Here is a 122,112-nt window from a genome sequence, read left to right on the forward strand (position 1 = left end):
AACTCGGGAGTGCCTCACACCTTCTCTCGGATTAACAAAATTTCTTACCCGGTCTTCTGTGTTCGCAGACCATAAATAAGAGTTAATTTTCCTCGATTTTGGATTCTAAACTAAATCGACGACTTGGGACATCATAAATTATTCCAAGTGGCGACTCTGAATAAATAAAGAATCTCATTTCGAATAATGTCACTTAAATTGGAAAAACTCCATATCCCCTACCTCTCGGAAAAAAGGAGGTGTGACAAAAAGTATTTAAGCATATATAATACTGGAATAACAAAATAATGAACATAGTAAAAAAGATAATTAGAATGATTTGTTCGTAATAATTTTAGTATTAACAACAAAAATTCAAAAATTTATTTACACAATTGAGAATGAAAGAAAATAAAGGTTGTAAAATATATATTTCATGTACGCAATATAAAAATAATTATTTAAATAAAGGTATTTTTTATAATATACATTATATATTCTTGAAAATTATGCTCAATTATATTATTATTCCATCATTATATGAGCCGAAACCTAATTTTTTATTTTTTATTTTATCAATAAAATATATTTATTCTATAGGTAAGTCCACAATGTAGATTAAAAAGAGAAAAAATTATAATATTTAAAAAGTTAAAAAAATGATAATTTAGAGGGTAAAATAGGTATCAAAAATCTGAAAAATCTAGTTGAGTGATATAAGCATAATTAAGTGACTTTGTTATTACAAACGAAAGAAAAATTACTTTAGCAGATAATTTGAGATCATTTTAGTAATTGACTCATTCAACCTGCTATAGATATATTTTCAAGCTCTTCAAAAAAATGGATGACAAAGAAAAGTTGTGTATCCCTTCACCCTAAAGTCTGATGTGGTAAACAGGAATATTACTCTAATTACGAGTAAGTGATGAGTGCTTCCAAGTTAAATATTCAGTGCGGTGGTTACTCGATCATAGTTGCAACCACATTCCATATATGTTCACTACAAAATCGGCGTACGTTCAGATAAATAAACAATAAATTATCTTCATTTTGAAGTTAAATAATTGCCGCTTAATTATGTGAGCGACCAAATTGAGCTGATCAAGAAGTATAATAACTAACGATGGATATAAAATGAAACATTAGTTAAAAAGTTGCCTTCCTAAATCACAAAGCCGCAGAATGCATTGTTCATATGGTATGCCAATCATATTTGGAAATTAAAGGAAATGGTTGCAATGATTCAAAAGTTCTAAGAAGTTAGGCGATCTAATTATTAGCTTAGGGGCACGTTTAACATTTCAAAAGCAAAATAAACCACAAACAAAAAGGTCCCATCGTATTGTAGCCGCCACATACCTTCCCTTACTGTGCCACCAACTTATGGAAATTCAAAGTAAATTGTTTGGGCATTTTCATTTGCGTAATGGTCCTATTTTGTTCCTAGCTAATAGTTGGGGTCAAATTTACCTTAAAATGGCTAAATTTGACCTTACTAACTAACAGAAGCTTTTCAATATGAATTTTTACAAGAGAACTGAGGCCATACAAATTAAATATTCTAGAAGCTTTCAGAGATCGGCGCCTAGGTAATGTAATTGAGGTTGCTCCAACTATAATTTAAGAATTCATCATCAGAAATATCTCAGAGGAGTAGTTAAACGAGCAAGAGATAATAAAAAAATAATTATATGCACGGATGAACCTTATACTTATGTACAGAGGCTAGCGCTCTCTCTCTCTAGCATAATGATATTTGTTCTTACTGTTCTTACTCATGTATTACCTTTCATTATTTAAAAAACAAACACACATAAATAAAAAATATTATTTCTTAATGATATTCGGGATTGTTTTGCCCTTGCTTTTCAGTATTATTATGTTTGTTGCCATCGAAGAATTTGGTAAATAAAGGAAAATTTGTAGGCATTTTCAAAGCCTGCTTTGTCTCCACAAATGTATAGTCCATCATTTCTTATTACTGTCCCTGGGACATGTGTGAAGATCTAGATGAAACAGTGGACCCATTTGTTTAAGATATTAAATTTTATTACTGACATTGTGGGCCCCTTCCAACTTTTCCCTGCTGACCTCTGTGCTTTTACACCTTTCTAGCGCGGTGCATAAAACACAGAGAGTTAAAGTGATTTTGACTATTTTCTATTTTTAACAAAAAAGTTCTACAACTACTAATAGCCTTAAAAAAAAAACTTTTTTGCTCAATTTGAGGTATTTGATTAAGCTTATTTTTTGGAAAATAATATTTTTTACTAGAGGCAGAGGTAGTTTTGAAGAAGTAGAAAAAAATAGTTTCTCTTTAGAAACAGAAGCAGTTTTAGCTTTTCTTCCTACCAAAAATACCCTTTGCAAAAAATTATATATACCAAAATAACTTTACTTAATTTAAACTATTAAATAATATAAAATGACTTTTGGGATGAACTTTCATATTTATTGAATGATTTTTTGATATATTTAAATTATCTTCAAAGAATAAAGTACTTTTAAATTTTATTTTTATATTTTACTTAAATAAAATAAAAAAACTTAATTATTATATTTAATAATAAATATTTATAATTATTTATCTACTTATATAATATTAACTATTAAGCAAATCTCATCATGTCCTTATTTGTAATTTGATACATAAAAATATTTTTTGAAAAACTTGACCAAACACAAATTATTGTTTAAAAGTGTTTTTTAAATTAATTAAACAAACACAAACTCTTTTTCTCCAAAATAACAACTGAAAGTGTCCACGCCTCTCCTCTCTCTCTATTCAGCTGAAAATAGTGAGAGAGATATACAACTGAAAGATCAATCAAATTTATCTTTACCACTTAATGATCCATCAATGAATGTCTTGAATACATTATTTTGTTCAAAATAGTTTTAACTAAAGTAAATTACAAATGACACATGCATATGATTACATTAGCTAACACTTATTTTGGAGTATGTATTATATCATCAAAAGAATTACTGTTCCATCCTAAGAAAATGATGGAAAATTATGAATTTTTAAAGGACATTATTAATGGAAATTCAGTTATAATTTTCTTTATTTATTGTTGTCACGACCCAAAATCTGTATGTCGTGATGGCGTCTATCTCAACACAAGGCAAGTCGTCAACCTCGATAAACCACTTTCCTTTAAGTTTGAAAACATAATATTTAAACTCAATATAAAAATCTCACAAATACTGACATAAACGCTCCCAAAACCCGGTGTTACTGAGTGCATGAGCATCTAAATGATAACAAAGTCTAACTGCTAAGAACACTGTCCAAAAATATAGAACATTACAAAAACTGAAAGGAAAGAGAGTCAAGGTTTGCGGACGTCAAGCAGCTACCTTGATAATCTCTAACCGATAAAACTCCGAGAAACTAGCAACCGCCGTGTCCGGAAGTACTTGGATCTGCACACGAGGTGCAGGGTGTAGTATGGGTACAACTAACTCAGCAAGTAACAATATTAAATAAAGAACTGAAAGTAGTAACGAGCTTCACGGCTAAGTCCAATTACAGTAATTTCCAACATAACAAGGTAGGCATGCTTTCAAGTTCAACATTTAAGACCCAAACAGTAATTTCATATAAAGTTTAAATGTGACAAAAGATAATATCTCTTAGAAATTTTCAAAATTGTGATATGTGACAACTGAGATGCAAAATTTATGAAATCAATGCATCCTCTCAGAGAAACAGTTACTCAGTCCTCCCATTCACTCCAACCTCACAAACACTATTTCCTCATAGTTACTCATTCCTCTCAGTCACTTAGCACTCGGCACTCGCACACAGTAGGTATATGCACTCACTGGGGGGTGTACAGACTGCGGAGGGGCTCCTTCAGCCCAAGCGCTATAACAAGCCAATCATGGCATATAATAATGAAACATGTTACGGCGTACAACCCGATCCCATAAATATCCTCACAATCAGGCCCTCGGCCTCACTCGGTCATCAACCTCTCTAGTCTCTCGGGCGCTCAGAAATCATGATAAGCAACCCAAACATAAATGATATAATGCATCAATAATAAATAACAGAGACTGAGATAAAATGTGCAAGTAAAACTGTGACTACATTCAAAATAACAATTTAGCAGATAATTCAACAAGTACACGACCTATATGGGTCCCTACAGTGTAAACACATATTTTAAACATGATTTATAGATTGATTTCTCTAATACGTGGAAAATGTACAAATATCAATAAATTATTCAACAACACAGTTCCATGGAATTTATTAAGTCGCAATTCCTACGGTGCACGCCCACACACCCACACGCCCGTCACCTAGCATGTGCGTCACCTCAAAACCAATCACATATCACAAAATCTGAGATTTCATACCCTTAGAACCAAATTTAGAACTGTTACTTACCTCAAACCTTGTAATTCTTTATTCTGCTATGTCTTTGCCTCGTGAATCGGCCTACGAACGCCTCGAATCTAGTCACAATTAATTTGATCCAGTCAATATAAATTATAGAAATTAATTCCAAATAAAAATACTAATCTTCCAACAAAATCCGAAATTGCACTCAAAAATCGCCCGTGGGGCCCATGTCTCAGAACCCGACAAAAGTTATAAAATATGAACGCCCATTCAACTACAAGTCCAATCATATAAATTTTACCAAATTCCGACATCAACTCGACCTCTAAATCTTAAATTCTTATTTTGAAATCCCTAGGCCCAAATCCTCTAATTTCACCTCAAAAATACGTAATCTAGTCGGAATACTCAATGATGATCCAAAATTATTGAATAACAATGATCACAAGTGACTTTTCACAAGTTTTCCCATGAATTCCCTCTTAAAAGTGCCCCAAAACCGGGTTGAAAATATCCAAAAATGGCAAAACTCGGAACCCCTTCGAAATGTATACTGTCCAGGGGTTCTGCACCTGCAACTCACTTAGCCGCTTCAGCGGTCTCGCATGTGCGAGAAACCAACCGCTTCTGCGGAGTTGCTTATGCGAAGAAGCGTCTGCTTCTGCGATTTTTCCCAGCTTCCCTTGCCTCTGCATCTGCGACCTTGGTGTCGCTTCTGCGAGTTTCTGTCCGCTTTTGCGATGCCAGGCTCGCTTCTGTGAGCCAATTTCTGCAGGTGCGATTACATCATTAGGCAGTAGTAAGTTTCAATTGTTCTAAGTCCAAATTTGATCCGTTAACCATCCGAAATTCACCCGAAGCCCCAAGACCTCAACCAAATATACAAACAAGTCCTAAAATATCATACAGACTTAGTCAAAAGCTCAAATCACATCAAATGATGCTAAAACCACGAATCATACTCCAATTCAAGCTTAATGAAACTAACAACTTCTACATTCGATGCTGAAACCTATCAAATCAAGTCCGAATGACCTCAAATTTTGCACACAAGTCATAAACGATATAACGGACCTATTTCAATTTCCAAAATCGGATTCCGATCCCGATATCAAAAAGTCAACTCCCCTGTCAAACTTCCAAACTTAAATTTCCATTTTAGCCAATTCGAGCCTAATTTAACTATGGACTTCCAAATAATTTTTCGGACATGCTCCTAAATCCAAAATCACCATACAGAACTATTGAAATTATCAAAATTCTATTCTGGTATCGTTTATACATAGTCAACATCCGGTAAAATATTTTAACTTAAGTTTTAAACCTTGGAACTTAGTGTTCCAAATCATTCCAAAACCTCACTGGACCCGAACAAATTACCCCGACAAGTTACATAACAACTGTAAAGCACAAATTGAGCAGTAAACGGAGGAACGGGAATGTAATATACAAAATGACCGATCGAGTCGTTACAATAGTACTCTAAAAAAAATCAAAATAAGTAAAGACTCGATGCTTGATTTATAGTAGGGCAAAATATAGAATTTGCCGATTAGGACGAAACAAATTGCATCTGCTGCCAAAGTACATAAAATATGTGTATTATAATGTATATTGTTTTTGTAAAGAAACAAGATTGACAACAACTTTCTAGCTAGAGACAAATAATAAGTTAAACAAAGAACTATATTTTTCCAAAAAAAAAAAAAACAATATAATCAGAATGTATAATAGATATTGTAAAATTATTCTATTTGGCTAAAGTGCCTACTTAATTATAAAACATTTGCTAATTCATGAATAAATAGTTTTTGTTTTATAAAATTTGAAAAAACATAAAAATACAATTTAAACTATTTTACTATGGAGAAAGTAAATAAAGTCCTATAGAGAAAATTATTATTTTCTTTAACTTGTAGTTAGGTAATACAAACTGAGAAAAAGAAATAAGAAAAAAATAATAGAATATTTAGCAATATTTATGAGTTTAATATAAATATCTCAGGGTTAGATTATACTATTGGTAGCTATTATTCGTCTATAGTTGTATATGGAGAATGATCAATTAATGTTAATTTTGTTTAGACATCAGAAAATATGGGGAAAAAACTATTTGAAGTTGGAGTTACCTAAACTTTAATTTTCGTCTTCTCAGAAAGTTACAAGTGTCATGTCTAGCTTATATTTATAGGCGTGTGTACTCTCAAATTTTTTCTTCTTAAACGTGAACTTCATAGTAAACAAAAAATAGAGTTTTCTGCAGTTTTAATTGTTAATTAAAACTAATATTTCTTTCCTCAGTAATAAAGTACTATCTAACATCAGCATATTTATTTCTAAAATCTTATAAAAATAATACTAGAGTCCTTTTTTTGATAAACAAGGGAAGCTTATGTTCTTAAATTAAAATTAATTTTTTACTTCTATCATTGTAAATTAATATTAATCAAACTTTTGTAATACCCATCTCTAAAATCTTATAAAAAAAATAGTAGAGCAAAATAAAGTCCAACTTAACGTAAAAACGAATAAATAAATAATCACCTTACTTGTAATGTTATTTTCCTTATTAATATTTAAATAGCTTAAAGAGTATATATATACATTTGAAATATTATATGGTGTCTTAACAGTACTGTATAAGGTCAAAACCGAGTTTGTCCTTTGTGTGACTAATCGAGATTGGGGCATGATGGACCGAGGTTCATCATTGTAATATCGAGCTATGATGTGAAGTCGGGTTGTTGAGTTCGAGCCCTAAAAACCAACCAAGGTCGGTTTCAGCCAAGATCGATATCGAGCCCAAATAGAGACCAAACGAGACCAAAATCGGTCAAGACCGAGAACGAGCCCAGATAGAGGTCGATCACGATCGAGAGTGGCCGAGTTCGGGCTCGAGCCAAGGAACAAAAGAGCCGTTATAACCGCATTTAGGGAGAGGATCTCGGCGGAAATCAAGAAAAAATTAATTAATTAATCTGTCATGGGATCCCCACTATGTATTTTTAATTATATCCAAAGTAGGATTCATTCACCATATTAAGAGTAGGTTATCATTGATAGAGGGGACTCAATTTGATTCATTCACGGATTCAGACACACATTCATTCTAATATATACAGAGAACATTGCTAATACTATTTCTCTTTGGTTTTTGGTATTTTTGGTCATATTGTTTCTTCTATCAATCGTTCTTCACCCAATTTGGAGGTGATTAAATTTGAAGGCTTAGGCTAACTAATTCATCTGGTTTGCATTCATCTCTTTTATAACTAATTTCAGTATATACTTATTTATATTTTCTAATTTGTACCAATTTATACCACGTATTCTTAGAACTGCGTACAAATTTAACTCTATCCATTTTTCGGGTAAACGGTTTGGCACCCACAGTGGGGATAAGGATAATAGTGGTTATTTGGTACGAATCTCTGTAAAATACACTATTTCACACTTGCTCTTGGAAGTGTCTTCGATTTTAGGTTAAAAATGACGAACTCTCAAATAATGGCTCTACTTATCGACAACGAAGTTGGCCTTCAAGATGAGAATAACAACCTGGCACTCGGGGATGAAAGGCCACTCGTCGACCCCGTTAGAACTCGAGTCGTAGATCTAATTGACGTTAATTCATATGTGGCCATTGAGGCGAACCAACTTTCGACCTAAAAAAATAGTATTCATTGTGGAACTCGATCTGCAGTTCGAAATATACAAAATGCTGGAGAAGACGGGATCAACCTGCGTATGATTTTCGAAATGTTGCAATCTCAACAAGTAGCGATAGCCCAGTTGCAGAGCCAAACCCAGGCACCGAGCAGGCTCGACCCCGGTCCACCCCAAGAAATCACCCACAAAACGGGGCCGACTGTAGTAAGGTCGAATGAACAAGAATCGGGGACTAATCTCGAAATTATTAAGATGCTCGAGTAACTGACAAAATGAATAGAGTCAGGAGAAAGGAGGATTGAAGCAAATGACCAAAAGATGGAAACTTATAACTCCAGGGTTGATCAGATCCCGGGGTCACCACCAATATTGAAGGGCTTGGATTCCAAAAAATTCGTATAAAAGCCTTTCCCCTCGAGCGCGGCTCCAAAATCGATCCCCAAGAAGTTCCGCATGCCCGAAATTCCTAAATACAATGGAACGACCGACCCAACGAATATATCACCTCTTACACATGTTCCATCAAAGGGAATGATCTAGAAGATGACGAGATCGAATCTGTATTATTAAAGAAGTTCGGTGAAACCCTGTCAAAGGGATCAATGATATGGTATCACAATTTACCGCCTAACTCTATCGATTCTTTTGCTATGCTTGCAGATTTCTTCGTAAAAGCACATGCCGGAGCCATAAAGGTCAAAACCAGAAAGTGTGATCTTTTTAAGGTAAGGCAAAAAGATAACAAAATTATAAGAGAGTTTGTATCTCGTTTCCAAATAGAACGAATGGATATACCACCGGTCACGGATGATTGGGTCGTTCAAGCTTTCAACCAAGGACTAAACGAATGAAGCTCGATGGCTTCACGATGGTTGAAGCAGAAATTGATCGAGTACCCGGCTGTTACCTGGACCGATGTACACAATCGATATCAATCGAAGATTAGAGTCGAAGACGACCAGTTGGGTTCTGGGTCCATTATTAAAAGGGACACCGACCGAGAACCAAGTTCAAACAGGGACCGATATCAGCCGTATAACGAAGATCGTAGAGGTGGCGAGCCGGGACACAACCCCGTACGAGGCGAAAGGAAAAGTGATCAAGGCCAAGGGTCTCGGGGGATGATGTACAAGAGTAGGTTCGACAGGCATACCGGACCTAAGGAAGCACCACGGTAATCTGAATATAATGTCAACATTGATGCATCCGCCATCGTATGGGCTATCGGACACATCAAAGATACTAAACGGCCTTGACCTCTGCAGTCTGATCCAACCTAGAGAAATCCTGATTAAATGTGCAAGTATCATGGCACTCATGGCCACAGAACGAACGATTGCAGGCAGTTGAGAGAGGAGGTAGCCCAGTTATTCAATGAAGGGCACCTTCGAGAGTTTTTAAGTGACCGAGCCAAGAACCATTTCAAAAACAGAGAATTCAATAGACAAAATAAGCAAGAAAAGCCACAACACATCATCCACATGATCATCGGAGGGATCGATGCCCCCCAAGGGCCAGTGCTTAAACGGACTTAGATGTCGACCATAAGAGAGAAGCGATCTCAAAGTCAGGTCTACATACCTAAAGGAACCTTATCCTTTAGTGACGAAGACACGGAAGGAATCACGCAGCCCCATAATGATGCACTGGTAATATCTGTACTTATGAATGAAACTCAAGTTAAGCGTGTGTTAATTGATCCAAGTAGCTCGGCCAACATTATTTGATCGAGAGTCATAGAGCAACTCGGTCTATAGGACCAGGTCTTGCCCGCAATCCTGGTACTACACGGATTCAATATGGCAATTGAAACTACTAAGGGCGAGATAATTCTGCCAGTTAACGTGGTCGGGACCATCCAAGAAACGAAGTTCCACGTGATCGAAGGCGACATGAGATATAATGCCCTATTCGGGAGGCCATGGATCCACAACATGAAAGCAGTACCCTCGACCATGCACCAGGTTCTAAAATTCCCAACACCAGAAGGAATCAAAATGGTCTACGGGGAGCAACTGGCCGCAAAGAAAATGTTTACCGTCGATGAAGCAATTCCGATATCACCATTATTATTGACAAAGGGATCAAATTCGAAGGAGAAACATGACACCAAATAGCAATCACAAACGTCAGCTTTGACCCAACTAGAGAAGCAGGAGACTGACGAAGATGATGATTATGGGATTCCTCGATCTTTCATGGTCCCCGATGATTCCGACGCTACCAAATCAACCGTCAAAGAACAGGAACAAATTACGTTAATCGAACATCTACCCGAGCGAAAGGTATACCTGGACACGGGGTTAGATCCCGAGCTTAGGAAAAAGCTTATTCAATTTCTTATAGCTAATATGAATTATTTTTGACATGACATGGATCCCACTGGAAATAACCACTCATAGACTAAGCTTGGATCCAAAATTTCATCCGATAAAGCAAAAAAGAAGGCCCAGTCCGAGGTCAAACATGCCTTCATTAAGGACTAGGTAACCAAACTTCTTAAAATAGGATCCGTTCGAGAAGTAAAATACCCCGAATGGCTAGCAAATGTGGTGGTAGTCCCTAAGAAGGAAAACAAACTTAGAATGCGTATAGATTACAAAGACCTGAACAAAGCATCTCTTAAGGATTCTTTTCGTTTGCCTAATATCGATCGCATGATCGATGCCACGGCCGACCACGAGACTCTCAGCTTTCTCGATGCCTATTCCGAGTATAACCAGATACAGATGAACCCGGAGGATTAGGAAAAGACCTCGTTTATCACTAAGTACAGTACCTACTGTTATAACGTAATGCAATTCGGTCTAAAAAATGCTGGTACAACTTATCAACGCCTAGTAAACCAAATATTCGAAAAACAAATAGGAAAATCAATAGAAGTTTATATTGATGACATGTTAGTTACGTCCCTGCAAGCAGAGGACCATTTAAAGCATTTGCAGGAAACTTTTGACATACTGAGGTAGTACAATATGAAGCTCAACCCCGAAAAATGTGCATTTGGGGCCGACTCGGGCAAGTTTCTTGGTTTCAAGGTGTCCAATCGAGGAATCGAGATCAACCTCGATAAAATTAAAGCTATCGAGGACATCACGGTAGTAGATAATATAAAGGTCGTGCAGAGGCTAACGGGACGGATACCCGCCCTAGGACGATTCATTTTGAGGTCCTCAGATAAGAGCCACCGATGTTTTTCACTACTTAAGAAAAAAAGTAACTTCGCATGGACTCAGGAATTCCAGCGGGCTTTGGAGGAACTAAAGCGGTATTTATCAAGCCCGTCGTTGCTTCATACCCCGAAGGTAGACTATCAGCATTACCTGTACTTAGATGTCTCGGAGATAGCGGTAAGTTGAGTTCTGGTTCGAGAAGAACAAGGTACGCAATTCCCTATTTATTATGTCAGTTGGACCTTAGGCGAGGCCGAAACTAGATATCCACACTTAGAAAAATTAGCGCTTGGCCTCCAGGAAACTAAAACCAAATTTCCAGTGTCATCTGATATGTGTTGTAACAGCTTATCCTCTTCAAAATATTTTACACAAACCCGAGCTTTCGGGTCGATTGGCCAAATAGTCCATAGCAGTCAGCGAGTACGATATTGAGTATCGACCCCGAACCGCCATCAAATATCAAATCCTAGCGGACTTCGTGGTTGACTTTACGTCGGCCTTCGAACCCGAGATTGAAAAAGAACTACTTATAAAATTGGACGCCTCTTCGGGAGTCTAGACTCTCTTTACGGATGATGCCTCAAACGCGAAGGGGTCCGGACTAGGCATCTTACTAAAATTGCCCACATGTAATGTAGTTAGACAGTCTATTAGAACCGCAAAATAAACTAACAATGAGATCGAATATGAGGCCATGATTGCAGGTCTCGAACTAGCTGAAAGCTTGGGAGCAGAAATCCACCACAAGTATAACAAACACCCAACCCCATACGGCACTGCCCGGCATGCTGCTTACCACACTGAGCACATCGTGGCATGGGCGTCCTCATCTAACTTGACTCACCCCTATACTGAGAACCTGAGGCCCTAGAATTCTGACCAGGCCCTCAATATGTGGAACGATCAAATCTCTTACCGCCAAACTGAGGGGGCGTGCTAGCCGATGGCTGGGCTGGATACCTCGGGTATTGTTGTCTCTGACCACCTCAAAACTCACCAGAAGGACTCGAAGACCTCGCTCTCTTATTCTGGGCCCTATCATGCTCACGATCGGCCCTCTTCTTCTACTTACACCCCTCTAAATCCTGAGCGTATGCCTGAATGCGAGAAATATTCATGTCTGCCTGAAGTGAGACCGACATACAATCGTTAAGCAAGTGCGGCTCTAACCCCATCACGAACCCGTGAACCCGATCCTCCATCTTAGATACAATAGTGGGAGCATACCTAGCCAATGAATCAAACTGAAGACTGTACTCCCCAACACTCATGTTACCCTGCCGAAGGGACAAGAACCTATCAACTCTGGCCCGTCTAAGCTCTGGTGGCAGATAATTATGAAGAAAAGCTTCTATAAACTCATGCCATACCTCTGGAGGGGCATCCTCACATCTGTACAATTCCTAAGACTCGTACCAATTAACAGCAACGTCTTGGAGTCTATAGGAAGCTAGCTCAACTGACTCAGTCGCAGTGGCCTTCATTACCCTCAAATTCCTCTGCATTCTATCGATAAATACCTGAGGGTCCTCATTTGGATCTGCCCCAGTGAATACCGGAGGGTCCAAATTAATGAAATCATGAACCCTCGCACTAACGGACCTATCTGTATGACCAATACCTACTTCCTAATGCCGAGACTGTGCGGCTACTAATCGAGTTAACAACTGAATAACATCTCTTATCTCCTAACCTGGTGCATCTGGCTGAGGGGCTGAATGTACAGGGGCAGGCGCTGGAGCTGGTGCTCCTCGGAGCCCTTCTTGAGAGGGCGGGATATGTGAAGTATGAGATGGAATCTCACTATGAGACTCTCCCCGAGCACAGACTTTCCCTTCGGGGCGGCAGTAGTCTTCGGAGGCATCGCTGAAAATGTAACATATCGTTAGGAACATGAATTCTTATATCATACGATCTAAAGATAAAAAGAGAGGATAACATCCTATATGTCTTGTAGCCTCATGTCTATAAGTATGGTGCACAACGCACCAATAAACAAGACTCTACTAGACACGGTCTGTAGACAACCCTTGGACAGAACTGCTCTGATACCACTTTTGTCACGACCCAAACTGATGGGCCGCCATGGGTGCCCGAGTCCTACCTGTCGAACACCCATAAGCATTCGTCTAAGATATAAACCTGAATAACATCTGCTGAATTACGAGAATAACATACATGAAGGAAACCTGCCCAAAAGGCATATGTACATATACGTGCGGAACACGTGTGGCTAGCCGACAAGGCTACTATAGATAACTACATATCCAAACCTGGAAGCCGACAAGGCCACATACTATCCAACTATACATACTGTCGACAGACCTCTAATAGAATATACAATTGTACAAGGACGGGATTGGGCCACGTCATACCCATACATGTATACAAGCATATCGTACCAAAATCAAAAGCAGCTCTGGATCAGGTGGAGCACGCCAACTCTCGCTGATCAAGGATCCTAAGAAGGGGGACCATCTGCTTGCCTACCAGCACATGCGGGCATGAAACGCAGGCCCCGGGAAATAGGGCGTCAGTACGAATAATATACTGAGTATATAAGGCATGAAAATCAATACATATAAGACATATATGAAACACGGAATAAAGAATTCCGCCTGTAAGTCTAAATAAGTTGTAAATCCTGAAACATTTATAATGCCATGCACGTGCGTACAAATATCGTGTCATGCATGGGTATAGGTATACATAACATCATCAAGCCTCTGAGGGCATCCCATCATATCATCTTAGCCACAGTGGGAAAAATCATCAACATATGCCAACTGATCAGGTGGTGGTGTGTATATGATGCCGTAACCTTTTCCTATATCCCATATACATATGTATACATATAAATACGCGTATATAACGCCATCTGGTCATGGGTCAATGTATATGTATAAATGAATGAAATGCATGAAAATATGTTCTCAATATTCCTTTCGGATAAACTTTATCAACTGCGTATCATTCTGAGACCCATGAACAGAAGATATAATAATATGTCACATGGAGAATCAAGAACATAGAGACCCCTAGTATTTCTATGAAGGGAGTCATTTATGAAAACTGTGTGTTTGCTCGTTTCTTTTTGTATAATTTGGATCATACCAAAAAGAAAGAAGGGGTGACATTAACATACCTAGAGTAGGAAAAAATCCGTATGATGTTCTTGAAAATCGTACTCCTTTAGAACTGCAAAATTTTATGTTGCTAAGGTGCTAATAATTCTCGTTGGAATTATTTGGTTGCAAGAAGTTTTGTTGAAAACTTGTAGGAATTGATAACATCTGATTGTAGTCTTTGTATTCAAAATATTAGAAATGAAATTAGCATCTGATTGTAGTGTCTTTGTATTCAAAATGTTAGAATGAAGTTAGCATCTGATTGTAAGGTATTTTGTATTAAAGATGTTAGAGATGAAGTGTCTTTGTAACTAACACATTTGTTTGCCACCTAATCAACAATGACTAAGAGTCATGTCTTTAGGAAGTGGCTTGCTGCCACGTGGGGGTGGGGTGGGGATTTTAATCTTTATTCACTAATTTATTAATTAATTTGGTAATATCTCGTTATTCGATAATTAACCAATCACCCACATAATTAAAAATTATCTCAAATTACTTAAAATACTACTCATTTTTAATATACTTTATACATCATACTATCACGGTCATATGGTACCTTGTATGGTACGAGTCCATAAATACCAGGTATTATAGCTCGCACCGTATTTTATCCCAAATCGACAATCTTCAATCGAAACTCATTTCCTTTAATTCGTGTAGCCTTTACCCTTCATGGAACTTACTTATCGCTTGTTATAAATAGCATAAATACGTTAACCTCAAGATAATCTCATTCCCGAGTCTACGTCGATTAACTGAAGACGAAACTTTAACGTACGAAGACGCGAGATGTAAGAAACTTCGGATTGGAGAAACAAATACATAGAGTACTTCAAGAATGGAAAGTTTCCATCAAATCCAAAGGAATCGAGAGCTCTGCGCGCAAAGGCAACACAGTTCACCTTGTCTGAAGACGGAACTCTATTTAGGAGAATGTTCGATGGACCACTGGCAATATGTTTGGGACTTGGAGATACCGATTACATCTTACGTGATATTCACGAGGGCACTTGTGGAAATCATTCTGGTGCCGATTCGTTGGTCCACAAAGTAATCAGAGTAAGATATTATTAGACCGATATGGACAAGGATGCAAGGGATTTCATTCTAAAATGCGACAAATGCCAAAGGCATGCGCCCATGATTCATCAACCCGGGGAACTTCTCCACTTGGTCCTATCTTCATGGCCTTTCATGAAATGGAGAATGGACATCGTTGGCCCCCTCCCGTCGACCCCAGGTAAGGCTCAGTTTATTTTGTTTATGACTGATTATTTCTCTAAATAGGTTGAAGCACAGGCTTTCGAGAAAGTCAGAGAAAAGGAAGTGATAGACTTCCTTTGGGACCACATCATATGTCGATTCGGGATGCCATCCGAAATTGTGTGTGATAATGGGAAATAATTCGTCGGCAGCAAAGTAACTAAATTTCTCGAAGATCAAAAGGATCCTATCGACGCCTTATCATCCCAGCGGGAACGGACAAGCCGAATCGACCAACAAAATCATCATCCAAAATCTTAAGAAGAGACTGACCGATGCCAAAGGAAAATAGAGAGAAATATTACCCAAGGTACTATAGGCATACTGCACAACATCGAAATCTAGTACCGGAGCAATACCATTCTCTTTAGTTTATGGCCTCGAAGCTCTGATCCCGATCGAAGTCGGAGAACCTAGCATCAGGTTTTGATATGCGACAGAAGAATTGAATAACGAGACCATAAATACAAGCCTATAATTATTGGATGAAAGATGAGAAACCTCTCTCGTCCGATTGGCCGCCTAAAAATAGCGGATCAAAAGGTACTACAATCGAAGAACCAATCTTCAACATTTTAACATCAGGGACTTGGTGCTAAGAAAGGCCACCCTCAACATATAAAATCCGAATGAAGGGAAATTGGGTCCAAACTAGGAAGGACGGTATCAGGTTCTCGAAATCGTCGGAAAAGGATCGTACAAGCTCGGTATGATAAACGGCGTACAACTATCGAGCAATTGGAATGTATCGCACTTAAAATGATACGACTGTTAAGGTACGACCCTCCCATGTTCATTTGTATTTCGAAACTAACCCTTGCAGGTGTTCGAACAGAAAAGGGGATGGATTCTTCAACATGAAGCCTTTAGGTCCGAAAGCGCGCGTTGCACTCTTTTTCCTTTAGACCGGTTTTGTCCCAAATGGGGTTTTTGGCGAGGTTTTTAATGAGGCGACCATTGATCGTGCTAACTTAGAACAATCCTACAGTATCCAAGGCCTCTTTACAATCAACCTCGAATACTGGGGGCATTGCCCATTGCCCTCAAATATTAAGTTTGGGCAAGCTTTTTACTTCATGGCAACCAGGTCTCAATAGGAAAAATTTGTAAGGATCAAATGGTCTAACAAACCATGCCCGCATAGTTTGCTCGAGCCCTGACACAAAACATGTACGCATGTATAATGACCTATAAAGATAAATTTCTTCTTTACCGATATTTCATACCTCAAAAAGGATCTTCTACTTCATATTCTCGATCTATTATGCAAACAAGCTTAAGGATCGACAATGGCCGGAGTTTGAATGATTACCCCCATAAATCGGGGATCACGTGTAAAGCCTAAGGTCTACCTTATTTCGAGTTCGAGAAATCACTCTCATTCGACCAAAAAGCATAAGGAATACCTTAATTCGAATTCGAGATATCACTCCCACTCGACCAAAAAGCCTAAGGGCTACCTTAGTTCGAGTTCGAGAAATCACTCTCACACGACCAAAAAGCCTAAGGGATACCTTATTTCGAGTTCGAGAAATCACTCTCACTCGACCGAAAAGCCTAAGGGCTACCTTAGTTCCAGTTCGAGATATCACTCTCACTCAATCAAAAAGACTAAGGGCTACCTTAATTCGAGTTCGATATATCACTCTCACTCGATCGAAAAGCCTAAGGGCTACGTTAGTTCGAGTTCGAGAAATCACTCTCACTCGACCAAAAAGCCTAAGGTTTACCTTAATTCGAGTTTGAGAAATCACTCTCACTCGACCGTAAAGCCTAAGGCTACCTTAATGCGAGTTCGGGAAATCACCCTCACTCGACCATAAAGCCTAATGGCTATCTTAATTTGAGTTCTAGAAATCACTCTCACTCGACCGTAAAGTCTAAGGGCTACCTTATTTCGAGTTCGAGAAATCACTCTCACTCGACCAAAAAGCCTAAGGGCTACCTTAGTTCGAGTTCAAGAAATCACTCTCACTCGACCAAAAAGCCTAAGGTTTACCTTGGTTCGAGTTCGATATATCACTCTCACTCGACCAAAAAGCCTAAGGGATACCTTAATTCGAGTTCGAGATATCACTCTCACTCGACCAAAAAGCCTAAGGGCTACCCTAGTTCGAGTTCGGGAAATCACTCTCACTCGGCCAAAAAGCCTAAGGGCTACCTTAATTCGAGTTCGAGAAATCACTCTCACTCGACCGTAAAGCCTAAGGGCTACCTTATTTTGAGTTCGAGAAATCACTCTCACTCGACCGAAAAGCCTAAGGGCTACCTTAGTTCGAGTTCGAGAAATCACTCTCACTCGGCCAAAAATCCTAAGGGCTACCTTAATTCGAGTTCGAGAAATCACTCACTCAACCGAAAAGCCTAAGGGCTACCTTAGTTCGAGTTTGAAAAATCACTCTCACTCGACCGAAAAGCCTAAGGGCTACCTTAGTTCGAATTCGAGCAAATCATTTCGCTTGAACTATATTCATCAAGTCTAAAAGCTATCTCAGTTCGAGTTCGAACATTCACTCGGGGACTACCTATAAGAAACGGTCGAGTTCGAACATTCACTCGGACCTTCAAGTAATTATCTCATGCTAAGGCACTTTTTAACCTTTGTATAAATTAACAAGAAAGGCAAAAGATTCATAAGCTATAGAAGAAAGAAATTTTTATGTATATATATATATATATATATATATATATATATATATATATATATATATATATAGGCACCATGGCCCTATCAAGTTTTTCTACAAAAGACCAAAATGGTCTTAAAAGAAAGAAGAAAAATACTAAAGGACTTAGTCCTCTCCAAGAGTAGCATCTTTGCCCTCGAGGCCTCCTTCGCTTTCAGATCCGCTCATACTCCCGGTATCATCATCATCGGGAAAGGCCAACACTCTCGCTTCGGCTTCAAGCTCCTTAGCATTCTCGATCTCGGCTGTAAGATCAAAACCACGAGTGTGGATCTCCTCTAGAGTCTCCCTCCGAGATTGGCATTTAGCATGCTCGTTAACCCAGTTTTCTCGAGCCTGAGCAGCCTCAGCAACCTCCTTTGCTCGAACCTGAGCAGCTTCAGCATCAGACCGGTAGACGGCCACCATGGCATCAACATTAGCCATGGTTATCTCGACCTCCGATTTGGCCGCTGCAAGCTCTATGGCCAGTCTCTCTCGATCAGAAGTTACTGAACCCAACCGAGACTGGAACTCCCCAATTTTCTTGGCTTGCACCGAGGCTTTCTCTTTCAAACTTCGGAGTTGGGTCTCAGCCGAAGCCAGTTGAGCTCGGGCGGCCTCCTTTTCTGAGGCAAGGCAATCTATGTTCCTTTTCCACTCCTCGGCCTCCACTTTCACTACGCCCACTTCAACACGAAGCTACCTGATAACATCAAGCTTTTGTTGAACCTGTGGGACCGAACTATTAGCCATTGCACCCGAGTCAGTATCATTAACTTCAAAGATTCTTTTTACCTGCTCGGACAAATCGGTTTGTTCTTTCTGAGCCGCTTCTAACTCGGCCTGAAGTCCTTTTGCTTCTTCTTCCCTCTGCTCGATGAGAAGCTTGAAGTCATTTCTCCTCAGTAAGCCTTCGATTTTCGGCTTCATACCTGTTCAGCTCCCCCCGGGATCAGAAGAAGGCTTCGTGATAAAGTGCATAAGCCTACAAAAATAGAAGGAAGGAATTAGACAAGGAAAGAAAATACAAGTATGAAAATTGACAAAGAGAAAATGAACTTACCCGATTCAGGGTCTGTTGAGCTTCGTTGAAATGACAGGGAACTCCCACCTCGTCCGAGCTCTTCTTTAGAGCCTCCAAATCACTCAGATCGGTAGCATCTTCTACTCCAATGAAATAACCACGGAGAGGATCCTCCTCTCCATAGGCTCCCTCCCCATGATAAATCTCCACGGCCTGGGCGTCACGTATGATTGATTGCAAAAATCGAGGAAACGAGCGGGAATCTCCGATCTCTATTGTCCCGGGAAGGTTTTTTTGGGGTGCAATCTCCATCTTGGGGAGCCTCAAGCTCATTTTCTGCACAGGCATCCACCGCCTCTTCGACGATTTATTTGCCCCGAGGTAAAACATCCTCAGTCTTCTTCGGCTCGGGAACTTGGGTCGAAGTCTCCTCCTCATCAAGCCTGGACGGAGCAATATCAACCACCGCCGGTACCAAAATTTTCTGAATATCAGTGCCAGCTAGTGCACGGGCCACCAGCCCAGAGTTACCTCCTTCTTCTTATTCTTCATCCCTTAGACGCAGGACCGACTCCATAGTCAGTGGGATTATGATCCCTTTGGGTTTACGGGTCGCTCTCTTCTTGGGTTTTTGATCCTCGGAGTCCGAGGCCCTTTTCCTCTTAATCATCTTCGCCGGTTTTGAGACAGGCTGCAAAGCTTCTTCATCTCCTGACGGGGGTCTCATGACCGCATCCTTCCCGAGACCTGCAAAGGGAGAAGATAAGTAAACTCATGCTTCGGATAAACATGTCACCTCGAACGATAAGTAAATCGGTAAGCCAAGATGAAAGTTTACCATGAGTACGAGCTTCCCACCGACCCTTCGATAAATCGCGCCATGAGCGCTCGGCAAATGTTGACGTCGAAACCAGGATTTTAACCCAGTTCTCGAGGTGGGGAATCACACCTGGCATCCAAGCAGCGGCTGCATCAAAAAAGACACTAATAAGAAAGGATGAAGAAGTAAAACAACAAACAGAAATTTAAAACACGATCACACTTACGTTTCATATTCCATTTCTCAGGAAATGGCATGCTCTCTGCCGGGATCAGGTCCGAGGTCTTCACTCAAACAAACCGACCCATCCAGCCCTGATCCTTGTCTTCATCTATACTCGAGGTGAACACCTTGGTGGCACGACGTTGAAGCTTTATCAGCCCACCTCGGTAAAGTCGAGGGCTATATAATCTTATGAGGTGGTCGAGGGTGAAGGGAAGCCCATTGATTTTGCTCACAAAGAAATAGAACAAGATCACGATCCTCCAGAAAGAAGGATGAATTTGGCCGAGGGTCATCTGGTATTTCTTGCAAAAATCGATGACGACTGGATCGAGGGGACCAAGCGTGAAAGGATAAGTGTAAACACTTAGATACCCTTCCTCGTAGGTAGTGATCGCTTCCTCCGGTGCCGGTATCATAACCTCTTTGTTTATCCAATTACAATCTTTCTTCACCAAATCAAGGAGACTCTCGCATCGACCGACAATCGAAGAGGGTTTATCGACCTTAAAGTTAGAATCAATAACACACACACCGGGAACAAGTTCTTCAAGGCGTGGCTCCACCACTGGTTTCTCACTGACCGGCCGAGATGAGGAAGCAACCTCTTTCTGAGGAACAGTTTTAGATATCTTGGCCATCTAAATTTTCAAGAACAAAAAAGATGGGTAATTGAAATATTTTGGTATTTGGTGAAGAATAAGCAAAGAAATTTATAGAACCCGGAAATAGAGAACTTTGAAGAAGGCGAAGAACTGTGAAGGTTGGAATGAGAAGAGTTGAAGGTAAAAGTTTAAAATAATAAGGAAGGGGGGCTATTTATAGGTTTCACAATGACGGTTCAGAATTGGCAGTGGCCGACCATCGACTGACGCGCATTTAATGCCTTGGTAACTAAACTGACGGGACATTTGTCACATACGTCACAATCGGGCTCAATGCAGATGTCAGTGTGTATCTAGTCAGAGGTTGAAAAATTATATCGTTTCTCGCCACATTCTTTCCGAGAAATGAGGGGACTATCTGTACACGGTCAAAACCGAGTTTGTCCTTCGTCTGACTAATCGAGACTGGGGGATGATGGACAGGGGTTCGTCATTGTAATATCGAGCTATGATGTGAAGTCGGGATACTGAATTCGAGCCCTAGAAACCAACCAAGGTCAGTTTCAGCCAAGATCGATATCGAGCCCAGATAGAGACCAATCGAGACCAAAATCGGCCAAGACCGAGAACGAGCCCAGATAGAGGTCGAGTGAATAGAGGTCGATCACGATCGAGAGCGGCCGAGTTCGAGCTCGAACCAAGGAACAAAAGAGTCGTTATGGCCGCATTTGGGGAGAGGATCTCAGCAGAAATCAAGGAATAACCAATTAATTAATCTGTCATGGGATCCCCACTATAAATTTTTAATTATATCCAAAGTAGGATTCCTCCACTACATTAAGAGTAGGTTATCATTGATATAGGGGATCAATTTGATTCATTCACGGATTCAGACACACATTTATTCTAGTATATACAGAGAACAGTGCTAATACTATTTCTCTTTGGTTTTTGGTATTTTTGGTCATATTGTTTCTTCTATCAATCATTCTTCACCCAATTTGGAGGTGATTAAATTTGAAGGCTTTAGGCTAACTGATTCATCTGGTTTGCATTCATCTATTTTATAACTAATTTCAGTACATACTTATTTATCTTTCCCAATTTATATTAATTTATACCACGTATCCTTAAAACTGCGTACAAATTTAATTTTATCTGTTTTTCGGGTAAATAAGTACATTTAGCGGCTTTCATGAACGTCTCTATGATCAACAATAAGTTTTATTTTAGCTAAATTAATTTGGCATAAGTAATTATGGCTTTGAAATCAGAAAGGCATTAATTAATTTTTTTTTTCATATCTATCCTTGATCCAATAAATGATCCATAAAATATGAGGATATACAAAGAGTAATCTACGATAATATAAAGGATAATTTAGTCAAATAACACTTGTAAGTCACATTTTATATTATCAATGCATATTAAGAAAAAAAATTATACATACTAATTAGCAACAACTTAAACATAATATTATTGGACCCATGCACAACATGGACTATTCTTTACTAGTAATAATATGAATGGGGAAGGGATAGTGACGTATGAGCTTTATGAGTTTTCAAGAATTTAATGTGAACGATCAAATCACTCTTAAGACGTTTATATATTCTTTTTTCCACCGTATTTTGGCCTTTGTTCTGAAGTAACTTTCGGATTTCCATGGAGGAGGACAGGCCTTCCTAAGCCTCCTACAGGTCACATATCACTCTCCCACTTCTTTTCTAATAATGCAGATTATTATGGCTAAGTGTTGTTCAATTCAGCTCTGGTCAAACTCTCATTACCTCAAACGCATAAAAAGAGAATTAATGGACGTTTGGACATAAGAATTGTAAAATTTCAAAAAAAGTGATTTTTTTTAATGATATTTGAAAATTAGAGTTGTGTTTGGAGATGAATATTATTTTGGGTTGTTTTTGAAGTTTTGTTAGTAATTTGAGTGAAAATTTTGGAAAACAGCTTTTTGAAATTTTTCAAATTTTCGAAAAATTCTAAAATTCATCTTCAAGTGAAAATTAAAAATTTCATGGACAAACACTGATTTCCAAGAAAACTGAAATTTTTTAGAAAAAAAGTGAAATTTTTTTTTTATGTCCAAACGGGTTCTTAATAGTATGTAGTATATTTTTTGTTTTTCCTCTTTATTAGTGTTAGAAAGGCAAGTGACGAAGGTGGTTTACAATTTCTTGATAACTTCTCTTCATTACTTTTATTTCCTTTTTCCATAACTCATGATAGATAAACTCCTATGTGATAATAAGATGTAAAAGAAAAAACTATAATTATTAATTTTTTGAAACCGTAGCTTCAAGTTAGCAAACATTTTATGTCAGAGTTAAGATCCATATGATTTGTGAAAATATTTAACAAAGAGCATGTTAGGTTTGTAGCCTTGGCGTATACCATCTTAATGCACCTTATAGGAATGGACGTCAAATGATATCCTTTTGTCAGAAAAATACACGGGTAAGTAAATAAAATTATATGTATATATATTATGTATTGACTCCCCTTAATTTCCTGATATGTTTACTTTTATATATTTTAACATTCCTTAACAAAAATTTTGACAACAGAAAAGTGTTGCTTACAATATGCTCCAATAGTTAGATTACAAAATAGCTAAAGGTCTATTTTCTTACAAAATTGGTGAAGTTTTCCGCACTTTCCTTCTTATGACCTTCCTACTTTAAGGAGTACTTTTTTTGTGGGGGAGGAGTGGTGGGGGAGGCAACACACTACCACCGGCAAAAATTAGTCACACAATAAACTATTACTCTTCTCGATGCATAATAAGTGATTTCTTTATTGTTTTCGCATATATTAAAAAAATTTACCTTTTAACATTAATTAGTAATGAAATTGACCATAATAATTTTTACTATCTTTTCACATAAATACTCTTAACACATACTTCAACACTATTTACTTCAAGGGCAACATAGAAAAAAATATTATTAATTCATTTTCGAAAGCTTAAAAAAATCAATATTTTGGACCATAAAAAAACTAAAAAATCACTTGTTATGAACGGTAATGAATTAGACATACCCTCCCCTCCCTTAATTTGTGGGTATGCACCTTTTTATTCTATTTAAATTGGACCCAACTATAGTACTGACGGTTTGTTTGTCTCTCCTTTTCTTTTTGTTTTGTTTTAGGATCTTCGACTCTTAGCCAAAGTAGAAAATTATTTACCAAATGCCTTAGCACTTTTTTTATTGTCTAATACTGCTTTTAGGTAGTGTTAACTGTTGATAAATATCTTTGGTTTTTGACAAAAACTAGTAAGCGCGCACACACATATAATTAGGTTGTTTAGTATTACTGGCTTCTCCATAGATATTAGTTTAATTGAAAACCAAATCTTGTTTTCAAAATTCATCGGTGCTTAACCAATTTAACATGAAAAGAGATGGATCCAACGGAAGTAACATGTTTTTTTTTAACCAACTTTGTACTCATGATATTGCAGTTTTGATTGTAAATTCTTATTCACAATATGAATAAATTTATACTAGTTTGTTTTTAACTTGTATGGTGACAATATACATTTTTTTATTCTATCAAAGTACACTTTTTCATGGGATACGATAGGAACAAGATGTCTTTTATTACTAACGAACTTTTCTAAATCAAACGGTTCTAAGAGAAACCATAGGACTGTATCTAGACCTATAAAAATAAGCCCAAAACGCGCCAGAGACCTCTCACCACCTAATATTATTCTCTTTCAACACTAATTTCAATTCAACTCAAGCTCCTCCTATACACGACCAAACTATATTTCCCCCTCCTCTCCCCTCTTCCTTAATTTTCTTCTCTCTAAGAAAAACGTAGGAGCTGAGGGAGAGAGGAGGACGCCATAGCCATGGCTTCTGAATTGTTCTTCAGAGGACAGGAAACTCACCATATAATCAACGCATACACCCCCAAACCACGGAAGCCATGGCAAAACGTAATTCGACCTGTACATTACATGCTCAAAGAGAAACGCCTCGTCTTCCTCTTTGCAGGCATTGCCATCGCTTCTCTTATCTTCGCTATGTTACCCTCGTCACGTGCCCCGTCCGGTCAGGGCAGTTACAGTTACATAAACAACGCGATCTACGATTCGCACTTGCCCTCCGAGTCAACTCATTCTCACAGCATTGCCCGTGCTCATCGGATCATCTACCAGAACCGGGCCGGGCTCGGGTCGTTGCATTCTGGCGGGAAAATCCCGTTGGGTTTGCAGTGTAAAGGGTTGAGGATCCTGGTGACCGGTGGGGCTGGGTTCGTCGGCAGCCATCTGGTGGACCGTCTGATCGCAAGAGGTGACAGCGTGATCGTCGTTGATAATTTCTTCACGGGGCGGAAGGAGAACGTGATGCACCACTTTGGGAACCCGAGGTTCGAGCTCATAAGGCACGATGTGGTGGAGCCATTGTTGGTGGAGGTTGACCAGATCTACCACCTCGCTTGCCCTGCCTCTCCTGTTCACTATAAGCATAACCCCGTCAAGACCATTATATCCTTTTCTTCATTATTCATATTTTTTGGTTTCTATTTAATTCCATTATTATATTCTTCTTCTGTGTTTATATACGTATTTATTTGGTAAATTAGAAAGGTTGGATTCCTTGATTCTAGCTGTTCACAAGACAAATGTTGTGGGGACACTGAACATGCTTGGATTGGCGAAGAGAGTGGGTGCTCGTTTTTTGCTAACGAGCACCAGCGAAGTTTACGGTGATCCTTTGCAACATCCACAAAAGGAGACTTACTGGGGCAATGTTAATCCCATTGGTCAGTCTTCTATAAGTCTCACCAAAGGAGTACTTTTTTATTTGTCTCTATTAAATACTAATAGTACTTATACATATATTTTGTAATGGTAATTGGCAAAAGAAACCAAATTTATTAGAGGAGGGTGTGCTGTATTTTGTAAATGCGAATAGGGTAATGATCTGGCTTCTCTGTTTTGTTGTTTTCAATGTAAAACGGTAAAAATGTTGAGATTTGTCATGTATTGTTAGGTGTGAGAAGTTGCTACGATGAGGGGAAGCGTACAGCTGAAACGTTGACCATGGACTATCACAGAGGTGCTGGCGTCGAGGTATCTCTTATTTATATGGAAAATATTCAAAATATTCGTATACTTCCTTTTATCTCAAAAGGAAAAGGAAAAAGAAAGTATCACTTTACTTTTTCAAAAGCATACTATCATATTATTAATTAATGGCTATACACTATTGGTTGAAAGGTGAGGATAGCTAGGATCTTCAACACCTATGGACCTCGTATGTGCATCGATGATGGTCGTGTTGTTAGCAACTTTGTTGCTCAGGTGAACCTTTTTCACATGCCCAAAGTTTTGCCTCCCACCACTTTTAATTAAAAAAAAGAGGTTATAAATAAATCACCTACATCGTTTTATATTACAATACAGGCCTTGAGGAAGGAGCCTTTAACAGTTTATGGTGATGGAAAGCAAACAAGAAGTTTCCAATTTGTTTCAGACCTGGTATGGCATTTCTTTTGTCATAGACAGCTAGGACCTTTTTTTTTCTCCTTTCAACCTTTTATTGCAGTCTTGTTTCTACTTTCACAATTTTACCATATTCCACCACATTGATTTGCTACTGCAATGCGGACTTGAAAAGAAAACATGAGTTTCGTTGATCGAACTTCATGTTTTTTGCACCGACAGTCTTGCACTAAAACAAACTTGTTTGCGTGAATAGCTGGTGCTGTTCAATTTGTCAATGTGCAAAGCCCTTTCTGTAATACAGATAGAAACCAGTGAAATGGATTATGCCTCGTACGAACCACATGATAAGAAAACTTGTAGAACTAATTGTAATCGGTCCTGAAGGTTTGTGAAGCACAACCCTCTAATTAAGCTAGTAATTGATTTGTGATTCTTATCTTTCAAAGATAAGTATATAACAAAGAAATAATGGCGTTTGATTTTTGTTGTTTCTGAAAGGTTGAGGGCCTAATGCGCTTGATGGAAGGAGAACATGTGGGACCTTTCAACCTAGGAAATCCTGGTGAATTCACAATGCTTGAACTTGCAGGGGTAAGTAATTGATACATGGACATACTTTTTTCTTCTCTTGTCAAGTCTTTGATTTTACAGATTCAATCGTTTCCTTTCTGAAGTCGTTATTTCAATCCAATCAGAATTTCTCTAACCTGGAGGCTATAACTCTGCATTACTATTGATTGAATGCAACAGAATTTTGTAATATTTGTTATTCATGTTGCAGGTGGTCCAGGAAACCATTGATCCAAATGCGCAGATTGAGTTCAGACCCAACACAGCAGATGATCCACACAAGAGGAAACCTGATATCTCAAAGGCTAAAGAATTGCTTGGTTGGGAACCAAAGGTGCCTCTTAGGAAAGGTCTACCTATGATGGTACAAGACTTTAGGCAGCGTATATTTGGTGACCACAAAGAAGATAGCTCCTCTGTCTCCTCCGCGTAATAGGGTTTTTGGAACATTATTTTTGGTCAAAGGGCTAAATGCAGTGCAGTAGAAGAAGATGACCCTGTTGTTTATGTTCTTTCAGTACAGCAAAATGTCCTTGGCAGAAGTCAGAGCTCTTGGTTCTTTACATATTTTAATAGGTCTTCATATAAGTCTGTCAATTTTGTATTTCGATTTATTCCATTTTAACAATTTTGTTGTAGACATGAACCTATATAATGAAAATAAATAGCTGACAATTTTTCATCCAATGGGACTGACAAATTCATCGGCTTTCCTGATCATCTTCTTAGAAACTGGTTAGAAAAAGACAATACCACAGCTCTGAAATGCATATTGCTTGACTAGTGAGAAGTTTGATGAGCATTCAGCAAATTTGATAAGTTTTGTTTCCTTGACCACTATTTACATGAAAATCCATCTCAGTGGAATCAATCAGCAGCATTATTCTTGTTACCTCACACACATGTAAAAGAAGAACACAGACTCCTTATGCTTCCTTGAGTTGGGGGTACATTGATCTATGAATTACATGTTCAGGAGACACAATTTCTCCATTCACACGAAGTTGTTCCAGGAAATCCATCCGCAGTGACTTGAACTGATAGTGCTGCAGTAAAATATAACATGTGAATAGATGAGAAGGAAAAAGTACTTTCAATTACAAAATACAGTGCTATCAAATGCAGAAAACAAAAGATTACATGAATGACTGTTATGTTAGCAGTCTATTGCAGTGAAAAAAGGGCACAGCGATGTTCCAATCACTTCTTTCAAATTCTCAATTGGTGGAAATCTTGGCAACATCATTGTTGTCGCCACAATCTGGTTTTGGCAATAGGAGAAAAGTTGATTAGAACTAAACTACCAATCAATGCCTGTGAAATGTATGCCTTTGACTGCACCAACAGTTCAAGTTTCCAGGACGGGGAAGCAACTAGGAGTGTGAAGAAAGAGAGTTGGTATAGCCTGGGTAGAAATGGGTAAATCTACCAACTCTGTATCTAAAATGTAGGAGATAAGGCCCAAAATAGTCCAGTATCTTTGGAGTTTAACTCAAACTAGTCCTATTTCTTTCGAAAGCACTAATAGTCCATAACTTTTTAAAAAGTGGTACACTTTTAGTCTCAATTGTTTACATTTTCTAGCCATATACATAGATTATACATTTATTATACATAATTATACACATATAATACATAAATTATACATATATTATACCTCCACCGGCTATTTTTAGTTTAAGCAGTTAGGTAGACGGCTATTTGGGTTAATTCTTATTCTTATTATGATGTAGAAAAAATATTTTCTTTCATTTTAACAAAATGAGTACTTTTTCATGTTATAGAAAGAATACTTTCTTTTTCAACAACAAAAAAGTATTTTCTTTTTAGTTGTGTAACACAAATTTCAATGTTGTTTTTGCGAGAAAAGGTAAAGTAACACATCAGTCCTTTTGATTTTGTGTAAATTTTTAAAAGAATAATTAAATTCTTAAAGAAAATAGAGTCTTGAAAACGTTGGATAATTGGGGTTTGGGGGAGGAGGGGAGTACTAGAAACATGGGGATTTGGGATAAGGGGGAGGGGGTAAGAAAAGTAGCGTAAAAATTTTCTAAAAAATATTTTTTACTCTCTAAACAAACACTAGAAAAAAAATTCCTGAAAAAGTTTGTCACTCACCAATCAAACAAGGAAAAATAAATGATCACTCATTTTTTCATATCAAACATGGAGACTAAAAGCGTACCACTTTATTAAAGAATATGGACTATTAGTGCTTCATGTGAAAGAAATATGACTGGTTTGAGGACTATTTTGGGCCTTTTCTCTAAAATGTAGCTGCAAAGACAAATCCAGTTATCCTAGCCGACTTGGTTATACTATTTTAACATTAAAAATTACCACTAGTAAGAGGTGTCCTCCGAGAAGGGGAGAAAAAGAAATATTAAGCAGAAAATAAAACAAAAAAAGGAGGTCATTTAAAATGGAGCTGACATGTGAAACGTTGACATACACACCAATAAAAGCCTTTTGTAGCAGCTTACATTTAACTTTCAAATTAGAGCAAATATTTGAGACGTATGGAAGTAAAGAAAAACCAGAGCAGCAATGGATAGAAAAGAAACAGAGATTAAAATGATCGAAGGTTACCTTTCCTCTCGATTCAAAATCAAAGATATGGTAGAAAGGATCCAATAGTGTGACCTGATCTTCTTCTTTGATCTGACAACAGTATAGTTTATAATGTTAAGAATCTAAGGGTCTTATAATATGAAAATCTCACGGGAAACTGAGAACTGAACATCAGCAAGTACTCGAACAGGAGTTCTCATTACTCAATGCATACTAATCTACTCTTTGCTCTCTCGCAAACAAGAAGATAGGTTTTGTTAAGTCAACTTTTCTTTGTCTTTTCTCTCTTTTTCCTTCTTTGATTTATATCATCTCTTTATTCTGCATAAGCACCATGCTACTCTTAAATAGCAGAATTTAAGGAAGTCACAAATTTATTAACCTTATCAAGAATAGAGTTGGATAGACACGTAGGATTTAAAATCAGTTCTTCAGTATAAAGAGACTTTAGTGGGATACAAATGGCAATCTTATCTCATTCTAAATCTCTTAGTTAATGGAGCAAATACTGGAGGAAGTCTGCAAAAATTTACACTTCCAATTTACTGTACATTATATTCAAAGTGTGTAGCTCACTGGTATTCATAGTAGTATTATAACTCCCTTCGTAATATTTTTCTTCCAAGAAAATAAAGTAGAGGAGAGAAGATCACTAACTGTCAGATATGGTTACCTAGTATACTTAAAAATGATTGCAGTTTTTCGTCAGCTTAGACAAAATTAGACAAATGTGGTAACAGAGATTAAACCAAAGGTGTCACTTACTGCAGTGCTGCGTACGCCATAAACAGTAATCACAAAGCATGTGCGGTCAGAATCACAGACAACATAGTATCTGCAGATGAAGAGTAGAAGCTGAGACAAAAAGAAATAACGCTGCAGTCGGGAAGCTCTGTAGCTTAAATTTCACTTCCGAAGAGAATACTGGAAAGGAGAAAAGTGACAAATGAACTGCTGTAGATTCTTCTAAGGTGAGGTAACTTACATTGGAATTTCACTCGGATTCTTAACTGAAAACAGAACTTTTCCTGTGACTGCTTTGCTTAGATTAGAACCTTCAATTAGGCGGTTCACAGTAGCTTTCTCATATGTAGGATTCACTACAAGAAAGTATTTGCCCAATTTAAGGATAACAAGCTTAATCCAATATCGCCCTGCTTTGAAAACATTATCTAAGACGCATATAAAGCTTACAATCAACAGAAGCAAGTGATGATGCTAGCGATTCAACAGTAGGAAGCGATGATGTTGGAGAACCATTCAGTTCCTGAAAGACAGGATAGAGTTATTCAACTACATCTTTCATAATCTCATGCATAATAGATGAGGCTAAAGGCCTCAGAAGTGGTAGACATAAACAAACTCAATATCTAATGCATGAGATATCATTGCTGTTTTCTCTTGCTTTAAAAAATGAAGACCAGCAGTAAGGTCAGTATATTCTTACATAGGGACTCATTAAGCTTATTAAGTGGGTAAGACGATTTGATTGATAGAGAAAAACTCCTTTGTCTTATGGACGTAACATACTCAGTGCATGAAGAATTTCTTGGAATTAGTACCTTCAACCTTTTTGTAGTACTTAATTATTGTGTCTTAGTAGATTTCCCTTTTCCCTTATACTTTTTTTTCTCCTGGCTATGGTTACACTTGTCAAGGGTTGTCAAAGCCAAAACTTGGAGATATAGAGCAGCACTTGAAAGCATATCTCAAGATACAAATATCATGTTGTTAGTACGTGAAACACATCCACAGTATATGCATGTAATTCTGATGATGCAATAACTCAAGCTTGAGTTCCACACTTGTGACAGACAATATACGTGGATCATTGGTCATTATAATCCTTTAATGGGAAGATTCCCTAACTGGGAGCTTCACTGCTTCAGACTTTGAAAAATCAATGATGAATCAAATGTGTGATCTCATGGATTATGGCACCTTAACCAACTCTTTTAAGCTGATATTGTTTGCTGAGACTTAACATAATTCTCTTAGAATTCTATTGCAGTCTATCATGAATTTCTTAATGTCTCCCAACTGAACAAAGAAAATATGACTGCAAATAGTTTATAAGAAATAGCCACAATTAAATAAACTTACCTGAAGGAAAGAGTTTATTCCCTCAAGAATCTCATACAGATTAAATGCTTGCTCTAGACCATTAAGATCAGGATCCAGTAATTCAGCAGCTTCAAATCCAGAAAGGGACGTCTCATAGTCCTCAAAATACTTGTACGTCTATAGAACCAAATCATAGATTCACCAAAGCATTGTATTGAAATTTGAGAAGGAAGAAGTGCAAACAACATGATATAAGCAGACGTGAATTGTGCTGGTGAAGAAAATAGATGCCTTCTTTGAAAGTCTCGTCCTTTCTTGACTATGCATAAAATGCTCAAGGTGCAAAAGCAGAATGAAAATCAAGAGATTTTGCTATTTAGTTTGCTTTTAGCAGGCAACAATCAATCTTGCATTAAATCAAAGTGAATCTAGAAAGCCTTTCCTTACATGCTTCCACGAACCTCCAAGAAAATCTCAGATACACATAATTTATGTGCTAGAACAATTCAGAACGAGAATTGGCTAATAGCCTTACCATCGCGCAGTTATAACACATATGAGAACTTATCTTCATCCTCTCATCTTTCAGCTAAAACAAAACACAAAATTAGAGGAGGCTATGAGTAAAATATGTAGACCTAAAACTGCAAAACAACCTTAAATGTTATGAAGTCAATAAACAAATATGAAGCTCATGAGAAAAATGAGAAGAGAGACTGCAGAATGTCCCATGAGGAAAATGATAAAAGGGAGACGACGGAGTAGGCATATTGTGGGGAAGCTTTAATGCCAAGGTAAATTGGCGAGATGCATACTCACAGCATTCTTGTATGCTTTTAGTGACTGCAGAAGCATATTAATGTCCCAACATCCCGTCACAAAATAGGCAGTGAGACATGAGTTTCCTAGGATGTCTGCCAGAAAAGATGAAAGATCATTAAAGAAACCCGAGTTTGGATGTAACCAAATTTTGGTAATGGATAATCAATCTTCTGATTTCACATAGCAGGACACCAAAATAACTGTGCTTATAAGTGAAATATAACATGCAATTTGCAAGACAAGTACAAGTTTTATGATGCTTTTTATGTTCATATTCAAGAACATAGGTAGTTTCTGTTCCTTCAATTTTTCAGTCTTGTACAAAGTTCTAAATTATAGCATAGTATATGGCAAGTAGAGGGGGTCTCAGTACAAAAAAGCAGTCTTACACCATGATATTCCATCCTGGATATCCAGAGCGATTGCTTCCTTGACATGTTTGATACAGTCGTTAATGATTTCTACTGGATTCTCAACCTCTGAAAAGTAGAATATTACAATAGGTAATCAGAAATAGCGTAATCAGAAATAGCATTGGGAACTTAGAAAAAATGTCAGTACAATTATTACAGATCTAATCCAGAAATTAAGGTTAAAAATGTGAATACAGTTGCTATAGATTCTTGCTGGTATCAAAATCAAAATGCTACGTGTTCTTATTGCTTGTAGCTACAGATTTAAAATATTTACCTGTTTCGCCTATGCACTGTCTTCTTTCAAGCACTGATAATTGAAGTAATAGTTGCTTATTATTCGGATCCTGAAGACAATAAATACAATTAAATCCATTACTTCAGAAATTTTGGAAAGTAAAGAAACTTAAAACTCAAGAATTAAGCAGCATGCATAAAATGACGGCACCTGCTCAAGGCCAGAGTTGAAGCAACTTTTAGCTTTATCCAGATCTCCTCTCTTCCAAACACAAGTTCCTAGGCATATCCACGCATCCACCACAGAGGAATTCAACTTAACCTATAACAGAAATCCACCGATAGATAAGAAACAAAAGAAATCGGAAAAACAAAAATAGTAGCATGCATAGAAATAATTTTAACTCACAGCATCCGTCAGAAGACGTTCTGCTTCCTGATTATAAGCAGGAGATACATCCAGTAGTTTTCCTCTCAAATACAAGTACATTGCTGCCTCATCTTGCGATTCCCTCTTTTCTAAGAATTCAACATACAGACATATATGATTCAGACCATAATACTAATCGTATCGTGTTAAAACAGAATTCATTGCATGCATCTGAATTTAGAAACTCGGAATTCAATGCATTCTTCTAAGAATTCGGTTACCTATTGGAATTGCGTCGAGTTTTTCGAGAGCGTGTTCGATTTGGTCCTTCAATAAGTCGATTTTTTCCTGGTAGCTTGGCAGGGCAAAGTAGTGACCGCGAAATTCATCAATGAACTTTGCAACTTCAATCACCTCTGCAAACACGTTCTCTGAACTGCTCATTTTCAGCGATGGAGAAAAACGAAGTTGAAGTTGAAATGTATGGAATGGAAGCTTCTCAATACTGAATGAAGTTCAATGGAAGAAGACTGGGGTAGTTATACGGTTATGAAAAGAGTTCACGCTCCGTTCACCTCAAATTTTTGGAAATTACATCCTCTACCCCTTAATATTTTCTGTTATGATTATTTGACCCCTTAATGTTTTAAACATTTACTTAAAAATACCGTCCGTCTTTCTTCTACTTTAACTGCTATGAAATCCTCATTTAATAAGTACACTAAACATGTACAACATTTGATATTGTACTTCAAAATTTTATTAAATCAGCTGAGTGATTATATGATTTGCGTGATACTTAATGCTCCATGTTTAGACTTTCATCAACTCTATACATATAATTCATCTCGTTGTAAGATTGAGTTTGATAATTCATCTTTATTAAAGCTTGATTATCTCGACCTGATACGATATATGTATTTGAATTCGTTAAAAAGTTATATTCTTTTTTCTTATCACATTCTCCCTCCCGTACTATTTTAAAGAGTAGTTTATTTGGCAGTGAGCAAGCCTTAACATAGCTTTACAAATCCGGAAGGCTGAATTGCGCTCAATTTTCTGCTGATGTTTTACATATTTCTGTCATTATTTCCCAACTTCTATAAATTATCGTCCCGTGGAACATGATTTTCATAAGAATTGCTAGACGAGCCTCGAGAGTTGAGTGTTATTAGAGTATAACACAATTTGGCCACTAGACAAGTCCTGATTGTTGAATTCTTAGGGTACACAATTCGACCATTAGACAAGTGTTGAGTGTTTTTAGGATGCACAATTAGGTCACTCGGCGAGTAAATCTCATCGAACTAAGACCCACATGTGTGTCCACCCAATGGCGAGCTTCGAGCCAGTTTTCGTAAAGACTTTAAAAATACTACTAGTAATTTTTATTATTAAAAGCAAAAAAAAAAAAAAAAAAAAAAAACTAAAGTAAAACTTAACCAAAAGCTTCGCAGAAACTACAACTTCTGAATCATGACATACCCTTAAATCTCTCTATTATAAAGTTTTTGTAATCACTAAAGCGTTACTCGTAGTAAATTAGAAAAAGATTTTATTGGAAGTGAATTTGCTAAATGAAAGGGAAGACTGTTTATTCCAGTTTTTTCACAATAACATACCATGCTTACAGATTACTTTATTATGATAATTTTATTGCCATTTTCCTAAAATAATATGGAGAATATTTATTGAAATAGGAGCTCAAAACGGGAGTACCGCCTTATAGTTCCAACAGGAATTAAGAAAATAGGGAAACTACGGGGGCCTAAGCGTAATAAATAAACCTTTAAAACTACATTTCATAACAGCTTTTTCCCGTCCAGTTCCTCTTGCAAAACTTTTTCTTTTGGGTTAATGTATAAAACCTCCTAAAGTTGTCAATATTTGTAACCTACATACCTAAATCATTGGGTTTTTCTTTACCCCTTAATCTTCAATTTTTTCTATTTATTACCCCCTCTCCTGGATTAGAAATGACATTGAGAGGAATTGACTATCTCAGAGACGCATTTGAGCTTTAAAAATGCAGCGATGTGGTATTGGTGTTATTTTCAAGTGTATTTTTTTTATTTTTTATTTTTGCTTTCTAAATGTACCTATCTTCTTCATCCTTTTCTTCGTTGTTCGTTTCTTATTTCTTTTATCCAATTTTCTTGTTTTATCTTTCAGTTCAAACGAAACAGCTCTTGTTGATACATAAAAATCAATAACTCTATAATGACAAGAACACCAAAAGCTTACATTACATTAATAACAATAACAATAATTTTTTTTTGGTGGTTGGGGGGGGGGGGGGGGGGAGGGTTAAAATTTCTGTATTCTTAAGTTATTATTACGTTAAGTTTGCTGACCGCCGTTCTCTTAAGGACTAAAGTTAGGAACAAAAGACCATATAAATTAGTAATTCAAAGACCAAAATTGCAATTATTCTTGTGTTTTGTAAAATGATTTACGACAGACCAATTACTTTCATGGAATTTGGATAAAAAATAGTAGAGGTATCATTGAGGAAGTATAAGAATGAAACGGGACAAGGTAGTCTAAAAGGTAGACGGTATGCAACACGAATACAAAGAGAATAAAGTATTTGTTTAATTGTTTCACGTCCATTATCGTCTACTTAGACAAAAAGATCAAATCAAATCGAAAATGCATTAAACACAAGAATAAAAATCAAATAGTAGGAGAGAAGAATAGCTTGTCTCATGTCAGCACAACTTAGCTAAGGTAACTATACAATCATCCATGAAATTGAGATGAAGATGAAAAGGATTTTAAAAGAGATTCAGCAAGTTCCATATCTAGATTTTACTCCAAATAACATAGTGTAATTCAAAAACATGTAGATAAACCAACCTATGATCAACTCCAAGCAACAGTCCCCTAGAGGATTATGATTGTCCTATAGGGATTAGGGGCCATTTAAAGTGAAAACGATAAAGATATACTTGCTTTGTAATTCATATGTTAGGTTTGTTTCCCTAAAACTCGTGGCCTATGAAATTGACAAAAAAAAAAAAAAAAAAATCATGTATGAACTTCAATTAGCTGAATTTCGTTTTCCATTCCGTGAAGCATGCCACTGTGCCATGCTTCCTCAATCAACATGATGTAGTTAGTATGGCACAGACTGGTATGGATGGAGACAAGGGTCCATCAATTTCCAGCACTACTGCAGTGTATTTTAGTCCCTTCTAAGCAAATCAGAGAAATTTTATCTGGAGTCCTCAGCAACATGACACAAGAGACACACAAGACCTGTTGCTCCAGCAACCTGCTTCCAGTTTCGGGTGCCTGCACCAAAAGCAGCCCCTGCTACTACACCAGCAGTCAAAACATTAACCTGCAAAAGTAAAAGCGATCTTATAACTTTAGTTGATAGTAATACCCATGGCTTACCGTTAACACGAATACAATTAGTACTAAAGTGAAAAAGGTACTGTGAGAAAAGTTTAAACGCATCATGTAGTCCAAGCAAATGTCGATTCTTTTGGATCAGTGCATGTTTATTATTCTTTAATTAGAACATCCAAAAGAATATGCAATTTTCATGATTTCTGATTTTGTTAAATGTTAATTTCATCTAGCAAAAGGGGATTGTTTCAGTTGCTCTTATATTGGCTGCAAAAGCATTACCTCCAATTGGTCACTTATATAGAAAAAGGTTCAGAGATCATACAATCATACTTAGCTATCTAAAATTCTGAGATATCACGATATCATATTGGACTCTAACAATATGAAACGGTAACTAAAAACTGTAGCCAGCGTTGTTAAAAGCGACCGCTTCCTCGCTTGAAGCGAGAAGCGATGCGAAGCGAGGCACCTGGCGCTTCTCTGATCTGAAGCGTACCAGGTACACAAAAGCAATCGCTTCCCTTGAAAAAGCGAGGAAGCGAACAAAGCGACAAAAGCGAGCGCTTCTCTTTATAACTGGGCTGCCAACGTTAATTAATTAAAAAGGCTCTCTTTTTTTAACTTCAAGATCATCAAGTTTGGTCCCATGTGATTTCTTCTTCCTCCTCCTCCTCCTTTTTCTTTTCTTTTTCTATCACTGTTTCAGTGTCCAAATAGCAGTAAAATACTGGCGAAATTTTTTTACCCTTCAGTTCTTCTTTTTCACATTCTCCTCTTCTTGTTCTTCATTTTCTTTCACTGTTTCAGTGATAAATTGCAGCGAAATGCTGCCCATTTTTCGTTTCAGTTATACTGCCAATTTTTGGCATACTTACTACCATTTTTTTCATATCATTTATTCTTAGTTGTCTATGCAGTATTTGTTTTATTGTCATTCTCCTCTTCTTCTTCTTCTTCATTGTTTATGCAGTATTTATTTTAATATTTTTTAAAATTCCGCTTCACTTCAAAAAAGCGAGCGCTTCACTTCTCGCTTTAAGCGAAAAGGGACTTGTCGCTTTTCCTCACTTCACGCTCTTCACAACACTGTGGTAGTCTCTTTTCTAAATCTATATTACGCACTACAAAGAAATGAAAAACAAAATTTATCTCAATTTCACATATATTGCATGATTACTATAACTTGACGATGGAGAAAAACATATATTCCTACTTTCGCATCGAGATTCATAAAAGTAGACCTTGATGTGCTTATTAACTATGCCTACCAACTGTTAGCCCCAAACAAACAACCTGATATGGTTTAATATAACAGAAAATTTGGAAAAATTAGTGGAAGCAACATTTCCATATAAATTCTCTTAGTTAAACAATAGTAGCATATTTTACATGTACATCCACAAGTGGGTCAATAAAGGAGCGTCCAAATTAATGCTGTGATCTGAGAGGGTATATATATATTTTTTTTTGATAAGGTATGAGAGGGTATATGTTTACAAACTGACCCAATCATTTCGTCTTCTATATCTCTGAAGCCCACAGCGAGTGGAAGAAAATATTGCAGCAAACAGTCCTATAAAAGAAAGATGGATGCTTATCAGATGATAATGACATATCTAAACCAACCATGACATTATCCAAGAGAAAACATAGTAAAAAGAGCATAAAACATTAAACACTTAGGACTGATTAATTGGACACAATCAAGTCTGACAATGAGCATTTGGTACACCTTTGCAATAAACCAAGTTTAAGTTTACATAACATTATAACAAGAAGCACACAAAATGGTGATAGTTTCATTCTAAACAGACTTTTATAGAAGTAGTCTAGGGTAGCATAGTCCATGTCAGTGATTGTAATTCTGCTCATTATATTTGTCGCATTTCTTATTACGCTGTGTTGAGTCATGAAACATGTACAGATAACTATCAATTTGAAATATAATACAAACTAGCTTATTTCTCCACAGTTTCTCAGGTTATGGTTCAGATTGTGTGGTGTTTTCAGATATGGATGTTCTTATGATACACCATAAGCTTCTAAATTGAAAAGGTCGCATCTAAGCCTTTCCTCAAGTAATAGGGCTCCGACCGACAAATAATTGACTTTAATATCACAGATCAAAATGTGCGCCACCAAAAATACAAAGCTCTGCTGATTGGTCTATATTTCAGTGTAGTAGTATGTTATTTACCTTACTTTATCTTATTTTACATATCACCAAAACTCATGCTTAATATAGACGATTAGTATAGTTGGCGTGTAAGATAACCAGCACTCTGTACTTTTCACTGCCAGTGTATATAACTTAAATCTAGATTAACATAGAAGGTGACATGTCGGGAAAATATTTGGTTAATGTAAATTAGATTGGGGAAAGTCAATGTGATTACCCCACTGAAAGCCAAACCGACCAACTGACTTAGCCTGCATATAGAGTAAAAGCACAGAAGACAATCAAATTATAACTAAACCAAACAAAAAAAGCACAGGAAAGGGATTGCAATGAGCAACTTACAATAAAAGAAGCTCGATGAATGCCAGCAAGACCTGTTCGTAGTATAGGAGTAAAGCAGAATAAGAAAAATACACAAAAGGTTTGATCTTATCATCAACATCGAATGAATTATACATAAAAAACTAAGTATAGCACCTAATTTGTTGGCTTCGTATGGACCAGAACAGGAACCCCAGATTAAGCCGGCCTGCAGTATAGTCCCACGTAGAGTAAAGATCCTAATAAGTGCTTAAGAACATTTGGATAACAAATTAGGGAAACAAAAACAGTGGCTTACGGTGCCCATGCGAATGACGGAATTGACGGCGGTGGAAGAGCAGGGGACGTCGGCGGGGATGTCCACCTCCATCTTCCTTTGATTTTACTCGCAGGAGGGAAGGGAATGTCTCTCCCCACCAATATGCTTGCTGGGCCTTTTAGCTAGGCCCACTACTTACTGCTCTAAGCAAACAAAACCCACATAGTGCGGCCCAGTCCAAATTGCTTGATTGATGCAAACCCAAACCTGGAGGCCCAACTTATCACGTACTATAATCTAGGGCTTCTTACACTTTTAGCCCGTATCAGAAATTATTTACATTTAGTAGCCGAAAAAGTATATAAAATTTGTATAATTTTTGAATATAACATACAATATATATATATATATATATATATATATACATACATACAATAAATATATAAAAAATATATATTTTTCGATTATTATTTTGAGAGTTGCTATACATTATCATTTTTCCTATAATTAATCTGCATATCTCCTCAAAATCAGCTCAGCCTTATTTCCATATCGAGAAAATGACAAAGATGGTCCCTCGTGATTGGAGTATATTTAAAATAATCTCTTAAATATAAATTCGAGTATTTTTCATCCTTTAAAATTTTTCAAATAGTGCGTTTATTGTTTTTATTTAATAAATTTTGACAGTTAAACTTAATGAAAATTATTGGAGTATGTTTAAAATAATATCTGAAATATAACCCCGAGTAGTTTTCATCTTTTAAATTTGTCAAAGAGAGCGTTTTTTTGTTTTTAGTTAATAAGTTTTGACAATAAAATTTAATGAGAATTATTTAAGAAAATTAATCAAAAATACTAGGAGAGTTTCATTATTAACTCCTAAAATATACGATACTAAATACTGCATCAGACACCAAAAACATATTACCAAAAATAACAGAATTTGCACCTAAAAATGGCACCATAAACTAGAACTAGAAGTAGACAGAAAAAAATAAAATATAAAACTGCACCTTCAAACGTGAGTTCCTATTAAATTATTTCTTTTTTCATTGTTCACAATAAATTGAACAATAAGAATTTACAAATGTTTGATGCGAACTAAAAAAAGCTCATTTTTTGGCAAACAAAAAAAATATCAATGTTATAAAATATAGCTCAAAGTAACAATATAGAACAAGAAAAAACAAGCTAAGATGTATAGAGAGAAAGAGATGAGATATTCTTATTTCTTTTTCAATTGTGTGTATTTTCCTATCTATTACAAGACCTTTATATAGGTATGAAAAGTAAAGAAAAATATGTCATTAAGCATTTGAGAAGATCACGGAGAAAGAGTAGACATCCACCATAATTTGATTTTTCTTATAACATTCCCCTCTTGGATGTTCATAGATAATATGCCCCGTTAAAACCTTATTAGGAAAAAATCCCATGGGAAAAAAATCTCAGTGAAGGAAAAAGAGTACACATATTTAGAAATACGCCTCTTGGTTGCCTCGTTAAAAACCTTGTAAGAAAAACCTAGTGGGACAAAACCTTATAAGAAAAAAAGAGTACAACGCGTATTAACTCCCTCCGATGAGAGCATCAATTCACATTCCTGAGCCTTCGCATCCCAATCTTGTACACTAGTTTCTTGAAGGTTGACGTCGGTAGAGATTTGTTGAACAAATCATCCTTATTATCACTTGAACGGATCTGTTGCACGTTGATATCGCCATTCTTTTGAAGATCATGTGTGAAAAATAACTTTTGTGAAATGTGCTTTGTCCTATCCCTTTTTATGGATCCTCCCTTCAATTGGCTATGCATGTTGCATTGCCTTCATACAAAATTATGGGTAACTTGTCACACTTCAAACCATATTTGTCTCAAATAAGGTGTATTATAGACCTCAACCATACACATTCTCGACTTACTTCATGAATAGCAATTATCTCAGCATGATTAGATGAAGTAGCCACGATTGATTGCTTAGTCGATCGCCAAGATATGGCAGTGCCTTCATATGTAAACAGATAGCATGATTGAGATCGAGCCTTTGTGTGGGTCAGATAAATACTCAGCATCTGCATAACCAACAAGATCGGGACTGCAATCATTGTCATAAAATAATCTCATATCGGTAGTTCCTTTTAAATACCACAATATGTGTTTGATTCTATTTCAATGTCTCTTTATAGGAGCGAAGCTATATCTTGTTAAGATATTAACTGAAAAAGTTATGTTAGACCTTGTAATGTTAGAAAGATACATTAGTGTACCAGTTGCACTAAGATATGGTACTTCGGGACTAAGAAGCTCTTCATTATTTTCATGAGGTCGGAATGAATCTTTATTTATATTGAGTGATCTCACAACTATCGGGATACTCGATGGATATGCTTTATCCATATAGAATCGCTTTAAAATCTTTTTAGTGTATGCTGATTGATGGACAAAAATTCCATCTTTCATATACTCAATTTGTAGACCAAGACAAAATTATCTTTCCAAGATCTTTCATTTCAAATTCTTTCTTTAAATAGTCTACTGCTTTTAGGAAGCTCCCTAGGAGTTCCAATGATATTTAAATCATCAACATACATGGCGATTATAACAAATTTAGATCAAAATCTTTTTATAAAGACACAGGGACAAATTGAATCATTCTTGTATCCTTCTTCTAACAGGTACTCACTCAGGCGTTTATACAACACGTGCCTTGATTGTCTCAATCCGTATAGGGATTTTTTGAAGCTTTATTTAATAAATTTCTTGGAAACCTTAATATGTTTCATAACAATTTAAATCCTTCAATGATTTCCGTTATACGCATATCACATTTTTCTTGTATTGCCAGATTAAAACCTGAAATGACTACATCCACCACAGGAGAACATGTATCTATATAATCAATACCAGGATATTTATAAATCTTCTTGTGACACAAGTCGTCTTTATGTTTATCGACTTGACCTTGTTTCGATCAAGAACACATTTATACCTCCACTGGCTTTATACTTCCAAGTGTTGGGACTATCCGTCCAACTTCATATTTTTCAGGTGAAATCAATTTTCATTGCATATTTTTCATTTGGCCAATCATTTATCTGTCCAAATTTCATGACAGATTTGAGCTCAGGATCCTCGTTAATATTAATAATATTGAGCGCTACATTATATTAACAATATCGTCGACGATCATTTTATATCGGTTTTACTATCACCCAATAAAGACATAACTTATTGAGATCTCTTTATCTTATTATTTTCAGGTACCTGAGCCTCTCTCATGAGGTCTTATGAAGTGTTATGTCGTGGTGCTCTTCTAGAGCACTTGCCTCCTTATTATGACCATCTTGAACATTTGCTCTTCTCCTTATTCAAGGAGTTTTATCTTTGGAACCGATTAGTCTATTATGCTTCATGCATGCCATAGACTCTATTCATTATGAACTTTATTTTATTTGGCGCATTAGCAGCTGAATATGACATTTAGTTTTGGGTCAGCAAATACGCCTAGCAATATTTTGTAAATGAATTATCACTTGAACTTCAAGTTCATATTTTCTCGTACGAGTATCTAGATGTACTCATAATAATTCATTACATGCATTACTTTTTCAGCTGCCCATTTTTCCCCCTACTGTTGGGATCACCAACAAATATCCCTAGCCTTATTTGGGAATCCATCTTTGTGCATTGTGGTGGAACAATTAAATCATATAGTACATTCATATTTCTGGATGGAAATTATTTGGTTCCTGACCTTGAACCGATTGTGATAGGGAGAACTTATCATAACTTGGCTAGATTCGTACACGTGCTGTTGTATATTAAATAATACATCACATACCAAATTTTATTTTGGCAGTTTTATTCTCAAACTAATGGTTTAGATATAATTGGAGGCATATAATTTATGCTAAACCAACTTGAATTTAAATGAGTATTATCAAGACAAATCATCATAATTTATATTCTGGAACTGTGCTCTAATAATTTGTGCAATCAATCTTGCAAAAGCCAAACTGCAAGTTGATAACAAATGCACATGTGACCATAGAATAGATGCATCTATTAAAATCATATAATAGTAAACGGTCCACATGGCAGGTGACTGGGCCAATATATTTATCACCTTTTATTTATTCCAAAAATCAAGGGATTCAATCCCAACCTTAACTGGTATATCATGAGAGTAAGCATCACAAGGGAATTATTGAAGAATCTTCTATTTCTGCAATATATGCCAATGTAATTCTCAATTAATTTTTTGCATCATAATCGAACTGAGATGGTCAACCGGTCATGCCAACTAATATTTGTTTCAGTAAACCTCTAGTTTACTTGTGACATATGATTCCATCATCATGCTTATATTTGTGTAGTACAAATAGAAAGAAAATCAGGTAACCTTTCATATTTACCCGTTATGATTATAGAAATATGAAGATATTCAATATTCCTTTCATTTATAGTCTCAATATGCCAACCACTTTGACTTATACATTTGAAACTCAAAAAAGTTTCTTTTGAGACTTTACAGTATCAATGCCGTGAATAATTTTATTTATTCGGGTATTAACAAATTAATTTTTTGGAGCTCTTAACAACTTTTGTACTACAAGATCTTTTGTTACACCATTCATATGGTAAATGTTTCCTTTACGGAGAAAATTATATCATAATAAATTGTCATGGTCAAAATTATCATAAGAAAAATCATTTCTTGCTTTAATTTTACCTTTAATAACCTTTTATAAGGCACAACAAAATATCTTTTTTTTGGGCGTATGACATGTACGCGACCAATGACATATTCATGTAACCACATAATAATATTTATTCTCTTTATTTCACTCAAACCTCCCTTAGAGGTGAGTTGTGTGATATTCATCTAATCATGCATTACATGTATTTATTCATTACTTTTGTCACATATTGCCACATTCACATTTAGGAATGGATCTTCATTCTCAATGCTTATCACAAGTCACATTTTCTTCAAGGAATGGATCATAATCAGCGGCATGCTTTATTATTTTTCATACCAATTTGATGGTAAACATTGCCTTCACATTTTAAAGGACTGTTTTGAGAACCTTTATTGTTCTCCTTTTATAATCATAGTGATGATTATTATTATTTTGACCACGCTCATTGTTCAACCACTTGTCTTCATTTAGACTTATTATGCGTTGCTACCACATTCACTTCAAGAATGAAGCAAATCAAGTTGGACAATATTCATGATTTTTCATGAAAAATATATATATATTTTTTAGTTATCATTATATCATCAATATGGTATATTGGGACTCAAACCCAATGTCTTACCAATATAAAGGCATGTTAGGCCATAATGAATTGGGACTTAAACCCAACTCTTATCATCATGGAGCATCAGGACTTGATCCTGATGTCTTACCCTCATGGTGCATTGCGACTTGAACTCATTGAAGTTGATATCATTAATAGCAAAGGACAAAAATAATTTTAAATACGAAGGAAATACTTACCTCTTGAGTTAAACTCTTCATAATGTCATTTGGATATAATTCTCAACAATAAATTTTTATTTACTCAAATCAGCTAAGTATTTAGTGTCAAACAGATATATGAAAATACAAAATAATATTGAAAATTTATATGTGGTCTTTGTTGCAATAAACTTACTTCAAGATGAAAGTGATATGACCAGAACATTAAGAAAAAATGATATATCAAACAGAATAATAGTACTACTAGTTATCATGCACTTTTGTGGAAACTAAGTATTATGTTCTCTAGAAAAACAAAAAGATATAGCAGAACCTTTAAGTCAATCAGGGAATCAAAAAAATAGTGGACAAATATGTGTCTACTATCTACTACTATATGCTTTTCATATAGAAATGATTCAACATGTTAATTTGATAAGAACTATCATCAATGAAAAATTTGGTGTAGTACATACTTCTTGTACTAATATTTTATCTTATCAAAATAAAATAGTTACGATTATTATTATTATTATTATTATTATTATTATTATTATTATTATTATTATTATTATTATTATTATTATTATTATTATATTTGACAGTAAACTAATGTATAATTATTATACTAGGCATACTAAAATCGTATTATAAGGTAAAACCGTAAGCATACATAATAAAGTATAATTTTAATTTTGCAGATTATTTAGTATACCGCATGCCACCTATTATTTAGTTCATGAAAATTTAACAAGGTGACATCCTTAGCATCCACATAAATACTAATTTTCTAATAATCAGACCATTGCTTATTCTAAATAGTGGTACAAATTTATTTGGTTTAAAGCTCAGACTTATTGTTGTAGCAGAAAGACGTGTCTGTAACACTACATACCTTTCTTAATAAAATCTGGATAATTTTGACAATAGATCATCGAGATATACCTTACTAGAAGTGGAATTCAACCTTGAAGTTAGAGAATTCGTGCTGATAACGTGTTATAAAATATAGCTCAAAGTAACAATATAGAACAAGGAAAAACAAGCTAAGAGGTATAGAGAGAAAAGGGATGAGAGATTCTTATTTCTTCTTCAATTGTGTGTATTTTCCTATATATTACAAGACCTTTATATAAGCATGAAAAGTAAAGAAAAATATGTCATTGAATATATCATTAAGTATAGAAATATGTTATTTAATATGTTATTAAGTATTTGAGAAAATCACGGAGGAAGAGTAAACATTCACCGTAATTTAATTTTTCTTATAAGAATCAAGAGTATATTTAGGTACTATTTTAAATATATCGCAAAGATAAATGACTTTTTGTTAATTTCTCCAGCCATATATTAACGTGGAGGTGTGGGACAGGTAAGTAAGGAGAGACTATTGTTGACTCTCTAATGAAGTGAAAAAGGGAGGACTGAGGATATCGGAATAGTTACCGGCGGCTTCTGTGGGACGGCATGGAAATCTTATTGGGCTTCGGACCCAGTATTCTTTCTCGCCCGTTATCGACATGCCAATCCAAGAGGAGATATTTTAACCTTAGACCTCGAGCTAGTCTCAATGAAGGAAATGACTCTTTTTACCAGGCCGCCATTGAACGAGCATCCCTTCGTCTCCGGGAGTCTCACTCTCCAGGCAAATTCCCTCCATTTTACTCTAATTCTTGTGTATACCATACATGTATTTGTATATGCATTTTCTATTCGCCTGCTATCCTTTGAGCTTCTTCAATGGCTGGGGTTATTATTGTCGAATTGTTTCTATGAAGCCAAGTTATCATTTATTTTTAGGTAACTGATCACTCGCCTAAGTGATGCGATGCCAGTGTAGAAATAGTCATACTTTAATGAATGCTCGTTGGGACAAGCTTACTTAGGCATGCGCTTTATTGAGTAAAGGTTTGTTGAAACTGGCTTGAATAAATAAAGAGGACTCGTATAACAGACTCCGCTAATTTGGGAGTGAAGTGTACTTGGTTGTTGATTGAATCACTTGTAGGAGTGCTTGTAAATCAGACAATCTGGAGAACTTGTGTCTCTTGCCAAAGCTATGATTAAACTTTGATTGGAAAAGGACAGCGTGATAATGCTTCATTAAAAGCTTTTTCAAAGTTATTCGAAAAGTAGCATCAATCAGCGGTCTTTCTTGTCATATTTTTGGGGTCTACTTCCTGTTCTTCATCTTCTTATACAGTAAAGTGCTTTTATCTTCAACTAGAATTCATAATCCTTTTACCACCATAGCTTATACGTGTAAATCAACAAGTCAGAAACTGTTAGGAAATGGGCCAAAAATAACTGAAGTTCAGGGTAAGATACTAAGATAGCTTTATGCATAGTTGCATACAGCTCAATGAATTCCAAGTTGCATTTCCTCAAGAACATCCTCTGAGCTCTGACTGATATTTACTCCAAATCCTGCTTATTTTTTGTTCAAAAGTGGTTGTTGTTATGCAGAAGTTCTCTGAAGGATGTCTATCTCTTGCTTTCGCAGATCCTCTCCTCATTGACCCATATGTTGGTTGCCTTCTTCCTTCTAACAGTATGGAAGACATGAACCAACAGCTGCATCCCTACTGTCTTGCAACTAAGTTTATTGATGACAAGTTGCTAGAAACAATACAATCGTCTGATGGGCTGAAACAGGTATGAAACCACTGCTTACAAGGATCTAACTTATGACTTCTCACGACTTCTTTGGGTTAGATGGGCAACTACTCTACTGACGTGCTGCAGGCTGTTCTGTTAACAGATGGCCTGGATACGCGGCCTTACAGGCTCAATTGGCCAACATCAACCTTAATATTTGACATATGCCCTACACAAGTATTTAGAGAAGCGGTTCAGAAGCTTCAAGGTATTAACATCCTTCTCCTTTTTGTGTTGTTCTGTCCCTTATTTTTGGAAGTCGTGTGTGGGGACAAGTAAGTCCACGAGAAGCCATGCACAGCTTACACCATTCTCCATGTCCTCTAGATTTCTATTTATGAGATATGCTTTACCATTCTATATTAACTATGTCAACATTTGGTTCTGAACCTGAAAATGAAGCTTTCTAAAAATTATACCAGCTATAGAATTTGTTCTTCATTTTTCTTATTTGCATTAGGGGTTTGGGGGGTGGGGTGGGGTGGGGTGGATGGGCGGGTGGATTGATGTTTGTTTAGAATCTTGGACCCGATAGTTTTAGTCAAATCAAACAGGCAGTGGTGTCCTATGTGCCTTTCAGAGCTACCATCTTTTGGTGGCAGAAGATGTGTTCTATATCTAGTTCCGTTACCTGTAGATTCAATTCCCTAACTGCAGTAGATGAAAATTCCACCATCAAGCTCTAATTTTATTCTGTTCTTTCCAGTTTCCTCCAGCTCAATGCTTTAAAAGAACTCTTCGTTTTCGTTTTTGTTTTTTCATTTTGGTAAATTATATCTTTATGTTGATCAGTGTTTCCTTCTTTGTCCTTAATATTTAAAAGAATTGCATGCTCATTGGGTGTGCCATGGTATTCAATTTGAAAAATTACTTTGCAGCACATAATGATATCTCATGGGGGAATGGAAGGTGTAGATAGAAAGATTGGTCATTTGTCTCAAAGCATGGGGATGAGATCTCATTGTCCTGCAAGGTGAAAATCAAAAATAAAATATAGTATAGAAAGAAACTCAGAGATTTCTTATTCGCTCTAAATAATGGAATTAGAACAAGGAAAAATTAATTTCAGGTCTTATCAAGAAAAATTCATTTTTCTGGCTTCAAATAGACATTGATGTAGTTCATAAAAGATATTATTATCACTATTTCCTATCCTCATCTGCCCTTCTGTTCTTGTTTTATTTATCTTCATCCTCTAGTTAGAAATCAATTAATCAATCAATCATCTCAATTCCAAATTGACTGACACTGTCTTCTAGTTAGATATAAACTGGAAGATAATGATAAGGAAAACAGTGATAATGATACCTCTAATGAACTCTATCACTCTGTCTGGAAGAGTGCATTTTTTTTGCATTTACATGAAAACTGTAAACGTTTATTTTTCTCTTCTCAAGAGTAAAGCTGATGAGCAAAATTATAATGTCGAGATAGTGGGTTCATGCTTAACTTTTTCCGTACAAGTCATGCTAGTACATTTGTTAATATATTACAATGGAAAAGAATTATTTTGATGAACCATGCCAACCATTGGCATCTCTTAAGTTTGCCAGCTATCATGCTATCCTCTCTTTATACCAAAAATACAAGTGAATAGGAAGGATCTTTCAATACCCTCAATGATTTCTCACTATTTTGAAAAAATGATTTATTTCTTTCACTCCACACGCATCAAAGGAGACATCGTGAGCTGCAAATATTTCTGAGTTCAGTGAACTCTTTATGAGACTTCAATGTTTTTTCATGATATCTGAGACTTGTGTTGATTACATTGGTTCTGTTTGAAGAGGAATGTTTTTACTGCTTGATGTTCCTTATGTCATTTTGTCTTTATTCATAAATGTATTAGTTTTATGATCACATGAAGCATATCTAATGGTATTGCTATGGATGACATAGATGCTGGGGCTAAGATTCCAAGAGGATGCATGTCTTTTCATGTCCCGTCAGAGTCTTTTGACATAGAAAATGTACTTCGCAGTAAAGGATTTAGTGGTACCAGACCAAGTATATGGGTTTTTCAGGTGAACATATGGTTTCTGGGTATATTCTTTGGCCTTTCATGAAGTTTTGCATTTATTTATGGTGCTTACAGATTTAGCGTTTTTACCCCGGTTGACGCTTTACCCTTACGAACTGTGGGAAAGAGGAGTTTTTACCACCCCCATCCACCAGGAAAAGACAAGAAAAAGAAAAGAAAACAAAGAGCTTGGGCTGCAAGTCATACACTGATTGTAAATTTCAGATAGATATTTGACATGATAGAGAGCTTGCCTTTTACTAGAGTGGAGCTGTCTTTATAGTTCCTACTTGGTGCTCCAAAATTGTAGAATTTTTTCTCATTAATGGTGATTTTTTTTCAATCTTTGGCTTTATTTGTCTTGATTACTGGCTTCACCAAAACATAATCACAATCAGCACATTTTCACCTTTCCTGCCCCCTCTCCTTTCTCAACCTTCGTTCCCCATAGAACATAAATGTTTTTGGAGGCTTACCTACTCACTGAAAGAGGGAGGTACTTTTATTGTGGCATCTGCTGCATGTAACGGGTGTTGGTGTAGTTCACATTCCTAAATGTTGCTGACGTTATTGGCAGTATCATGACAGATTTTTAGAAGTTCACCTAGTGTTCAAGGGCCGCTGTTATCGTCATCTGCGGTGGAACTTTCTATACCATTTGGTCAATAGTATACATTTGATGTGGAATTCTGATACATGTACCTTATCAGTAACAGGAGTACCTCATTTGTAGGGATTTCCTGTTGTGAACTTGGCAAGTTTTAAAGATATCTTGTCTGTTGTCAGTAATTTAGCCATGAAGGGATGTCTTTTCTTGGGGGAAATTCCTGTCTGGCTGGCTGAAACTGAAGTTGCAGACCTGGTGAGCTTGTACATTGAGCAGGCTTTTTTCAATTCAATTACATCCTCAAAAACTGCAATTCCAGCAATCTAATTCTTGGTCAATGTTCAGCCTGCCACAAAGACATGGCTTGACAACCTCTTTATGAGCTATGGTTTTCGGGTGAAGGCGATTGAATATGATGAAGTTGCACGAAACCTCAGCAAAGATTCTGCAAGACGAGCATCAGGAGTCGGCACGAGCATACTTTTTGTTGCAGAGCATCTGCGTTTCTCTGATGATCAGGTAGATTTACTGTGTGCCATAATGTTGTCCAATTCTATTCTTATTCTCTTACATTCGCCATGGTAGAACCCCCCCCCCCCCCCCCCCCCCCCACACACACACACACACACACACACACACACAAAAAAAAAAAAAAAAAAGCGGAGGTTCCTTCTACTCATATCTCAAGAGGAAGGAAATAAATTAAAAAGAAAAAAGAAAGGAAGAAAAAGAAAAATAGTTGTCCTTATATAAAAATTCCTAGTCTCTGAACTTATTGGTATCCACACAGATGGAAACCTGGAGGAGCGAATTTCAGAGAATAGAGGAAGAAGGGGATGAAGAAGGCTTTGAGGAGCTCTAGTAAAGTTGCAGAATTTATTCCTTCCATCTCCTCTTATGTTTGCTTTGTAGAGGTTTTGAGATCAGTATTTATCTGTTTTTGAAATGCCCATTCCAAATGTTTGTCTTGTTAGTTTGTTGTAGTAACCTAGCAGCTATTTTGGTTCTTGGCAGCTGTTTCAACTTGAAAATGATAGTCTAATGGTTATCACAGTTGGACGTTCATTTTGCTAGCGTTTTGTTTAAAGATTATCAGGTCGGCCAAGTAGCAAATGTAAATCACGATTTTCTTAGATTCATGACTCCGGTATTTTATCTGTCATTGTTAAAATTAGCAATCTTATCCATCGTGTTGCCATATTACATACAAAAACTTTGAAAATGCATGAAGATACAAGCAGAGCTAGGATTTAAAATTATGAGTTCTGGAATTTAGAATGCCAACTTCAAATGTTAATGATTGGGTTCTAAATTTAACCTTTGTACATATGTAATGAATTTTTTAACACAGATACACTGTTTGAATAAAAGCTACCGGGTTCGACCGAATCTATAGCTCGATTTCTACCTTCGCCCCTGCATGAAGATACAGAATTCCTGTTGGTTTTACCATAAGTCTACTGTTTTATATTAAAGAAAAAGAAAACAAAATCGTTTTAAGTCTATTGGGGTTTCAAGCGCAAAGCGAAGATAAAATGGCGGACTTGATGGTATCAGAGTCACTCTTGTGTCATCCTTGCTGATGGTGGGTCAAAGTTCAACTGAGTTTAGGCAAATCTCGGTACCTCAGTGATGAGTCTAGGTGAATCCCATGCGGTGGGGTAAACCTCAGCGAGGACGCCGAGTCCATAAGAGGGGGTTTATGTAACACCCTAAACTTTAGATAGAGTCCCACATCGGCAAAACACAAGAGAGATGTTGGGTATATAAGTTAACACGCCTTAGATCCTACTGACGCGTTTTAAACCTGTGAGGGCCTAGGCCTAGAGCGGACAATATTACTAGCGGTCTGGGTTGTTACATTAACAAAAGACGTAATTGAGTATGTAAAACAAATTTTACATGTAGCTCATGAAAATAGTAACTATAAACTATAATATATAAAGAAAAGAATTGAAAAACATAAAAGTTAGTTCAATTATCCGTTGTTTAGAGTCGCTCTCCTCAAGACAAAGCTCATTATCCATTATTGGCAGTATCAACGGATAATAGCTCATTATTCAATTATCCGTTGCTTCAATTATTCGTTCATGTTTCCAAGATGCCAAGTATATGTCTCATCAGCCAAAGCCCCAGGCTGATGATAACGCTGGAGTCCAGCAGACAAATGTGTCATTTCTCGAAGCAAGAGTAAAACGATAAGTTTCTCCCTATAGGCAAATTTACTGCGGTTTTGTCTTACCGAAGAACCATGTCCTATTGTGAATATCTTTTGATATTTCTCTCTCGAATAGGCTCCACGAATAGACCTTAGTTGTTATGGCTAGCTACGTATGGACATGCAAAAACAGATTTAGGAAAGGGGCAGAAAATTACTAACTTAGCGAAGAGGTCTCTTAAGACTTCAACACAACTATCTTAGCTGATAAGCTTGGGAGAAGAGAGTTTAAATAACCATATGTTATACTTAAATATTCCTAAATTTTTCTAGTATGTCAATCTGAGACTGCCACTTCTCAAATATCCGACAAGACTGTAGGGAGGGTGCATGAGGAGAAATGGTGCCCCTGACATTCCCCACAGATAAATGGATGGAAGGCTATTGCACAACAATTACATCGGTAATTAGATATTCCAGGATCATAAGCCTAAAGTTGCAGCTGGGCAACATGCAACTGGCGGCAGCATTTAGGCTCAATGTTAATTTGCTAAAACACAGATATTGTCCATTTACTTCTTTGCGTACGTAGAAGCATATGATTCTTGCCAGTAATTCTGATCCTTGAAGACTCTGCAAGACAACAGTTTATTGCATATCCATATTCTACAAAGCAAGTACGCCTTTTGCTTCAACCATCCTAACTTCCTTTGAAGCCACAGTATCGGCAGAAGAGCATTTGCAGCATCATTAGAGAAGACTGATGCCTACAAAGACCTTGATTTTTAAGATACGCTAGAGTAAGGTACAATTTGCATAAAGGAATCTATACATGCTTCATACCTTCCATTTGATCTCCCTTCAGCAGCAGTTTGACTCACTTGACTCTCTGCAACCCAATCTTTTTGACTTCCGTAAATAAGGTTCATACAGTTACTCAGTATTTGTCAGTAACATAGCAAACAACTTAGACCCCTATTTTCTTCGTTTCTTTTTCTGGATGTCATAAATAACAACTTAGACCATCTTCACCGACTGGTGTTGGAACCTTAGCATTTGTTGCAATGTAACAGCAAACTTCTATGCACATTCTCCATGCAAAAGCTACTGATATGGAAGCTACAAATCAGCAATGAAGAAACATGACCTGTTCACAGTCTGAGGTAGAGCAGTCGACAATGACTCGGAGCCTCTTGTCCCAGTTAGTCATGTTTTCCTGGCGCAGGAAATGATACAAGCACAGCAGTGAAAAGCATTAATGTCGGTAGTCAGTAGAACAAAGAAGAATATCCAAAAAAATCCCTCAATTTTGGGAAACGAGAAGATTCCCTGGGACGGGAAGGGGAAAGATTGAATCTTGAAAGACTGAGCCCCCGAATTTCCAAAGGAAGAAAGAAAGGTCGAAAGCTCTCTTTCGAGAGCCTCTTTTGTTGGGCTCGGCGGCCCCAATCGTTCCAAATCAGCCGTTCATTCAACACTGCTACAACCTCCGCACGCATTCGTCGACCGGCAGAAGTGCTTTTTCAGTTGGAACGTCCAAAAAGCCTGGTCAAATGCGAACATCTTCCAACAAGCATTAGCTCTCCCTGAAAAGGAGGTGATCCAGCCACACCTTCCAGTAATATCATGTTTACACCGATCGGATTTAAAAAAAGTCCTTCGCCCCTTATCTTCTCGTCTATCTTCTTTATTTTCTGATCGGATCGCCTGGCTTCTTTCAAGCCCTACTTGAATTGCTTTCTTCAAAAAAGCTTTCTTTATTAAGAGTCCTTTAAGAAGGAAGGCTTTTTGAAAAAGTCTTTTTTGTCTTGTAAATGCATTTTTTTCTATTTAGAAAGAGGGGGCTTCAAGTTCTTAGGAAGAGCCGTACGAGACAGCTCACGTACGGTTCGGGAGCCGAGCCCCTGCGCAGGGGCTTAGGTCAACACTTATATAATAGGTCCCCATCTTCGCCCAGGCTAACGGGGCCTTACTTATTCAGGGGGGAGCCTCGAAGCCAGTACACATAAGATTTCTGTGATCCGCCCGTGACATTTGTCAAGCAATAGTGCTTTCTCCTTGGCACTAGACTTGACTTGTAAAAATATCTAAAGAAAAGTCCATTTTGAGAAACCTGAGCTAGAATCGAAATTGCTTCCAGCAGAACATATCAACTATCTTTGAGTAGTGGAGACGGATGCTTTAATTCCATACCGCTAACAAACAGAGCACCTTTCATTTAGCCGTCTGTCAAATTTTTAACAGCCAGCTACACTTACTACTTCTCCTTCAAGAATTCACCCCCAGCTAAAACCAGGTTCCTTGCTTACCTGCCTTTCCGACATAGCTGCTCTAATTTCCTCTGTATCACCCCATCTACCTAACGATGTATACATATTTGCTAGAAGCACATAAGGAGCAGAATTCTGTGGGTTGAGACGGATGAGCTCCTCTGCTGCCCACCTTGCTAAGGTTACATTTCCATGGAGCCGACAAGAACTGAGCAAAACCTCCCACACAATAGAGTCATCTTTGCATGGCATCTTATTGACTAGTTCTTCTATTTCACTAAACCGGGCAGCACGACCCAGACAATCAATTATACAAGTGTAATGATCAACAAGTGGCTCCAACCCATATTGTAGCTGCATTGAGTTGAATATCTTAAGCCCCAGATCTACCAGCCCAGAGTGACTACAAGCAGTTAAAGCGGCAATAAAGGTTATAGTATCAGGTTTTCCTCCTGAACAAATCATGTCTTCATACAAGAAAATAGCTTCATCTCCACGACCATTTTGTGCATAGCCATGTATCATCTCATTCCATGTAATTGTATTCTTATAAGGCATCATGTCAAAGTGCACCCTGGCCCCATCTACATCACCACATTTGGAGTACATGTCAATTAGAGTACTTCCAACTACAACATCATTATCATATCCACCTTTAATTATCAGACCATGAACCTGTCTCCCCTGTGCCAATGAGGATAACTTTGTACAGCTACTCAGTGTAGTAGCGTATGAAAACTCATTAGGTAACATCCCCATCTGTAGCATTTTATTAAAGAAAGCAAAAGCTTCTTTGTCCAATGAATTATAGGATAAACCGGTAATTAAAGAATTCCAACACACTATATCTGCTTGAGAGAGTCCATTAAAAATACGTAGAGCTGCTTCTACTCTACCACACTTTAGGTACATACCAATAAGACTACTAGCTATGTATACATCTCCAGGAAAGACATACTTTAATGAAGTAGCATGGACCTGTTCCCCACATTCTAGTACACCAATCTCAGAACATGAACTAAGTATGATAGCCAAAGTGGTCCGATCAGGTTGCTGACTCCGAAACTGCATTTCTCTGAACAGCTTTAGTGCCTCAAGATGGTCCTCATTCTGGGAATAGCCTGAAAGTATAGCATTCCATGAAATCAAGCTTGGGCAAGCCATGCTATCAAATATCAAACGGCCATTTTCAACATCCCCTGATTTAACACAAGCAGCGAGCATATTTATGTAAGTAACATCATCTGGTTCAACATCAACACCCCGCATCCTTTTCATGTACTCCATCGCTCTTTCTTTATCATGATTCTGTCCAAACCCACTTATCATAACATTCCAAGAAACGGTACTAGTTTCTGATAGGTTTCCAAACAATACTTCAGCACTTTCCATGTCGCCATTTTTTGCATACATGTCAAGCAAGGAGTTACATACATGAAGGTCTCCATCGAATCCAAGTTTAATTGTCAAACCGTGGACTTGCTTCCCCTGTGTATTAGGTAGATCACCATCAGTCTCACCATTCCAACCAAAATTCGAACCCCCACCTTTAGCACAAACCCTTAGTACACTAGATAATGAAACAGAGTCAATCCGAATTCCAGTTCTCTGCATTAACCTAAACATTTCAAACGCCTCTTCCACTTGATTAGTTTCAACCAGTCCACACATCATTGCCGTTAAGGAAACCTCATTAGGCTCATCCAACTCCCTAAACGCCTTCAATGTATCCGAAGGGCATCCACATTTTACATAAAGGCTCAACAAAGCATTCCCAACGTACACATTCTTGTGAAGCCCATACTTCACAGCAGCACAGTGAGACACCCTGCCGCACTCCAGCTCACCCAACCCGCCACAGGCGCTTAAAACGCTAGCCAATGTGATATGGGTCGGAGAGAAACCTTGTGAATTCATCAGAGAATAAACTTCCAAGGCCTTTCTTTCATGACCATTTCGAGCAAATGCGCTAATTATAGTGTTCCAGGATATACTATTTCTCTCGGGCATTTTCAGAAATAGTTTATGAGCATTTGCAAGTTGACCTTCCTTACAATATGCACTCAACAGCGAATGCCAAGAATATAAGTTTCGTTCAACCATTTGATCGAACAGGTGTCGTGCGGCATGAATATGACCACATTTCGAATACAATTCAATTAAGCGGTTTACGAGGAATGTATCAGCGGAAAGGCCAACTCGGAGTATATGGGCGTGGAGAAGTTTGCCTGCAATGTATACTTTATTGTCTATGGAGGTTTGCAAGAGATTTGCCAAGTACATAGCGTTGGTCCTGGCATGCATTGTAATAAAACGAAGTTTGACGTCAATTTTAGTATCAATGTGAAAAATACACAGTTAGACAGTTTGACCTACGTACGCGGGTAGCAGGAAAATGAAAAACTACGCGAGTAGCACAAAGTATCAGGTAAGTCCAAAACCGTTCTTTTTCTTTAGAAATGTTCAGGGACAAGTATGACTTCTAAATTGGTTTCAGAGCTACGATATTGGGCTTCAGTAATGTCATAACATTTGGGCTTTGCATTATCTTTTTCGTATATATATACGAGATTTTAAACTTATTTATCCGGTCTATCTAGGTTTTCATATTTTAGAAAAAATAACTAAAGCTTTTTACCAAATACATACAAATTCAGTCAAAATGTACAATTTATCTACAACTTAGGTCCAATTTTTTTGTACATTATCCTGTCAAAAATTACAATTTACATACAATTTATATACAACTTGTATACAATTATGTAAGTTGTAAATATTTTGTATACCGTTTCTACCATCGACATACAAAATATATACAATTTGCTTATATCTTTTAATCTGAAATTCCAACTAAAACCACCTCGAATCTTCACCAAATTTTCTCAAAATTGAGATATAAACTCCAAAGAATATTCCCAATTATTTGCAACAACAATAATCCAAACAAAAAATAATTTTGCAAATTTTATTTTTCGAATTCAAAACTTCTAAGCTTTCTAATGGCCATCAATGGAGTTTAAGCTCATGCATACACAACCAACTTCAGTTTAGTTTCAATCACATCATCAATTAGTTTCAGTTTAGTTCCAAACGCCACTTCAATGTCTTGTTTATTCATCTAAAAAAAGTTATGATAATCCATTTGTATTGGTGCTTCATATATGTATTCTATGACTTTTAACTAGTTGATTCACCATTCTTCAAAGCTCCGAGCATGTTCATCTGCAAAAGTCGAATCGAAGAAGAAAAATAGAGAAGAATGAAACTTAAAATGGATAAGATTGGAGTCTAATATATTATTTTGTATATAAATGATAAATTGTATATGCTAATATAATTAAGTAATAACTTCTCTATAAGAGTTAAATGAGTTTATAATATAATATAGATAGGTAAAAATTACATCTGCGTATCTACGTTGGCCCAATTTAATTCAACGTTGAGCTCACAATTCAATTGCAGTGTCATAAGTTTGAATTTACATATGGAATTAGAACGACTGGTCTGAGTAATGCCATGACTTAGGATAATCTGGAGACTTAATCACTCCATTGGTTATTTTCAGAAAATCAAACACATACGATATCTGCTTTTGTTTTCCCTATAGCAATCGACCATTTATTTATTATTTGTTTCCATTTCTTGATATGGAGTTATGACCATAGACGAAGCGAATAGCACCAGCGGAAAGAATCAATATGAAATTGCTAACCGCTTTCCTTCTAAAGGAATGGTTATGGTGGGCGATGACTATGGTTCCTTAGGTCGAATTTGATGGCCCGAAATTTTTTTAGGTGATCCGAGTCCGGGAATCCGTGCTCACTCAGAAGACGTGAGCTATAGCACACGAAAATATAGAAATAAGACGGAATTCTTCTTTTTTAGCTATAAAATACAAAAAAAAAAGAGGAACAGTCATGTAGGGGCGGCGACTATGGTTCCTTAAGTCGTATTTAATAGCCCGAAAAAACTTTAGGCGATCGGGGTTCGGGGGCCCGGGACCACTCGGAAGCCGTGGGCTAGCACACGAAAAAATGGGAATCGTGCGAAATTCTAGTTTTTGGCCGTAAAATGCAAAAAAAGAGGAACGGTTATGGAGGGGCGGTGACTATGGTTCCTTGGTTCGTATTTAATAGCCCGGAAAAATTTTAGGCGATCGGGGTCCGGGGGGCCCGGACCCACTCGGAAGGCGTGGGCTATAGAATACCAAAATATGGGAATCGATCGGAATTCTAGTATTTTGGCCGTAAAACGCAAAAATACGAGGAACGGTCATGACGGGGCGATGACTATGATTCCTTGGGTCGTATTTAATAGCCCTGAAAAATACATAAAGATGGGGTCGCCTTTTGAATTGCTCATAAGCTGTATGAATCATATGTAAATATAAAAGAAATAAAAGTCGATTAAAACTACAACAATTTAATCTACCTTTCCATAAAATGTCAGATTGATCATAGTTGACGTATACTTGTGCCATTTATAAGAGGAAGACATAAAGTATTAGAAAATTATTATGGTAATCAAACTTTGAAACTTTCTTTTACAAAGAGTCCTTTTATATACTAGTAGCCGAAAGAGATGATAAGGATGAATGGAGATGGAGCAGAGGGTATCTTGAGCATGAAAGTGTGTTGTCTCTTGGTAGCATAAAAGAGCCAAAGCCAACCATTTAATCTATTAAAAAGAAAATGTATTTACATTTGACATATTTCAATGTTTACAACTGATACTTATCTACAGACTTTATTCATGAATAATTAATTGGTGGGAAGAATTGATTAAATTGATGTAGATACAGAATCACAAGTAAACATGTATATGCTGGCCTTTTGCATAGCAAGGGACCAACAACATGCAATATCCTATAGCTGCTGCCTACCTTCTTGCTTTGTTATTCTAAGCTGCAACTAACAAATGTTTTCCTTCCTTCACGTTATGGACCCTAAATTCTCTGACACATTATTGAAGGGATACACTAGACAATTATACAGATTCTCAATAAATATACTTTAAGATACCTTCAATAATGAGTTATCTTATCACTTCAATATTTGTTTGTCTGTTATCTGCCTTATTCGCATAGTTTTTATCTAAAGAAATTACTTTCCTTTTTAATGACGGTATTGAGGGGAAAAGGAGATGTGATTGTCATTATGACTGTGGTGTCATAAACTTGATAGTAATAACATACAAATGTATTCAAAGCTCGTTACTAATCACAAACATTGGAGTAGTATATATTTTTTAATTTAATACTAGGAGTAATGGTTTTATTCAAAATATTAAAACTATACGAAAAAGATTAAAAGGAGTAATTTATATGACTAAATTGTTAAGTTATTCAGTAATCGTAGTAGGAGCACCCTGTAATCGAATCGATAAAGAAGATGCCTGAAAGCAAGAAAGCCAAGAAGACGTATCGAATTTTTATGGCATCTAGCAACCAGCTGGACCAACACCTGGCCTAGTAATACTTTAAGAATGAAATATTTTTTCATATAGTATTTAATTGCAAGAAAACATAATTTACACAAATACTATATTTTATGTACTTTTAATTATGTAAACTAATTTAAATTTTTTTAAAAGTTTGGACATCTTACTCCTAATTTCTTTCCGGAGTATTTCTTTTTGAAACAAAAAATAATTAGTAATTAAACAAGACAAAAAGAGAAGACCACGAGAAAACTTCAAGAACCTGTAAAATTAGGGAAAAGTCGCCGCATCAACTGGTCAGCTTTTGTAGGACCTCTGACGTATGGTTGCAGATTCACGTGTCCACTTATGCTGATTGATTCAACTGCAAAGCAAATTCCTTCGCTCAATCTCTTGCACTGTCTCCAAGACTTAGATTTTTTTTTTGACTAAATATTTTTTTAAAAAATATAAAATTATATATATATATATATAATTTTGGCTAGCGAACAACAACATCAGTTCAGTGAAATCTCACAAATGGGTCTGGTGAGGAATGAAGATAGCGTGTAAGCACACCTTATCCCTACTCCGGAGGAGTATAAATGCTGTTTCCGATAGACCCTCGGTACAATAAGAATAATTTTGATTAGCAAATGTAATTAATTTCATCAAATCGGCCAATTTTATATTTTGCTCTCTTTTTTAAGGATTGCTTCTAGCTTTTGTAGTTAATTTTTGGATTTAAATTTAATCTCATGTTTGAATTTGTTCATATAACTAAGTAAAGAGTTTTGAAAATATAATTAAATAAATAAAAGTGTACTCTCTCAAACAGTTAGCTTTTAAATGAGATCGTCATACATTTTATCATAGTATCAGAGAAGGCAAATATCTTGCGTTCGAGTCTCACCGCCATTCAATATCAAAAAGAATTTTCACGTGCTTACCTCATAAAAAAGAATCAAGTCCGTAAATATAATTAAATAAATAAAAAGATGTGATGGATACCAACTTAACCTTTTAGATAGCTGGTCAGACATTTTATCAAAGTATAATTAGACTAATATCTTAAAGTCTAATTTAAACAAAATCGTACATAACTGATTCTAGTTAACATGATACACATATATGATTAATTGATTCTTGGATTGAAAGAAAATGTAATTTCAGATGTTTGCTTTTTAGTACATTTAAAATAATCATTTTAATTTTTAACCGATATCAGACGTAAACTTCCTGTACACTTAATTGTCGAGCAAATAAAGGATCTAAATTGAATTTCAGGCTACTTTTATAATTAAGAGTATTATTGTTGTAGCCTTGATTGTCTCCCACTGATATTTATTATACGTGAAATTGGCTCTTAGTGGCATCGACCAGGTGTCATTCAATGAGAGGACCTTTGCGTCGGACTAGAGGCCGACCTATCACGTGGACCCACTTATACCCCTCCCCCCCTTAAGTGGTAGTGGGTGCTCTGTTTTCCTTCCGCTCAGTCCTCCTCCTCCATGTCTATATATACATCTCACTTACCCTTCCCATGTATCTGCTCCCAACTATTGTAGTTGAAGCGAAGTGTTTCAGTTCGCAGCCGTGGAAGTTTTATAAATAAATAGCTTCCGCTGCAGCGTTCCCTTGAAATTCTTTCGCTTCAACTCCAAGCAAAATGGCTCGCTCTTTCTCTAACTCCAAACTCATATCTGCTTTCGTCGTTGATACTGTTTCTTCCTTTGTTAGCAGGTAAATATAACCATACTTTTCCACCTTTTGTTCGGAAACGTCTAACATCTTCCCCTTTGTTCAAAAAGAAACTCAATTATATAGTTGAGGTCGTTGAATTTTCTTTAACTATTCCTAGTATATTACTCTAGTCAGGTTTATTTTATGTCTGTACACTATATATTTCACTCCGTTCAGGCTTAACTACGTTTAATGTTTATGTTAGCCCGTTTGGCCATGAATTATTTTTCACTTAATGTGTATATGAATAAAATGTTGTCCAGGCGTGGGTATGCGTCATCAGCTGGAGTGAGAGGATCAGGGGTTATTAATATTATGATGAAGAAAGGTGGGGAAGAATCAAGCAAGAGGACAACATCATGGGTGCCAGACCCAGTAACTGGTTACTACAGGCCAGAAAGTCATGCTAAAGAGATTGACGCAGCTGAGCTCCGCCAGATGCTCTTGAAGCATAAACCTAGACAGCACTGAATGGGACATGGTATGGATCAAATTAATACTCTGTATTGAATCTGGGGTTTTGGTTACTATATACCTCGTCCCATAACGCATCCGATCTAACCATTTGATCGAACGAGAGATATTATGAGTTACTGCTTTTGTTAGAAAATACGGAGCGTTCTAGCTCGTCAATGCTTCCTGTTGTTATAACTGAATTAATGTTGTATCCTGTCAGGCATCTGTGTGTTCTTGTTTATCTATGGATCATCCTTTTGGCATTTTAATAAAGTTAAATTTGTGGTATCTTTGGTTCCTGTACTGTCTAATTTGTGGAATATACTTGAGTATTATCTCTCTGATTCCGACTATTTTCCACCCTGATCTCGTCCTAATTCCATTTTCATGTCTTTCCTTATTCTCCGCGCCCAGGAAAGTCGGTTGCTAGAAGGAAAGAACAACAAAAAGAAAAAGGAAAAAAAACATATGAAGAATTGGTGGGCGTTTGTACATAAGAATTGTACATGTAAATAAAAATGATATTTTAAATTTAGAATTAGTGTTTGGATAAAAATAGTATTTGGAACTATTTTTGAATTTTACTGAGTGATTTGAAATGAAAAATTTGAAAAATATCTTTTTGGAGTTTTTAAAAAATTTAAAACTTCGGAATTTGAAATTTTCATGGTCAAACACTGATTTAAGGGAAAAAACGAAAAAATTTCAAAAAAAGTATAATTTTATATGGCCAAACGGCCCTTAATATAAATGAAAGTAATATTATAGTATTTTTTAGTGTTAGAGCTGGTAACTGGTAAATGCATAGAAAAAAGAAAAAGAATTAAAAAGATCAAGCATAACGCGAGCATTCGTCTAAACTTAAATCTTTGGCTACTGCTATTCTAATTCCACTTATTTTATGGCGGATGGCTTCATCTTCAACTTCAGAAAATGCTAGATAAGGGCGGTGATGCTATATATTATTGTATACCTATTAATCTAATTAATTAAGGCTGTGACAATGGAATTGGAGCACTTTTATGAAAAGCAAACGGCTGGAGTGTTACTGTTGCTTAAAGGTGAAGGCTGTAGGGAACAAGGAAGTATTCTCTTGGTCTAATGTTGGTCCAATTATATGTCAACCACAAGGTCTGAAACTTTGAAATTGGTCCTCGTTTGGTGCCAGAAAGAATTAGTGAAGAATGATGAAAAGCATTTCTCGTGGAGAGAACTGCACGAGCGTATTTGGACGAGTAATAATTGAAAATGAAAAGGAAGAGGAATTATAACCTGTTTGACAATTTTTTTTTTTTTGGGCAGAAGTGTTGTTTTTGGCCAAAAATTGAGGTGTTTGGCCAAACTTTTAAAAGAAAAAAAAGTGCTTTTAAGGAGAAGCAGAAGCATTAAAATGTAACTTCTTTTCAAAAGTACTTTTCTAAGAAATATTTTTGAGAAAAATACACTTAGAAATAGTTTTTAAAAGCTTGGCCAAACACTAATTAATGCTCACAACTGCTTTTTAAATTAATTAACCAAACACAAACTGATTCTCACCAAAAAATACTTTTTTGAAAAACACTTTTGAAAAACACTTATCAAATTAGCAGATTTTAGAAGTTTCGAACAAGCTGTTTAAGTGGGTTATACTGGATCCAATATTTTGGCTAACGCTACACTTTTAACCTAAAAACAGACGGATCCAACTGTACTTAGGCAAAATTCAAACGGAGGAGGATTAATTCATTTTTGGCTGGTCAAACATCCAGTTGATCGAAGAGTATATCGAAAATAACTTCTCTGTCCTTCCAGCATAGGGATAAAATTGCGTACATCTTACCTTTTCCAAACTTCATTTGTGAAAAATTAATGGACTTGTTGGCTGGTCGAACATATAAAGTACGTCGCAGAGAAATGGGACTGCACTCTTTTCGCTTCCATATAGTAACTAAATTGAGATCTTAAATAGAGGATGCCCTGCTAAAGATATGTAGATACAGGAAAGGGAATTTTTTATATTATGTACATCGTCAGTCATCTTTACATATATATTGTGACAGATAATTTGTCTTCCTTTTTTTTTTTTTTTCAAAATTATAAATCTTGCATTTTAAGAAGGGTTCCATGTATATATACTTTGGACTTGATAGTACAAAGATATTTTTTCACTAATAATATATACTACTCCTATAACTTAAGCTCCGAGAATTTTTGTGCTTGGAATTGTATATTCAACTTCAATTTTAACCTTTATTACAGCAAGAAGGAAGCTAGCTTATAGTCATTGTGCCATCTGAGCTAACAAAGATTAAACTGAACAACAGCAATAAACAATACAGTAGAAAGGGATTACTAATTAATTTAAGAGGAAGAAGTGAACTTGCGGATACTTTTTCCTCCTGAATTCACACAGTCAAACCCACATCCACACTGGGGAGACTCATAGAAGTTATCAATGGGAAAGTCAGCTGAAATAATCCCAACGGTAAAATCAAGCTCGTCATCTACACGAGCGACTTCCCCAATGTTGACCCAGAAGAAAAGAAGCTTCACCTGAACGCCACTCAAGTTGCTGAGCTTATCCTCAGAAAGTGTTCCAGTTAATTTGGACTTGTACTGGAGGCTGTAGCTCTCGATTTCGAAACTGCATGTCTTGTTGAAGTATACGGCGAACTTGCCGGTGCTGTTGTCGAATTCGTAGCTAGTCACGCCCGTCGGGAGTATACCCACCGGAAAGTCGTATTCCTCCAGAATTTCATATGCTGTTGGCAAATCGTCGCTGCCCACTGCCGCTGAAAAGAGGACCAAGAAGAAAATGCATAAGCAATGAAATAATGAAGAAGGCATATTAGGGGTTAGTTATAAGCTATCTCGAGTGCGTCTGATATCTGAAATAATTACTTTGACGAAGAAGAGGATGTCGTTTAAGGATACGAGATAGTGGTAGTTGGAGAGTTACATTTGAGGAGCAGAGGCGTTTGACAGTTGGGTTCTTTTTGTGAGTTTAGGTACTCCTTTCAAGCTTTAAAGTAAGTGCGACAAGTGGGCCGGTCTAGGTCCGGGATTGCGGGTTAAACGGGCCAGAATCGTTTGATCCGATTTTAATGGGCTTGGATCGATCCTATGATTTGGACCCGTCAGATCCGGGACTGTTTAGCCCGCTAGAGCCCGGGATCGGTCCGGTCCCTTAACGGGTCAAGCGGTCCCAACAGTTATTTTTTTTTAAAAGAAGATTTTTTTTTTAATATAGCTGTTGGGCTGTCAAAAATAGCCGTTGCTATTTATAAAATAGCCATTTATCCCCCTCTCTCAACTTTGTTTTAATACCAAACTTTTTATAATTACACTTTTTCCCTATTTTCAACTATAAATACCCCATCATTCTTTCATTTTTTTTTACAAAATCATCAATCTATCACAATCTCTCTCTAATTTTCTACTATATATATATATATATATATATATATTATACATTTAATATATATACTATACTATACTATACTATATATATATATATCTTATATAAGATGTATATATAACTTATTACTTATATATATATATATAGCTTATCGAATATAGCTTATTACTTATATATATATATATATATATATATATATATATATATATATATATATATATATATATATATATATATATATATATATACTATACTATATATACATCTTATATATAGTATATAAGATGTATATATAACTTATATCGATATACTATATATACATCTTATATACTATATATATTCGATATTAAATATTAAATATTAAAATTTAGGTCACAATTCTATAATAAAATTTACAAAGCATTGTCTTAGATATTTTTTTTTAATATCCTTTTGTCTCTAATATCTATTTAATTTTTTTTATTTAAAAAAAATATGTTGGGCCCACTTAGCCCGCGGACCGGGACCAAACGGTCATGGTCCCGGGCCGGTCCCTACAAAAAACCCGTTTGGCCCGGGCCCGTTTGGTCCGTTTAATTTGGGACCGGCCTGGGGCCGGGACCGTTTGGACCGGCCCACTTGGCCCGTTTAGGCCCGGGACCGGCCCGCTTGCCAGCCCTACTTTAAAGTACTAAAGTCTTTCTTGTTACCACAGGGCTCGGTATTTCTAAAGGGTTATTTGGTAGGGTTTATAAAAATAGTGTTGAATAAGGTATATTAGTAATGTAGAGATTAGTAATGCAAGTATTAGTTATGCAAAGATTATTTTTTATCTACTGTTTGGTGTGGTATATTAAAAATTAAAATGCATTGCATAATTTTTAAGAAAATTAGTTGCTTACAAAAATGTTCTCCATATTCTTTAGCTTTACGAGAGTTTAAGGATAATTTTATTTTTAACTATGTTAATGCATGTATTAATAGTTATGGTATTGCCAATACCATGGTTTGTTATGTATTAGTTAACATACGATAATACCAAATAGGCTGTATAACTAATACTTGCATTAGTAATATATAGGTTGACAAAGTGTACCAACTAAGAAATTAGTAATACCAAAAGTTAATGCACTATTTTTTCTAATACATCATACCAAATGACCCAAAGTCTTTTCAGTTTGTTTAGAAGAGGTAATAGAGTACTAGTATTAGAGAACTTTTAAGTTTTTGAATATTGAAAAAAGTGAATTCCTAAAGTCGACTCTAGCAGCTTGGAGAATATTGTGACATAATTGTTGTAATTCTTCCTTCTAGAAAAAGGAGAATGGATGGCAACATTTGTTACCATACGATTAAAATATATGGAGTAACACTTCGATGTAACTATTAGAGTTTGACCACTCACATTTATTAAATAAAATTAAAATACTTAAAATACGTGTATACGGTTGAAACTGAGCTCGCCTATTGCATGACAGACAGGGGATGAAACATAATGGATTGAAGATCGACCCTGGATTCCATCGAACCTAAGCACGAGGTTGGAACATGCGTCTTCAAGATTATCGAGTCCGTAACGTCGGAACTGACCCCGACTCCAAATTAGCTGAGAATATATTATCTATTCAAAATAACGGAAGACCGAAATATCCGTAACCGGTCGGATATTACGGCGGGAATCACGACACGTATCAATGAAATCGATTAATTAGTAAATCATGAGATTTGTTTACCTTATATAGAATTGTACCTAAAGTAGGATTCCTCTACTATATAAAGAGGGTTTAATATTTGTAAAGTACATGATAACACGCATCCCAAAGCAATAAACTATCATTTTTAGCTGTTATTATATCATTACTATGTTTCGACATCGATTGTAGCATTTTTGACTCAAGGGTGATCAACCTTTAAGGCCAAGATTGTTCAACTTGTGTGGTTTGCATTTACTTTTATTATCATTAATTTCAATCTTAATCTGCTTTCTTATTTTGTATCAAGTTAGATCACATATCCTTAAAACTATGTATAAATTCAATGGTTATCCGATTTTGAGGGTAAATAGTTTGGCGCCCACTGTGGGGCTAAGACTAATAGTGGTTATTTGATACAAATCTCCATAACACACACTGCTTTACACTTGCTCTTTGAAGTGTCTTTGATTCTAGGCTAAAATACAAAAATGTCAAACTCTCAATCAACACCTTTGCATGTTGACAACGATTCTGATCACCAAGGTGAAAATAAGAACATAATGCCCGGTAACGAGGTACCGCCTGCTGATCCCGCTGGAATTCTGATTGTAGATCCGATTGACGCTAATTCGCATGTGGCTATCGATGCAAACTTGCTTACCGACCCCGAAAATAACGTTCGTGGTGGAGCCCGATCGGCAGCTCGAAACACAAAAAACATTGAAGGAGACAGGATCAGCGTACGAGTGATCTTCGAAATGTTGCAGGCTCAACATACGGCGATAGCTTAGTTACAGAATCAAAGTCGTGCACCAAGCAGGGTTGAGCCCGATCTTCCTCGGGAAGTCACCCGCAGGGATAAACCATTCGTAGAAAGGTCAAACGAACATAAATCGGGGGCTAACCCCGATATTATAAAGATGCTCAATGAGCTGATAAAACAGAAAGAATCAGGGAGAAGAAGATCGGGGCTAACAACAAAAAGGTGAAAAACTAAAATTCGAGGGTAGACCAAATCCAAGGAGCACCTCCGATATTGAAGGGCCTGGATTCCAGGAAGTTCGTGCAAAAGCCTTTTCCACTGAGCTCGGCTCCGAAGCCGATCCCCTAGAAATTCCGTATGCCCGAAATATGCAAGTATAATGGAACGACCGACCCAAACGAGCATGTAACCTCGTATACATGTGCTATCAAAGGGAACGACCTAGAGGACGATGAGATCGAGTATGTTCTGTTGAAAATATTTAGGGAGACACTGTCGAAGAGAGCTATGATATGGTATCATAATTTACCTCCTAATTCTATTGACGCATTTGCTATGCTTGCATATTCTTTCGTAAAGGCACAGGCAGGTGCCATCAAGGTCGAGACTAGGAAATCAGACCTTTTCAAAGTCAAACAGCAGGATAACAAGACGCTCAGAGAGTTTGTGTCCCGGTTTCAAATTGAACGAATGGATCTGCCGCCGGTCGCTGATGATTGAGCTATTCAAGCTTTCACTCAAGGACTTAATATTCGGAGCTCGGTGGCTTCACAGCAGCTGAAGCAAAACTTAATAGAATACCCGGCTGTTACATGGGTCGACGTGCATAACCTGTATCAATCGAAAATCAGAGTCGAAGATGATCAAATGAGGGCCCCTTCGGGGAATGTCTATCCTGTCAGATCCTTCGACAGAGTGAAGAGAGATATCGATCGCGAACTGAGGCCAAACAGGGATCGGTATCAGCCGTATAACGAAGATCGGAGAAACATCGGATTCGGGCAAAACTCCACGAGAAATGAAAGGAGAAATGACCGAGATCAAAGCATCCGGGGACTTATGACCAAAAATGGCTTTGATAGGTCCAAAGACGCATCGAGGCTATCAGAATATAACTTTAATGTTGATGCTTCCGCCATTGTATCAGCTATCGGGCACATCAAAGATACCATATGTCCTCGACCTCTACAATCCGAATGGAACATTCGAGGTCAGAGAGGAATGAATGCAAAGATACTTGGAAAAATTACATGTAACATTACATCGATTCAAAGAATGGACTTAGCAACACATACCTCGGGATCAAAACAGCAAGGCCGATGCCCTCGCTAACTTGGGGTCATCGGTTAAAAACGACGAGTTCAACTTGGGAGAAGTCGTATAGCTTATGAGATCGGTGGTGGAAGAAGGCCACGCCGAGATCAACTCGACGAGCCTAACTTGGGATTGGAGGAATACGTACGTGGAATATCTCAGATTTGGTAAACTGCCCTCGGATCCAAAAGAATCAATGGCCTTGCGTAGAAAGGCGACCCGATTTAGCCTGTTTGAAGATGGAACCTTGTTCAGAAGAACATTTGATGGACCACATGCAATATGTCTAGGTCCGGGCAACATTGAGTATGTTTTGAGGGAAATCCACGAAGATACCTGTGGAAATCATTCGAGTGCCGAATCGCTGGTTCGAAAAATAATCAGAGTCAGTTATTACTTGGATCGACATGGGGAAATAAGCAAATGAGTTCGTTAAAAAATGTGATGAATGCCAAATCCATAAACTCGAGGAGGCGCTCCACTCGGTTTTATCACCATGTCCGTTCATGAAGTGAGGAATGGACATCGTTGCCCCCCCTTCCGTGGGCACCGAGTAAGGCTCAATTTATATTATTTATGATTGATTATTTTTCTAAGTAGGTCAAATCCCAGGCATATGAGAAGGTTAGGGAAAAGGAGGTCATCGATTTCATTTGGGATCACATCATATGTCGATTCAAAATGCCAGCCGAGATCGTATGCAATAATGGGAAGCAATTCATCGGAAGCAAAAGTAACCAAATTCCTCGAAGATCACAAGATCAAAGGATCTTGTCGACACCATATCACCCTAGTGGGAATTGACAAGCTGAATCTACCAACAAAACCATACTCCAAAACATCAAAAAGAGGTTAACCGATGCCAAAGGAAGATGGAAGAAAGTACTACCCGAAGTCCTGTGGGCATATCGTATGACCTCGAAGTCCAGCACCGGAGCTACCCCGTTCTCTTTGGTTTATGGTGCCGAAGCTTTGATATCGGTCGAGGTCGGAGAACCAAGTATCAGATTCTGATATACAACAAAGGAATCAAATGTCGAGGCTTTGAGTACGAGCCTTGAGTTATTAGATGAAAGGCGTGAAGCCGCCCTTGTTTGGTTGGCCGCACAAAAATAGTGGATCGAAAGGTATTACAATCGAAAGTCCAACCTTCGACACTTAAATACTGGTGACTTGATACTAAGAAAGGTCACACTGAACACCCGAAACCCGAACAAAGGGAAATTGGGACTGAACTGGGAAGGACCGTACCAAATTATCGAGATCACCGGAAAAGGATCCTACAAACTCGAAACAATGAGCGACGACCAATTACCGAACTACTAGAATATAATTCACTTGAAGCGATATTACTGCTAAGGCACGGACCCGTTCTTTCTTCTATTTACATTTTAAACTAACGCTTGCAGGTAGCCAATAAGGGACGATACGAGATTTTAGGTATGAAAGCACGCGTTGCACTCTTTTTCCCTTGAACCGATTTTGTCCCAAATGGGTTTTACAGTAAGGTTTTTAATGAGGCAACAAGTAAATCGTGCTAACTTAGAATCGAAGGCCGGTAATGAACCGGTGACGATGATCACAACAACGTTCGAGGTCTCTCTTCGATCAACCCTGAACACTTGGGAAGTTACCTTCTGATAGCGACTTTAGCATGGAAAGAGACTTCAGGATTAAAGGGTTTCGATCAATAGGATTCAATGTAAGGTCCAAATGGTCGAATGAACTATGCCCACATAGACTGCTCGAACCCTGAGACAAAGAATGTACACATGTATTACTATTATGCACAAGAATAAACATAAGTCATTTCCTTGCAAACACTTGTCCTTTAAAAGTTTTCCTTGCATTCATTGAGGATTTCCCTATCTAAAGATTTTGAGCCCAAGGGCCGCCTTAATCCGAGTTCGAACAATCACTCGGGGACTGCCGTCCGAAAACAAACTTAGACGGTCCAAGCTATTAGACCTCGGGAACATAAGACCTATAAGGCAACCCCAAATTTCAAAGGCCACGGCCGCCCCCACTCGGGGACTGTTATCTTAGTAAAGCCCGGATAACTCGGGAAAGCAAGCCTACTAGGCGACACCCAAACTAAAAGGCTACGGCCATATTAACCCGTCTTGGAGATGTCCGAGATCATTAACAAAAACAAGGCCTTCAAAAATGAAAAGTTTTCATAACTAGTTCTAAAGGCTACCCTCGACAGCTTGGGGAAAGAAAACTTTTGGTCACACCAAACCCCCACAATGCCTTAAAACAAAATAGAGTTGACGGCAAGGTTTCTTCGAGTCTCTAAACAAAAACCAACTATTACATGCTAAGGCATTTAAATCTTTGCAAATAAAAATAAACAAGGCAGAGAGAAAATTTGAAAGCTGTTGGATGGAAAATGCCTTATATTCATAAATCAGAAATGTCTTTTACAAGGGTCGAATATCCCGATGAGAATTTGTACAAAGACCAAACGACCTCAACAAAAATACAAAAAACAAAGACATCTTGTCACGCTCCATCCTCGGGAAGCGCGACCGGTGCTCAACCGAGTGAACCCGACCGAGCAAGCCTGTTAGATAGTTCCTACCCAATTAACCCATGATCAAGAGAAGACGTGATTTCATTAATTATACAGTAGGAGTCTCATTCATACAATCCTAAATCATTTCATTAGTCATTGCGCTTTTAAGTCCCAAAATACACATTTCTTAAAGTTCAAGAGGAACAAGTGATCAACACAACATGACTTGTTTAACATTCCCAACATCCATATACAACCCATATAGTGTCTACGGAGCCTCTAAAGATACAAAAGATAGTGCCGGCAATAAGGCCCCGGCTATACCTCAAAAAGTGACCATAATATAAACAAAACGTACAATACATGACCCCGGAATGAAATAGGGCTCACCGAGTCCGCTGAGAAGAGGATACAGCACTATCTGTGATTCGCACTGTCTGCTATGCAACCACGTACATCCATTTAAAGATGCAGCGCCTCCGGCAAAAAAAGGACGTTAGTACCGCCGAATAGCACTAGTATGTATAGCTAAATACCAACTCAATAGAATGAATAATAACACAAGAGGAACAATCAAGAATTCAATAAGGGCTTCAAATAATAGTAAAACAGCAAGTTAAGGATCATATACATTTTCAAGACAATTTTCGTATTACTAGGTTGGGTGACCTTTAGTACCCATATTCCATAATTCACAATACGTTTGTACTCTTACAAGGAGTCCGATCTCGGCTCGATCGACTAGGCAGCCTCATTTGAGATATTACCATAATTTCATCATAACTTTCCAACATAATACCACCAGGTGTGCGGCATGACGTCCGATCACGGCTCGATCGGCTAGGACATATCATTTGAGACATTACCACAGTTTCATTCACAATACCACTGTGTTCTTACACAGAGTCCGATATCGGACCGATCATCTAGGCTATTTCATTTTAGACATTACCACAATTCCATTCACAATACCACCGTGTTCTTACACGGAGTCCGATCTCGGCCCGATCGGCTAGGCCATCTCATTTGAGACATTACCTTTTTTAGTTAATCATCTCACATCGTGCTTCTTTCATGTACTTTCGATTCATTGACACTGGTGATTACGATTACAAAGTCATTCTTGGCACTTGGCCGTATTTCATAGTTCCAGAACCCTTTTTTACATTCAATATCATTATCAAAATCAATAAGGCTCCCCATTCAAGACATTAAATTCACGTATGAGCAATTTGGGAATCTTAGGCACATAGAGGCTTTTCATACAATTTGGCATAACAACCTTTATTTCGATCTTGACATGAAGTCTTAACATTTCCAATACATATTCCATATTTTTAAACACATCCTCAATGACAATATAACATGATGAAGCATTTAGAATAAATATTGAACTTACATCCTTCAACACAAATACATTAGAAATCGCCAATTCTATAATGATCAAGGGCTTACTCCAATTACATGATCACTGTGAGATTCGATTCTAATAAGAAGTGGGTTTAGCCAACAAACCTCAATTGAGCTTCTTAAAACTTTAAGATATTCCAGAATATTAGCAACTTCAATCTATTTTAACAATATAACAAAATTGAACCGAAATTAGGAAGATGAACATGGTTTTAGCTCATTTGAGTATACTATCAAATACTAGGTGTGCATCAATATTTTAAGGCTCTTTGGTGGAAGATTCCATCGTTTCCCAACCTACTCTCTACTATTATTAGCTCACAATCTTCCCACATACTACAAGGATACATGCATGCAAGGTAAGCACTCCCATCCCCTTTTTATTAGCCCAATCTTGTTACACTTTGAAATTAAGAGTTTGGGTGATAGAATCTTACCTCTTAAGAAGAAGACCTAGGTTCCTCTCTTGATAATCCTCAAGATTTAAGTGAGAATTGAAGAACAATTTGATGAAGATCACTACTCCCTCTAGGACCATCTCTCTCACTCTAAAAATATCAGAAAATATGCTCAAAATGGTCCATGGGGTGTGTTTTAACGGAATAGGGTCGGGTTAAAAAACCCCAAAAATAAATCTCTGGAACAAGGTCTGCGATCGCATATGCGATGGCATAATCGATATGCGGACCGCATATCGGTTGCATAATCGGTGACCAAACAACCAAAAAACACTGTCCGTGTCTGCGGTCACTATGCGGCCCGCAGACCTGTTCTGCGATCGCATAATGGACCGCAGAACAGTTATGCAATCGCATAGTCGACCGCAAAACTTCATCCAAACTGGCCTTACATAATGGACCACGAAACATTATTATTATTATTATTATTATTATTTTCTTTTGCAAAATTTTACGGGGCCTTACACATCTAAAAAGCCTAAGGGGCCTAATCTTCGTCGGGGGCCGCGTCATCACCTTCGGGGACCCCGCTATCTTCGGGTTCGTCCGAATCTTTAGATCCCTCGGAATCCTCCTCCTCAGGATAATCCATCTTCCTGGCCTTGGCTTCAGATACCTTGGCATTCTCGATTTCGGCCAATAGGTCAAAACCCTAAGCTCGAGCTCCCTCAAGGGCCTCCCTTCGGGATTGCCACTTGATATGCTCCACCAAGTTTCTCACTTGATCCTGAGCCGCCTCGGCATCGGCCTTATACTGGGCCACCCTCTCATCTGCCTTGGCCTGAACCACAACAATCTCCGACTTGGCCACCACAAGTTCCTTGGCCAGATTTTCTTGGCCGAAAATCCCCGAGCTCAGTAGAGACTAAAGCTCCTCGATATTTTTTGCCTGTACTAAGGCCTTTTCTTTTGCAGCCCGGAGCTGGACCTCAGTCGAAGTTAGTTGTTCTCGGGCCATTTCCTTTTCCGAAGCCAGGCGGTCCATGTTTTTCTTCCATTCTTCGGCCTCAGCTTTTACCGTATCCACCTCCGCATGGAGCTTCTCGATCTGGTCAAGTTTCTTTTGAACCTGCAGGTTCGGGTTGCTAGCCACTAAGGAGCTTCTCACTAAGGAGCTTGTTAGCATCCCTCTTTTTAATAAGCGTCCAGGTTTCAGCCTCGTGTTGGTTTAACTCTATCGGAGAAAGGTTTCGTGATGAAGCACTGAGGCCTGCGAACACATAGAAGGATGTTACGATTGATTTCAAATTAATCTAAGTACATAATAAAAAGGTATTCAAAGTTACTAGATTCAACGCCTGTTGAGCTTTGTTGAAAAGACATGGGGCCTCCACCTCATTCATTTCGGACTGATCCTTTTTGGTCACCAGACATCGAAGATAGCTGGCAACCCTATGGGGACAGAGAGAACCCGGGCATCCTCCGGTATGGATATGATGGTTGACCGCTTCCGGTCAGGATCTGCACTCGGGGCTGGGAACCGGTCTACTAATCTTGGACTCAAATAAGATTCGCTGGCTCCCAAAGACAGCACCTTCTTTGGTACCGGTAAGTCTCCTTACCCGGTGACATCCTCCGAGGCAATAGAATCTAAGCCATCGAAGAAGTTGTTGAAGGAATCTGCCACCCCTTGAGGCCCCTCATTTGGGCGTCCTTTCCGCATCTGGGCCTCGATTATCATAGAGTCGGTGAATGATGGTGACTCGGAAAGATCTATAACCCCGGATGCATCCTTCGAGGCATTTCCCTCAGCCCGAGGAGTATCGGTCGTGGTCTCCTTGTCGGCCTCCTCAGCTCGGGGCAAAATGGCCTCATCCTTCCCTGTTTCGGAAACCTCGGTCACTACCTCCTCATCAGCTACTCTGTTTGAGACAGCTCGATACTGCTTCTCACATGGGACATCAGTTCAGAGGCTTCTCCTTAATCTTCGGTCTCGTCCCTCAGTGGACTGAGCGAATCCGATGGGACCTCCCGGGCGCTAGCACTTTCCTTAGATTTGCGCACCAGCCTCCTTTTTGGTTTTTTCTTTTTCACGTTCTGAGAACTCGGTGCCCTTTTTCTTTTCTTCTCTTTTTCCTGCCTTGGAACAAATGGTTCAGGGCGGATGTCTTCATCACTGGACGGGGCCCTCATTTCGACATCTTTGGGAAGACCTACAAAGGAAGAAAAAGTGAGAACGAATGTAGCTAATAAAACTAAGTGTTAGTTCACTCAGTAGAGAAATCTCACCGTGAGCACGGGCTTCCCACTGACCCTTCGAAAGTTTGTGCCATGCACGCTTGGAATAGGGTTTTTGCGACACGATGCCCTCGACCCACTCCTTGAGTCGAGGAACTACATCCGGCATTCGAGCAGCAGCTGCACCACCCCAAAATATAAATAAGAAAGGAGAAAAAGAAAATAGCAACAAACGAAGTCTTAAAAATGATATTATACTCACGCTTCATATTCCATTTCTCAGAAAATAGCATATGCTCGGCTGGGATCATATCTGAGGTCTTCACTCGGACAAAACGACCTAACCAACCTCGGTCCCGATCTTCATCGATGTTGGAAAATAGAGCTTTAGAGGCCCGGTGAGTCAGCTTAATCATTCCACCTCGATAAAGTCGGGGGCTGTACAAACTCATGAGATAATCGATGGTAAAGGGACACCCCTCAATCTTGCTCACGAAGAAGTGGAAGAGAATTAATATCCTCTAGAACAAAGGATGGATCTGACCGAGGGTCACTTCGTACCTCTTACAAAAGGCGATGATGACCGGTTCCAAGGGGCCCAATGTGAAGGGATAAGTGTAAACGCTCAGAAAACCTTCCACGCGGGTAGTGATCGCCTCCTCGGGGTGTAGGAACCACTATGTGATTACCGACCTAGTTACAGTCCTCCTTGACCTTGTGGAGAACACTATCGGTGATCGAGCATATGTATCTCGAGACCGATTCGCACCGACCTGGTACCGAGGAGGTTTTCTCAACCTTTAAATCGGCTCCAGTCGGACACCTAGTAGGGACGAACAATTTTAGAAGGGGTTCTAGTGTCGGTTCTTTAGTGACAGCAGGCGAAACATTCTCAGACGGTCTCGAGGAAGAGGGGTTTTCTTTTTAAGGAACGAATTTTGAAGTCTTTGCCATTGCTTCTAAATAGAGGAGAAAAGAAGGTGCTGATAAAAGAGGAGGTGTAATTAGCGGATAACTTATGAAAACTTTCAGAAAAACAGAAGGAAAAAAGTTTTAAACTTAAGCTTTCAGAAAACCAGAAGAGGGGAGTAATGAAGTTTTCTTAAAACTCAAGAGCAAATGTTTGAATGTAAAAGTTCTAATGAATAGGTGAAAAGGGTATTTACTGTTTTTTCAAACGACAGTTAATATCCTGAAGCTGCAGACCATTAACTGACACACATTTAATGCCTCGAAGACTGGACTGACGGGACGTTTCAACTATTCTTATTACTTACTTCATGAATTCGTCGTCATGATTTATCAGAACGAGAATCAGAAGCTCGTATCGTTTTTCATCATTTACTCTCCGAAAAATAAGAGGATTTGACGTCATGATATATCGAAGTGAGAATCTGAGACTCATATCGTTTCACGACATTTACTCTCCAAAAATCGAGGGGACTATCTGTATACACTAGAAACCGAGCTCACCTATTGCATGACATACCGGGGATGAAACATAATGGATTGAAGATCGACCCTGGATTCCATCGAACCTAAGTATGAGGTTGGAACATGCGTCTTCAAGATTATCGAGTCTGTAACCCCGGAACTGACCCCGGCTATAAATTAGCTCGGGAAAACATTATCTAATCAAAATAACGGAAGGCCGAAATATCTATAACCGGTCGTATATCACGGCGGGAATCACGACACGTATCAATGAAACCGATTAATAAGCAAATCATAAGATTTTTTTATCTTTTATAGAATTGTACTTAAAGTATGATTCCTCTATTATATAAAAAAGGGTTTGATTATTTGTAAAGTACATGGTAACACGTATCCCAAAGCAATAAACTATCATTTCTAATTGTTATTATATCATTACTCTATTCCGGCATAGATTGTACCATTTTTGACTCAAGGGTGATCAACCTTTAAGGCCAAGATTGTTCAACTTGTATGGTTTGTATTTACTTTTTTTATCATTAATTTTAATCTTAATATGTTTTTTCATTTTGTATCAAGTTAGATCACATATCCTTAAAACCACGTATAAATTCAATTGTTATCCGATTTTGAGGGTAAACAATATGTAAAGTCATAACGCTTTGAAATCACGCTCAAGGAAGAACTTAATGTCATACAAAATAGGAGAAGTTAATTTATCAAATAATTCAAATGAAAAGGCTTTTGTTCCGAGTTATCGAACAGTGAAGTCTAGAGTTCGGAAGCTTCGTAGTGGATCGTGGTCGGTTGGTGAAGAAAGACAACTTTGATGCTACTTATGTTAAGGATACCTATCTTGCGTGGTATTTAGCTAACAAAGAAAAGGGATTTTCTTTTCCCTTGGGGAATTTTTAGATGGTGAAGGTTCTTTTAGATTCTAGGTTAATATTTACGGTGTATCTTTTTTTATATAGGCATTTAGTTGTAGGCGTTGTCCCAATATCATCTTTTAATAAGATAGCCCCAGTCGTTGTCACATTATCATCTAAGATATAGGTGTTTAGTTGATCCGAAGCATCTTTATGTACATGAGCTTGAACTTGGTTGAGTTACTTTGGGATAACACCATGTGTTTGACCAAAAAGTATAACTCTTGGTTCAAATAATTAAATTTATGTATTAAGGGGTTAAATCTAGTTAACAATAATATTTCTAGATGTGAGTTCCAAAAGCGTAATTAATATTGGAAAGATCTGATAGAGATATAATGATGGTGTGTAGCAATCATTCTAGGGAACGTAAGCAATGATAGAGCATTAAATAGCAACAAACAATAATAAATGGCATTCAAGTAAATAAAAGGAGTGATTCACCTAATAAGGGAGGAACTAGGTGCTACTCCTCCTGACAATGATGAGTGACTAGAAAATCCTTGAATATTCGAATTATCCTCGAATGTGGTGAAAAATATAGAATAATATAGACAAGAATCTTGGTAAAAAATATGATGTTTGTATTATACTGAGTGAGAGAGAGAATCTTTTGTCAAAGTGAGTTCTTACAAAATGAATATCAGATGCCTTCCACCATTGTCTCATTTTCTGTTTATATCAAACATTTCCTTAACAAAACTCTAAGAGTACAAGTAAAGATAATATCCACTAGAATATTCTATTTAATATCCTATTTCGAAATCTAGCCGCTACAGCTTTGCCAATGGTGCTCGACATCGATCGTCGTTGATATCTCGGCCACGAATCTCGTTGATTCTTACTTGACCTCGACTAGTGATGGCTTGAAGACTCTTCCTTTAGCACTATCTTGTCTTAAATATTCTAGGGCAGATTTTGATTTATACAGTTAGTCCCTTCACTTATTGAGGCTGGCCTCGGGCGGAATTGATGAGGGGATTCTATTCGTCGTGGTCGAGATGATTGGATGAGCGGGAAATGTGTCCTTTCATGATCCGCAACTCTTGGGGTCACATCGTTCCTGGATCAAAGTGATGTCATGACTTTATACGTCCTTATGGTGCATTTTCCCGATGCATTGCATCGTTTCACGTGCGTTTGTTGGTTGGATCTATCGCTTCGATAGTTATGTTAAGTAATGATGGTCTAATTTCTCGGTTTCGATGCTTGAGCTCTTATAAATAGGGATGTGAAGATCCATACTCATGTTTTACAGATTTCCCACATCGAAACCTTGTGTCTTCTTCTTCTTATTCCATTGTTGTGCATCTTCTTTCCTTGCTCTAGTGATCCCTTTTGAATACTTTCTCTTTCGTTAGAACTATGTCTAGCGTATCTTCTGGTCCCGGCGAGGAAAGTTACCCGACTCCTTTAGCGATGGTTTTCCCTCCTCACGCGGAGGGCGTCTCCGCTGCCATTTGAGGATGAGAACTTCCCTACGGTGGATGAGATAGTTCCTTGTGGTGAGAAAGTCATGTCTGATTTTACAAAGGCACCTGAAGCTGAACCCGAAATCTCCAAGTTGGCGATAAAGGAGACTGATTTATTAGAGCTTAGGTCTAAATTTGGGATTCCCGCTCGCATCGAGTTGGTCCATACCGGGCGATATGTGTTACAAGTCCACCACCCTGGGTACTGTGTGTTTTACACTTACCTTTTTCATGTCGGCTACCCTATTCCCCTTCTTCCACTAGCAGAAGAGTTTTGTCATTTCTATAGCATTTGCCCAGCTAAGCTCGCACTGTATATCTACAAGCTCATCAGGATGCTTACAAAGTTTGCTGAGTTGGCCGGGGTCGAGATCACTCTTTGGCATCTGACGCATTTATTCGCCCCTAGTTTCTATAGGGGGCCGATGCTGAACCTTCGCCACCGAGGGGGTATGTGTCTGGTGGTGAAGATGGATGACAAGCCTAGCCGCCAGTTCTAGTACAACTTCTTCTTCGTCAAAACTGAAAACATGGTGGCCAATGCAGACGGCTTCCCTGAAACTTGGAACTATACTCGTAAGTGTTTAACCTTTCTCTTTCTCATTAATTATGCAGCCAAGACTTTGCCCCCTCCTTTGGTTGGGACATTTTTGATTTGGTCGGCCGGTTCCTCCCTCACATCGCGGGGATTTGTGAGTGGTCGGGCTTTCTCAAGAAGTTTAGGCCTGCTTCTTCCTCGACTAGTGTGTCTCTTTGCATTGGTTTCTTTGTTATTCACTTTTTGTGGTTCACTATGGTTGGTTTTTCTTTTTTGTCTTTCTCAACTCCAGCACGAGGGACTTCGAAGGGGATGAGAGCTCCTCCACCTACGTTTCGTAAGAGGAAAACTACTTCCTCATCAACTTCTACTCCTTTTACGACCGCGGTTGAGCATGCTCGCTCTTCGGCTCTACCTGCCACTGCTTCAGCATCAATTTCTTCTCTATCTGCGGATACTTCGGCTTCACCTTCGTACCATCTTATGGATGAAGAGGAGAAATTATTGCCAAGTGATGGGGGTTTGGTGCCTCATAAGAGTAGGTTAGTGGACGTTGGTGACAGGGTTGCCTGGGCCGTGGACTATGTGTTGGATGATTTTGTCCTTCGTGAGACAGCGACCATTATCCTTGAAGACGACGTCGAGCTGGCATCCGAGGTTTCGAGATCGGTGAAGGCTGTCGAGAATGCGTCTCGTCCTTCTATGATGACGGAGGCTAAATGGCTGGCTGCAAGGGTTTCTGATTCTTTGCAGCAGGAGGGGCCGTTGACTTCACAGACAGCTGGTGACACTCCCTCGTTGAACGATTGGGGAGGTAAAGGCATTGCCGAAGATGGTTATGAAATGGGTTCAGACGTTGAACCGCTGAACTTACGATGATGATAGAGGGTTTTACCCAACCCGAGGTGAGGTTGGAGAGTTCTATGAGGACCATTGCGATCCCCATAGATCGTGATCTGTTGAAAAAAAATGGAGAATGTAGTCTTTTCCCTCGGACCTCTTTGCTTTGAAGTGGAAGGTAAAACCCTCAAAGATATGGATGATGTTACTCTATCGAGGAGCATAGCCGGCCTCGCTCTCAGGGTGAGCGTTTCAGGGCTTTGTCTTTCTAACTGTAGTGTTTTTTGTTGTGCTCTGCCTTTGTTGGTGAGGGAGTTCTCATATTTGCTTTTCTTTTTCTTATGATTCCAGACCATGATCCTAGAGATTGAAAGTTCTTGAAGGGAGGAGAGGCGTAAGAAAATATTCGAGAACTTGGACCGCAAATATTTTGAGTACTGGTGCAAGTACCGGGAGATTCGCAGGCGTTTTGGTGAGGGAGGCAACTTTCGGGCCCTTTGTGAAGAGCTCAAGAAGAAGAACGAAGAGCTGGTGAGGGTTATTGAGAAATGCAGCATCCTTGAAGGGATGTTGAGAGGTAAAGAGGAAGAGCTCAAAGTCAGCAAAGGGTTCGAATCCCAGTACAGCGGCCTTCAAGTTCAAGTGGTTTTGCTACGGCCCCAGCTTGAGGAGTGTCAATTCAGAGCAGATGCTCTAAGTAGAGAGATTGCCGAGAAGGTAGAGGATCTTGAGAAGTCGGAGTTCGCTCGGTTGGGGGCTTCGAGGAAGGCGGAGGCTCTTGAGGTAGTGATTCAGACTCTCCGTTCTGAGCGAGAGAATGACTTGGAAACGGCGAGGCTTAAATAAGTGCAGCTTGATTAGAGGATTGGAGAGTTGGAGAGAGAGACTTATGTCCTCTACGATCGAGTTTCTATTCTCGACGCCGAGAAAGCCCGATTACTGGCGCAACCGTCCTCTTCCCATGCTGAAGATTTTCCTAACTTTCCTCGAGAGTTGTACGAGGAGTGGATTTATGCCGAGGCCCAGTTAGACGTGTTTCGAGATTTGTAAGTGGTGGGATCCATTTATGAGGCCACCCTCGAATATTTTCGTGTTAAGGCTCGCGAAGCCCGAGTCGCTTGCCAGTATGACCCTGCTATGCCAAAGATCGACGAGGATGAGGGGGATGAAGGTGTGGACCAGCTCGAGCAGAATGCCTAGTATGACGCCACATATCCTGAGGGCGAAGGCAGCGCTGGCGAGGGTGTTGAAGGTCAAGAGGGAGACGTTGTTGAGGTCCAAGTTGGCGGGGATTGCAAGGCCGTGATGGCGGTGGCCAGTAGTTTTCCCTTTTGCTTTTTTGTATATTTTTTCTTGTAGTTGGTGGCATCTTCATGAGCCTTTGTATAAAATATTTCAAGTATGAAATGCCAACTTTGTTATTTGTATCTGATTCTCTTCTTGTGGTTTGTTTTCGCTTTGAACAAGGTTTTAATTATGACCAAGGGCCGGTAGGTGTTAGTTCGAGTAAGCCAGACATAACCTAAGTTTAATTATGACTGAGGGGCAGTAGGCATTAGTTTGAACAAGATCGAACATAACCTAAGTTTAATTATGGTCGAGGGACGGTAGGTGTTAGTTCGAACAAGGTCGAGCATAACCTAAGTTTAATTATGGTCGAGGGCTTGTAGGTGTTAGTTCGAACAAGGTCGAACATAACCTAAGTTTAATTATGGCCGAGGGCCGGTAGGTGTTAGTTCGAACAAGGTCAAACATAACCTAAGTTTAATTATGGCCGAGGGCTGGTAGGTGTTAGTTTGAGCGAGGTCGAACATAACCTAACTAATTACGATCGAGGGCCGATAGGTGTCAGTTCGAGCGAGGTCGAACGTAACTTAATTAATTATGGCCTAGGGCCGATAGGTGTTAGTTCGAGTGAGGCCGAACATAACCTCATTAATTATGGCTGAGGACCGATAGGTGTCAGTTCGAGCGAGGTCAAACATAACCTAATTTTAGAAAGATAAGCCTACAAGTGCGAAGTTTGCCAACACCGTAAACTTTAGGCATTGTTGCCTTGGTCGTACACTTGGAAAAATAAAAATAAACTTCAAACATTGTTGCTTTGGTTATATACTTGGAGAAATGTACAATTTCTCAGGCGTTGGCTGGCGTTCCAGTCCCAGTTTGTTAGTCCCTTCATCGGTTGTCCTGTAGAGTACTTGAGAGGTCGAGTGATGAACTAACTTTCCTGTCTTTATGTACTTCGACTTGAAGTGTTCCCTTCGTTGCCTCGTTAAAAACCTCCTTGAGAAAATCCAATTGGAAGAAAACTCCAGTGAGGGGAAAAGGAGTACGACTTGGGGGACGCTTTATCTCTTAAATTTGAAGTACTTGAGGTGTGTAATATTCCAGTTGTTCGGTAGTAGCTTTCCTTCCATTGTTTCTAGTTGGAATGATCCTTTGTTTGCTTTTGCTGTGATTTTGTACGGGCGGTCCCAATTTGTTCCTAATTTTCCCTCCCATGGGTCTCTGCTTGCTTGTGTTTTAGTTTTGAGTACGTAGTCCCCGACTTTGAGCAGCCTGACCTTTGCCTTGTTATAAAATTGTTATGCTTGTTGTTTTTGGGTGATCATCCTTATGTAGGCCATGTCTCTTCATTCTTCGGCTTTGTCGAGCTTTTACCTTCTGCTTTCGTCGTTCCTTGGTCCGCTCTCATGGGAGTACCTCAGGCTGGGATTTCCGATTTTGACCGATATTACTGCATCATTCCCATAGATCAAAGAGTAGGGTGTCTCTCCTGTACTCATCTTTGGCATTGTTCGATAGGGCCACAATACTTCTGGTAATATTTCCGGCCACAGTCCCTTAGCATCTTCAAGCTTTTTATTCATGATGTTCAGTATAGACTTGTTGGAGGACTTTGCTTGCCCGTTGCCCGCGGGGTGGTATGGCGTCGAGAGTATTCTTTTGATATGCCACTTCTTAAAAAACTCAGTGGCGTTTTTTCCCGTTAACTGGGGTTCGTTATCGCAGCTAATCTCTTTAGGGAGGCCGAACCGGCATATGATGTTTTTTCATATAAAGTTGATCACTTCATGTTCACGTATTTGGACGAATGCTACTGCTTCTACCCACTTAGAGAAATATTCAGTTAAAACCAAAAGGAATCGTAAGTTACCTCGCCTTACCGGGAGGGGGCCCACGATGTCCATTCCCTATTTGATAGACGGCCAAGGTAAGGTGACCGAATGGGGGTCTTCCTTTTTCATGGTGGGCCAGTAATATCCTGCCTATATGAGGCATCTAACCAGAGCCTAATTGCCGGAGTGAGCTCCACAATGGCCCTCGTGGACCTCTTCAAGTAAGCGCCGCGTCTGGTTTGGGCCTAAGCATTTCGCCAGAGGGCCACCATAAGTTCTCTTATACAGGTCATTGTGGATGATATTGTACCTGGCCGCTTGCATTCTCAGTTCTTGGCCTTTTTTTTAATCTTCTGAGAGTATGTTGTCCTACAAGTATGCAATAATACGATTGCGCCAGTCCCAAGTTAAGCTTATGGTTCTTACCTCGACATGGTCTAGTGACGAGTTGAGAAGGCGGATCACACTTCTTTCTCCGATTGTAACATTTTTGGTAGTTGCGGCTAGTTTGGCGAGGCCGTCCACCTTAACGTTCAGTGCTCGTGGAATCTGGTTGAGTTGACATTCGTCAAACTCGGGCAATATCTTGCAAATTTCGATTTGATATTTTTGTAACCTCTGTTCCTTGATTTGGAAAGTCCCTGTACTTGGTTGACCACGAGTTGGGAATCACAGCGTAGTTTCAACCATTTTAACCTGTACTTGAGTGCTAGCCTTAAACCTCCAATTACGGCCTCATACTTGGCCTCGTTGTTAGTCATGTCCGGGCACCTTATGGACTGGCGAATTACTTCGTCGGTTGGGATTTCAAGTATGAGTCCTAGTCCGGACCTTGACGCGTTGGACGCGCCGTCAGTGTACAGGACCCAGAAGTCCTGTGTTTTGGGCCAAGCGTGGGTGGCTTCTCTTTCAACTTTGGGCATTACTTTAGCTCTGAAGTCGGTGATGAAGTCAGGGAGAACTTGTGACTTTATCATTGTTCGCGACTAATATGTGATATCATGCTCGCTTAACTCGATGGACCATTTGGACAACCTTCCCGATAGCTCGGGTTTATGCAAATTGTTCTTTAGGGAGAAAGTCGTGACAACCGAGATGGGGTGGCATTGGAAATACAGACTAAGCTTTCGCGAAGCTGTGACCAAGGCTAGGGCTAATTTTTCGAGGTGAGGGTATCTCGTCTCGACGTCAACTAGTGTTTTGCTAATGTAATAGATGGGAGACTATGTACCTTTATTTTCCCGAACCATGACTGCACTTACATCTACTTTGGATATAGTGAGGTAAACAAGGAGATGTTCCCCAGGCTCAAATTTTGAAAGCAATGGTGGTGACGACAAGTATGATTTTAATTCCTTGAGGGTTTGGATGCAATCAAGTGTCCATTGGTGGTCGTTATCCTTCTTGAGTACGTCGAAGAATCTGTGTCACATATCCGATGATGGTTAAATGAACCTTGAAAGGGCGGCGATACGGCCAGTTAACCTCTGAAGCTATTTTTTTGGCGGTCAAGTGTTCTGGTATCCCCTCGATGGCTTTGATTTGATCAGGATTGAACTCGATTCCTCGCTGTGATACCAGGAAAAGTAAATATTTTCTTGAGGCCACGCTAAACACACACTTTTCGGGGTTGAGTTTCATTCCGTATCGTCTGAGTATGTTGAAGGTTTCTCTTAGGTGGTGGATATTATATTCTTTCCTTTTAGACTAGACTAGCATGTCGTCTGTATAGACATCCATCGTTTTGCTGAGCTAGTCTTTAAAGATCCTCGTCACCAACCTTTGGTAAGTTGCCCCTACATTTTTCAGCCCGAAGGGCATGACCCTATAGCAGTACGTCCCCTGATGGGTGATCAATGTGGTTTTCTCCTGATCCTCTTCTTCCATGAGGATCTAATTATAGCCCGAATAGGCATCCAAGAAGCTCAGTAATTCATGTCGGGTCGTTGCATCGACGAATTGGTCGATATGGGGTAATGGAAATGAATCCTTGGGGCATGCTTTACTAAAGTCTATGAAATCCACGCACATTCGCCATTTCCCATTCTTCTTTTTCACCATGACCACATTGGTGGCCCATTGGGGGTACTTCGACTCCCTGATTGTACCATTTTCTAGTATTGTTTCCACCTCTTCACATACCACATCATTAATTGTGGAGTTGAACTTATGTCGGACCTGCCTCATTGGGGGGTGGAATGGGTCGATTTTCAGTTTGTGCATGGCGATTTCCTTTGGGATACCCGGCATATCTACATGGCTGAAAGCAAACAAATCCGTGTTAGTAGTTAAGAATTGACGGAATTTACCTGGTTCCTGAAACTTGCAGCCAATGTAAGCTTTCTTGTTGTGATAGTTGGTATCTAATTGAATGGGGTCGAGGTTCTCTATGGTCGAACTCGTAGCTTCGATCATATCAGGGTCTCTGATGACGTCCTCGCTATCATCATATATCGACCTCAACCCTGTTGATTTCTATGCCTCTTTTTCTTTGTCCTTTGTTTGTTGAGTGACCGTGCAATCTAGGGCTATGCGGTAGCATTCTCAGGATGTGCGTTGTTCTTCTCGTATGCTGAATATTCCCTATGGAGTCGGGAATTTAATGACCTGGTATAATCTGGAAGGGACGGCCCTCATGGTGTGTATCCATGGTCACCCTACTATGGCGTTGTACGCTGTGTCTTGGTCCATGATGTGGAACGTGGTTTCCAGAGTGATGCCATCGGCCAGGATGGGGAGTGTGATTTCTCCAGACGTTCACTCGACTACATTAATAAAACCAGTTAACGTGATACAACACGACACTATCTTATCTTCGAGTTTTATTTGTGCAAGTACTTGAGGATGGATAATGCACGTGCCGCTCCCACTGTCTACCATAATGCGTCGCACATCACTGTAAATTCGTAAAGTAATAACAAGGGCATCATAGTGAGGGAAATCCAAACCGTTGGTATCTGACTTATCAAAGATGATACTTTCTTCTATTTCGTCATATCGTTCACGGTTGATCGACCGTTTGAGCTTGTGGGTAGTGGTGAACTTCACGTTGTTGATGGAAGCATCGTCGCCACTACTGATGATCATGTGAACGGTGCAGGTCGGTGAGGGCGATTTGGGCGGTCCTTGATGTTGTTCACGTCTTATGAAAAAATTGGTCCTTCCCCACTCGCTCAACAACTCTTTGAGGTGCCCTTGTCGTAACATGTTTACGACTTCCTGCCTTAGGGCGATGCAATCTTTGGTTTTGTGCCGTCATTCTTGGTGGAACTCGGAGAGGGCGTTCGATTTTCTGGCACTCGGGTCTAATCTCATTTTTTGAGGCCACTTCACCTTTTGTCCGAGCTTCTCCAGGGCATAGACTATCTCTGTAGGTGACACACAAAAGTTGTGAGCGGATAACAAAGGAGGCATACCTCTTTCGTTCCGGTGAGTCCCTGTCCTTGATCTAGTTAAGGCTCGTAGATATGCGATACTTGGCTAAACATGATCACTAAATATGCAAAGGCAACTCAGTTAAGGAATTTATAAGAAGACAACTCAGCAAGAACAAAAACTTTCCACAATTAGCCCATGTACGCACTCGTCACCTCACGTACATGGCGCTCACGTATCACATATGGTTACAACAGTACCAAATCCTAAGGGAATTTCCCCCACACAAGGTTAGACAAGTTACTTACCTCTAATCTCACTCAATCAATCGATAAGGATGTCTTTCCCTCTACTTTCCGACTATGAATGGATCAAATCTAGCCAAAATCAATTACATATCATGAATACAACTACGAGAAACTAATTTAAATAATAAATCTACGACTTTTGCAAAGAATCGAAAACATTACCCCAAAAAGTCGACCCGGGCCCACGTCTCGAAATCGGGTAAAATTCACAAATTATGAACACCCATTCGACCACGAGTTCACCCATACCAAGTCGCTACTCAAATCCTCAGATTAAACTCTCCAAATCCCTAGCCTCAAACTTCCAAATTCCTCCTTAAACATACAATGTAGGTGGGAAAAATCAATGAGGAAACAAGGTTATTGATAAAAAATGAGTACAAGAGACTAACCTCAAGAAATTCCTCGAAAATGCTCTAAAAAATCGCCAGACTCAGACTCAAAATGTCCAATAATGATAAAAATCACGAACCCTTACTTTTAAGTGTTCTACCCAGCATTCTCGCTTTTGCGGTCACATTACCCGCTTCTGCAGCACCGCTTTTGCGGTCCGGCCCTCACATCTGCAGAGGCCACTAAGCCACCCAACCACTTTTGCGGTCATAACCCGGCTTCTGTGCAACAAAACCCGCTTCTGCGGACCGACATCAAACTCGAGCGTCCGCTTCTGCGACCCTCCAAGCGCGCGTGCGAGTCCGCACCTGCGGAACACCCTCTGCATCAGCGCTCCACAACCCCCTAATCCAAACCCTAAACTAATAGCGTCCTGCTTCAGCCATGCACCAAGTCCCTTTTTTGATTAGTTAGCCATCCGAAATCCACTACCAACAAGTCCTAAAACATTATACGATCTTAGTCGAGCCTTTAAATCACATCAAACAATGCTAAAAACACAAATCGCGCATCGATTCAAGCCTAATGTACTTTAAAACTTCTACATCCGATGTCGAAACCTATCAAATCAAGTCCGGTTGACCTCAAATTTTGCACACAAGTCATAATTGACATTACGGACCTACTTCAACTTCGGAATCTGACCCCGATATCAAAATGTCCACTCCCCATCAAACATCTCAAAAATTATCAAATTTCCAACTTTCGCCAATTGACGTTAAAATGACCTACGGACCTCCAATTCAACATCTGAACACGCTCCAAAGAAAAACATCACCCAACGGAGCTATTGGAACTGACAAAACTCCATTCCGGAGTCGTATTCACATAATTCAAATTATGGTCGATTTCTACGACTTAAACTTCCATTTCAGGGACTATGTGTCCCATTTCATTCCGAAAACAAAAACAAAACTTCTCGGTAGTCACAAAACCCAAAAATAAAATAGAGGAAGCAATAATTAGGGGTTCGGGACTAATACTCTCAAAACGACCGGTCGGGTCGTTACATCCTCCCCCTCTTAAAATAAATATTCGTCCTCGAACGAGTATAAAGACAACCTGAAGTGGTGAAAAGATGAGGATAACTGCTGCGCATATCATGCTTGGTCTCCCAAGTCGCCTCCTCGACCGGATGACCCCTCCACTGAACCTTCACTGAAGCGATGTTCTTTGACCTCAACTTTCAAACCTGTCTGTCCAAAATGGTCACTGGCTCATTAACATAAGATAGATCCTTGTCCAATTGGGCTGAGCTGAAGTCTAACACATGAGACAAATTACCGTGATACTTCCGGAGCATGGAAACATAGAATACTGGATGAACTGCAGGGAAGCAAGGTGATAGTGCAAGTCTGTAAGCCACCTCTCCAACCCTCTCAAGAATCTCAAATGGCCAGATATACCTAGGGCTCAACTTGCCCTTCTTTTAGAACCTCATAACACCTTTCATGGGCAAAACCCGGAGCAAGACCTGCTCCCCAACCATGAATAAAACGTCGTAAACCTTCCGATCCGCATAACTCTTCTGCCTGGACTGGGCTGTACGAAATCGATCCTGAATCAATTTAACTTTCTCCAAGGCATCATGAACCAAGTCTGTACCCAATAGCCTAGCCTCGCCCGTCTCGAACCAACCCACTAGAGACCGGAACCGTCTACCATATAAAGACTCGTACGGTGCCATCTGAATGCTCGGTTGATAACTGTTGTTGTAGGAAAACTCCGCAAGTGGCAAGAACTAATCCCAAGCACCCCCAAAATTAATCACACATGCACGAAGCATATCTTCCAATATATGAATAGTGCGCTCAGACTGTTCGTCCGTTTGAGGGTGAAATGTTGTACTCAACACCACACGAGTACCCAACTCACGTTGTACGGCTCTCCAGAACCGTGATGTAAACTGCGTACCCCAATCAGAGATGATAGATACCGGTACGCCATGAAGCCTGACAATCTCGCGGATATAAACCTAAGCCAACTGCTCTGAAGAATAAGTAGTAACCACATGAATGAAATGAGCTGACTTGGTCAATCTGTCCATAATATCCCAAACTGCGTCAAACTTCCGCTGAGTCCGTGGGAGCCCAACAACAAAATCCATAGTGATCCGCTCCCATTTCCACTATGGAATCTCTAACTTCTAAGCAATCCACTATATCCTTCTTCATTCGCCTCTACCAATAATGTTGCCTCAAATCTTGATATATCTTCGCGGCTTCTGGATGAATGGAGTATCGCGAACTGTGAGCTTCCTGGATAATCAACTCATGTAATCCATCTACATTAGGCACACATAGCCTGCCTTGCATCTATAATACACCGCCATCTCCAATAGTGACTTCCTTAGCATTCCCGTGCTGAACCTTGTCCTTAAGGACAAACAGATGGGGGTCATCATACTGACGCTCCCTGATGCGATCATAAAGAGAAAAATGAGAAACCACATAAGCCAAAACTCTGCTCGGCTCGAAGACATCCAATCTGACAAAATGGTTGGCCAAGGCCTGAACATCCAAGGCTAAAGGCCTCTCTCCTACTGGTAGATATGCTAAACTGCCCAAACTTTCCGCCTTACGACTCAAGGCATCGACCACCACATTGGTCTTCCCGAGATGATAGAGAATGGTTATGCCATAATCCTTAAGCAACTCCAACCATCTCCACTGCCACAAGTTGAGATCCTTCTATTTAAACAGATGATGTAAACACCATACAAATAGTACCACCAGATCTTTAAGGCATGAACAATAGCTGCTAACTCAAGATCGTAGACAAGATAATTCTTCTCATACACCTTCAACTGTCTAGACGCGTAGGCAATCACCCTACCATCCTGCATCAACACCACGCCGTGTAGGACCCCGATCTGGTAGGAAACACTAACATTAGGGCTATAGTCAAAGCAGTATTGAGCTTTTGAAAGATCTCCTCAACTCCTCGGTCCACCTGAACGGAGCACCCTTCTGGGTCAATCTGGTCATAGGTGATGCAATAGACGAGAAACCCTCTACAAATCGACGATAATACCCCGCCAAGCCAAGAAAACTCTGGATCTCCGTAGTTGAGGATGGTTGGGGACAATTTTGCACTGCTTCAACCTTCTTCGGGTCTACCTTGATCCACTCACTCGATACTACATGACCCAAAAATGCCACTGAATCTAGCCAGAATTCACACTTTGAAAATTTTGCATATAACTTCTTCTCTCTTAAGGTCTGAAGCACAGTCCTCAGGTGTTGCTCATGATCCTCCCGACTCCGGGAGTACACCAGAATGTTGTCAATAAACACAATGATGAAGGAGTCAAGATAGGGCTGAAATACACTGTTCATCAAGTGCATGAATGTTGTTGGGGCGTTGGTCAGTCCAAAAGACATCACAAGGAACTCATAATGACCATACCGAGTCCTGAAAGCAGTCTTCGGGATATCTGGCTCACGAATCTTAAACTGATGATAGCCTGAATGCAAGTCGATCTTAGAGAACACTTTGACACCCTGAAGATGATCATATAGGTCATCAATACGTGGCAATGGATACTTATTCTTCACTGTAACCTTGTTCAACTGATGATAATCGATACACATTTGCGTAGAATCATCCTTCTTCTTCACAAACAAGACAGGAGCACCCCATGGTGACATACTGGGCCGAATGAAGCCCCTATCGAGCAACTCTTGCAACTGTTCTTTTAACTCCTTCAACTCTGCTGGGGCCATATGATAAGCTGGGATAGAATTGGGCTGAGTGCCCGGTAACAAATCAATGCCAAAGTCAATATCCCTGTTGGGCAGCATGCCTGGAAGATCTGCCGGAAATACATATGCAAAATCCCTCACTACCGGAACTAACTCGATGGTAGGAGTATTAACACTAACATCTCTCACTTAGGCCAGATATGCATCACACCCCTTCTCCACCATTCGTTGAGATTTAAGAAATGAGACAACCCTCCTAGTAACACGATCTAAGGTACCTCTCCACTCTAGCCACGGTAGACCTGGCATAGCCAACGTCACCGTCTTGGAATGGCAATCAAGGATAGAGTGATAGGGAGACAACCAGTCCATGCCCAAGATAACAACAAAATACACCATACTGAGTAATAATAAATCAGCTTTGGTCTCAAAACCACTAAGAACAATCAAACACAGTCGATACACACGATCAACAATAATATAATCACCCATGGGTGTAGATACATAAACAAGCGAACTCAAGGAATCACGGGATATACCCAAATACGGGGCAAAATAAGATGACACATAGGAATAAGTGGAGTCCCGATCAAATAATATTGATGCATCTCTATGACAGACTAGAACGGTACCTATGACGACATCATCAGATGTAACTGCCTCCGTCCTTGCAGGAATGGCATAATATCTGGCCTGGCCTCCCCCTCTAGGGCGACCTCTACCTATCCGATCTTCACCTCTAGCTGGCTATGCAGGTGGGGTGGTAGCTGGTGCTGTAACCATAGCCTGAGGACCTAGCGGGGCACGCGGTGCCTTTGAAATTTGTGGAGGCGCACCCCTCCTAAATCTGGGAAATCCCTCACCAAATGACGAGTGTCGCCGCACTCAAAACAAGCTCTAGGAGGACGTGGCTATTGCGACTGGATCGGGTCTGATTAACTGGACTGCCCACTGAAAGCACCAAGTACAGGAGGCACACTAGACACTAGCAGTGCATAATAAGGATCCTAGGGCCTAGGAGTGGCTGGAGGACCGCTGGCGGCTGGAAGTGCTGAATGAACGGGGCGACCCGTATAACCCCTGCCCTGACGAGTTGCCGCTGGGGCACGAGTACCACTGTAAGTGCCAGACTCTTGAGATCCCTTGGCCTCTCTCTCCTCTCTATCCCAAGTCAGCATACCCTCTAACCTCCTAGAAATCCCTACTACTTGCTGGTACGCAATATCCATCTCCAACTCTCGGTCCATGCTCAACCTGATACTGGGGTTGAGCCCCTCAATAAATCGACAAACCCGCTCTCGAACTGTAGCAACCAAGGCTGGTGCATGCCTAGCCAAATCACTTAATCAGACCGCATATTGTGACACGGTCATAGGACCCCGGCGTAACTGCTCAAACTCTATGCGCGATGCATCTTTGAGACTCTGGGGAACATACACCCTCAAGAACATATCTGAGAACTGAGTCCAAGGGAGTGAAGCTGCCTCAGCCAGACTATCTAACTCGTATGCGTGCCACCACAGATAGGCTGCTCTCCTAAGCTGGAACGTAGTGAATGAAACCCTACTAATCTCCGCAACACCCATAGTACGGAGGATACGATGGCACTCATCAAGAAAACCCTGGGTATCCTATGACGCCAAGCCACTCAAAGTAGGAGGGTGGTACTTCTTGTACCTCTCGAGCCTGAGCTGCTCCACCTTAGAAACTTCTGCCCTAAGCTCAGGCTGAACTTGAGCTACCGGCTACATCGGTATGATCTCTGAAACCTGGTCGACGTGAACCCACTGCTCTGGGGTACTGGCAACGGGAGTCTGTGCTCCTCCCCTAGCCTGAGATGTGGCAGGAGCAAGTGTTATCAATCCTGCCTGAGCCAAGATGCTAAACTTGCTTAGAAAATGGGCTAGAGTCTCCTAGAGGGCTGGTGTAGTAGCAGACGTCTCAGTTGTCTACCCTCCAACTGGAACTACTGGTAGCTCCTCTGTAGCAGCTCGTGCGGGTGCTCTAGATGCACCACATAGACGTCGACCTCTATCCCGACCCCGACCTCTCGCGGATCTAGCAGGGGGTGTAGGTGTCTGGTTATCCGATCCATTTGTGTGTGTCCTCACCATCTATGAGAGATTAGAAAGACAAAAAATTAGAATCTGAAACCAAGATCTCGCACGATCAGGAATCAAAGAAGTGAAGCTTTTCCTAACAGTTCCATAGCCTCCCGAAGATAAATACAGATGTCTCTGTACCGATCCGCGAGATCCTAACAAACCTGCTTGTGACTCATAACACCTATAAACCTAGAGCTCTGATACCAACTTGTCACGTCCCCAATTCACCCTCCGTAGGATGTCGTGATGGCACCTAGTCTCTAAGACTAGGTAAGCTTAACAATTTGCGGAATATCATAATATAAAATTGAAGTCTAATTCTCAACTCATGAAATAAATATAAAACTGCAAATCAATAATTACAACTCCCAAAACCCGGTGGAAATAAGTCACAAGCTTCTAAGAGCAAATATTAAGTGTTTTTATACATCAGATTCTAAAGAGAATAAGGAAAATAATATAGTAAGAATAGAGGGGGACTCCGAGGTCTGCGGACACTGGCAGATATACCTTGAAGTCTCCACGTGCGGTCCAACTCACTGGTATCTGGTCTAGTGGGAAGAACCTGGATCTGCACAAAAAAAAGTGCAGAAGTGTAGTATGAGTACACCACAACGGTACCTAGTAAATGCCAAACCTAACCTCGGTAGAGTAGTGACGAGGTCAGGTCAGGGCCCTACTAGTTTAAAAGAAAAGTAAGGCAGAAGATATAATAATATTTTGAAATTACTGAGAATTTAAACAATAAAAAGTTTCAGAAAATATCAGCACAGTAAATAGAGGTGAACAACAAGGGCACTCCCGAGGTACCGCCTCATAGTGCCAAATGTAAATATGCACGACAGGGGGATCTCCCGAGGTACCGCCTCATAGTGCCAAAGTAAATATGCAAGACAGGGGGATCTCTCGAGTAAACGTCTCGTAGTCCCTAAGTAAATATGTAGTATAGGGGGATCTCCCGAGTAAACGCCTCGTAGTCCCAAAGTAAATATGCAGTACAGGGGGATCTCCCGAGTAAATACCTCGTATTCCCAAAGTAAATATGCAGTACCGGGGATATCCCGAGGAACCGCCTCGTAGTCCCAAAGTAAATATGCAGCAGATAATCGAAGGAAACACGAATTTACACCAAGAAATCTTATGGTTAAAGATTTGATTCAAATCAAGGGAAACAGGTAATTTAACTAAGCATGTTACACAAATTGCAAGTAAGAGTTAAGGCACGTAGACATGCCATACTAGGCTAAACATTATCACTACATATGCTAAGGTAACTCAGTTAAGGAATTTAAAAGAAGACAACTCAGCAAGAACCGGAAATTTCCACAATTAGCCCGCGTATGCACTCGTCACCTCACATACATGACGCTCACGTATCACATATGATTACAACAGTACCAAATCCTAAGGGGATTTCCCCCGTACAAGATTAGACAAGTTACTTACCTCTAATCTCGTTCAATCAATCGATAAGGATTTTTTTCCCTCGACTTTCCGACTCTGAATGGCCCAAATCTAGCCAAAAGCAATTATATATCATGAATACAACTACGAGAAACTAATTAAAATAATAAATCTACGACTTTAGCAAAGAATTGAAAAATCGCCCTAAAAAGTCGACCCGGATCCACGTCTCGAAATCGGGTAAAAGTCATAAATTACAAACACCCATTCGACCATGAGTTCACCCATACCAAAATTACTAAAATTCAACACCAAGTTGCCAGTCAAATCCTTAGATTAAACTCTCCAAATCCCTAGCCTCAAATACCCAAATTCTACCTTAAACACACACAATGTAGGTAGGAAAGAAATCAATGAGGAAACAAGGTTATTGATCAAAAATGAGTACAAGAGACTTACCTCAAGAAATCCCTCGAAAATACTCTCAACAGTCGCCAGACCCGGGCTCAAAATGTCCAATAATGATAAAAATCACGAACCCTTGCTTTTAAGTGTTCTGCCTAGCATTGTCGCTTCTGCAGTCACATTAGCCGCTTTTGCAGCACCGCTTTTGTGGTCCGGGCCTCACATCTGCGGAGGCCACTAAGTTGCCCAACCTCCGGGCGCGCTTCTGCGCAACAAAACCCACTTCTGCGGACCAGCCTCAAACTCCAGCGTCCGCTTCTGTGACCCTCCAAGCGCAGATGAGAGTCCGCACCTGCGGAACACCCTCCGCATCTGCGCTCCATATCCCTCCAGTCCAAACCTTTGCATCTGTGCAACACTGCTCGCACCTACAAGCTCGCACCTGCGATCAAAGCTCTGCAGGTGTGGTTACACCAACAGAGTCCTACTTCAGCCATGCACCAGGTCCTTTTTTTCGATCTGTTAGCCATCCATAATCCACCTGAGACCCCCGGGACCTCAAACAAACATACCAACAAGTCCTAAAATATCGTACAAACTTAGTCAAGCCTTTAAATCACATCAAATATTGCTAAAAATACAAATCGTATATCGATTCAAGCCTAATGAACTTTAAAACTTCAAACTTTAACATCCGGTGCCGAAACCTATCAAATCAAGTCTAATTGATCTCAAATTTTGCACACAAGTCATAATTGACATTACTGACCTAATCCAACTTTCATAGTTGACATTATTGACATGTGTCCCATTTCATTCCGAAACCAAAAACAAAACTTCCTGGCAAGTCACAAAACCCAAAAATTAAATAGAGGAAGCAATAATTAGGGGTTCGGGGCTAATACTCTCAAAATGACTGGTCGGGTCGTTACGGGACGCAACGGCCGCTCTGATGATTGATGACGTTCCCTATTGGGTCGCGGAGCTGCAAGGTCTCTTTTGGTATCATTTATTCAATCTTTTCTTGTTTCAGCATGTACTGAGGCCAGTCTATGAGTTGGTCCATTGAGGTCATCCTCATCTGCTCGGATCTCGGCACAATACGCGTTGTATATTTCATCCCAAGTGGTTGGGGACTACTTTATCAGTCGACTTAAAAGCTTTCTAGTCGCCCTCGAACCGTCCCTGCGCAGCCCATTCTGGAAAGATGCAACTGCCATCCCTTCTGACACGTTCGGCAGGGTCATCCTTATTTTGTTGAACCGGGCGAGGAAGTCACTCAATCCCTATCTCGAAGACTGTTTAATAGCAAATATGTCGTTCACTCTTACCTTGTCCTTCTTAGCTCCAGCATGGGCCGTTACGAACTTATCGGCCATCTCTTCGAAAGTTTCAATGGAGCGCGCAAGTAGTTGTGAATACCATGTTAACGCTCCTCCTGTGAGGGTTTTACCAAATTATTTCAACAAAATAGAGGATACTTATTCTTTAACGAGATCATTGCCTTTCACGACGGTGATGTAGTGAGTCACATGATCTTTAGAGTCAGTCATGCCATCATATTTTTTAAAGGTTTTGGTATGGCATATGGGGATGAATCATCACTGTACGGCTGTTCGACAAACCGACCGACGTCTCTCTTTGGCAACAGTTTGGGCGCGCCCGGTATTTTATCGACCTTTTCCTGGTGTTCTTTTATTTGATCTCGGAGTACCTTGTTCTCGTTCTCCGTTTCCTCCATCCTTTTCAAAATAGTTGCAAGAGCGTTATCACCTGCATTATCATTGACGTTGTGAGTAATACCTGTTGTTGGAGGTGGAGGGAGTTGGTTGCACTGTTCGTCCGCCGGTTGTACAGTGCAAATCCTTGCATTTTTTGTAGCTGCGTCCTGGGCGGGCTTGTTAAGGACGCTAGTTAGCGTGTCGGTTAGCCATGCTTCGAGGAGCTTTTTTTTTACAGCTGGGGGCATCTCTTCCCCTATAGATGTGGAGGCTCCCTTACCAAGAGATTTTGTGATGGTGCAATGAGGAGGCGGTGAGCCATCTCGCCTAGGGGATGCATCGGGAGTTGCGCCTTCGTCTGCCTGTTTTGCAGCATTTATTGATGATGTTCATCAGGTTGGTTGGGAGGTCATTGATTATTCTCGCCCTTTCTTCCCTGTTACCTGTCATGTTGGGATTTGTGCATACAAAGAAAGAAGATCTCGTTCTTGCTTCTTTTCTTTTTACGTTTGTGATCCGTGTTAGTGATAGATCTAAAAAAAATTAAAAATTTAACTAAGAAATTCCCACAGACAGCGCCAAATTGTTTGACCAATTAAGGGGTTAAACCTAGGTAACAATAACATTCCTAGATGTGAATTCCGAAAGCGCAACTAATGTTAGACACATCTGATAGAGATATAATGATAGTATGTAACAATCATTCGAGGAAACGTAAAGAATGATAGAGCATTAAATAGTAACAAACAATAATAAATGACATTAAAGTAAATAAAAGAAGCGATTCACCCAATAAAGGAGGAACTAGGTGTTACTCTTCTTGACAATGATGCGTGATAGGCAAATCCTTGAATATTCAAATTATCCTCGGATCTGGTGGAAAGTATGGAATAATATAGACAATATTCTTAGTGAAAAATGTGATGTTTGTATTATAGTGTGAGAGAGAGGGAGAGAATCTTTTGTCAAAGTGAGTTCTTACAAAATGAATATCACATGCCTTCCACCATTGTCTCCTTTTCTATTTATATCAGACATTTTCTTAACAAAACCCTAATAGTACAAGTAAAGAGAATATCCACTAAATATTCCCTTTAATATCCTATTTCGAAAATTAGCCATTACAGCTTTGCCAACGGTGCTCGACATCGATCGTCGTTGACATCTCGGCCACGAATCTCGCAAAACTCTACCTTAACTCCATTGCTGACACCGCTTCGCCACCGATACCACTATTGCTTTTCTATTTCGTACAATTACCTCTATTGTTGCATCAATATTGCCTTCATCTTCTCCAGGAATTAAACCATATGAGCAAACCTTGTAACCCACTAAGATCATTTCACTACCAAGACGTATTTTTACTGTGCTTTCACCTTAAACCATCGTCTCTTTCGTCCATCATACACCACCAAATACACTGCATCTTCACCACCATCTCTTGGGACCATTATCGACAATTACCAGACAGTCAATTCAAGACCACCGTCCCTTTAACAGCACTTCACATTACTAGGTCATCTTCAAAATTGTTGCAGTGCTCTCTACCGACGATGTCGCCGGCCACATTTGATGTAAGTGTTAGAGAGAGAATGGAGATGACGGATAAAGAAGAAAGAAAAAAAAGAAAAAATATTATCATATTTAAGTAGTTACGCGCTCAAAATTTGTGTAAAAGTTACTTCTTTTGCCACATTAGCTAGTGGGTTCAATAGGCACACTTCTATTAGGGTTGAAGTATCCAATAGGTACAAGTCTTAGTTGGAGTGTATAAATAAAATTTGAAGCCAACTTTAAGGGACGGTCTATATATTTGGCCAACTTTATAACACTTCTAAAGTGATGGAAAATGGAGGAACATAAGTGTTAACAATAAATTAGATGTAAACTTGAAATTTATTTTATTTAAATTTGAGGCTAAAATATTTTTGCCATTCATATGTTATGGAAAGATTATTTAAAATCTTTAGTTTCGTGCGAAGTGCGAAATTATTTACTAGTGTAGTATAAATGTTGGAATTTCCATTCAAACCAGCAGTTTTAGCTTAGATTCTAAATATGTGTTAATAATTCACTAATAATTAAGAATAAACAATAAACCTCGAACGTAATAAATTAAATAAGTTATTGTATAATTTCAAACTCGAAATCATAAAGTTCTTAGATATGCCGCCTATGCGCTGGCAAAGTATTGAGCTTGTGGTGTATTGTAATTAGGGGTGTTCATAAAAACCCGAAAAACTGAACCAAATCGACTGAAAAAACCGATATATTTTAGGTTTGGTTTGTTTTTGGTTTTGAATTTTAAAAACCGATAAAATATGGTTTGGTTTTAGTTTTAATCAAAAAATAACCAGAAAAAAATGAACCAAACCGACTATACAAGTAGATATTTAAATTTATTATTACACCTATATATATGTATATTTTTATATAAAGTTTCTAAAATTTTATGGTACATATTAGTCGTTGATATTTTTAGTCTAATTTTTTGTTATTATAATAATCTAATTCTTTGCCTTTACATTTTAGTTTGATTGGTAGTTATCTTTGCTGCGTATAAGAATTTATTTCATGTTAAAAATAATCGATTTTTAATTGAGTACTTAAATTATTCATCACTATTTGATTCAATTATCATCAATATATCTTGGTAAATGATAGATTTCTCAAAGAACAATTGGTTTGATAGTGTTACGTTGAAAATGTCGTCTCCGAAATATGTGTTTGGTAGTGTATGCCTCGTATTTAAGAAAAAATGATAAATAACCGAAAAAATCAAAAAACCGACAAAAATCGACTTAAATGGTTTGGTTTGGTTCCAATATCTAAAGAACCGACTTACTTGATTTGGTTTCTTTTTTGAAAAAAACCAATCCAAACTGAACCACCAACAACCCTAACTGTAATGCATAAGATGATTGTTTCCACCGACCAATCTACCACGGCCTAATCAAAAGGATAGTAGAATGTCTGTTACCGAATCAACAAAACTAAAAAAAATAAGGAGTTTTCTAGGCAATATTGCAGCTTGAAGCCAAGACTTATCTTTTCCAAGAAAGGAAGCCCCCATACCCAGTGCCCCGCCTCACCGCTTGGAGAAGAAGAGAGTCAAGAGAGAAGAATTCCTTTTAAATGTACTTGGAAATGTAAACACAGAAACAAATTGGCGTAGACTTATGAAGAATAGATCAGATCCAATTCCAATTCAATCTGCAGTTGTTTTCTGTATGGAAATAGCAGAGCGCCCCGGAAAATAAATTACAACTACAATAAGACTAGTTAGGGTTGTTGTTTCAGCAGCAGCAGTCAGCTGTCAGCAGACATGTGATGTGATAAATTCCAGACGAGCAACAATATGGGTTAAGGATGCTTAATTAATCTGATACTAGCATTATTTACACCATTTCCTTTAATTTCAAAACAACCGTTGCACTGTCGGGTGAAGCGTGATTCCAGAGCGCAAAAACGTATTACTGAAAGAAGATTCATTTAAATTGCAAATATCAACGTCTTATGATGTTATGTATAATGTTTGTATGTCATGACTTCAATTTCTTAATTACCCTAGAATTGCATCTACTGTTCTCTGTTGTCCAAATTAAATTAAAAGTCTGTAATTTCTTCATCTGAAAAATGAAAACTTCTGCCTGACAAAGGTTTCTTAAATTTGTTACCATCCTATAACTGAATACTTATTTAAACAAGATCCAGGTGAAGATGTCCAACTCTCCGGCCATCGGTTGAAGCCAGGCACCTTGGGCTGCTAAATTGATCAGGTTTTGTCTATATTTTGGTGTCCAGCGCCTGTGCAAGTAATGCGTGAGATCCAAAAGTAAAGGGAAACGCTAACCCTCATTTAATTACTTCTATTATTATATTCCTAACCGGCCAGCAATCTATAGTATACGGTATTCCTTTTACACCACCACCCTAGCTCTCCCTCACCCTATATGTATACTAGTTCAAGCGGTAGAGCAACTGCTTGTTGTTTCAGTCCCAAAGTTTGAAACTTGTTGATCAGCTTCGCTACTAGCTAGCTCCCTACTTTTATAAGAACATATATAATGTATAATATCAGACATAAACCTTCACTGATACTCACTATCTTGGCTTCCACCGCCCTCATCTTACTCACATTCTTCGTTCTCTTAAGCAACCCAAAATCATCATCCTCTAGAGCAGCCGAAAAAACGATGACTCCGCATATTCACGTTCACAAAAACATCCAAATAGCCCAATCCCATTGCGAAGGAACACTTCACCCGGAACTTTGTGTTTCCACTCTCTCCTCATTCCCAAATCTCCACCGTAAATCCATTGCAGAGATCATCTCTTCCACTGTTAAAATCGCAGTGGGTGAGGTCAGAGCCTCCGCCCACAACTGCAGCGACCTTCGTCGACATGTACCCAAACTGGAACCTATTGAAAAACGAGCACTCCAAGACTGTGTTGAACTATTGGGAGAAACTATTGCTGAGCTCAGAACAGCCCTCTCTGATCTTTCCCCTAAGAAATCTGCTTCCAAGCACTACAATGACATCCAAACACTTCTCAGTGCTGCAATGACCAATGAGGATACTTGCCTAGATGGACTCTTCTACAGTACAAAGAATAACTTAACCCGTTATGTAGAGGACAATCTGCATACCATCGCTCACCACGTCAGCAACTCCCTCGCCATGCTCAACAAGATTAAGAGGACATCAGTATCTTCTTCTGACGAAGTGTTTCCCGAGTACGGGGCTATGAAGAATGGGTTCCCGAAATGGCTGAAGAGGCGGGAGAGAGCACTTCTGCAAGTTCCAGTGAATGAGACCAAGTTCGATTTGGCGGTGGCAAAGGATGGCAGTGGTAATTTCACGACTATTAACGAGGCCTTAAGTGCAGCACCCAACTCCACTAACACAAGATTCGTGATCTACATTAAGGAGGGATCTTACTTTGAATACGTGGAGGTAGACAAGAAGAAAAACATGATAATGTTTGTCGGAGATGGCGTCGGAAAGACAAAGATAAAGGGTAACCGGAATCATGTTGATGGATGGACTACTTTCCGATCTGCCACTGTTGGTAAGTTTTACCCGTATATATTTATATGTATCACGAATGACCTTATCTAAATATTGTTCATTTTTTTATTCTTTAAAAACAAATTTTATGTTGATTAGAATTGTCATTTGAATTAAATTCTTAATATTTAAGACTTTAAAATAACTAAAATTTTATTAATTTTTTCCTTATTTAACTATGTAAAAAAAAATCAATTAAATATTTCCCTTATATAAACTTCTTTTAACATTCCGACTCAATCACTTACTATTCTCTTGGATTAACTGTTACATTTCACAATAAAATAAAAGACTTTTACCTTTTGAATTAGATTGCCTGAGCATTCTTTACCTCCAACGTGACTTCTATTTAAAAGGAAATGGAGTCTTATCTTTTTTAATGAAAAGGTCAATTCTAGGAAAGTTATAAGTGGAATATTGTAAACTAGACTTTAAAATCTTAAATCTCTAGCTCAACTAAAGTTTAATATATTAACGGTAATTATAATTTTATTTTGTAGCATAATATAATTTATCCAATATAGAATTATTTTTAAAGAAATAATTTAGCTATTGAATTTAAATATAAATTAATATTTGCTACAACTTGGTGAACACTAAAAAGGTAGTAATAAGAGAAAGAACATGAGAAATTCTTTTACTAATTTATCAAAATTTATTTTTCAAATTGACATAATAGGGTACATAACTTGTGCCCTTGAGAAGAGAATCGACAACGAAAAAAATCAAAAAATAAGAAATTAATTATGTATAATATTAAGAGTCAAATTAATTAAATTGCTATTCATTAATTAATTCACCTTCACTTTCTTAGCTTTTAATTTATAACTCAAATACAAAATTTAATATAATATTTATATGATTTTTAAAAAGTTTATACGAATTAAGTTGTTAATCTATCTATCTATCTATCTATCTATATATATATATATATATATATATATATATATATATAGACCTATACTATATTAAAAGCACGAAAGTACTTAACGAGATGTCGTTCGTTTTTTTACCCTTTAAAACTAGCTTTCACGTTAGACAAAATAGTAATTTAATTTATTTTCCTAAATTATAGGAATAGTCATTTAATTATTTTTCTAATGTTTAAAAATAATCTCTTAATTATTTTCCTAATACTTAGGACTTTGATCTAGAGAATTATATTATTTAATTGGAGTCCTTCATATAAACTCTATCTAGATATAGGGTATTGAATTCCAAGCACTTCACGAGTATTCTTTTTATATTAGGTTTACGAATATTTTTTTGTTATAAAAGTTTAGGTTTAGTCGTCCTAATTTTCCTTTTCTTGGTTTAGTAGCCCGTATTTTTTTCTTTTCCCCCCAGTTTTAGGAGTCCTTTTTCAAGGTTTACGAGTATTATTTTTTAACTAACAACATAGTCATTTAATTATTATTTTTTTATATTTTCAATTTTGATATCAACTAAATTTTTTGTTATTAAATCATACTTCAGAGAAAGAACAAATATCTAGCGATCACGGACGTAGTAATCTCAAAAGTTCATCGATTCTAATTTTTTTTAAATTCAAGTATCAAACTTAACTAAAAAAATATTTTAATTTTAAGGATTCAATAAAAAGAGAAGTGTTCGTAAGATTCAATAACATTAATAGTTGTACTAACATAATAATCCAAAAATGATGTGTCATAGCAATTTTTTCATTATTCTGAACATAGCATTCTTATTGGATAAAAATTATAATTACGGTTAAATATTTAAGACTTGGGATGAGCTAATAATAAGATTTGAATAAACAAAAATAAATTATTCTCTTTAACATTAAGAATAAATAATTAAGTCCTTAAATTAATCAACCAGAAAATTTTTTGATTTAACTAATCTGCAAATAAAACAAGTCATTTCTTTCGAAATTCATCATATAAATCAGTTATAATATAGTTTTAAGCGTCAAATAGTTAAAAATACAAATGAGATAAAATATTAGAAGATAAAATATATTCTAAGTGAGTAGTCATTAATTATTTATCTTTCTTTTGGTATTCATTTAAACCAATGACAACTCCGGGTATTTTTTTAAGTACTAAGTTACTTATTGTAAAATAGTATTAAATTAATGTAGACATTTAAAACTTAGCATTTGATAATTTGATTTACATGTTCTTCATGTACTTCATTGGTTGAAGTTAGACACACGTGCATATATATATATATATATATATATATATATATATATATATATATATTGTTGGTAAGTTTGAGATTGGGCATGTACCCAATCTCAAATTTTTAAAAAACTATATAAATATTATTAAAATTTATGCTTATAAAAAGTACGTATAAATATAATATTTCTTGGGCTTATCTTGTTCATTGCATGTCTTTGAATGTTTCTTGTGCCTAATTAAGTTTTATTCAGTAAATAATGTAGACAATATAAAGAATTTCTACCTTATTTTGTAGTTTAATCTTTTACACTCAGTGGGTAAAATTTAAACTCCTTAATTAATAAAGTTACGTTAAAATAAATTTGTCCTTGACCTTTGTCAAAGGAATTTTGGGTGGAATTTACTGGACACCAAGTGGACACATCCGGCCATTGTTTAATGGATTCTTAATATTAGATCCATTTTATACAACTAAGACTGCATGAATTCTTGTTCCCAACGTGCAACCTGTACATTATTAAGGTTTTAATATAATTTTCACTCTAAAGGAACTCATTATGTTTGTACATATCTCGATTTCCAACCATTTAAAGTCAAAAAATGAATCGGCCCTCTCTTTATTTATTTTTTTGGTTAAAGGTCCGCATGTCCTCTCATGTGCATAAGAAGACGTCTTGTTTTCCTTTTTTCTTTTTTAAATTGCTCTTAATCCTGACATTAACCCTGAACACCACAAAGTTACCATTCTGTTTGTTTCTTGGAGCCCAATAAAAGATTAATTCCTTTCAGCGCTCGAGAAAATAAAATTTGCTTTGTTGATTTAAATATGATAAATGGACTTTGGGAGAATTGTCCAATACCATATATGCAAACGGGAGCGTGAACAACATAAATGGGGGGCAACATCGATAACAATAATTTGGATTGTCTGACTCTGATACCATGATAAATGGACTTTGAGCCTAACTCAGCCCCAAAACCTAGCTTATGAGGTGAGGATTGCCCGAGTCCAACTCAAATCCCACACAACTCAACGAAATAACGCAACGACGCGTGACGGTGTCCCTGATACTACATTTGGTTCCTGCATGTTCTTTCTTGAGTCAATTGTCTTTGCTTAACATTTTCCTGTACAATCTAATATCACTTCAAAAAACTTTTAAGTAAACGCACCAGCGAGGAAGCCATAAATTTCGCGATGGATTGTTACTACCTGTTCTTCTAGTTCTTTTGTTTAACATTTCGTGATTCTCTTTTAATGCAGCCGTGGTGGGAAAAGGATTCTTAGCAAAAGGCATCACCTTTGAAAACTATGCGGGACCAAGCAAGCACCAAGCAGTAACTCTTCGGAGTAGCTCAGACTTATCTGCTTTCTACCAATGCAGCTTTGTTGCATACCAAGACACCCTCTACGTCCATTCCCTTCGTCAATTTTATCGCGAGTGCGACATTTATGGAACAGTCGACTTCATCTTTGGTAACGCAGCCGTAGTTCTCCAGAACTGTAACTTATACGCTCGTAAACCAGACCCAAATCAGAGGAACCTGTTCACTGCCCAAGGAAGAGAAGATCCAAACCAGAATACTGGGATTTCAATCCTGAACTGCAAAGTGGAAGCTGCTGCTGATTTAGTTCCAGTTCAATCATCATTCAAGAATTATCTAGGACGTCCCTGGAAAGAATATTCGAGAACTGTCTTTCTTCAATCGTACATTGGCAGCTTAATAGAACCTGCTGGATGGTTGGAATGGAATGGTAATTTTGCATTGAAGACACTGTACTATGGAGAGTACATGAACAGAGGACCAGGTTCAAATACTAGTGTTAGAGTGAAATGGCCTGGTTATAGAGTCATCAACAGTTCCGCCGAGACCAGTCAATTCACAGTTGGGAATTTCATTCAGGGAGGGGAATGGCTACCAGCCACAGGCTTTCCTTTTTATCTTAATTTTACTTTCTCCTAATAGTTTCTCTTACAATTTTATAGATGCTAGCTTCAAGATTGTTTTCCAGTGAACTGATTAATTCCCCGTTTGAGGAATGTGAAATCAAGTCGATAGCCTGTATTGTTGGGGAAGTTCGTGTCATTTGTTTTACTTATTCACAGGAATAATGATCTGAAATTCTACATATTATTTCGAAAAAGAATTCTCAACTGTTATGAACTCTACTCAAGAGTTGAGCCTGGAGGAGCATGAAGATCAACTTGGGCCTGCTCTAAATTAAGATGCAGTGAAAGAGCTAGCCAACCCGACAAAATATTACTCCCTCTGTCCCCAATTTATTTATTGGAGTTCAGATTTCGAGCATCAAATGAGTTTTTTGAATGGTTAATTATTGTGACTTATATACTTTTTTTATGTTGATTCTAAATATGTAAATTTTATTTTAAAAAACTTTAATTTTTTTTATTTAAATTCATTGTCAAAATTAAGAAGTTTGACTCTCGCTTCGTCACATATGAGATAGATGGAGTAGCAGATTTTGAGTGGGAGACTAGTTGAAATTACAAGTAACTTGAAGCTACAAAAGAGAATAGGGATTGTACGCGACAGTAGTCGATGTATTTACGTTATTGTATTCCTGAATACAGTAGTGGAATTCGCCTAAAAAATAGGGAAGTCTAGCTGTGTGACTGTATTCGTTGTATTCGCGCTAATGTATTCATGAAGACATTAGCGGAATTAGCCTAAAAATAGGGGAATTCAGTTATTTAATAACGAAAATATGATCAATTAGCGTGTATCACTCCTAATTTAACTCAACAAAATCAATTCTACATAAATTTCGCTGCTACTGGGATGTATTTCATGTATTCGCGCGACTGTATTAATAAGTACAATGAGGAAATTACTGTATTTACGGGGGTTTACGGGTATTCAAAAAAATGCTTTTGAAGAGAATAAGAAATAGTTTTGGAGAAACAGAAAAAAATAATTTATCTCAAGAAGCACCTTTTTGAAAAATACTTTTGAGAAAAAAAATACACTTAGAAGCAGTTTTTAAAAGTTTGGTCAAACACTAATTACTGTTCAGAAGTGCTTTTCAAATTAATTAGCCAAACACAAACTACTTCTCATCAAAAGTTTTTTTAAAAAATTCTTTTTAAAATAAGCTGATTTTTGCAGCTTGGCCAAACAGGCTATAAGAGTAGATCAAGCAAGTGGGAGGATCATAAAATTACAAAACTGGTTTTTAAGTTTTATTTAATATAACAGATGTTAAGCTACCAATTACTTTACTAATAATTCATATAACTCCATATAGTAAGTTCTTTTGGTATTGTCCACGTATCTGTCTTAAGTCCATCAAAAAGGGGTGAATACGATTATACGAATGATATATAGAGGTTGGAATGATGAGTCCTATATATAGCAGCACACAGCCCATGCCTCTTTAGTTGTTAGAGTTGCGCCCCATGACTGGATTGAGAATGCAGTAAATCCTCTCTAGCTACCATTCTTGTTTCTTTAAATCCTCTCCTAATGGCAGCTTAGAGGAAACGAATAAGGGGGCTTCTCACGACTCTATCAACATTCAATTGGCTCAATCTTCATCTGACTCTTGCTGAGGAGCGCATTCCCATCTTACTTATCATTTTACAACTCAGAAAAGTTTGCAGGATATAAACACATGCAGGAAATTAATATGAAGTAGTATTAGGATAAAGTAGACTTTTAGAAATGAATAGATACATGTGCTTTTTGCATGTGGAAAGAGATGAGAGAGCACATGGCGATATGATGAACCTGATACAAACTTCAGCTCTGGACCATGGCCTAGCTTAGCTTTTTCTGCTGACCAGAATTTGGATTTTTCTCAACCTCTTTGTCCTAGTAGTAATGTTAAAATTTTCACTTCTATCCAGAAATTAATTGAAGTAAGGAACCCCCTCCCCTCCCCTCCCCTCCCCTCCCCCAAACCCTCCCATAACTATTCAAGATTACTAGAAAGGCCCCTGTGGATGAGGTTTTATCATTTATTACAGGCACAGAGGCACTTCCCAGTTCTCCACCAATCCACAGCCTTCTTTTCATTCTTAATTACTAGTCGCTTTTGCCTGTCAGTAAGTCTTGACCACTCTTCTCGTTGAGTGTGACCCTTCATCACTTTTCCCAGCTTTACATATTCACACACAAAAGCTAGCTACCAAACAGGACAAAAGAGTTAAAATCAGTATTACATCGATTGGAGAATTCTTAACCAATTTATGTTGATATATTCCAAATCTGATAAACTTAATTACCTTCCCATTTTTGTGGGGCACAAAAACATTAGTACTAGTAATATTATTTGGGGAGTCTATTATGGCTTATATTATTTTGTACTATGTAATTTTTAAATTCATAACTTTTATTTTCAAGAACTTAAAGAACTTACACCGAAAACTAAGTACTTTGGTTCTAAAAATTATTAACAAGCAAAATAATAGGAAAAGGACGCATTTTCTTAAAATTCTTTTCCTTTTGAGCTCAATGAGTCAAAATGGTAAGGGAAGGAACATTCCTTTTATTGGAGAATAGCTAACAGCAGGAAATGGAAGAGTAACACGAAGAAAATTCTACTACTTATTTCTTTCTTTCTAGACGTATGTAGTACCAAAATGTAAGGAGAAATGCAATGAAAGATGGGGAGTTGTTGGTAGATTGTGCAATGGAGTCTGTCCCAAATCGATTGATACACAGCTTCTTGATTCAAGTGCATTGAGCATGAGAGGCGTGGCATGGGCCTTTTTTGACCACTTTCTTCACTCCAGATTCAAACACCACACCATCCTCATATTCCTCTACTTTATCCGACACAAAACTTCATTCTTCTCTGCAGTATCGTTTTTTTCCTCTTCGTAAATTTAATCTCTACTTCCTAGTTTGTTACCCTTGTTCCCAATACATGGCAATGGATAGCTTCGATACCAATAGTCAATAGGCATTTGTAAAAAAACAAAATGCAACTTGGTAAGCCTTCTACATTTATAGACCCAATATTCAACCATAATCCTAGTAATTATTCTTTTTTCTTGTCTATAGAAGGGACGGCAATATAATTAATAATTTAGATAAGTGATTACATTGCAATGGAACTCAATAAATTAATCAATAGATACCCCGCCGCTTTATATATTAGAGTTACTCCCATAAAGTAATGATTAGATTAACATAATACAACTTCGACCCACCAACCTCACTTGTATTATAGAATACAACAATTGCTGTTGAGCACGTACAACTATTCAATATAGGTCAGATTTCATCATATCGTTGCTAATTGAGTGAAAAAAATGCCATCATAAACCAGAAGCTAAAATTGACATTGTTTGCCAAATTTGCTCGAAAGTGATTGCAGCCGCTAGCAGACTAGTGCTACCAATTTTTGTAAAGATTGAAATAGACTTCCAACCAATAGTACTAAAAGTGTCTAAAATTGTCAATGGCATTTGACAAGTCATTCTCGCCACTGCTGCTAACCCAACGTCTCATTGTAAATGAATACTCCTTGACAATGTGATCCCGTGAAATCAAATTGTCAAATTTAGCCGTAGCTGTCAAAAAGTTAACAGGCTATAAATGACCCTGTGGCAACGAAGAAGAAGCAAAGCTACTCCTTAATCTGAATAAATAGGCATGTAAATGGAACTCTTAATAACCAACAACAACAACAACATACCCATTATTATCCTACACCGTGGGGTTTAGGGAGGGTAGTGCGTACGCAGAACTTACCTCTACCTTGTGAGAATAGAGATGTTGTTTCCAATAGACTCTCGGCTCATGATAGTATAAGTAACACATTAATGAAAATATAGGAAAGAAAGGACAGTACCAAAAACCATATAAAAGCAGAATAAAACAACAAGAAAATAAGGTGATCAACAATGAAAGAAAATAACTGTTAGTCATAAGAACCTACTACCAACAAAAAGCGAGACTGTGTACCAATACTATTGTTATGAACACTCTACACTACCTACTCAACTACCCTAATTCTCGACTTTCATACCTTCCTATCAAGGGTCATGTCCTCGGTCAGTTGAAGTTGCGCCATGTCTTACCTAATCACCTCTCCCCACCTCTTCTTTGGCCTACCTCTACCCCTCTGTAGGCCCTCCAATGTCAACATCTCACACCTTTTTACCAGCGCGTCTGTGCTCCTGCTCCTCACATGACCAAACTAGCTAAGCTAAGCCGCGCTTCCCGCATCTTGTCCTCAATAGAGGTCACACCCACATTATCGCGAATAACCTCATTTCTGATCCTATCTAACCTGGTGTGCCCGCACATCCATCTCAACATCCTCATCTCTGCTACCTTCATCTTCTGGACATGAGCAATCTTGACTGACCAACACTCATCCCCATACAACATCGTTGTTCTGACCACCATTCTGTAGAACTTACCCTTAAGTTTCGGTGACACTTTCTTGTCACACAAAACACCGGAAGCAAGTCTACATTTCATCCATCCCGCCCCAATACAGTGTGCTACATCTTCATCAATCTCCACATCCCCCTGAATAATAGACCCGAGGTACTTAAAACTCCCTCTCCTAGGGATGATTTACGAGTCCAGCCTCACCCCTCCTAGAGTCTCGCCACTGAACTTACACTCCAAGTATTTTGTCTTGGTCCTGCTCAACTTGAAACCTTTAGATTTCAGGGTATGCCTCCATACCTCTAATTGTGTGTTGACATCGTCTCGTGTCTCGTCAATTATTATAATATCATCTACAAATAGCATGCACTACGACACTTCCCCTTGGATGTGGCGCATCAGTATGTCCATCACCAGAGCAAACAAAAACTGGTTGAGTCCCGACCCCTGATGCAACCCCATCATAACTGGAAAATGGTCCGAGTCTCCACCCACCGTCCTCACTCGGGTCTTTACTTGGCAACAGGTACACCTCTAGCCTCCAAACGTCTCCACAAAACCTCCCTCAGAACTTTATCGTACGCCTTTTCTAAGTCGATGAACACCGTATGCAAGACTTTCTTTCTCTCCCTATAATGCTCCATCAATCTCCTAACAAGGTGGATGGCTTCTGTAGTCGAACGCCCCTGTATAAACCCAAATTGGTTTTCGAAAATAGTCACGCTCTTTCTCACCCTTAGCTCTACCACTCTCTCCCAGACTTTCATAATATGGCTAAACAGCTTGATACCCCGATAATTATTACAATTTTGGATATCACCATTGTTCTTGTATACAGGAACCATCGTGCTCAACCTCCACTCTTCAGGCATCTTCTTCAATCTAAAAATGACATTAAATAACTTAGTGAGCCACTCCAAACCTGCCTTGCCCACACTCTTCCAAAACTCAACCGGGATTTCATCCGGCCCGGTCACTTTGTCCCTGCTTATCTTACGCATAGCTCCTCAACTTCATTAACTCTAATCTGCCTACAATACCCGAAGCCACAACGACTCCCGGAGAGTTCCAAATCACCTAATACAATGCTCATGTCCCCCTCTTCGTTCAAGAGACTATGGGAGTAGGTCTGCCATCTCTGACGGATAAGCCCCTCATCCAACAAAACGCAACTCTTAATAACCGTTGAACAAAAATCCAATTTGTTAGTATCATACAAGAGGATTATGTGGGTTAAAAGTTTTGCAATAGGAGTGATCTCATAATCCCATTTAATTTCTTTTGTTTACGGGTTAAAGCTTATTGTTTTACAGAAAGTAAATGGACTCCATTTTAGCTCTATCTAGACAATAAAAGGGGTAATTTAAAAATTATTAAAGAAAATAAGTTGCTCTAAAACACAAGGAAATTTTACTAGTACAATTGTTAAAATAAGTTGCACAATTTTTATTTTCAAAACTGAAAAGTGCTCTCATACTATCAGTTGCAATGATATTATTTATCGTCTAGTAGTTTTAGAAATGACACCAAATTTAAGAAAGAGATTAAAACTGCAGCATTAGTTAAATGAAGACAAAAGAAGTTACTACTACTGCTAAATGCTACTCCCTCCGGTGACTGGCGGATCCAGAATTTTAGGTTCGTGGGTGCTTAATATTTTTGACGTAAAGTACTACCAATCACATTATATAAGTACACAAGCATTTAAAAATGACGATAAAAAAAACTCATAATTTTAATATTATGAACGCTGCGAACTTGTAATGGATAAGGCAACTAACGTTTAAAAAAATGGTGGGCTTTACCATTCTAGAATCTAGAGGACCACTTCGTTTTCAAATGAACTTTGGAGTTCTTTTTAAGTAGATTTTCATTTTCTTTCTTTGTTATAGTGAATTAATTGAAGTTACAAAAAAAAAGGTTAAAAAGTTGAAACATAAAGCAAAGAAAAAGAACGAAAAAATAAGTAGTATTGGGTCAAGACAGTGGCTAGTGAAAGAACAAAAAAGTATATCTAATTGAATGGGGCAAAAGAAAGAAGCTTGATAAATAAGGAAAATGCCTCCTAAAAAGGAGCTATTCATTTAGTTAAAATTTTAATATAATACATACACTCTTTGCCAAGTTCACTTAAGCCCCCAAATTTGATATGTACATTCTTCGCTCACTCTATCCGGTCCACAATAAGTGATTTTTTGAGAGATTTCACACAAATTAAAAAATTCATCTTTTAATATTAATTAGCAATAAAATTAATCATTTTAACCCTTACTATCTTTTCATATAAACACTTCTAACACATATTCGAACATTATTTACTCCAAGAAAAATATAGGAAAAAATAATTAATTCAAGTAATTGGAGTTGCATTGGGGGGTTAATGATTGCGACAGGCTGCATCTTTATTTGTTTTGCCTTATAAATAGAGGGGATACTCGTTTGCGGAATCTGCAGCTTTGCTTGTTGGTTAGTTGGGCAGAGTGTAGTGTGTATACTCTCAGTCCAAATGGCTTTCTTTTACTACCTTTCTTGTTCCAAACTAGCTTTACTTGTTCTGCTCTGCTTCACTACCTCTCTGCTTCATTGCAGTGCCCACCCTGACCACCATGGCCATCATCCTCACTTTGCCTCTTACAATTACAGAGATGCTCTCACCAAATCCATTCTTTTCTTTGAGGGTCAGAGGTCAGGCAAGCTCCCTCCTAACCAGAGAATCACTTGGCGTAGAAACTCTGCTCTTTCAGATGGCTCCGCATTGCATGTATGTCATTAGAATTGCTCCTCTTACTTTCTAGCTGCTAAGTTGTTAAAAAGATGGAGAGCCTTGGCATAACTGGTAAATTTGTCATGTGACGGGTTTGAGCTGTAGAAACAGCTTTTTGCAGAAATGCGTACGGACGTGTACAATAGACTCTCGTTGTTCGGTTCTTCCCGGAACTTAGTGCACTCGGCTGCTTTTTTAAGTTGTTGAAAGAAATGAAACTTGACATGTCTTTTTCTTGATTTTTGGTGTGAAATTTATGGGAACGTGCAGGTTGATTTGGTTGGGGGATATTATGACGCAGGGGACAATGTGAAGTTTGGGTTCCCAATGGCATTCACTACCACAATGCTATCATGGAGTGTGATTGAATTTGGTGGACTGATGAAAGGAGAACTCCAGAATGCAAGACAAGCCATTCGCTGGGCCACTAACTATCTTCTCAAAGCCACTGCCTATCCAGACACCATATTTGTTCAGGTCATATATGTATTGCCTGCATTCTGTATAATGAATATCTCATGAACTTATAAGAGAACAAAAAAATTCACTTTAAAACGTTGTTAATCGGAAATAGTTTCTCTGTCTCAATAAGGTAGGGGTCCGTAAAGTAGGGGTGTGAGGTGTACTACACACTAACCTCCCCAAACCTCTTGTTTACTTTAAAATGTTGTTAATAGGTGGGGGAAGCAGGAAGTGACCATGCTTGCTGGGAGAGACCTGAGGATATGGACACCCCAAGAAGTGTATTCAAGATTGACAAAAACACTCCAGGGACTGAAGTAGCTGCAGAGACCGCTGCTGCTCTTTCTGCTGCTTCTTTAGTCTTCAGAAAAAGCGATCCCACTTACTCCAACCTCCTTGTGAGGAGGGCCATCAGGGTATTAATTGCTAATTACAATTATGACTAAACAGAAACACCACTATTAATTAATTCTGCACATAATTATAGTTCAAATCGAGAGCAAAGCATTACTCTCATATTGGTTTGTAGGTGTTCGAATTTGCGGACAAGTACAGAGGTTCCTATAGCGATGGATTAAAGAATATCGTGTGCCCCTTTTATTGCTCCTATTCAGGATACCAGGTTTTTTCTTTTAATTAAAAAAGACAAATTTACTGCTAGTATATGTCACGATTTAACATGATTTCTTCAAATTAAGCATGATTGTGCTGAGTATTATTAATTAGAGGAGAAACGTTTTTGGCTGTTGTATTAATAAATGAAGGACGAGCTGTTATGGGGTGCTGCTTGGTTACATCGAGCCACGAAGAACTCTTTTTACCTAAATTATATCCAAAGAAACGGGCAAAACCTTGGGGCCGACCAGAGTGATAACACATTTTGTTGGGACAACAAGCATGTTGGAGCAAGGATTCTTCTTTCCAAGGTTCAATATTTATTTTCCTCTGTTGTTTCTCTGGTAATATTGACAACTCTTAATATCTGCCTCAGCCATCACTCATATTTAGAGTTCATTTTCTTTTTTGGGGTTATGATCTTCAGGCATTTCTTGTTCAAAAGCTCCAATCTCTCCATGATTACAAGAGTCACGCAGACAACTACATTTGCTCCGTCGTCCCAGGGACACCCATGTCTCAAGCACAATATACTCCAGGTTGTTCTCCTGTTTTCTTATTCGCCTTTGTTTCTAGCTAGTTCAAATTAAAGAGGGTACATATGCTGGTGGTTTTTATGTAATTTTAGCTTGAATTCTTTTTGTACAGGAGGGCTACTCTTTACTATGAGTGACAGCAACATGCAATATGTGACGTCAACCTCTTTTCTGCTGGTAACCTATGCCAAGTACTTGACCTCTGCTCATCTGGCTGTCAATTGTGGTGGCGTTCTTGTCACGCCAAAAATGCTACGAAATCTTGCCAAAAAGCAGGTAGGTGATTTAAATTACTTAATCAACTCCGTACCATTTTAAAGTATGTGGATTTGGGAGGACTATTGTACTAATAAATTCCTTACCATTGTCCAGGTGGACTATCTGTTGGGAGATAATCCATTAAAAATGTCATATATGGTGGGATATGGGACTAGGTACCCGCAGAGGATTCACCATCGGGGATCGTCTTTGCCATCTATGGTGGTGCACCCAACAAAAATACAATGCTCGTCGGGGTTCAGCATGTATAATTCTCAGAATCCAAACCCAAATATTCTGGTAGGAGCCGTGGTTGGTGGACCGGATCAGCATGATAACTTTCCAGACCAGCGCTCAGATTATGAGCAATCGGAGCCAGCCACTTATATTAATGCCCCGCTGGTTGGATCGCTGGCTTACCTCGCGCACTCGTTCGGCCAGCTCTAGGAGTATCAGCCACAAATCTGTTAGCCATTGGACTACGGACCTGGTTACAGGGATCTCCTAGTATCAGAAGAGTAGAATGAAGTCATTTTAGCCTTCTAGATTATAGCGGCTATTGGCATGGCGTTGGTGATGTGTGACTGTATTGGTAGAGAGAGCCAAAACAGGCTCGAGATTCCAAAAGCCCCACCTCATGTTTATTGTGCACTCGCATGCTATAAACAGCCTAATTAAAGATATTTGTTTGTCCTTTTTATTTTGTTCTTTTGTTGATCCAATTCCAAGATTTTAACTTTGATATATCATGTTTATGCCATGTTGATTTCGTGTGTGCAATGCCGAATCTAATGAACAAGTATCAATTGAGTAGCATCAGACTGCAGTCTTTCTATTTGTTTGGTTTTGGGAACGTTAAAAATGCTCTTATTTCTACTAAAAGCTTAGACAGAAAAACATTGAGCTGAGTTCCAAGTAAGAGGCAGAGGTGAGGCACAGTGCAATCTTAGTTAATTTTGGAATCACGTTTGGTTGCAGCGCCAACATGGTCTCCCGAATTCCTAACTAAGATCCATATTCTCAATTCCTAAAATGATTTTGTAGTGGATAGCCCTCAAAAGAAATGTATTAGAGAAGTTTATAAACGTGATAGAGATTCTAAACGATAAAAACTAAAGATGACATACGAATTGCAATTAAAGTCCGTGCATCACTTGGCCAGTAGAACTAGAATTTAACCCCACAGCCTCCGCAGGAGCAAGCCATGCATTGCTTTACTCCAAACTATAATCAAGCTCGTACTGACAATATAAGCTCGCTCATAGTGATGATGATAATTGTTTATCCTAAAAATTGAGTAACAATTAAACTTATATTGTGGTTTTAAGGATACGTGATTTAAACCAGAGTCAATTGATAAACAACGAATTAAATAGATAAATTGGACAATAAAATAAATCAAACTGGTCCGCAAATAATGCATCGACCTCGATTCGAGATAGTCTCGAGGTTAGTTAATAAGAACAGTGGAGGATGGAACAAACAACAATAAACAGTAAGTAAAACAAAGAAAGCAGCGTGTATATATATATATATATATATATATATATATATATATATATATATATATATATATATATATATATATATATATATATATATATATATATATATTCTTATCGGTGAATAATCATTGTCCCCTTTACAAGTGCATGGGATCCCTCTTTATATAATAGAGGAATCTTAAATAAGGTACAACTCTAATAACGGAAGTAGATCCCATGATTGGCACTAATAACCGCTTTGATTTGATTTGTTCCGGGATTTTCGCCGGGATCTTTGACCGGTTACTGATATCTCGCCATTCCGTTATTACGCCTTTCTCGAAGTCAGTCATGTTTGATCTCGATTGTTGCTAGCCTCAATCTCAATGAACACTTCGATCTCTAGGCGTGATGTTCTATCTTCGAGCTCGAGCCCGATCTATTATAAGGTTACCCTCGAGGCAACACCCCTGCCAAAGAAATCGGGTATGCCCAATTTCGACCGTATACAGATAGTCCCCTCGTTTTATGGAGTGTAACGAGAAGAAACGAATTTGAGACTTCGATTTAATAACTCGATCAATTATGACGTCAACATCATGACGTAAGCGACAGAAGCGATTGAAGCGTCACGTCTGTGCAGTTCCCAAGGTCATTAATTAACGCTAGTTGATGGTCGGCCACCAGTGCTTTCAAACCGTCAAAGTGACTATTATAAATAGACCACCTTCATAATCTTTTCAAACTTTACTTTCAAACTTCTTCTAATCTTCAAAAGCTCTTCTATTCTCTTCAAGTTCATCAACTTTGTCGGTTTCCGTTTGCCAATCTCTTATTAAAACACAAATTCCGCCTTCTTCTTCCTTAAACCTCATATAGCAATGGAAAAAATATCAAAGACCATTCCTCAAGAAGAAAAGGCCTCCTCATCACGGCCCGTCGGTGACAAAACACTGGTGGAGCCACGTATCGAAGAGTGCATCCCCGGGCCATGTGAATTTACTTCCGAATTTAAAGTCGAAAAACCCTCTTCGGTTCCTGGCCGATACGAGCCCATGTCTAGATACATCTGTTCGATATCCGAAGGCGATCTCGAGCAGGTGAAAAAGGACTGTCACTGGGAGAATAAAGAGGTGGTGGTTCCTACCTCCGAGGAGGGCATCGCCACTCATGTGAAAGGGTTCTTAAGTGTGTATACTTACCTTTTCACACTCGATTCCATCGATCCTGTCATAATCGACTTCTACAGCCAATACCGGGTAACCTTAGGCCAGATCTACCCCTCTTTTTGGCGCATTGTCATTTTGCTCAGATTCTTCTCGAGCAAGGTCGAGGGGATGTCTTTCACCCTCGATCATCTCATTAGGCTATACAACCCTCGTCTTTATCGGGGCGGACTGATAAGGCTTCAACGTGGGGCCACGAAGGTGCTGTTCTCGAGCATAGACGAGGACAAGGACCGAGCCCATCTCATTAGGTTGTTCTCGACTTAATCCCCACCGAGAAGTTGCCATTCCCCGAAGAATGGAACATGAAGGGTAAGTAGAACCTCACCGATAACGTTTGTCTACTTGTTATGTTTCCTTTTCCTCTTCTCATCTATATTCTTCTTTATGGTGCAGCTTTCCTCTGGTTTCCTGGTGCAGTCCCGGACCTTGCAGGTTGGGTTCGACAACTAGTTTCAACCTCTTCGTATGATGAGCGCTCGTGGCGCGATTTGGCCAAGGGTCAATGGGAGGCCAAAAAGCATGGTAAGTTCCCATGTCTGTGTTTGACGCTTTCCTGTGAAATACTTCTTTTTAACTTGATTTCTTCTCATATGGGTCTTGGAGATAATGTCGTCATGAGGCCGCCTCCCCCCGGGGGAGAGGAGGTCCCGAAGCCGACCAAAGACAAGAAAAGGAGAAGGGCCTCGCCACCAGATACCCCAAAGCCCAGGAAAAGTAGGGCTCGAAAGTCGAAGATTGATCCCGCCGTTCTGTCTGCTGATGTAGCCCAAACGTTACGAGATGAAGACAGATGTCGACTGCTTGCTGATGGCTCGGAAGAGGGTAGGCATCGAAGTTTTGAGAACTGCTGAGCTGGTGACGGTCGAGGAGGTTCAGCCGCAGACCAAGGTGATCTCGGAGGAAGGTCCGAGCAGAATCCCCTAGTCATCGGATGTTGAAGATGCCTCTTGCCGTGATGAACCGGTGGGTGTGCTCGAAGGGTCTAGTTTTGAGGCCCTTCAAAGAGAAGAGAATACCCCAAGTGATTCGCTTGGGGCAATTAACATTGATGATTCGTCGCCCGGCCCCACGTTCTCTGAAGGGCAGTTTCGGGATGCCCGGTCCATGGGGACACCCGTATGTGGGGACGGCCCCAAAGGGGATGATATATTTCGCGGCTGCTTCGTGGGGGTCGATGATGTTTCTGACCTGGACGCATCACTCATTTTTTATGAGGCTCAGCGACTTCTGAACCAAGTGACTTTTGATATTACCATGCTTGCCTTTGTTCTTATTTCTCTACGTCTGATTTTCTTTCTTTCTGCACATGCTACGATGCTCCATTGAGAAGCATCCTCCAAATACCGGGCTGAGCTAGCCCGATGTGAGGCTGATCTCAAAAAGCTTACGGAGGAGAGAGACACCCTCAAACTCCTCTATGTGCAAAAAGAAGAGGAGATCATGAGTATTTGAGCCGAGCTGACAAGAGCTCATCAAGATCAGACCGAGCTCATTGAACGGGTAATGTAAATTTTTGGGAGATTGTTATGTATTAACTTGATATTGGCGACTAACACTTTGATTATGCAGGTTCAGCAGAAGGCCGAATTGGTTGAGCAGCTTTGTGAGGAGGCAAAGACTAAAGAGGTAGAGACTTTGGGGTGGAAGCAGAACATGGACCGTCTCACCTTGGAGAAAGATGCAATTCAGACCCAGCTGTCTTCGGTTGAGCGTAAATTCCAAAGTGTGAAGGAGGAGAACTTGGACTGAGCGCAGAAGGTTGAAAAGCTCGAGACTCGGTTGGACGCTGAGCTTGCAAGGGCCACATCCGAGGCAGAGGCACCCGTGGCCTCCTACCGAGCCGACGCTGAAGTCGCTAACACTCGGGCAAAGGAAATTTCTGATGCTGCTGAGGTTAGATTGTCCCGTGTTGCCGAGTATGCTAGGCGTCAGTCTCGAAGAGAGACTCTTGAGGAGATACATGCTCGTGGCTTCGACCTCACGGCCGATATCGAGAGTGCGAAGGTTTTGAAGGACGAGGCCGGAGCTTTGCTTTCCGATGATGAAGACTCTGCGAGTGGATCCGAGAATGGAGGAGATGAAGATGAAGCTCCCGAAGATGCGGCTCCCAAGGCGGACTAGGCACTTAGGAAATAATTTGTGTATGACCATGTGTAAGACCCTGTGTGGTATTTTTAAATACATTGCATATATGAAAGATTCCTTTTCTTTCCGTTTCATCTCCGATTTCTAATTTATGATAAATTCTATTTTGCCTTTGCCTTGTGAAAACTTTGTTGCAATCGTGTTGTTGTAGCCTCTATAATCGAGTGAGTAATAGCTCGAACTCAAAGTAGAACAAACTCTTAGGTTTTTTAGTCAAGCGAGGGCGAGTCTCCGAGCTCAACAATATGTTCGGGATTTTGATTTCGGATGGCTAGATCGAAGCCGTAATCGTACTGTTTTTATAGCCGAGTTCGAGTAAATTTTGAACTCACAGTAACAGAGCCCTTAAGGTTTTATATCAAATAATGATGAATCCTCGAGCTATATTCAAGTCAGTTTTGTTTGAGCTCGGAATGGTGGAACCCTTAGGTTCGAATTGAGTGAGAACAAAATCTCGAACTCTAAGTGTATTGGCCCTTAGGCTCTTTAGATTGGGCCGATATGGCCTCTAAAAGATGGCTATTTTTTCCCTTTTTCGGCTTAGAAAACTTAGTAAAAAATTTCTTTATGCCTTAACACGTATTCTTTACCCATTGGGTTTTTTTAGGGTTCGATGTCGATTGAAACCCCTTTGCTTTTTGTGCCTTAGCACATATGTGTTAAGAAAATTCGATACCTCAAGGTTTTTCTAGAGCTGATTTCATCGAAGCCCTTTTGATTACTTGCCGAGGGTAGCCTTTTTTAACCGGTTTTCCAAAGAATTCGAAGGTCTATTTTTATTGCGGGATTCAGACGTCTCCGAGCCGCCTTAATTTGGTTGTAGACTTTGGGTATGCCTCTTGGGCTTATTTCCCAATAATACTTCAAACTTGTTCGAAGCGTTAGTCCCCGAGAGTGATGTTCTTGGCCTATAGATCGAAGGGTGCCTCTTTGAGGTCTTATGAATTTGAGTTTAGATTACTCGAATATGTCGATCATCGACGGCAGTCCTCGATTGTACGAGGTATATTTGCACTTGGCCCTTGAGCCATTTCTCACAAAATCATAAGTATGGAGCTTGTATAGTAGAAAATTTTCTTTGAGACACAAAATGTTTGATATAGAAAGAATTCTTCTTTGTATAATTTATACATGCATACATGTTTTTCCATCGAGGCTCGAATAATCTATACGGACACGGTTCATTCGACCGTTTGGCCCATT

The 122,112-nt window shown here is 38.5% G+C and overlaps 8 protein-coding genes across 9 annotated transcripts; 5 read left to right on the forward strand and 3 right to left on the reverse strand.

Annotated features, from left to right (window-relative positions):
* The first annotated feature begins 24,795 nt into the window (after positions 1 to 24,795).
* On the forward strand, positions 24,796 to 27,654 carry LOC104092727 (UDP-glucuronic acid decarboxylase 2). The gene is made up of 7 exons (XM_070178041.1): positions 24,796 to 25,439; positions 25,570 to 25,712; positions 25,943 to 26,022; positions 26,170 to 26,253; positions 26,356 to 26,430; positions 26,896 to 26,988; positions 27,179 to 27,654. Exons 1-7 carry the CDS (start codon positions 24,796 to 24,798, stop codon positions 27,398 to 27,400), a joined length of 1,341 nt encoding a protein of 446 aa, XP_070034142.1. The 3' UTR covers positions 27,401 to 27,654.
* On the reverse strand, positions 27,247 to 33,934 carry LOC104092726 (uncharacterized). Its single transcript, XM_009598391.3, has 13 exons — positions 33,726 to 33,934; positions 33,484 to 33,593; positions 33,286 to 33,396; positions 33,115 to 33,184; positions 32,814 to 32,903; positions 32,422 to 32,516; positions 32,138 to 32,191; positions 31,642 to 31,779; positions 30,733 to 30,805; positions 30,524 to 30,638; positions 30,304 to 30,373; positions 29,557 to 29,628; positions 27,247 to 28,013 (listed from the first exon to the last, which is right to left on the reverse strand). The coding sequence occupies exons 1-13, from the start codon at positions 33,886 to 33,888 to the stop codon at positions 27,894 to 27,896; spliced, it is 1,281 nt and encodes a 426-aa protein (XP_009596686.1). The 5' UTR covers positions 33,889 to 33,934; the 3' UTR covers positions 27,247 to 27,893.
* Positions 33,935 to 36,217: 2,283 nt separating this feature from the next.
* On the reverse strand, positions 36,218 to 39,750 carry LOC104092725 (outer envelope pore protein 16-4, chloroplastic). The gene is made up of 6 exons (XM_009598390.4): positions 39,603 to 39,750; positions 39,461 to 39,512; positions 39,326 to 39,357; positions 39,201 to 39,234; positions 38,310 to 38,377; positions 36,218 to 36,790 (listed from the first exon to the last, which is right to left on the reverse strand). The coding sequence occupies exons 1-6, from the start codon at positions 39,672 to 39,674 to the stop codon at positions 36,662 to 36,664; spliced, it is 387 nt and encodes a 128-aa protein (XP_009596685.1). The 5' UTR covers positions 39,675 to 39,750; the 3' UTR covers positions 36,218 to 36,661.
* A 6,613-nt stretch (positions 39,751 to 46,363) lies between these two features.
* On the forward strand, positions 46,364 to 51,384 carry LOC104092724 (O-methyltransferase 1, chloroplastic). The gene is made up of 7 exons (XM_009598389.4): positions 46,364 to 46,679; positions 47,538 to 47,689; positions 47,780 to 47,900; positions 49,592 to 49,716; positions 50,446 to 50,574; positions 50,665 to 50,838; positions 51,110 to 51,384. The coding sequence occupies exons 1-7, from the start codon at positions 46,502 to 46,504 to the stop codon at positions 51,179 to 51,181; spliced, it is 951 nt and encodes a 316-aa protein (XP_009596684.1). The 5' UTR covers positions 46,364 to 46,501; the 3' UTR covers positions 51,182 to 51,384.
* A 1,366-nt stretch (positions 51,385 to 52,750) lies between these two features.
* Positions 52,751 to 57,234, reverse strand: LOC104092723 (pentatricopeptide repeat-containing protein At4g20770). Its single transcript, XM_009598388.4, has 2 exons — positions 53,321 to 57,234; positions 52,751 to 53,244 (listed from the first exon to the last, which is right to left on the reverse strand). The coding sequence occupies exon 1, from the start codon at positions 57,049 to 57,051 to the stop codon at positions 54,754 to 54,756; it is 2,298 nt and encodes a 765-aa protein (XP_009596683.1). The 5' UTR covers positions 57,052 to 57,234; the 3' UTR covers positions 52,751 to 53,244; positions 53,321 to 54,753.
* A 4,424-nt stretch (positions 57,235 to 61,658) lies between these two features.
* On the forward strand, positions 61,659 to 62,652 carry LOC104092722 (protein SENESCENCE-ASSOCIATED GENE 21, mitochondrial). Its single transcript, XM_009598387.4, has 2 exons — positions 61,659 to 61,908; positions 62,172 to 62,652. The coding sequence occupies exons 1-2, from the start codon at positions 61,835 to 61,837 to the stop codon at positions 62,377 to 62,379; spliced, it is 282 nt and encodes a 93-aa protein (XP_009596682.1). The 5' UTR covers positions 61,659 to 61,834; the 3' UTR covers positions 62,380 to 62,652.
* Positions 62,653 to 101,668: 39,016 nt separating this feature from the next.
* On the forward strand, positions 101,669 to 107,328 carry LOC104089379 (pectinesterase-like). The gene is made up of 2 exons (XM_009594247.4): positions 101,669 to 102,898; positions 106,312 to 107,328. Exons 1-2 carry the CDS (start codon positions 101,893 to 101,895, stop codon positions 107,010 to 107,012), a joined length of 1,707 nt encoding a protein of 568 aa, XP_009592542.1. The 5' UTR covers positions 101,669 to 101,892; the 3' UTR covers positions 107,013 to 107,328.
* Positions 107,329 to 113,866: 6,538 nt separating this feature from the next.
* LOC104089380 (endoglucanase 17) lies at positions 113,867 to 116,751 on the forward strand. 2 transcript variants are annotated; one of them, XM_009594248.4, is made up of 8 exons: positions 113,868 to 114,177; positions 114,451 to 114,657; positions 114,858 to 115,058; positions 115,172 to 115,264; positions 115,407 to 115,568; positions 115,685 to 115,796; positions 115,906 to 116,069; positions 116,166 to 116,751. In XM_009594248.4, the coding sequence occupies exons 1-8, from the start codon at positions 113,923 to 113,925 to the stop codon at positions 116,496 to 116,498; spliced, it is 1,527 nt and encodes a 508-aa protein (XP_009592543.1). In that variant the 5' UTR covers positions 113,868 to 113,922; the 3' UTR covers positions 116,499 to 116,751. The 2 variants fall into 2 exon arrangements, with proteins under 2 accessions (XP_070034145.1, XP_009592543.1); XM_070178044.1 differs by lacking the exon at positions 114,858 to 115,058 and having other exon boundaries at positions 113,867 to 114,177.
* The last annotated feature ends 5,361 nt before the right edge of the window (positions 116,752 to 122,112 follow it).

The sequence above is a fragment of the Nicotiana tomentosiformis genome, chromosome 6 (genome assembly GCF_000390325.3).
Source record: "Nicotiana tomentosiformis chromosome 6, ASM39032v3, whole genome shotgun sequence".
NCBI lineage: Eukaryota > Viridiplantae > Streptophyta > Magnoliopsida > Solanales > Solanaceae > Nicotiana > Nicotiana tomentosiformis.

Excerpts from the sequence above, each read along its gene's own strand:
- LOC104092724 (XM_009598389.4), top strand. The coding sequence starts at position 46,502 with ATGGAAATCTTATTGGGCTTCGGACCCAGTATTCTTTCTCGCCCGTTA. Across the intron at positions 46,680-47,537 it reads CCGGGAGTCTCACTCTCCAG|ATCCTCTCCTCATTGACCCA; the intron begins GCAAATTCCCTC and ends TTGCTTTCGCAG. Across the intron at positions 47,901-49,591 it reads AGCGGTTCAGAAGCTTCAAG|ATGCTGGGGCTAAGATTCCA; the intron begins GTATTAACATCC and ends TGGATGACATAG.
- LOC104092727 (XM_070178041.1), top strand. The coding sequence starts at position 24,796 with ATGGCTTCTGAATTGTTCTTCAGAGGACAGGAAACTCACCATATAATC. Across the intron at positions 25,440-25,569 it reads CCCGTCAAGACCATTATATC|AAATGTTGTGGGGACACTGA; the intron begins CTTTTCTTCATT and ends TGTTCACAAGAC. Across the intron at positions 26,023-26,169 it reads ACAGAGGTGCTGGCGTCGAG|GTGAGGATAGCTAGGATCTT; the intron begins GTATCTCTTATT and ends ATTGGTTGAAAG.
- LOC104092722 (XM_009598387.4), top strand. The coding sequence starts at position 61,835 with ATGGCTCGCTCTTTCTCTAACTCCAAACTCATATCTGCTTTCGTCGTT. Across the intron at positions 61,909-62,171 it reads GTTTCTTCCTTTGTTAGCAG|GCGTGGGTATGCGTCATCAG; the intron begins GTAAATATAACC and ends AATGTTGTCCAG.
- LOC104092725 (XM_009598390.4), bottom strand. The coding sequence starts at position 39,674 with ATGGAGGTGGACATCCCCGCCGACGTCCCCTGCTCTTCCACCGCCGTC. Across the intron at positions 39,235-39,325 it reads TTCATCGAGCTTCTTTTATT|GCTAAGTCAGTTGGTCGGTT; the intron begins GTAAGTTGCTCA and ends CTCTATATGCAG. Across the intron at positions 38,378-39,200 it reads TCGGTTTGGCTTTCAGTGGG|GACTGTTTGCTGCAATATTT; the intron begins GTAATCACATTG and ends TTTCTTTTATAG.
- LOC104089379 (XM_009594247.4), top strand. The coding sequence starts at position 101,893 with ATGTATAATATCAGACATAAACCTTCACTGATACTCACTATCTTGGCT. Across the intron at positions 102,899-106,311 it reads TTTCCGATCTGCCACTGTTG|CCGTGGTGGGAAAAGGATTC; the intron begins GTAAGTTTTACC and ends CTTTTAATGCAG.
- LOC104089380 (XM_009594248.4), top strand. The coding sequence starts at position 113,923 with ATGGCTTTCTTTTACTACCTTTCTTGTTCCAAACTAGCTTTACTTGTT. Across the intron at positions 115,059-115,171 it reads TTGTGAGGAGGGCCATCAGG|GTGTTCGAATTTGCGGACAA; the intron begins GTATTAATTGCT and ends ATTGGTTTGTAG. Across the intron at positions 116,070-116,165 it reads GAAATCTTGCCAAAAAGCAG|GTGGACTATCTGTTGGGAGA; the intron begins GTAGGTGATTTA and ends ACCATTGTCCAG.
- LOC104092723 (XM_009598388.4), bottom strand. The coding sequence starts at position 57,051 with ATGCATGCCAGGACCAACGCTATGTACTTGGCAAATCTCTTGCAAACC.
- LOC104092726 (XM_009598391.3), bottom strand. The coding sequence starts at position 33,888 with ATGAGCAGTTCAGAGAACGTGTTTGCAGAGGTGATTGAAGTTGCAAAG. Across the intron at positions 33,594-33,725 it reads ACTCGACGCAATTCCAATAG|AAAAGAGGGAATCGCAAGAT; the intron begins GTAACCGAATTC and ends TTGAATTCTTAG. Across the intron at positions 33,185-33,285 it reads TCAACTCTGGCCTTGAGCAG|GATCCGAATAATAAGCAACT; the intron begins GTGCCGTCATTT and ends TATTGTCTTCAG.